The sequence below is a fragment of the Carassius auratus genome, unplaced genomic scaffold (assembly GCF_003368295.1).
Source record: "Carassius auratus strain Wakin unplaced genomic scaffold, ASM336829v1 scaf_tig00030410, whole genome shotgun sequence".
NCBI lineage: Eukaryota > Metazoa > Chordata > Actinopteri > Cypriniformes > Cyprinidae > Carassius > Carassius auratus.
In genome coordinates, this window is record NW_020525848.1 from 1 (window position 1) to 142,500 (window position 142,500).

At 36.4% G+C, this 142,500-nt stretch overlaps 5 protein-coding genes and 2 long non-coding RNA genes across 15 annotated transcripts in view; 3 read left to right on the forward strand and 4 right to left on the reverse strand.

Annotated features, from left to right (window-relative positions):
- Positions 1–24,826: 24,826 nt before the first annotated feature.
- Positions 24,827–29,412, forward strand: LOC113080182 (coiled-coil domain-containing protein 106-like). The gene is made up of 6 exons (XM_026252427.1): positions 24,827–24,964; positions 25,067–25,117; positions 25,549–25,599; positions 25,702–25,809; positions 26,834–27,031; positions 28,769–29,412. Exons 1-6 carry the CDS (start codon positions 24,844–24,846, stop codon positions 29,080–29,082), a joined length of 843 nt encoding a protein of 280 aa, XP_026108212.1. The 5' UTR covers positions 24,827–24,843; the 3' UTR covers positions 29,083–29,412.
- A 6,210-nt stretch (positions 29,413–35,622) lies between these two features.
- Positions 35,623–84,086, forward strand: LOC113080180 (B-cell receptor CD22-like). Of its 9 annotated transcripts, XM_026252417.1 has the most exons (22): positions 35,624–35,836; positions 36,942–37,304; positions 37,682–37,930; positions 38,066–38,317; positions 43,737–44,129; positions 49,796–50,044; positions 50,136–50,387; positions 52,600–52,857; positions 55,816–56,028; positions 68,441–68,482; positions 69,815–70,069; positions 76,903–77,160; positions 77,254–77,514; positions 79,032–79,289; positions 79,383–79,643; positions 80,786–81,043; positions 82,712–82,819; positions 82,912–83,160; positions 83,236–83,338; positions 83,413–83,458; positions 83,686–83,763; positions 83,838–84,086. In XM_026252417.1, the coding sequence occupies exons 1-22, from the start codon at positions 35,695–35,697 to the stop codon at positions 83,883–83,885; spliced, it is 4,596 nt and encodes a 1,531-aa protein (XP_026108202.1). In that variant the 5' UTR covers positions 35,624–35,694; the 3' UTR covers positions 83,886–84,086. The 9 variants fall into 9 exon arrangements, with proteins under 9 accessions (XP_026108205.1, XP_026108206.1, XP_026108202.1 ...); XM_026252420.1 differs by lacking the exon at positions 79,032–79,289 and having other exon boundaries at positions 35,623–35,836; XM_026252421.1 differs by lacking the exon at positions 77,254–77,514 and having other exon boundaries at positions 35,623–35,836.
- On the reverse strand, positions 54,413–55,592 carry LOC113080181 (uncharacterized). The gene is made up of 3 exons (XR_003281816.1): positions 55,505–55,592; positions 55,363–55,426; positions 54,413–54,751 (listed from the first exon to the last, which is right to left on the reverse strand). It is a non-coding gene; the product is annotated as an uncharacterized LOC113080181 (long non-coding RNA).
- Positions 84,087–91,190: 7,104 nt separating the features above from the next.
- LOC113080173 (B-cell receptor CD22-like) lies at positions 91,191–107,137 on the reverse strand. Its single transcript, XM_026252411.1, has 10 exons — positions 107,020–107,137; positions 106,181–106,246; positions 104,078–104,419; positions 103,731–103,979; positions 103,112–103,369; positions 102,748–103,002; positions 98,158–98,412; positions 94,950–95,207; positions 94,759–94,852; positions 91,191–91,419 (listed from the first exon to the last, which is right to left on the reverse strand). Coding segments are annotated over exons 2-10 (1,770 nt in total). The 5' UTR covers positions 106,239–106,246; positions 107,020–107,137; the 3' UTR covers positions 91,191–91,418.
- Positions 107,138–117,163: 10,026 nt separating this feature from the next.
- On the reverse strand, positions 117,164–119,373 carry LOC113080177 (uncharacterized). Its single transcript, XR_003281815.1, has 3 exons — positions 119,298–119,373; positions 119,162–119,214; positions 117,164–117,873 (listed from the first exon to the last, which is right to left on the reverse strand). It is a non-coding gene; the product is annotated as an uncharacterized LOC113080177 (long non-coding RNA).
- Positions 119,374–135,671: 16,298 nt separating this feature from the next.
- On the reverse strand, positions 135,672–138,243 carry LOC113080183 (GTP-binding protein Rhes-like). The gene is made up of 3 exons (XM_026252428.1): positions 138,239–138,243; positions 136,759–137,435; positions 135,672–136,201 (listed from the first exon to the last, which is right to left on the reverse strand). The coding sequence occupies exons 1-3, from the start codon at positions 138,241–138,243 to the stop codon at positions 135,684–135,686; spliced, it is 1,200 nt and encodes a 399-aa protein (XP_026108213.1). The 3' UTR covers positions 135,672–135,683.
- LOC113080176 (MYCBP-associated protein-like) overlaps positions 138,242–142,500 on the forward strand; it is a 12,454-nt gene continuing 8,195 nt past the window's right edge. The window contains exons 1-8 of the mRNA XM_026252415.1: positions 138,242–138,302; positions 139,410–139,540; positions 139,619–139,784; positions 139,860–139,966; positions 140,116–140,284; positions 141,149–141,264; positions 141,784–141,934; positions 142,032–142,132. Coding sequence (XP_026108200.1) covers positions 138,242–138,302; positions 139,410–139,540; positions 139,619–139,784; positions 139,860–139,966; positions 140,116–140,284; positions 141,149–141,264; positions 141,784–141,934; positions 142,032–142,132 — 1,002 coding nt within the window. The remainder of the gene's footprint in view (positions 138,303–139,409; positions 139,541–139,618; positions 139,785–139,859; positions 139,967–140,115; positions 140,285–141,148; positions 141,265–141,783; positions 141,935–142,031; positions 142,133–142,500) is intronic.

Here is a 142,500-nt window from a genome sequence, read left to right on the forward strand (position 1 = left end):
TGATGATATTACTTCAACAATAGTCAGCTAGACAATTAGGAGATTAAACATCAGTTTGGAGAAGATCAACAGAAATTCAGACTATGAAAAGTCAATGCAGAAAAACCGAGCAGATGTGGCGGAAAACAAAACTTGAAATTCACTATAGCATCTATAAAGACATCCTTCATGCTTTTAATGTGAAACTAGCCACAGCTAGACATAATTTCTTCTCAAACCTTATAAACAGTAACTTAAATAACACTCGTCCTCTTTTCGCCACTGTTGAGAGACTGACAAACCCCCCAGTCAGATTCCCAGTGAAATGCTCTCAGACAGTAAATGCAATGAGTTCCTTCTTTTTTCCGAGAAGATCATCAATATCAGGAAGGCGATTAGCACATCCTCAAGTAATGCAGAGGTCAGACTGATTCATCCACAATATCAAAAAGATACTATGTCTACATTTGAAGCAATTAATAGCAAAATTTTAGAAGAAATAGTGCTGCACCTAAAATCGTCAACCTGCTGTCTTGACAAACTTCCCACATCTTTTTTCAAACGTGTGCTTAAATGCTTAGAAGCAGATCTCTTAGAAGTGGTGAATGCCTCACTTCTTTCTGGGACATTTCCAAACTCCCTGAAAACTGCAGTTGTTAAGCCCCTCTTGAAAAAGAGCAATCTTGATAACATCATTTTGAGCAATTTTAAACCAATATCTAATCTTCCTTTTTAGGCAAAATTATTAGTCTAGATGGAAATAGGGGTCCACGCGCACCCACCGGCTTTTTTTTATGCCACCTGATTTTTTAAAATCCTTAAAGTGTCTATTTTCATAATCTGCCAGGTGCCAAGCTGAAATAATGTCCCAAAGGGTTCTTTTTTAACCCTTTGCTGCACCTGACCGGAACCCGAAAAATCTAAAAGTGATATACAAAGTGGCATAACATTAGAAGTAAACAACATACAGAGACAAATGAACACATTTTCCCTTACAATTCTGACCCCAGGAATTTAATGGAATGGTTATTTTTGACATTTGACAACATATTGACCTTATTTCTGGACAAAAATTGCAAAAATGGCCAAAGATGTGTAGAGTATCAACTATTTTTTCGTTTCTCAAGCGCATAGGGTGATTTTTTTCCCACAACATATTATTTCTTTATCATTCAAGTGTCTATTATAAGATTAAAATGGGTACCAAGCTGAAATAATCTCCAAAATTCTTGATTTTTAACCCTTTGCACCAAACCCCGAAAAATCTAAATAGGATTTAAAGTGGCATAACTTTTGATGTAAACTACTCACAGAGACAAATGGCCACATTTTCAATACAATTCTGACCCCAGAAATTGTTGTTTGTCATGTTTTATAACATCTTGGCCATCTGTGGTCAAAAAGAGCAAAAAAAGTTCATTTGACAGCGTTTTTATTATACTTAACAGCCTGAAATAGGGTTTATTTGAACCTTTTACTTCACCTATCCTGAACCTGAAGATATTTAAAATAGTTTTACTTTTGAAGTTAAGAAAACTAAGCAAATTAGCTTAAATAAATAAACAAAATAAATAAATAATAATAAAAAAAAAATTAAAAAAAAAATCCAAAAAGGTCCAAAAAGTTGACTGAGCATAAACTGCAAGTTTTCGATTTTTGGGGCTTTGCAGTTGGCAGTTGGTGGTCGTCGGTTCATACCTGCAGATCGCCATCTCCCACTGCTCTCTCTTTTGGAAAAATTTCAGTAAGTATTTGAAACTATAGTTAAGTTATACCTTTGTAGTCATAACTTAAAGTGATTTTTCAACAGTTTTTAATGTTATCACAGGCTTTCGGAAATCAAATCTGTATTCTTGACTAGCAGAGGTGGTAGCTTAGTTGGGTGGGGGATATGAGATATGAGACTCCAGCAGATTCCATTGAAATTAGAGGACTTGTCTTTGGATACAATTGGCTATCACCAATATTGCTATAAATGCTTTACAGGGAAAATAAATCATTTACAAGTGTCAAAGGCTTCTATATCTGGTAAATCATTATCATTGAAAAGGGACTCTCTGTGCCATGTCAAATCAAGGTCAGTTAGGTAGCTAAGTATTATCCATCATCCAGAAACAACTTCAACACAGAGTACCAAAAGCCATGAGCGTGGAAGTGAGAGAGTAGAAGAGGCAGCAGACAACACTAACAGCCTGCAGGCCCAGAAGATAGGAGCACATAACAAGTCATATTGTGTTATAAAGGATTACATTCTTAGGAATGTGATTGAATGCAAAGAGGTTGTCCAGCTAAGATCCATGTGCAACTTGTACATGAAGACATTGGAAAATCAAGGTTTTCCTAATCCTGAATACCGCAGTAAGAAATTGGCAATACGGTTACAGGGAGACAAAGACATCTCTCATGAACTCACATTCTCCAAGGTGCAACAACATGAGTGTATTAAGTCGAACCTCATATACAGCTCAGCATTACTGTAGATGAAGCAGTTGGATCTGCATACAAACTTGGAACAGCTGACCAACTTCAAGAAGTTGCACATGGATCTTAGCTGGACAACCTCTTTGCATTCAATCACATTCCTAAGAATGTAATCCTTTATAACACAATATGACTTGTTATGTGCTCCTATCTTCTGGGCCTGCAGGCTGTTAGTGTTGTCTGCTGCCTTTTCTACTCTCTCACTTCCACGCTCATGGCTTTGGTACTCTGTGTTGAAGTTGTTTCTGGATGATGGATAATACTTAGCTTCCATTGCAAAAAGGTCCTTGCCCTGCACCTTGCGATAAAGAGCCTCTTTCTTCAATTCCTGTGCCCTAGGTTCAATAACTGTCCAGGCTGGTTCCTTGTGTTTCCAACTTTGAAACTTTGTAAGCTCTTCAGTCTTGCCCTTGAACTTGGATTTTGCTTTGTCACAGAAAACACTGATTGGGAAACATGAAGGAGCATCTTCTTGGAGCTCCTTCAGATTGAACTGACCGTGATTTGACATGGCGCAGAGAGTCCCTTTTCAATGATAATGATTCACCAGATATAGAAGCCTTTGACACTTGTAAACAATCTACACTCACCCAAAGGATTATTAGGTACACCTGTTCAATTTCTCATTAATGCAATTATCTAATCAACCAATCACAAGGCAGTTGGCTTCAATGCATTTATGGGTGTGGTCCTGGTCAAGACAATCTCCTGAACTCCAAACTGAATGTCAGAATGGGAAAGAAAGGTGATTTAAGCAATTTTGAGTGTGGCATGGTTGTTGGTGCCAGACGGGCCGGTCTGAGTATTTCACAATCTGCTCAATTACTTGGATTTTCACGGGCAACCATTTCTAGGGTTTACAAAGAATGGTGTGAAAAGGGGAAAAACATCCAGTATGTGGCAGTCCTGTGGGCGAAAATGCCTTGTTGATGCTAGAGGTCAGAGGAGAATGGGCCGACTGATTCAAGCTGATAGAAGAGCAACTTTGACTGAAATAACCACTCGTTACAACCGAAGTATGCAGCAAAGCATTTGTGAAGCCACAACACGCACAACCTTGAGGCAGATGGGTTACAACAGCAGAAGACCCCACCACTCATCTCCACTACAAATAGGAAAAAGAGGCTACAATTTGCATGAGCTCACCAAAATTGGAAAGTTAAAGACTGGAAAAATGTTGCCTGGTCTCATGAGTCTCGATTTCTGTTGAGACAGTCAGATGGTAGAGTCAGAATTTGGCGTAAACAGAATGAGAAGATGGATCCATCATGCCTTGTTACCACTGTGCAGGCTGCTGGTGGTGGTGTATTGGTGTGGGGGATGTTTTCTTGGCACACTTTAGGCCCCTTAGTGCCAATTGGGCATAGTTTAAATGCCACGACCTACCTGAGCATTGTTTCTGACCATGTCCATCCCTTAATGACCACCATGTACCCATCCTCCAATGGCTACTTCCAGCAGGATAATGCACCATGTCACAAAGCTCGAATCACTTCAAATTGGTTTCTTGAACATGAAAATGAGTTCACTGTACTAAAATGGCCCCCACAGTCACCAGATCTCAACCCAATCTTTGGTATGTGGTGGAACGGGAGCTTCGTGCACTGGATGTGCATCCCACAAATCTCCATCAACTGCAAGATAATATCCTATCAATATGGGCCAACATCTCTAAAGAATGCTGTCAGCACCTTGTTGAATCAATGCCACGTATAATTAAGGCAGTTCTGAACGCGAAAGGGGTTCAAACACAGTGTTAATATCGTGTTCCTAATAATCCTTTAGGTGAGTGTATTTTCCCAGTAAAGCTTTTATAGCAGTATTGGTGATAGCCAATTGAATCCAAAGACAAGTTCTCAAATTTCAATGGAACCTGTTCACAAATATCCCTCATGTGGTATGGTGAACTGACGTCTTTACAGAGTCTCATATCTCATATACTGTGTAGATATGATAGCTTCTCGCTTGCCCTCCCCACCTGCATGTGTTGAGTGTTGTAAAATTACCATACTCAGAAAGAGTTGAGAAATGTAAAATACGTGTTTGGGAACTAATCCTCTTTGGAGGCACTTCAGCTGTGTTACAATGTTTAATTTTCCCCTTGGTAAGTATGTATGAAGTATTGAGCCTGAAAAAAAAAGAAAAAAAAACTTTAGCTAGTAGATAACAACTAAGCTACCACCACTGCTAGTCAAGAATACAGATTTGATTTTCGAAAACCTGTGATAATAGTAAAAACTGTTGAAAAATCACTTTAAGTTATGACTACAAAGGTATAACTTAATTATAGTTTCAAATACTTACTGAAATTTTTCCAAAAGAGAGAGCAGTGGGAGATGGCGATCTGCAGGTATGAACCGACGACCACCAACTGCCAACTGCAAAGCCCCAAAAATCGAAAACTTGCAGTTTATGCTCAGTCAACTTTTTGGACCTTTTTGGATTTTTTCTGTATTTATTTATTTATTTATTTTATTTATTTAAGCTAATTTGCTTTGTTTTGTTAACTTCAAAAGTAAAACTATTTTAATTATCTTCAGGTTCAGGATAGGTGAAGTAAAAGGTTCAAATAAACCCTATTTCAGGCTAAGTATAATAAAAACGCTGTCAAATGAACTTTTTTTGCTCTTTTTGACCACAGATGGCCAAGATGTTATAAAACATGACAAATAACAATTTCTGGGGTCAGAATTGTATTGAAAAATGTGGCCATTTGTCTCTGTGAGTTGTTTACATCAAAAGTTATGCCACTTTAAATCATATTTAGATTTTTCGGGTTTGGTGCAAATGGTTAAAATTAAGCATTTTGGACATTATTTCAGCTTGGTACCCAATTTAATCTTATAATAGACACTTGAATGATAAAGAAATAATATGTTGTGGGAAAAAAATCACCCTATGCGCTTGAGAAAACGAAAAAATAGTTGATCCTCTACACATCTTTGGCCATTTTTTTGCAATTTTCGTGCAGAAATAAGGTCAATATGTTGTCAAATGTCAAAAATAAACATTCCATTAAATTCCTGGGGTCAGAATTGTAAGGGAAAATGTGTTCATTTGTTTCTGTATGTTGTTTACTTCTAATGTTATGCCACTTTGTATATCACTTTTAGATTTTTCGGGTTCCGGTCGGGTGCAGCCAAGGGTTAAAAAAGAACCCTTTGGGACATTATTTCAGCTTGGCACCTGGCAGATTATGAAAATAGACACTTTAAGGATTTAAAAAAATCAGGTGGCATAAAAAGGTAGTTTTTAATCAGCTGAACAAATACTTAAACAATTTTTAAATGGTTTTTGACCGCATCACAGCACAGAGACAGCACTCATTAAGATAATAAATGATATTTGCTTAAATTCTGGCTGAAGGTCATACTTAGAAGGGAGGGGTTATTATGTGAATTTAGGAGAGCATAGAAGATGCAGTGCTAATTGACATAATTTTTACAGTACAGAAAACATAAAGTATATTTTCTACCTTATTCTGTGTAAAAATTTTAAATAATTACTAATTAAATGTAGTAGCCTATATAAAACAATCATACAATTGCCATTAGGAAAAAAAAAATATAGATTACAAATGATTATTGTCAAGCAGTGTATTTGATGTCTTATGGCAGTAATAAAAAAGAAGATAATTCTTTGTAAAAAAAATAAAATAAAATAAAAATAATAATAATTATGATAATACATAGGCATCATACATAAAATGATTGTATTTGAAATTTATGTCACTTCTGAAATGATGGCTACACCCCTGGTGTGACGAAATGTTAGCTGATACATGATACTTTTAAAGCTCTTTTTAAATTCTTGGTTTACATCCATTTTTAAATATGCTATGTCATGCCATTGCATCATTAAACTAGCATCTAACAATGGACAAAAGGTTATTTATTTATTTTTTTATTTTTTACCTATGGCCATAAAGGCTGCTGTGCAATTTGTCCCCTGACTAAGCATTTGAAGAATTCAGGGTAAGCATTTAAATAATCCTGTGAATGCACTTAAAGAGTACAGAATCGAATCTAATTTATTTGTGAATTGAATCGAATTGCATTTTTCTAAATTTGCAAAAAATTGTTCGTGATTCGAATCGAAAACCTATGATTTGTGAATCGAATTGAATTGCTGTCTACTCAAAGAATCACAGCACTAATGTGTGTGTGTGTGTGTGTGACCATGGACCAAAAACAGTCATAAGGATAATTTTTTTTCAAACTTAGATTTATACAGTATATCACCTGAAAGCTGAATAAATAAGCTTTCCCCTAATGTATTGTTTGTTAGGATATTTGGCCTAGATATTACTAATTGAAAATCAGTGGGCAGCTATATATCCAGCACCCAGGTTGTGTGTGTGTGTGTGTGTGTGTGTGGATATATATTTGAAATTTAAAACTGTATGACAGCATATATATATATATATATATATATATATATATATATATATATATATATATATATATATATATAGTGGTGGGCATAGATCAACTTTTTAAATCTAGATTAATCTCACTATGATCTTGAAATTAATCTAGATTAATCTAGATTAAAATGGCTCATTCAAATTCTGCCGAAGGAATTCAGAATATGTGTGTTACCCCAAATAAAATTGACAAACAGTAAGGCTTTGAGAAGGGGTTTATCAAGCTAGGTGGTGCATTAGAAAAGGGGCTCATCTCCTGTTTCCAAAATGCATCACAAAGTGCTTGAAAAAGCTGTAAACTAATTCCACATTGCACAAGGTGCAAACAACCTTCACACCAATGTTTAAGTTTTTTTTTCAAGTTTGTAGATGTCAAGGTACAGAAACAAAATAATTAAATGTAAAATAGCACTGGATAGTCTTCAATGTAAAAATGAAATATACAATCAAACCTACATTTATCCAGACACCTTCAACATTTCTCACATTATTACAGTTTTACTATATATCACAAATTATATCTGGTGTCTGAATAATTTTTGGTTTGACTGTTAAAACTACAAAGTAATTCAATCAAGAGCAGTGAGTGATTTTCTTTCATTTTCTTGGATTAACATTACAGCAGCCAGTAGCTAAATTAGGCGCGTCCCTTTAAGAGATGATGAATGCATCCAATATAATACACATCCCATTTTTCCCTAAAACGTTTACTTTCACTTAAGAAATAACTGACAGTTTTTTTGAGCATAAATTCCAAGGTGGATATTTTGACATATTTTGTATGTATTTGTCGGCACAAGAGCAAAAATAAGTAAATTCGATGTTCATGTGTTTTGAGACGCCTTTCTCTGCGTGAGCGCTGAACACCAGAACACCGCGGTGCTGAATTGGGCTCTTACACATCTTTTTGTCTGTTCAAACTGCGATTTGTATTTGTTCGTTCAGGTGCAGGAGGGACTTCGAGGAGAACTTCGCAGAAGAGAGCTCGGTTCAGTGTCGCTGTCCGTGATACGCGGCTCTCTCTCTCCACGTGCGCAGTAAGCAGCTACTCCGTTGAGCTTTTCCGCGTCTTGTGTTTGGATGCTTTAATGTTTAAATCGACAAGCGAAACGTGAAAATGTTCGTGACGATGTGCAGCAGTGTGCAGCAGTGGCCCGTCAACTGTCCTGAGCATCTTTTTAGGCTGGCCTCAGCCAGTCGGTTATATCAAATATCAAGGTGATATAAGCTTGCTTAGTATAGACCCAGCTGGTCCCACTTTATATTAAGTGGCCTTAACAACTATGTACTTAAATGGCAAATTAAGCATTTGATACAATGTACTTATGATGCACTTATCTTTATTTACATTGTACTTACATTTTAAGTACCTGCTTGATTTATTTGTAGTTACTGTAGTGTAGTTGCATTTGTAAGTACACTTTTGTAAGTACACACCATAATTGCATATTGTAACTACAATTGTAACTACGCTACAGTTTCTGTTAATTTTTGGGGGGCAGTGTTTTTACACATATAAAGCTTATATGTTCATATATTGTTCATGCCTACTTGTGTGTGGATACTTATTATTCAAACCATTTAACAGTCAAGGTTTTTGCCAAGTGCAATGTGTAAAGGCTTCATAATAGCACGCACTTGCCCTGCTCACACTAAAGTCCCAACTTCAAGGGCTTCGTCCTTCCAAGGGAATAGGGCATAGGGATGATCACTTCCATTTGGAATTTGCCCATGACTCGTTCAGTACGAATAGACATACCGTTACACCCCTATTTGTACTGCATGTATTAATCTCAGTAGATGTTAGTTAAAATGTTCTCTTTCATGTTAATTCACAGAACATTAACCAAGGTTGTCAGATGCAACAATTGATCTTAAACATGTATTAATAAATGCTGAGATTAACATTAACTAAGCTTAATAAATGCTGTGGAATATTGTTAACGAATGAAAACTTATTGTAAAGTCTTACCAGAAAGGATCCGAAACCTGCGTTGGTACCCTGGAACTAATGTGTAGTTACACTGAAAATACACAAAAACTGACCACTTAAAATAAAGTGTGGAACCTGGGCTGGTACCCGGGAACTATTGTGTAGTTACACTGAAAATACACTAAAACTGACCACTTAAAATAAAGTGTGGAACCTGCGTTGGTACCCGGGAACTAATGTGTAGTTACAATGAAAATACACAAAAACTGACCACTTAAAATAAAGTGTGGAACCTGCGTTGGTACCCGGGAACTAATGTGTAGTTACACTGAAAATACACAAAAACTGACCACTTAAAATAAAGTGTGGAACCTGCGTTGGTACCCAGGAACTAATGTGTAGTTACACTGAAAATACACAAAAACTGACCACTTAAAATAAAGTGTGGAACCTGCGTTGATACCCGGGAACTAATGTGTAGTTACACTGAAAATACACAAAAACTGACCACTTAAAATAAAGTGTGGAACCTGCGTTGATACCCGGGAACTAATGTGTAGTTACACTGAAAATACACAAAAACTGACCACTTAAAATAAAGTGTGGAACCTGCGTTGATACCCGGGAACTAATGTGTAGTTACACTGAAAATACACAAAAACTGACCACTTAAAATAAAGTGTGGAACCTGCGTTGATACCCGGGAACTAATGTGTAGTTACACTGAAAATACACAAAAACTGACCACTTAAAATAAAGTGTGGAACCTGCGTTGATACCCGGGAACTAATGTGTAGTTACACTGAAAATACACAAAAACTGACCACTTAAAATAAAGTGTGGAACCTGCATTGATACCCGGGAACTAATGTGTAGTTACACTGAAAATACACAAAAACTGACCACTTAAAATAAAGTGTGGAACCTGCATTGATACCCGGGAACTAATGTGTAGTTACACTGAAAATACACAAAAACTGACCACTTAAAATAAAGTGTGGAACCTGCGTTGATACCCGGGAACTAATGTGTAGTTACACTGAAATACACAAAAACTGACCACTTAAAATAAAGTGTGGAACCTGCATTGATACCCGGGAACTAATGTGTAGTTACACTGAAAATACACAAAAACTGACCACTTAAAATAAAGTGTGGAACCTGCGTTGGTACCCGGGAACTAATGTGTAGTTACACTGAAAATACACAAAAACTGACCACTTAAAATAAAGTGTGGAACCTGCGTTGGTACCCGGGAACTAATGTGTAGTTACACTGAAAATACACAAAAACTGACCACTTAAAATAAAGTGTGGAACCTGCGTTGGTACCCGGGAACTAATGTGTAGTTACACTGAAAATACACAAAAACTGACCACTTAAAATAAAGTGTGGAACCTGCGTTGGTAGCCGGGAACTAATGTGTAGTTACACTGAAAATACACAAAAACTGACCACTTAAAATAAAGTGTGGAACCTGGGCTGGTACCCGGGAACTATTGTGTAGTTACACTGAAAATACACTAAAACTGACCACTTAAAATAAAGTGTGGAACCTGCGTTGGTACCCGGGAACTAATGTGTAGTTACACTGAAAATACACAAAAACTGACCACTTAAAATAAAGTATGGAACCTGCGTTGGTACCCGGGAACTAATGTGTAGTTACACTGAAAATACACAAAAACTGACCACTTAAAATAAAGTGTGGAACCTGCGTTGGTACCCGGGAACTAATGTGTAGTTACACTGAAAATACACAAAAACTGACCACTTAAAATAAAGTGTGGAACCTGCGTTGATACCCGGGAACTAATGTGTAGTTACACTGAAAATACACAAAAACTGACCACTTAAAATAAAGTGTGGAACCTGCGTTGATACCCGGGAACTAATGTGTAGTTACACTGAAAATACACAAAAACTGACCACTTAAAATAAAGTGTGGAACCTGCGTTGGTACCCGGGAACTAATGTGTAGTTACACTGAAAATACACAAAAACTGACCACTTAAAATAAAGTGTGGAACCTGCGTTGGTACCCGGGAACTAATGTGTAGTTACACTGAAAATACACAAAAACTGACCACTTAAAATAAAGTGTGGAACCTGCGTTGGTACCCGGGAACTAATGTGTAGTTACACTGAAAATACACAAAAACTGACCACTTAAAATAAAGTGTGGAACCTGCGTTGGTACCCGGGAACTAATGTGTAGTTACACTGAAAATACACAAAAACTGACCACTTAAAATAAAGTGTGGAACCTGCGTTGGTACCCGGGAACTAATGTGTAGTTACACTGAAAATACACAAAAACTGACCACTTAAAATAAAGTGTGGAACCTGCGTTGGTACCCGGGAACTAATGTGTAGTTACACTGAAAATACACAAAAAATGACCACTTAAAATAAAGTGTGGAACCTGCGTTGGTACCCGGGAACTAATGTGTAGTTACACTGAAAATACACAAAAACTGACCACTTAAAATAAAGTGTGGAACCTGCGTTGGTACCCGGGAACTAATGTGTAGTTACACTGAAAATACACAAAAAATGACCACTTAAAATAAAGTGTGGAACCTGCGTTGATACCCGGGAACTAATGTGTAGTTACACTGAAAATACACAAAAACTGACCACTTAAAATAAAGTGTGGAACCTGCGTTGATACCCGGGAACTAATGTGTAGTTACACTGAAAATACACAAAAACTGACCACTTAAAATAAAGTGTGGAACCTGCGTTGATACCCGGGAACTAATGTGTAGTTACACTGAAAATACACAAAAACTGACCACTTAAAATAAAGTGTGGAACCTGCGTTGGTACCCGGGAACTAATGTGTAGTTACACTGAAAATACACAAAAACTGACCACTTAAAATAAAGTGTGGAACCTGCGTTGGCACCCTGGAACTAATGTGTAGTTACACTGAAAATACACAAAAACTGACCACTTAAAATAAAGTGTGGAACCTGCATTGATACCCGGGAACTAATGTGTAGTTACACTGAAAATACACAAAAACTGACCACTTAAAATAAAGTGTGGAACCTGCGTTGGTACCCGGGAACTAATGTGTAGTTACACTGAAAATACACAAAAACTGACCACTTAAAATAAAGTGTGGAACCTGCGTTGGTACCGGGAACTAATGTGTAGTTACACTGAAAATACACAAAAACTGACCACTTAAAATAAAGTGTGGAACCTGCGTTGATACCCGGGAACTAATGTGTAGTTACACTGAAAATACACAAAAACTGACCACTTAAAATAAAGTGTGGAACCTGCGTTGATACCCGGGAACTAATGTGTAGTTACACTGAAAATACACAAAAACTGACCACTTAAAATAAAGTGTGGAACCTGCGTTGATACCCGGGAACTAATGTGTAGTTACACTGAAAATACACAAAAACTGACCACTTAAAATAAAGTGTGGAACCTGCGTTGGTACCCGGGAACTAATGTGTAGTTACACTGAAAATACACAAAAACTGACCACTTAAAATAAAGTGTGGAACCTGCGTTGGTACCCGGGAACTAATGTGTAGTTACACTGAAAATACACAAAAACTGACCACTTAAAATAAAGTGTGGAACCTGCGTTGGTACCCGGGAACTAATGTGTAGTTACACTGAAAATACACAAAAACTGACCACTTAAAATAAAGTGTGGAACCTGCGTTGATACCCGGGAACTAATGTGTAGTTACACTGAAAATACACAAAAACTGACCACTTAAAATAAAGTGTGGAACCTGCGTTGGTACCCGGGAACTAATGTGTAGTTACACTGAAAATACACAAAAACTGACCACTTAAAATAAAGTGTGGAACCTGCGTTGGTACCCGGGAACTAATGTGTAGTTACACTGAAAATACACAAAAACTGACCACTTAAAATAAAGTGTGGAACCTTTGTTGGTACCCGGGAACTAATGTGTAGTTACACTGAAAATACACAAAAACTGACCACTTAAAATAAAGTGTGGAACCTGCGTTGGTACCCGGAAACTAATGTGTAGTTACACTGAAAATACACAAAAACTGACCACTTAAAATAAAGTGTGGAACCTGCGTTGGTACCCGGGAACTATTGTGTAGTTACACTGAAAATACACAAAAAATGACCACTTAAAATAAAGTGTGGAACCTGCGTTGGTACCCGGGAACTAATGTGTAGTTACATTGAAAATACACAAAAACTGACCACTTAAAATAAAGTGTGGAACCTGCGTTGGTACCCGGGAACTAATGTGTAGTTACACTGAAAATACACAAAAACTGACCACTTAAAATAAAGTGTGGAACCTGCGTTGGTACCCGGGAACTAATGTGTAGTTACACTGAAAAAAGAAAAAAAAACCTGTACACTTAAAATAAAGTGTAGAACCTGCGTTGGTACCCAGGAACTAATGCGTACTTACACTGAAAATACACAAGAAAACGTTTTAATAGCTAGAAGTTTATTTCAAAATACATGCATCTATGAAAGTAAATTATACTTCCTTTTAAAAACTATGTGAGCACATTCATTTATATTATCAAGCAATCTGTATCTACATATAATTACCCTATTTGATATTAGAACAAATAAAACATTTTAATTCTTGTTCTACGTGAACTTAAAAGAAATAATATTTATAAGTTGATATGCTCTGCATGTCTACAGATTAATGGATTTTGAAATATTTTCTTATGTCATGAAAGAGTTGAGCAATTACTCCTTGTCCATTCCGTTTGCCTAACCAGTGATACCACTGAATACATTTTAAATGCTCTTTCAAGAGTGGAGTGCTTTTGTTGCCTCTGTGCTTGTTAACCTGTGACTTGATGCTTTGCCATGCACGCTCAATGTGCTGTGTATGGCAACCAGTGACTGGATCAACAAAGTTTTTTGAATGGTTGACCGTAAAATGTCTGTAACCATGTCTAGGAAGAGCCTGAACATATGCTCTCCAACAGTCACTGAAAACAGTGGATCCTCTTCTCACGTGCCTTCTGATAATGGGTAGTAGAGTTTGTCTTGAGCGGTTTTTGACAATCTTCAAAATGGGCGAACGTCTATGTCCCTTTATTTCCAGTATTCCAAAAACCCAGTTGTTTCTTTTCCATGTAGTTCGGAAACGACCACGGTTATACTAGAAAAAAATAATCAAACTTTAGGTACATTTGTAGATACCCAAAATGTCACCAGATATTTCATTTTGTAAATAATTTCACCCTGTGTTTGTGCGTGTGTATATATATATATATATATATATATATATATATATATATATATATATATATATATATATATATATATATATATAATCAGTACCAGTCAAAAGTTACATCCATTTATTAGATTAAAAATACAGAAAAAAAAACAGTAATATTATGGCTCAGTGGTAAAGCATTGCGTTAGCAGCATAATAGGTCTTAGGTTCAATTCCCGTAGCACAAAAGTAGGTCAAATAAAAAAAAAAAAAAAAAAAAAATATATATATATATATATATATATTAGGGGTGTAACGATACGCGTATTCGTATTGAACCGTTCGGTACGAGGCTTTCGGTTCGGTACGCGGTACGCACAATGTACCGAACGGTTCGTTGGACTAATTAATTATATTTGAAAAAAAAAAAAAAATTGAAATATAATGATATGCGTTCAACAAGGTAGCCCAATAACCCAAACGACGTAACAGGCAACGCCCCTGACACCCCCGAAGAAGAAAAAACACCAACTTATATGTTTATGTTAGACTACTCAGTCAGGCGCTCGCTCACTCAGTACGCGCTGAAGGCTCGTTTCAAAAATGGCCAATGCGTTTAACAGACCAGAAATATAAGATCCTCCAGTAACCAACAGGTCTGGTGTTTGGGTGCACTTTACCAATCGATCGGGGCATCCAAACAAACAAGGAAATCAAAATGGACTAGTACTGTACTGTGTCGGAATTTCCTGAGCAGTACGATACAATTAACAGGCCTGCACGTTACTAGATAGAAGAACTGTTATAAATTTAACGTATGCACGGGCAGTTTTGAAAACTCCACCTACTTTGCTCTTGGCATAGTGCAGCGCGAATCGCGTTGTATCTGAAGGGCAACGCTGAGCCCAGGGTCCAGCGCCGCGCATACTGCGTCCTGTGTGAAAGACCCTTTGGCCATTTTCCGACGAGCCTTCAGCGCGTACTAAGTGAGCGAGCGCACTCTGTAGTGGAAAACGCAGGTTTTAAGAACATGCTTAATGTAATTGAGCCCCGGGCCGTTACAATATTCCTTCACGAGCCCATTTCAGCCAGACAGTAATTCCTGCTTTGTTCCAAAAAACATAAGCCCTATAGAGAACCAATTGAGTAAAAACACACTCAATATAAAGAGTTATAGAGTTCCATATAAAGAGTTACATCTTTGTATTTGTTCATAACTACTACAACAATATAACATTTTCATTTTTTTTTATAAGGAGCTGTTTTTGTTTATACAGTATGCTGCTAAGAAAACACCATAGAATATGGGTAAAGAATAGCTCCATCATTGTTCAATGTAAAAAATAAAAAAAACATACTTTGTTAGTTTTAATAAATAAAACATTTTTTAAAAATCAAGGAAATTTATCTGCCAATTTTTTTCTTTTTGCTGTATCTAAAACGTACCGAACCGTACCGAACCGAACCGTGACACCAGTGAATCGTATCGAACCGAACCGTGAATTTTGTGAACCGTTACACCCCTAATATATATATATATATATATATATATATATATAAAGTGATAAGTTAAGATTTACATTGTTTCCAAACTTTTGACTGTATGTACACACACACACCCACACACACACAAACACACACACACACACTTGTTAAAAGACTGTAACAATTTACAAATGCAAAGTTTTTCTAAAGATCACAATTACTCCTATTACTCCAATTGCATAAATTGAGACCACATATACCATATTTTCCGCACTATAAGGCGCACTTAAAAGCCTTTAATTTTCTTAAAAAAACGACAATGCGCCTTATAATCCGGAGCCCCTTATATATGGATCAAGATTTAGTTGACATTCCCTTTAGCACAGCTCTATCTAGTAGATGCATAACGCAAACCCAGTCAAAAGTTTGACTGTAGTATCTTCTATTCTATGCGCCTTATAATCCGGTTCGCCCTATATATGAAAACAGTTCTAAAATATGTAATTCATTGAAGGTGCCCCTTATAATCCGGTGCGCCTTATAGTGCGGATATATGGCCAAGACAAAATAGCTCTCGCACAATTTCTTCAATAGAAATAAGATGTTTTATCAGAGCAGCTGATGAAAAACCCTCAATTTACTACAAGAAACCTGCTAGACTAAACAGAACAGAAAGCAGGGAAAACATTACACTGTAAACCCTAATGTTGTCTTGACTTAAAAAATCAAGTACTGTACTGTTGACTAAACATTACTTAAAATTTTGCATTTTGGCCCTGTCACTTAAAAATATGAGTTAATTTAACTAATTTACCTTCAAAATGCATTAACTTAAGATTTCAAGTGTCGTGAGCTCAAAATCATGAGTAATCCTTTAGAAAAACTCAACCTCACTCTGTTCTTCCTTTAATGTGATTGGCCATGGGAGGAATTCTGCCTAGCAACAAGAGAACAAAAGCACTGATTGGTGGATTACAAAATTCGTCCTTTTGGTCTGTTTGGTTGCTGAACTACATTTCAAGAGGACGTTTATTGTATTATGTTAGGTGATTTAAATTATGTAGATATAAAGTTGTTTTGCATGATTTCTACTAGTGAAATATGCTAATTTAAATCCTTGTAGTACGTGATTTTGAGATGGTATGATTATTGAAACGACAACTTAAGTATTTGATGAAGTGGCCCAATCGTTTTCCTTTGAGAGAAAGAACATGGCAGCTAAAGTTACTGCTTAACTCGTTAGATCCATATGAAAACCCTAATATGTTGACTGAACTAAATTGATTGAGTAAACTCATTGCCTCAATTTAATTGAGTAATGGAGTTTCCCAAAACTTACATATTTAAGTTATTTAACTTGACGGTTTTGTAGAAAACCCTAATAAGTTGACTGAACTAAATTGATTGAGTAAACTCGTTGCCTCAATTTAATTGAGTAATGGAGTTTCCCAAAACTTACATATTTAAGTTTATTTAACTTGACGGTTTTGTAGACTGTACTTAAATCACTCAGTTCACCAAACTTGGCGCTTATTTAATGTACTTAAACAGTTATGTTCACTTAACTTGGTATTAATTTCAAGTGTACTTATATATTTAAGTTAACTCAACATGTAAATTTAACTGAAAATTATGTTCTTATTTTTGACCGCACACTTTTTGCACACTGAAGTAAAACAAATAACAGCATATTTAATCTTTGACCTTTTGACAAAATGTCACAATATTTATGAAAATACAGTAAACCCTATACTGCACTGTAAAAAAAAAAAAAGTTGTGTCAACTTAAAAAAATAACGCAACTTATCGCAAGTGCTTTTTTGAGTAAACTTAACAAAAAAGTACTATATGGCGTATTTTAACATCAACCTAATCCATTGGGCAAAGTTACGTCCAGTTTATGTCTTTGCATACGTTGAAAATACGTCCAGTGAGGAGACAGAGTGTTTTTTTGTCTTTTTTTAAATGTTTTTTATGTCTTCTGTACATCCGATATAGATGTTCACTAGGGGTGTAACGATACGCGTATTCGTATTGAACCGTTCGGTACGATGCTTTCGGTTCGGTACGCATTATGTATACCGAACGGTTCGTTGGACTAATTAATTATATTTGAAAAAAAAAAAGAAAAAAAATATAATGATATGCGTTCAACAAGGTAGCCCAATAACCCAAACGACGTAACAGGCAACGCCCCTGACACTCCCGAAGAAGAAAAAAACACCAACTTATATTTTTATGTTAGGCTACTCGGTCAGGTGCTCGCTCACTCAGTACGCGCTGAAGGCTCGTTGCAAAATGGCCAATGCGTTTAACAGACTAGAAAAAGAAGATCCTCCAGTAAACAACAGGTCTGGTGTTTGGGTGCACTTTGGATTCCCTTTAAGCTATAATGGTGATGGCAAGAGAGTGGTGGATAAAAAAACAACGGTATGTCGCATCTGCAACATGACAGGGTACACCAGCGGGAATACAAAAAAATAAATAAAACACCAGCGGGAATACTTGAAACATGTCAACTCATTTACGCCGACATCACCTTATTGTGTCAGTATCTGGGAAAAGACGAAAAAAAGGAGAAACATGCACGCAACAAACTATCCCTGCAGCATTTAGACACCGGTATTATAGCTTACAGGGAATCCAAAGTGCACCCAAACACCAGACCTGTTGGTTATTTTAGGATCTTATATTTCTGGTCTGTTAAATGCATTAGACATTTTGCAATGAGCCTTCAGCCCGTGGAGAGTGAGCGAGCGCCTTAGGGGCCGTTCACATATCGCTCCTAAAAACGCGTGGAAAATGCTAGGCGCGTCTTTCTTCTCCTTTCCAAAGCGCTCGGGCAGAAGTGCTCATGAGGCGTCTGTCTTTGCTAAGCAACAATGACGTGCTCTCTCCATGAGACGGGGAAATTTCAGCAAAGGATAAATGGATTTGCAGCTCTAAAAATCACTAGCAGTAGCTCTGCTACTAAATTTATTTCAAAATTGCAATCCATATACAACTATGATCAGCTGTTCCTTCATCTTGGCTGAGTTTTCAACGTTGTTACGGGAAAGGATGAAGCTGATTGGTTAGTTCTTGTCACATGACCCGCGGTGCGCTTGCGGCATTCTGAAAAGTTGAGATGTTTTTGCATTTTGCTGTATCTAAAACGTACCGAACCGAACCGAACCGTGACATCAGTGTATCGTATCGAACCGAACCATGAATTTTGTGAACCGTTACACCCCTAATGTTCACATATCCTCCTTACAAGGTTCTGTGACTTTATTTCTGTCAGACATCTAGAGAAGCTCTTATTGACAATTAACAGAGGTTTAAATGTTGATACTTGATTCATTTGAAGTCACCATTGTGGTGGAAAGTGTTTGGTTTAGCTGGGATCTTGGTCCAGATACTTCTTCTGCGCTTGTCTTTTGCTGCTGTAACAGTGTATTTTAAAACGCTGTTTTTGTGGTGAAGAAAGACAAAACTTAAAAGAGCTCAGATGTTATCAGCTCTTTGTTGGTGTTGGCTTGTCTCTTGCTGCTGTAACTTGTGTGTTGTAAAACACTATTGTTGTGGCAAAGAGAGTTGAGATCAAACATACACATCTTGCTTGTAATGGTGACAAATTATAGTAAAATTAAATGTATTGCTGCAACTGTGGATTTACTTTTATGGATAGAAACCTTGTAGATAAAATAATGTACTTTTAGAAAACAGATCACGTCGTCACAAATAGACATCAAGATTTTGGATATGCATCACATCAATGGTGACAATCAGAACAAAAAAGGCTGGAAAATAAGGATGAGTTTGTGCTATGAAGCGCTTTTGTTTGTCACTGTCGTTGTGATGCATATGCTAAATCTACAAGTCTGTGTGTGTGAGTACTTGATACATTTAATCGAAATATTTCGAACACATACACTTTGTTCATCTTCAAAAACAAGTATTTTGGTCTGGGTGCCTGTTAAAAATATCAAACAAAACTTATTTTATGATCTCAAATACGTATTATGTGATGACTTTCTCATCAACAAAAAACATCTGAGCTCATTTAAATTTGTCTTTTTTCACCACAAAAACAGTGTTTTAAAATACACTGTTACAGCAGCAAGAGACAAATTAACACAAGAAGTAACTGGACCAAGATCCCAACTAAACCAAACACTTTCCACCACAATGGTGACGTCAAATGAATCAAGTATCAACATTTAAACCTCTGAGTGATTTAGGTACAGTCTACAAAACCATCAAGTTAAATAAACTTAAATATGTAAGTTTTGGGAGACTTCATTACTCAATTAAATTGAGGCAACGTGTTTACTCAATCAATTTAGTTCAGTCAACTTATTAGGGTTTTCAGTGTACAGTGCAGACTATACAGTATATGCAAGCACTGACTTCATGTCTGGACACATTGATGAATGCCACTCTTGTCCAAAAGAGTCTAAATGGCTTACTTGAATATGGTAAAAGGAATTTGGATAGACCTTTGAAATTTTGGAAGCATATTTACAAAATGTTACTTTTTGGGGGGTTCAGTAATTTTGTATATGGATATTTAAATTAAATTTAGATTAAAACTTTCGTCTTTTTTTTTTCTTTTAAATTTGTTCATGGCCCGTTTACCTTCCTTTTGTGTGCAAACTTTGACTCATCAATAGAAACAAACTTGCGTCTTGAGTTTCCACCAACTGTAAGACCGGTTCTTCTTCTCAGTCTCTGTATTGCATCTATGCATATCTAAATAACATAATAGAAATATGAATGAATGGCATGCAATGTTTATTTGCATTGTTTTTGTAGTCATTACGAAGAAGTACCTCACCTTCCTAAGTGCATTTGTCATTCACGACAGAGTTCTTGCACTTCTGGCAATCTGATCCTCTAACAGGTCAATTAGCCTGAGTTGGAGACCTTGTGCAAATCTGTGGACAATAAGCAGACCACTAGTACTGGCTCTGTCTACTCCACAGGCTACACAAACATTATTGTAGTAAATCATTGTAAAGCATTGTTCAGATATAAATAAGCCTTTATCTTTTTTATAATAACTCACCGGTAAATAAATTCCAACCATTTCACAAGTTTTACTCTACTTTGGCTGAAAAGTGAACCTTTTCTTACTGATGATGAGACTTTGCGATGACTCTTTCTCCTGAACATCCTGCACATAAAACAAATAAAGTGAAGCATTAACATTCTAACTGCAAATAAAATATTTTATATTACATGTGACCCAGAAAAAAATAAAGGAACATTAATTATAACACTGTAAATAGATAGTTAACATGCTGTTTTGCTACAAAGCAATAAGCAAGAAGTTATGGTTTACAGTGAATTTAGAACAGCTAATGGGTGTTTTTAGCTTAGTGACTAAAACCCACTAAGATACCATAAATTCACTGTAAACCACAGATTATCTACAGCATTTTACAATGGCTTAGAGGCTCAGCCAATCACAATCAAGGACTCGGACTATCCCTTTAATAATTGTTCATATACACTTTCGTATTAATTTAGATTTATGAAAACCAAAAGTCTAATTAAGTTTTTATATATATATATATATATATATATATATATATATATATATATATATATATATATATATATATATATATAGTACATACCAAAAGTTTGGAAACATTACTATTTTTAATGTTTTTGAAAGAAGATTCTTCTGCTCATCAAGCCTGCATTTATTTGATCAAAAATACAGAAAAAAAACAGTAATATTGTGATATATTATTACAATTTAAAATAATTGTTTTTAAATTTATTATACTTTAAATTATAATTTATTTCAGTGATGCAAAGCTGAATTTTTAGGATCATTATCACATGATCCTTTAGAAATCATTCTAATATGATGATTCATTATCAAAGTTGGAAACAGTTCTGCTGCTTAATATTTTTTTTAGAACATGTGACACTTTTTTAGGATACTTTGATGAATAAAAAGTAAAAAAAAAAAAAAAAAAAAGATGCTATGTTTTTAAAATATAAATATTTTGTAATAACAATATACACTACTGGACAGTAATTTGCGGTCAGTATTTTTTTTTTTTCTTTTTTTAAATAATATCAAACTTTTATTCATTAAGGATGTGTTAAATTGATAAAAAGTGATAGTAAAGAAAATATATTGTTAGAATATATATTATTACATTTTTTTATTTTTTATAAATGCAGTTCTTTTTAACCTTTTATTGATCAAATATATTAGACAGCAGAACTGTTTCCAACACTCATAATAAATCAGAATATTAAATCAGAATATTAGTATGATTTCTAAATGATCATGTGATAGACTGGATGTTACATGTGACACTGAAGAATGGAGTAATGATGCTGAAAATTCAGCTTTGCATCACAGGAATAAATTATTTTTTTTAAGTATATTCAAATAAAAAACTATTATTTTAAGTTGTAATAATATTTCACAATATTACAGTTTTTCTCTGTATTTTTGATCAAATAAATGCAGGCTTGATGAGCAGAAGAAACTTCTTTCAAAACATAAAAAATAGTAATGTTTCCAAACTTTTGGTCTGTACTATATATATATATATATATATATATATATATATATATATATATATATATATATATATATATATATATATATATATATATATGTCTCTTTTAATATGCTTAATTTGCTAAACATACATTTGCTAATCTGTATTTGTAATGTTTCACATCGAAATATACTTTGAATTCTGGATTTTACCTTTGTCTCTTACTATACAATATATTTTATAAGTAAGATAATTGTTTATTCAGTTAAATTACAAAGATTATAATGGAAATATATTATACAAAGATACACAGAATACACAGCAAAAAAATCTGAGTGAAATTAACTCTGCTGGGAGTACATGTGAGACCGCACTCAAGAGTGTGAAAGTGTTAAAATAGGAGTGTTAAATTAACACTGAAGCAGAGTTAAAGTTAATGAGATAATTAAGTGATTGAGTGATGATTGGCCATTATTGACGGGACCTGATGTTAACATGCAGAATCAACAAAGACGAAAATCACTATTTTAATGGTGTCACCATTATAGTGGTCAGTGTTTGCTTTAGTTGGGCTCTTGATCCCTAAAATGTTAATGTCAAATTTTAATTGTCTCTTATAACTGAGTTATAAAACTGATAGACAAGCAAAGACTATTGTTATTCCTGAACTACTGAGTTAAAGTTACACTGTTAATTACTGCAGCCCTATGATTCTTCAACAAAGTATTTCCAGCATTTTAAATACAATCTGAGGAATTTCTTAAAAGTTGTTCAAAAATCTTTCAAAAGAGTATTTCCGTTAGACTTGCAAACATCAAGAATCAACCTGTGAATCTCAACAATGGTGAAAATCAAAAAAGCATGTTGCAGTGCATTCTGGGTGCCACCTATCAAAATTCATCCATGGCTCCCATGATGCATTGCGGCATGAATAAATTATTAGCTGAATTGTTTCAGTAATTTTCGTTATTCTTACTAGTCTATTTTTTATGTTACTTTTAGTAGATTGTTTACTAATCACAACCTCAGGGTTGTTATAATCAATGAGGTCAATCAAATCTGTTTAGGCTTTAATTGAGTTGGGTGATTAAGGTCAAATGCCCATGTTTTGATTTTCTCTTGTCTGTTTGTTACAATTCAGTTGTAACAGCCAAACCAAATCTGACTTTAAAAATGTAAGGGTCAAGAGCCCAACTAAAGCAAACACTGACCACTATAATGGTGACATAGAAATAGTGATTTTCATCTTTGTTGATTCTGCATGTTAACATCAGGTCTCGTCAATAATGGTCAATCATCCCTCAATTAATCACTTAATTATCTCATTAACTTTAACTCAGATTCAGTGTTAATTTAACACTCCTATTTTAACACTTTCACACTCTTGAGTGTGGTCTCACATGTACTCCCAACAGAGTTAATTTCACTCTGGATTTTTTGCTGTGTAGACGTTGCCATATGCATTCATATAAATTTTAATCAAAATCTTGATTTTGGAAACACATTCATTAACTTGTTAGTCTTACAGTATCCAGTGCATGCATATACAGTAACTTGAATTGCTCTACTTACCATATATAGCCATCGTTGCACTTGTGATTGGTAAGTTTCATTTTCTTTCTGCAAACGCCGCAGACCGGTGCACTATGAAGAAGTCTCTTCTTGATTAACCATTTTATTAACATTTTTCGATGAGATCCTCTTCTACATCGATGGAGAATATGATGTATTTGCTCGGATAAATTCATTTCAAACGTATCACTTAATTACCTTTCGTGCCCTTGTTCTGTCTTCTGTAATTCTTATTATTATTTTTTTATAACAAAGTTGAAACACGGGAGCGAAACACCCAATCAGAGGTCTGCATTTGCCCCGCCCGATAGCCATAGACAGAGCCGAGACGCGTCACGCGAATGTGCAGTAGCCGGATCTGGCGGGTTTTTTCCCCCTTCATTTTGAATTTCAACAGCTGACGTCAGGTTGAAGGTATGTACAATTCTGTAATATGAAGAGTCAATAAATTGAGCCTGACAGGGGTGGACGATATAGCGGTAGATAAGATTAAACGGGTAAAAAGGTGTGAACCAGTAACGATAGAGATTTTGTACTATTTTCTCCATCGCAGTTAAAGAGCTCACGTTTGTGCAGGTGGTATCAAAAACGTAACTTTTTTTTTTTTTTTTTTTTTCAGTTTTTAAGCATTGTAGTTTGAAAACAACTGATATATATGTGCGCGCTATCTCGATTTTTTGTATTTAAGGCCGCATATCCACTGCCCCTTGAGCTCCTGAGCAATTTTGCAGCTTTATTGGCATTAAATACACACTTAACTTTACATGCGTCATAATGCCCGTCTTTGAAAGTATCTTCATAAACACAATCTTTTAGTTCTTAAGTGAACGTGAACAATTGCTGAGAAAAAAAAATGCATGTGTTAACAATATATTGGTTCCGGTCTTAAAGGGGAAGTTACCTAGTATTGCTCCTCTCTGTCGTTCATGTAGATCAAACAGCAGTAAGAGAAAATCTTTCATTGCTCTTGACTACATCACTTTGTTATCAAGCTTAATATATATATATATATATATATATATATATATATATATATATATATATATATATATATATATATATATATATATATATATATATATATCCATATAAAAATAAATAAAAAATAACTTGTTATTGTGATACAAATACTCATATTGTGATATAATATTTTGGTTATATCACCCACCCCTAAGGCATATTGCGTTGAATCAACCATACAATGCCAGACACAAGCAAGAAAGCCTATCTTTATCCTCTATCATGATTGATTCCAGAGACAGGATTTTGATTCTCCACATTCCAATGTTCAGAAGGCGGAAGACAAGAAAAACCCGTGCTCTACCGGTTTTAGATAAAAACGAACGATATGGATCATCCTGTGGTTAGTATTGACTTGATACTAGCTCATTAATCATTTCATTCACTACATTATCAATTTATTTGCTTTGCTACACATTTAGCTACATAACTACTATTTTCACAGATGAAGAGAATGAGGTCCCCGAGCAGTCTGTGGGTCCTGAAAGTAACCCAGGTTAGAAATCAATCTTCTGAAATGTATTTTGTACACACTAATATGCAGTTACATGCAGATGTTAGCTTAATATAATATAATGTTATCTAGATGTAACCTATATTAATTATGAGGTGTAACCTACATAATATATTTAATTCACTTTTTTAATAATTTTACTATAATCAATTAGTGTCGCAAACCTGTAGGTCATAGATAGGTGTGTAGGAAAAAGACTTATATAGTAAAAATATGAGAAAACAAAATCACGCTATCACCTTGCAAAACAATAAAAAAAAAACTTTAATAGCAATGTTTCAATTGTATGATCTTCATCAGGCATCATTTTTATTATTGTTTTGTAAGTTGATAGTGTGCAGGATTTTTTTGTTTTCTCATAATAATTTTACTATAAAATTGGTTACCAGAATTACATTAATTTTGTTTTACAGATGCCTCATACCCAGACACTGCACCTGCTGCAAGCTGTGAAAGTGAAAAAGGTGAGATGATTAATGATCTATGTAACCACTACACAATCCTGATGTGATTGTTATATCAAACCTAGTCTTTGATGAAAAAAAAACAATGATACCTATGTTAAGGAGTCCAGGCATCTGTTGATGAATCACCAGTGGACAACCTTTTGAAACGGATAGAAGCATTAGAGCAAGAACGTGACTTTCTTAGGCACACTCTTGCATCCGTCTGTGGTGAGTAATGATTAGTACATTTACTTAAAAATGCTTTAAAAATACATTTGTTGTGAGTACTATACGATCTGGTTTAGTAAATTAGTCATACTTAATCGTTTCATTTATTCAGTATTACTATTTTACTCTATCTGAAACTATATTCAGTCTGCTCTCACCTAAGCTTATGCTACTCCTACATTATGCGTCAAGTGAGAGGTCTCTCTCCCGCCGGAACTAGACTTGCGTACAGCCATTACAGGAAACCAGTGATAATGGTTTATAAAGTTATAATTATAGATATTTTTTCTTACAAAAACACATAACTTTGCTTCTAAAGGCCTTTATTAACCCCTAGAGCCATATGGATTACTACTTTTATGATGGATGGATGCACATTTTTTAGGCTTCAAAATTCCAGGTGTCATTCACTCACATTATAAAGCTTGAAGAGCCAGAATATTTTTAAATATAACTCTGTATTTGGCTGAAAGAAGAAAGTCATATACAACTAGGTTGGCTTGAGGGTGAGTAAATCATGGAATAATTTACATTTTTGGGTGAAATAACCCTTTAAGTGTAAGGCATCTGCCTCTTTTGCCAACTTTCAACCAATTAGGTCCTGACTTCTTCAAGGGGAGGTTCTATGGGTGGTAAATGTACAGTTTTTTTTCTGATCTTTAGCTCTAATGGACAAAATAAGCTCAATTTACATATAAAGCATTCAGAGACTACAGAATAAATGGAGAGTATTAGATTTCGTTTTTTGCTCTAACAGCAGTAAAAACCAGCTGAACACTTAAAGTGTTTGGTACATTTTTCATTTTCAAACCAAACCAGTCTTCAGCAGGCAAAGTTTAAATACCATCTGGCTAGTGCACATTATGTTTACATGTGCGACCAGTAAGCGAAGAGTAGTTGGTCTTTTGTAACTGTTCGGACTGTTTGACCACATGAGCGTGTGTATACCACGAAAGCAATGCCAACATTAAAGGTGACAGCTACCTCTCAGACAAATTAATTTAATGGAAAAACTTTTTTATAGGCAAAGAAAAGAAAAAGAAGAAGAAGAAGAAGGACACTAGTAGTGAGAGTGATGAGTTAAACTCTTCGTCCTCTTCATCATCTTCCTCCCTCCCTTCATCTTCATCGGAAGATGAAAGATGTAGCAAAAAAAAATCCAAAAAGAAGAGAACCCAAAAGAACAGGTCAAGATCTGCATTCTCTAGTTCTGCAGTGAGAGGTAAATTCAAAAGACACTTATTAATTTGAATTTATTCTTGATGAAGATGATTTCGCCTGATGTTTTCATAGGCAGAGCGTGTGTAGGAAGGCTGGGGAAGGCTTATTCGTTCCACCACAGCAAAAATGCTGGCAGCAACAACACTGTAGCCTGTATAAAAGTTATGCCTTCTTTCTTCGTGTATACATTTGGGCGGCGTTATGAGTTCTTATGAAACTCATTTTAGGAGGCGTGGCTGAGCGTTAGCGTTTATAAAGAATATAAAGAATCTCTTTGGGTTTTAGATTTTGAGCTTTGTAACTCAGCAGGTCTTATATATGCAGAAACAGTTACATAACACACTGAAGAAAAATTAAAATCATTTGACTCCTTTAAGTTAGAATACCCTCACCATAAATATAGAAGTTATCCAAAGGTAAAAGAGGAAAAAACACACTCTAAAGATATCTTTCCATGAATTTATTAGTACCATGTCTTACACAGATGCATTTCGACCTAAGCCATCATCAGTGTGTCACAAATTTATGAAACGATATCTTGAGAGTGTGGTTTTTCCTCTTTTACCTTTGGATAACTTTTTTAGTACTCACACCCATTAAACGACTTGGGAGTTGAGCGTGCCTTCTCCACTATAATTTAAGGCTAAATAAAATATGAATTGTACAGTCAGCTTAATTGATTAACATAATTTTGTGAGAATGCAATTAATTAAGATGAGTGACAGATTTATGATAATAAAGTGAGTGCTTTTATGTACACTTTCTAGATGATAATCCACTCAAAATGTTTTTTTTTTTTTTTTTTGCTGCATTAGGTAAGGCAATGGGTAGCCCAGTGGTTCTCAATCCCTGCCATCGTGCTCTGCACATAATGGATGTTTCTTATTTAACACATCTTATTCAGATCATCAGCACGTTAGAAGAGAGCCACTTGCATGAACTGTGTTCTGATTAACTGCGTAATCCCTAGTGTTCACTTTTCCCTACTCTCCGAGCATGGGACATCCATTAAAATTTATTTCATTTCAGAAAACTTTCATTCATGGTATTCAGTGTCTTCACACATACAAAAATTACTAGAGAAGTGTGAAGTGTAACATACAATACCTTCATACAAAAAAAAAAAAAAAAGTAAATTCACGTCTCGCGTACTTTAATGCATTTTAAATGGAACAATGGTAAAATTTTCTTCACAAGGCACTTCTGGTTAAAAAGAACAAACAACTGAAGTGATAAGAGATTCATATAAAATGTGGGGGGGTGGGGGGTTTGCGCCATCCCAAATCATGCATATGCTTGCTTCAAATTATAATGATTTGTGAAAATAACCACTTTAATAACGAGTGTTTATGTAGGATGTGTAGGTTGTTTATAGGAGACACAGAACCATTTTATGACCTACTATTTGAATGTGTTTTTAAGGAGGAATCACATCTATCCTTACCCTAAAGTTGGTTCACCCTCTGCCTATGGATGTTTTTGAAAAAATTTGTAATGCATTGACAAACTGGGTATCGCTTTCAGTGTCCTTGTTAGCACCTTTAGTGATAACTATGAATTATGGATAATTACATGCAACTGAACCTAAACCAAAGTCTAACCCTCTAACAAGAAAGTGCTTGTTGTTATTTAGTATTACTTGGTACTAAAATGTATAATGCTCTAACAAGAAGACCTTAAAATGTAGTGTCACCACAAACGGTTTACTTATTTTTTTATTTTATTTTTTATTTAACAGCCAAGTGTCCAGATGATGTTCTCAAGAGATACAAAAAAGTTCTCCGTGCATTTAAAAAGGAAGGAAGCATGACAAGAGCATTCATAAAGGTTGGAGTGGACAGAAACACCCTTGCCCTCACTGCAGTTGTGGCTGAGATTCAAATCATCAGCCCAGAATTTTTTCGCTCCATCCCTCAGTTCCAGCCTCAGCAAGAGAAGCTTTTTGATTTTGCCCTGAGGTGCTCAGAGGCCTTGACAACTGAGATGAAAGCCTCTATTACCTCAGGAAAAAAGAGTGGAAAACTCCTGCCAATTAAATACAAGTTTCGCTAAAAATATTGTTCATTTCTAGTTTAGTTTGATTTTTTTTTTTTTTTTGATGAGGTATTTTAGGCCTTTTATTTAAAAGTTTGCTGTATTAAAATATATATAAAGAAACGTTTTCAAGATTCAAGATAAGTGGAATCTTTTGTGACCTGAGAATAGGTTATTTTATTTTTTTGGTAATTTTTCTGGAAATTAAAAAGCAAACTTTTTTGTATTGTAAAAGTTTGAAAAATACATTGTTCCTCTTTATCTAAAGATGTTCACTAAAACAAACAAAAAACAACAACTGCATGTGCTATTTTTATTTTAATTTACTTGCATTATAAGCAAGTTTTAAATAGCAAGTTTTTGTGTATTTTCAGTGTAACTACACATTAGTTCCTGGGTACCAACGCAGGTTCCACACTTTATTTTAAGTGGTCAGTTTTTGTGTATTTTCAGTGTAACTACACATTAGTTCCCGGGTACCAACGCAGGTTCCACACTTTATTTTAAGTGGTCAGTTTTTGTGTATTTTCAGTGTAACTACACATTACTTCCCGGGTACCAACGCAGGTTCCACACTTTATTTTAAGTGGTCAGTTTTTGTGTATTTTCAGTGTAACTACACATTAGTTCCCGGGTACCAACGCAGGTTCCACACTTTATTTTAAGTGGTCAGTTTTTGTGTATTTTCAGTGTAACTACACATTAGTTCCCGGGTACCAACGCAGGTTCCACACTTTATTTTAAGTGGTCAGTTTTTGTGTATTTTCAGTGTAACTACACATTAGTTCCCGGGTACCAATGCAGGTTCCACACTTTATTTTAAGTGGTCAGTTTTTGTGTATTTTCAGTGTAACTACACATTAGTTCCCGGGTACCAACGCAGGTTCCACACTTTATTTTAAGTGGTCAGTTTTTGTGTATTTTCAGTGTAACTACACATTAGTTCCCGGGTACCAACGCAGGTTCCACACTTTATTTTAAGTGGTCAGTTTTTGTGTATTTTCAGTGTAACTACACATTAGTTCCCGGGTACCAACGCAGGTTCCACACTTTATTTTAAGTGGTCATTTTTTGTGTATTTTCAGTGTAACTACACATTAGTTCCCGGGTACCAACGCAGGTTCCACACTTTATTTTAAGTGGTCAGTTTTTGTGTATTTTCAGTGTAACTACACATTAGTTTCCGGGTACCAACGCAGGTTCCACACTTTATTTTAAGTGGTCAGTTTTTGTGTATTTTCAATGTAACTACACATTAGTTCCCGGGTACCAACGCAGGTTCCACACTTTATTTTAAGTGGTCAGTTTTTGTGTATTTTCAGTGTAACTACACATTAGTTCCCGGGTACCAACGCAGGTTCCATACTTTATTTTAAGTGGTCAGTTTTTGTGTATTTTCAGTGTAACTACACAATAGTTCCCGGGTACCAACGCAGGTTCCACACTTTATTTTAAGTGGTCAGTTTTTGTGTATTTTCAGTGTAACTACACAATAGTTCCCGGGTACCAGCCCAGCTTCCACACTTTATTTTAAGTGGTCAGTTTTTGTGTATTTTCAGTGTAACTACACATTAGTTCCGGGGTACCAACGCAGGTTTCGGATCCTTTCTGGTAAGACTTTACAATAAGTTTTCATTCGTTAACAATATTCCACAGCATTTATTAAGCTTAGTTAATGTTAATCTCAGCATTTATTAATACATGTTTAAGATCAATTGTTGCATCTGACAACCTTGGTTAATGTTCTGTGAATTAACATGAAAGAGAACATTTTAACTAACATCTACTGAGATTAATACATGCAGTACAAATAGGGGTGTAACGGTATGTCTATTCGTACTGAACGAGTCATGGGCAAATTCCAAATGGAAGTGATCATCCCTATGCCCTATTCCCTTGGAAGGACGAAGCCCTTGAAGTTGGGACTTTAGTGTGAGCAGGGCAAGTGCGTGCTATTATGAAGCCTTTACACATTGCACTTGGCAAACACATGACTGTTAAATGGTTTGAATAATAAGTATCCACACACAAGTAGGCATGAACAATATATGAACATATAAGCTTTATATGTGTAAAAACACCGCCCCCCCAAAAAAAATTAACAGAAACTGTAGCGTAGTTACAATTGTAGTTACAATATGCAATTATGGTGTGTACTTACAAAAGTGTACTTACAAATGCAACTACACTACAGTAACTACAAATAAATCAAGCAGGTACTTAAAATGTAAGTACAATGTAAATACAGGTAAGTACATCATAAGTACATTGTATCAAATGCTTAATTTGCCATGTAAGTACATAGTTGTTAAGGCCACTTAATATAAAGTGGGACCACCCAGCTCTCAACCCAAATTTGAGAATAGATTAACAGTGATATTTTTTTATCGCCTGATAAGAGTCTAACGCAGCACGTTAACGCCGAGAACGGCCCACCACTAATATATATATATATATATATATATATATATATATATATATATATATATATATATATATATATATATATATATGGGTGAACTAACCCTTTAACTAATAACACAGTTTAAGATATTTTAGATTTATTCCGAGAGCTCTCAGTCCCTCCATTTAAGCTTTGTGTACGGTATACTGTCCATGTTTAGAAAGGTAAGAAAAAACATAATCAAAGTAGTCCATGTGACATCAGAGGGTCAGTTAGAATTTTTTGAAGCATCGAAAATACATTTTGGTCCAAAAATAGCAAAAACTATGACTTTATTCAGCATTGTCTTCTCTTCCGTGTCTGTTGTGATAGAGTTCAAAACAAAGCAGTTTGTGATATCCGTTTCTCGAATGAATCATTCGATGTAACCGAATCTTTTTGAACCAGTTCACCAAATCGAAATGAATCGTTTTAAACGGTTCGCGTCTCCAATACACATTAATCCACAAATGACTTAAGCTGTTAACTTTTTTAATGTGGCTGACACTCCCTCTGAGTTCAAACAAACCAATATCCCAGAGTAATTAATTTACTCCAACAGTACACTGACTGAACTGCTGTGAAGAGAGAACTGAAGATGAACACCGAGCCGAGCCAGATAATGAACAAAAGATTGACTCGTTCTCGAGTCAAGAACCGGTTGCATCAGTTTTCGGACCACCAGTACTTCTTTCGGACAGTTTGATCAATAAACCGTTTGAAGAAAACGGTTCACCGGTTCTTTTGCGCTCAACCAAATGACTTAATTTGCGATGATTGACCTTGATTCAAGCCTTTGGTTTACCTCGGCTCATAAAATTAGCACAGAATCAGTTCAGAATCAATCACCAAAAGAATCAGTTCGGTTCAGATGCTCTGTGTGTCGGTCTGCTTCACGCTGAATCACACATGCGCAGTTATCATCAGCTACTTGGTTCTCGAACCGGACACGTCTGACAGAAACAGTTCTTGACTCGAGAACGATTCAGTCTTTTGTTCATTATCTGGCTCAGCTCTATGTTCATCTTCAGTTCTCTCTTCACAGCAGTTCAGTCAATGTACCGTTTGAGTAAATGAAATACTCCGGGATATTGGTTTGTTTGAACTAGAGCTGTAGTCAAGTCCAGCTTTGTCGAGTCCAAGTCAAGTCCAAGTCCAGGACTAGTCGAGACCGAGTCAAGACCGAGTCCAAAGAGGTTCGAGTCCAAGTCAAGTCCAAGTCCAAAATTTTCGAGTCCAAGTCAAGACCGAGTCCAAATGAGAGAAAAAAGGGTCCTCTTCAAGACCACACACTTAACAACTGATAATGTTTGTGATGCGAGAGACAGCATATCTCCTATTCTAAGAAAATCATTTTACATTATTATTTGTAATGATCAAAAAGCATGTGCAAAGTAAAAACTCTGTATGACAGGGGTCTCCAAACTACATCCTGGATGGCCAATGTCCTGAAAAGTTTAGCTCCAACTGGCCTTAAAACACCTGGAAGATTAGTGTGTCTATTAAGAGCTTGATTAGATGGTTCAAGTGTGTATAATTAGGGTTGAATCTAACAGGGGCGTTACACAAGATCCCGTGCCCTATGCATAGGCAGTCCTGATGGGCCCCCATGCCCCCCACCCATGAAAATATCCAGGTAAAATAAAATATATTTCAGATTCATAAAGGACACTGGCCCTCTAGAGCAAAGTTTGGAGCTGTAAGGTCAAATAATTTGTATGTACTTTATTTTCATTTTATTTACTTAATGCTGCTTTTGCTGACATTATGTATGTGGTCAAAGATGTATATGACTGATGCCTTGGCACAGTGCACAGACAAGCTCGGGATATGACAAATGTGCGCTGCAAAGCTAGGCGAGGCAAGGCGTTTGGCTCTACTGGGCATGCGCACATAAATACAGCGACGTTTTTGTCATACTATACTAGTGTTTGCATAGACTAGTCGAGCACTGTCGGAAACAATCGACTACTTATCGACTAAAAATAAAATATGTAATAATTAGGGTTGTGCCTGAAGCCGAATGCTTTATTCGGAATGGCAAGGTTAATGGCTTAAAAAACGAAAAACGGACAAGGAATAATTCTGCCTGAATACTTGACTGAAGCTGACACAGTCTGGTGTTTGTTAGATAACAGGTGAGTCAGGGGATCAGCGCCAGAAGTGAATGAATGTAAACTTTATGAGTGAAAAGCGCGCAAATCAAACACCGCATTGTTGTCGCCTCTCTGTGCATCTCTCAGAAATCAGAGCATTGCAAGAGTAATTTTACCTATAACAATACATCATACACGTTATATTATTTGTATATATTTAAAAGGCAATGATTTAAAGCTTAGGCTATGATGTGAAATGAATGAATAAGCACAGCGCGCTCACCAATCAAACAGCAGCGTTGCGCGTCTCAGTCTCTCAAAAACCATTCAGTTCAAGAGTAGGCTAATAATCAGCTTAGATACGGATACATTGTCTACTTGTCCTACATGTTTGCATCTTTACCTTTTGCTGGTTTGCGCGGCACACACATCTGTTTAGTGAAGTTCATTAACATCAAGACTCGCTCAAGTGTTCTGTTCTGCGTAATGAAAATGTGCGCATTGAATGGATCCAGTCGTGTTCAAATGATCACTTAACGTTTGTCATGACATCTCTCTGCTTGCATGATAAATATTATTTTAAAAATTTATAATTATTTTAGTTTAACACGACATACTTGTTCAGTGATAACTACGAAAAAAAATATAGAAAGTCATAAGGGTCTTATCAAGTAAGATACAAATACTGGCTGTTACATGAAAATTAAATATGTAATGTCATAATTATAAAGTTTTTAAAATGTACATATGTAATTGTTGCATAAGGCTATACATGAATATGTGTTGATTGATAAAAAAAAAAAACTATTGAATGTGTTTTCATTTACAATAGCATGAACCACGAGTAGTCGAGAAACTCGAGCATTTTTTTCTTTAAAAAATCTACTAGCAGAAATCAGTAGTCTTGCAACCCCTATACTGTACAACAATAATTAGTATTTCATTATTGTAAAGGGTACGTTTAAGGGTATCTGGGTGTAGACGTAAATAAAACACAATCTAACAGGTAGAAATTAAATTAGAAACATCTAAACTTTTCAGGTCGCAGTAAGTGCACCGCTGGTCATGCACATCCTTTCCCGGAACAATACTGAAAGCTAAGATGGAGAAATAGATGATCATAGCTGTACAAGGATAGCCATTTTGTAAATTAATATATTAGCAGAGTTACTACAAGGGATGTTTAGTGCTGGAAATCCATTTATTCTTTGCTGAAACTTCTGCGTCATCATGGAGAGCGGGTCATGGTTGCCCAGCGACAGCATTGGAGCGCGTGCGCAGATCACAGAGTCATTTGGAAATAAGGAGAGCGGCGCGCCTAGCGTTTTCCACACGTTTTCAGTCGCGAAATCATGCAAATGTGTTTTTGTTTTGAAGGAGAATTTTTTTTTTTTGCTGGACTCGGTCGAGACCAACTAGAAGACTTGGCGAGTCCTATGGCCAAGTCCGAGACAAGTCCGAGTGCAAATGCAAAGAGTCCGAGACAAGTCCGAGACGACAGAAAAATGTCTCGAGTCCGGACTCGAGTCCAAGACCGGACTCGAGTACTACAGCCCTAGTTTGAACACAGAGGGAGTCTCGGCCACATTAAAAAAGTTAACAGCTTAAGTAATTTGTGGATTAATGCATATTGGAGACGTGAACCGTTTTAAAGTATTCAGTTAGATTTGGTGAACTGGTTCAAGAAGATCCGGTTACATCGAGTGATTCGTTCGCGAACCGGATATCACTACACTGCAGAGTTTTGAACTCTCTCACAAAAGACACGGAAGAGAAGACAATGCTGAATAAAGTCGTAGTTTATGCTATTTTAGGACCAAAATGTATTATAGATGCTTCAAAAAATTCTAACGGACCCTCTGATGTCACATGGACTACTTTGATGATGTTTTTCTTACCTTTCTGGACATGGACAGTATACCGTGCACACAGTTTCAATGGAGGGACTGAGAGCTCTCGGACTAAATCTAAAGTATTTTAAACTGTTTTCCGAAGATAAACGGAGGTCTTAGGGGTTTGGAACAACATGAGGGTGAATTATTAATTACATAATTTTGATTATTGGGTGAACTAACCCTTTAACTAATAAACATGTTAAGATTTAGACACAGATGTTTCGATCATATTGACGGTACAGTAACTGATTGTTTATTGGTTGTTTTAGGTGTTGCTATGGTTATGTCAGTTAGAAGGGCTCCTCCTCTTCCTCTGATCTTTCTGCTCATGATTCATGGTTAGTGACTTATATTACAACAACACGTTGCTCTATATTCACTGATAAAAGTAATATTACAATCCCCTCATTTTCTTACTTTGCTCATTCAAAATAATTCAGCATTTGTAAAAGCAGTTACTGATGTCTTTATTGTGAAATCTGTTTCAGGGGTTTATAGTGGTCACTGCATACTGTGTATAATGAGGACATTTGTATTTGGCCAAGTGCAAATGGAACAGTTTTATAGCTAGTTGATAAAAATAAAATAAAAAAAATCATAATGTATTTTAAGGCCCATAGTTTGTATGTCCCTGCAGCCACAATGTTGCAGAAAAAGAAACCGCCAAGCAAACACTGAATTTTCCTCTAATGTTAGTATTTGGTTCCTATTTGGTTCTTTTTTTAAATCCAAATAATAATAATTATTGGCATACAGTAATGATACTTCAGTCAAGTCCAAACAGGGCCCGGGTATACTTTTTCTTCCATGCTCTGGTCCATCTCAGCACAGTGGTGTCTGACCAGCTTTCAGGGTATACTCAACCGTGAATGAGTGCAGATGGATGAGTTCAGCACATGCACAGTACCACCAACTGTATTTGTTCTGTTTCCACATTCACCTGTTGTATATGCGGACAGCCAAAATATACTTTGGGCTGTGTACATTCCGCAGCAGTCCGCATACTGTCTGCATGACACTATTTTCATCAACAGAAGAGTCTGGGGACATCCACACATGCCTTCTGCATGCAACCTAATTTTTGTGTCCGTGTGGACGGTCTGTTTACAACAGCACAGGTGTAAGGTGCATGTGTCAAGAGTATACTTTGAAAGCTGCACGGACACAGCTGTGCATGAGATGGAGAGTAATTTGGAAAAAGAGAAGTATACCCGGGCCTTAATGACTGATTTCTTTGCTGGTTTCAGGTCTGTCTCTGTTTATTTATGCAACAACCTCCATCAACTTCATGAAGAGCTGAAATAATTTTTCATACTCATTAGGGTTTGAGAAGATTTCTGTCATTTGTTGTTATGAGGCATCATTTTTATGTAATAAACATATTTTCATGAGTTTCCATAGATTAATGTAACTTATAAAACAACATACTATTATTTGTTTCAGAGGTTTCTAGTGCTGATTGGGGTGTGAATTACAGAGATTCACACATCTGTGCACTAAAGGACTCATCAGTGATAATGAGCTGCAATTATACATACTCTACTGGATATGAGATCAAGAAAGTGTTCTGGACCAAAAACTCTGTAGAAGTTGGTGAAGAGTATCCAGATCTGTCTGAAGACCCTGAATACAGTCAGAGGCTTCAGTATCTGGGAGATAAACAGAAGACCTGCACCATCAGACTGAGTCATGTGACACAGAAGGATTCACATAAATACTATTTCAGTCCCATCGCTTATGAAACTGGTTTCTGGAAAAAAAGTGTGAATTGGATTGGTGATCCAGGAGTGTCTCTGACTGTCACAGGTGATTTTGAGGTTTCACACTTCTTCTGTGCACTATGAAAAAAAAAGTGACGTGACATACAGCCAAGTATTTTGACCCATACTCAGAATTCATGCTCTGCATTTAACCCATCCAAAGTGCGCACACACAGCAGTGAACACACACCTGGAGCAGTGAACAGCCATTTATGCTGTGGCACCCAGGGAGCAGCTAAGGGTTCAGTGCCTTGCTCAAGGGCATCTCAGTCATGGTTTTGCCGGCCCAAGACTCGAACCCACAACCTTAGAGTTAGAAGACAAACCCTCTAACCATTAGGCCAAACTTCCCCATAACTGATGCTGAATAATAATCAGTTTATGACAGCAGCACTAGATATAATGTGTGTGTGTTGTGTTCAGATCTTCAGGTGGAGTCTCCTGAGACAGTGACAGAGGGAGATTCAGTCCGTCTGACATGTAAAAGCAGCTGCGCTCTGACTGACAGAGCAACATTCATCTGGTACAGAAACTCAAAGAAATTAACTAAGAGAAGAGACAGAAACAATAAACTCCTGCTGCAGTCAGTCAGAAGAGAGGATGCAGGCAGATACAGCTGTGGTGTACAGGAACACACTTACATCTCTCCTGCTGTTCAGCTCCGTGTCACATGTGAGTACAGATTCAGTCCTTTTTTCTTTCTTTCTTTCTTTCTTTCTTTCTTTCTTTATTTATTTCATTTATTTATTTATTTTTTAATTTTTACAGTTTGTGTCTGTAACTAAACTTAAATTTTGTCTGTTTAAGATCCTCCAAACAGTGTCTCAGTGTCCATCAGTCCATCTGGTGAAATAGTGGAGGGAGATTCAGTGACTCTGATCTGCAGCAGTGATTCAAACCCTCCTGCAGAAATCAGCTGGTTTAAAGGAGGAAGTTTTTTAAGATCTGGAAGAATCTACAGCATCTCAAAGATCAGCTCTAATCACAGTGGAGAATACAAGTGCAAGTCCAGCAATAAACATGGATGGAAATACTCTGCTGTGACTTTAAACGTCATGAGTGAGTTAATAATGCTTCAGTAACTTTGACATTAAAGGTACAATAATACGATTTTCTGCATCCAAAAACCACTGGAACAAAGTTATATATTTTGTCACATATATCCAAAAATATCCCAATAAAGAAGAAAACTATCCAGACATAAATACAATGACTTATGCTGCTGATTCTGTCTAGTGAGTTTTAAAACCCGACACGCACTTCTGAAACGTAAGCTTTTGCTGTGGAAGCATACTGTATGTGTGTGTGTGTGTGTGTGAGGCAGAAAGCAGGGGAGACACAGATGGACCAACTATAGGCTAGTGTAATCTATTAAATATGCATATCCAAAACCAAGTCCTATTTCTTGTATTTTTTTTTTTTAGGCCATGTAACCTAGATAGGCCTCTGTCATAAAATATTTTTGATATGTCGTCCCCTTGGAATTATAAGGTTCTATCTGCGTTCTGAGTAGTTTTGAGATATTGAGCTGTAAAGTTTTTGTGTTCCATAGACTTCTGTAGATATAACCTTTTTGTTTTTTCAATAAAAAATCCCAAAATGTACACAACTTAAAATAAAACATCACACAATGTAAATAAATTGTCACAGAATAAGAATATGTGAATAACTCAATTTTGACAAAAATGTCAGATAGAACCTTATAATTCCAAGGGGACGATGTGTCAAAGTTGGTGTCAAAAAGCGTTTCCAGAATGTTCTGAGATGATTATGATCGTTCCCTCAACCCTCATCAGGGGAAAGAACAAACTACCATTTGCTCTCTTTTTGATCCCCAAACTTTAAACTCATGGCACTACTTGCTCATTCTCAGTTGTGATTGTTTTGGGAATAGATAAATGTTTTGGACTGCCTTCCTGAGCTGACAGTGTGTGATACATTGTTGCACTTCTCGTCCGGTGTATGACGGTAACAAAATAGTACAGCAAGAGTGGCTGATTTTACCCAAATAAAATAGCTAAATTGATTTTTTTTCCCATATCGCCCAGCCCTAGTAAACACCATGAAAAAACAGTGCACCATGAAATGACTACAGACTCAGCTCTCCATGCCCACCTCCGTCTGTCAGTGGATCAACAGCTTCCTGACAGACAGGCAGCAGCTAGTGAGGCTGGGAAAACTCTCATTCAGCACCTATATGATCAGCACTGGAGCACCTCAGGGCTGCTTTCTCTCCCCACTGCTCTTCTCACTCTACACTATCAACTGCACATCTAAAGACCCCTCTGTCAAGCTCCTGAAGTTTGCAGAAGACACCACACTCATCGGCCTCATTCAGGACGGTGACGAGTCCGCTTACAGACAGGAGGTTAAAGCAGGCTGTCTGGTGCTACCTCAACAATCTGGAGCTCAACACACTCAAAACAGTGGAGATGATTGTGGACTTCAGGAGAAACCCCCCTGCACTCCCCCCACTCACCATCATGGACAGCACTGTGACGGCAATGGAGTCATTCAGGTTCCTGGGAACCGCAATCTCTCAGGACCTGAAGTGGGACATATCTCTGGATAGTATTGACATGAGTATAAGTGACCATAGACTTATTACTTTTGACATAAATTTGACATCAAATTTTGTAACATCAAGCACATGGACTTCACTCTTTTTTCGACTTCTGTCTCTGAGCTTCCGACTACTAACTCTGTGGAGCACTATAATGCCATGCTTTCCTCACTTTTGGATGAGTTCACACCTGTGCGAGAATGGCTTGTTACTTTTAGGAAACCCTGTCCATGGTTTACCCCAGATTTATGTTTAATGAAAGCTGCCAGAAGACAATTAGAACGGCTGTACAAAAAATCTGGCCTGACGGCGCAGTCTGCTTACCATTCTGCTTTGAATACCGCACATAAGAGCTACACTGCAAAATCTCTAGTGTTAATTTAACACTCTGAGTGTGGACTCATATAAACTCTGAAGCAGTGTTAAAAGAAGAGGTGGGACAAGCAAGTCACAAGCAAGTCTTCAAGTCATATCCCAAGTCATCAAAGGGTTAAAGGTAATGAGATAATTAAGAAGTTACTAGAGTTATGATTGACCATTATTGAAGACACCTGATGTTAACAAGCAGAATCACCAAACAAGAAAATCACAATTTGTGTGTCACCATTATAGTGGTCAGTGTTTGCTTTAGTTGGGATCTTGGCTTGTGACTTTTTAGTTTTAAAATTAGTTTGGCAGGTCAAGAGCAAAAGTCATCAGGTGGTTATGATTATGTTTTAATGTAAGTTTTGTTTGACCTGAGTAACTGAACTTATTTACAGTCTTTTCTCACAGTAAAGCTTCCATTGTTTATTGTAATAGGTTTGATTCTACAATGAAGGATTCTCTGTTTTCTATACATTTTGTAGGCATCTCCAGCAAGCGAATCAGATTTTTTTTATCATTAAAAAGTCTTTATTTTAGGCACACACAGAAAAAAAACAATCAGCGTATGAATCTCAACAATGGTGACAAACAGCATATTCAGATAAAAAGATCTACTCTGAACATCACAAAACTAGGTACTAAAAATACACATAAAACAGCAAAAATAAAATATAGTTAGAATAAAAAGTTACAAAGACAATTCAGCTCATAATTTATTCATGCCGCAATGCATGATGGGAGCCATGGATGAGTTTTTATTGGCTACAACATGATTTTTGGTGGTCACCATTGTTGTGATGCTTGTGCTGATTCTTGATGTCTGTGTGTCTAAAATAAACAATTATTTCTTTATGTAGAACTAACTTCTAAAAACAGTGTGCAAGAATGCTAAATTTGCCTAATTTATGTGCACAATAAAGAAACCCCAACTCAGGTGTTCAGTTCAACTTATGACAGCTGGTTAGAAAAACACAGTCAATACCACATGATTGCCTTTGCTCTGGTCTGCCTGTATGTTATAAGTTAGTTGCCATGGCCACACAAAATATGAAGTTGATAACTGAAAGGTCAAGATCCCAACTAAAGCAAACACTGACAACTATAATGGTGACACACAAATTATGATTTTCTTGTTTGGTGATTCTGCTTGTTAACATCAGGCGTCTTCAATAATAGTCAATCATAACTCAAGTAACTTCTTAATTATCTCATTAACTTCAACTCTGCTTCAGTGTTACTTTTAACACTGCTTCAGATTTAAATGAACACTGGCGATTTTGCTGTGTACATCTGCAGTGTGTATGCATTTTGTATTTTTTTAAACACCCATGTTAACGAATTCCAGCATTCATGTGGTTGCGGTCCATCAGTGCATTCCAGGAGAGTTGCGTCTGCAGCAGTGCAGCGATCGTTTATGAATAGCGGACTGCAAACGCGTCCTGTGTGAGAGCACGAATATGAGTCCGTGCTGCTTCTGCACCACAAATGTAACGCACACAGACTGCATATGCACTGCAGATGGATTATGTGTGAAACAGGTGTGCGTCTTGTCGAGGTTTCCATTGAGAAGCTTCTTAAAAAAAAAATCCCTGAAGCAAACCGGCGGCTTCAACTGCATCCATGTTAGCATGACACGTTTGGTGTGGTAATTTCACAGTAGGCATAGACACAGGTTTAAAGACTCGTTCTCGCCCCTTACAGTGCAATTCGGCATACATCCGCGCTAAAATATCAAGGTGAAAGTCATTATAGCTCGCCTAGTATAGACCCAGCTCCCATCCCAACTTTGAGAATAGATTAAAGGGGGGGTGAAATGCTATTTCATGCATACTGAGTTTTTTACACTGTTAAAGAGTTGGATTCCCATGCTAAACATGGACAAAGTTTCAAAAATTAAGTTGTGCGTTTGAAGGAGTATTTCTGGTCCAAAAATTACTCCTTCCGGTTTGTCACAAGTTTCTGAAAGTTTTTTTCGAGTATGGCTCTGTGTGACATTAGATGGAGCGGAATTTCCTTATATGGGTCCTGAGGGCACTTCTCCCGGAAGAGCGCGCGCTCCCGTATAGCAGAGCAGAGAGAGGCTGTGCACAGACAATCACTGATCAGAGCGAGAGCGTCGCGAAATGTCACAAAAGGAGGAGTGTTTTTGGTTGCCAGGGCAAGACAACCCTGCACAGATTACCAAAGAAAAAACAGCATTAAGGGACCAGTGGACGGAGTTTATTTTTACAGAGCATCAACGGAGTTGTGCAAGTGTTTGTGTTTGTTCCCTGCATTTCGAAGATGTTTGTTTTACAAACAAGGGCCAGTTTGACGACGGATTTGCGTATCGTTTATTTCTTAAGGATGATGCAATCCCAACGAAAAAGGGTCACGATCGTGTGTTGGAACCGCAGGCGGTGAGTAAAACTGCTTAAAATATCTCTGCCTCCTTGTTAGTGCGTTCCCTCCCATGCCGAGACCCGGGTTCGAGCCCCGCTGCTGCTGCTCTCGTTCAGTTTCAGCCTCGGGATCTGATTCTGGATCATAAAAAAACGGCTGAATCTGACTGTTAGCCATGGTTTATTTGGGATAATGTTTTTTTTCCTCAAGGCAATGTCAGAGCCGTTAAATATGTTTTTCAACTGCTCTGGGTAATGTCACAGCTTTCAAACGCTCTCGACGCAAAAGCCTACTGGCGCTCGTGATTCTTTAGCTCCGCCCACACATCGCGCCTCTAGGCGCTCGTGTTTTTCCGGGAAAAATCGGTACAGACTATCTTTCTCTTATGAATATAATAAAACTAAAGACTTTTTGGAGTTATGAAGGATGCAGTACTACTCTATAGGTACTCAAGATTAACAGGATATTGAGTGAAAACGAGCATTTCACCCCCCCTTTAACAGCAACATTTTTTTTATCCCCCGATAAGAGTTTCACGTTAACGCAGCACGTTAACGCTGATAATGGCCGACCACTAATATATATATATATATATATATATATATATATATATATTTTTTTTTTTTTTTTTTTTTGTGTGTTCTGTCGCTGTCATCCTGTTGCACTGCGGAAGCTTTTGTCATGAAAACAAATTCCTCGTATGTCTAATTTACAATTTACCTGGCAATAGAACTCATTCTGATTCTGATTCTTCCTGTATAAATGTGGAAGTAGTAGTTAAAGAATCAAAGCCAACAATCTTTGGTAGAATCTAGAAAGCCACAGTTGTTGGTTTTACACATCAGTTATGGACCACAATTATTATTTTTTCATTTGCTGTGGATATGGTTGCCAAAAATAACCCTATAAAGTGAATGACTGTGATTGGAACAAGAAAACCCCCACTGTCACTGTGTCATCAACCATTATCTCTGTTATTTATTGAGTAAGTGAACCATAGCTGTAATACGTACATTTTGGGCTTTAGATCTTAAACTCATTAGGGTTTGAGAAGATTATTGTTATTTTTTTTTTGTATGAGGAATAATCTTTATGTAATAAACACATTTTTGTGAGTTTCCATAGCTTAATGTAACTTACTAAACAACATACTATTATCTGTTTCAGGGGTTTCTAGTGCTGATTGGAGTGTGAGTTATGGACATTCACACATCTGTGCACTAAAGGACTCATCAGTGATAATGAGCTGCACTTATACATACCCTACTGGATATCAGATCAGGAAAGTGTTCTGGACCAAAAACCCTGTGAAGGTTGGTGAAGAGTATCCAGATCTATTTGAGGACCCTGAATACAGTCAGAGGCTTCAGTATTTGGGAGATGAACAGAAGAACTGCACCATCAGACTGAGTCATGTGACACCGAAAGATTCACAAAAGTACTATTTCATTCTCCTCGCTGATAAACCTGGTTTATCCAACTGGATTAAGCAGTGGATCACAACTGTTAAAGATAATGTGAAATGGATTCGTGTTCCAGGAGCATCTCTTACTGTCACAGGTGACTTTGAGGTTTCACGCTTCTTCTGTGCATTTTGAAAAAAAAAGTGACGTGACATACAGCCAAGTGATAAAAATGATTTTGTGGTGCAGTAAATACTACATAAAAACAAATTTAATTTCTACATTAAAAATTAAGGCAAGAATTAAAAAAATAAAGTAAATTCTAGTACTCAATTTAAGCTTGTAGAAAAATTACAGTTGTAACTCATGAGTATATTTTACTTGGAAACGTTTGTTATGTTTACAAGGATTCTTTAAGTAAATATCAAAGTTATGATAATAATCATGCAATGGGAGCTAATTTTCTACTCAAAATGACCCATTCATACTCAAAACGCTATTCACTGATTGTTACCATCATTGTGTATTGTGTACCATGTACATATTGAGGTCTCTGTGTTCGTTTGGCTATCTTTATTGAGTCGGCATATTATTTTAAAAGGGAGGGTGAAATGCTATTTCATGCATACTGAGTTTTTTACACTGTTAAAGAGTTGGATGCCCATGCTAAACATGGACAAAGTTTCAAAAATTAAGTTGTATGTTTGGAAGTATATTTCTGTTCCAAAAATACTCCTTCCGGTTTGTCACAAGTTTCGGAAAGTTTTTTTTTCGAGTATGGCTCTGTGTGACGTTAGATGGAGCGGATTTTCCTTATATGGGTCCTAAGGGCACGTCTGCCGGAAGAGCGCACGCTCACATATAGCAGAGCACTGAGAGCAGAGGCATTCAGTGATCAGAGCGAGAGTGTCGCGAAATGTCACAAAAGAAGTGTGTTTTCGGTTGCCAGGGCAAGACAACCCTGCACAGATTACCAAAAGAGAAACAGCATTAAGGGACCCGTGGAGTTTATTTTTACCGAGCATCAACGGAGTTGTGCAAGTGTTTGTGTTTGTTCCCCTGCATTTCGAAGATGCTTGTTTTACAAACAAGGCCCAGTTTGACGTTGGATTTGCACATAATTTATTTTTTAAGGATAATGCAGTCCCAACGAAAAAGGGTCACGATCGTGTGTTGGAACCGCAGGCGGTGAGTAAAACTGCTTCAAATATCTCTGTGTTGTTAACTTAGCTATCGGCGCGTAAGCACATCAAGTAAACAACATGTAATGTTGTCATCAAACTGCACTTTCTGCATGTACAGCTTAAAAAAGAAAAAAAAGACGACAAAGTGGAACTTAGTCATTTTCCAAAACCGCTAAGCAAATATATACAGTTTCAGTACATACCACATAGAGATGTCATTGCTGATGCTGCTCTTGTTAAATTTCAGCCTCGGGATCTGATTCTGGATCATAAATATACGCTGAATCTGACTGTTAGCCATGGTTTGTTTTTCCTCACAGTAAAGTCACAGCTTCCAAACGCTCTCAACGCAAAAGCCTACTGGCGCTCGTGATTCTTTAGCTCCGCCCACACGTCACGCCTCAAGCCGGTCGTGTTTTTCCGGGAAAAATCGGTACAGACTATCTTTCTCTTATGAATATAATAAAACTAAAGACTTTTTGGAGTTATGAAGGATACAGTACTACTCTATAGGTACTCAAGATTAACAGGATATTGAGTGAAAGCGAGCATTTCACCCCCCCTTTAAAGGATAACAGCTTGTCTACATGCTTACTTCCAAATTTGCTAGTGAACCACATGCTTTAATAGTGTGATAGTTTTCCAGCATTACTTTGTTAAAATAGATTATATAAACATACAGATTTTATTTAATTCAATGCTTAAGGTTTACTTAATATCAGAGGTGGGAAGTCCAGGTGCCAAAGAGTATAAGTAAAAGTCTTGCCATATTTTTTTGCTCTACACTGTTAAAAATGTATTGTATTTTTACAGGAAACTCCTGGGCCCAGTTTTTCAAAATGTTTAATCCGGATAAAGTTTATCCGGATTTAGTAATCCTTTTTTTGCGATCCGTGATCACGTAATCCATCTTACTTTTGGAGCCAGTTTTTTAAAGCAGCATCGGATTGGATCAATCTGATCCGGATAGGAACTTTTCAGGATCACCAAATCTGGATAACCAGTGCTCAATGAGGATAGGAAATCACAATGTAGAACTATAGATATGTAAAGAGCAACAAATAGAATAGCCAGTGAGGGGTCAATATAAATTTATTTTTATTTGAAATGAAAACCCAGACATTTAAAAAAAAAAAAAAAAACTAAAAACAAGAAAACCCCCACCCCATCCTCTTCCAGCAGTCCGGTCATCTGAGACTTACAACACAAACACTGTACATTGAGGATATTAATAACAAGTATCAAGTATAGATGTATTGAATAAAAAAAAAAAGACTTAATGTAAAACAATATTTTTGATTGTGATGAATATATATAACAATTAGTGACAGAATAAAATGTATTGTTTTTGGTCAGTTTTGACAGCTGTTTGGGGGATTATTTTATGAGGCCAAACTCTTTCTACTTTGCTGTAGGCCTATACTGAAAGGCTGAATACGTTAAAGCCTACCTAATCACTGTAGCCTGACGGATGAACAAATAAAATTAAAACCTTATGAATAAATAGGATATCTTGTAAGATACTGCATGATCCAAATATAGTATTATTTGATACATTTTTAAAATTTTCATTACATTTTGGCCATGAAATCCATGCTGAATCCACCCTTCTGATGGGATCAGTTTAATCCAGATTTTTTGGATCAAAGTGATCCAAATCCTTCAAAAAAGTTCTAAAAAACCCAAACTAAAGGTTTGATCCGGATCAAAACCAAGATTGGATTACGAGATCTAATCAGATTATTTAATCCGTTTTTTCTTTTGAAAAACACATTTTCAAGATTTGATCCAATCCGTTATCCAAAATCCTACTGGATTACTTTTGAAAAACCGGGCCCTGGCAACTAATTGCCGTGAATTTACAGCAAACAATATACAAGAAACATACTGCTGACTTAATACAACACAATTCTGTGTTTACACAGCAGTGTTGCTGTGATTACAGTAGCATTAATACAATAAGATGTTGTATTTTGTATTGTTGTCGTACAATCCTCAACAGTGGTGACAATCCCGAAAAACTATTGCAGCAATGCATGCTGGGAGCCATGAACATGTTTTGTATGCTGGCATGAAACATGTCACCATTGTTGTGTTTAATACGCAAAATGTTGATGTCTGTGAGTGTATAAATAATCTTAAACATGTTTTTAACAAGAAGTTAGCAAAACAATATTTATTCACTCTTAAACATCAGCGTTTCAAATAATTTATTCGTATATCAGTTGGGTCATTTAAACCATTTTAGTGCAGTCAGTTGGTTGTTATTATAACAGAGTTGTTGATTTGCTTTATATATGCAGAAATGTTTTTTGAAAACAACTGCAACTGCAAAAAAAAAGTATTGCAGCAAAAGTTGAGGGTCTAGAGCATAACTGAAGCAAACCCTGATCTCTATGATGGTGATCTAAAAAAAAACATTTTAATTAAGACATCAACATCTTAACCTCTGTGAATTCTCAATAAGAGCTTAGATGCATGACAGAAATAAAATCATTCTGGTTAGTATTACTACAAGTGAAGCTGGTAATGCTGTTTGTGGAGTTGTTTATTCAGATCTTGAGAGATTTAAAGTCTTGTATCTTCAGTTCACCTAAGACTGTGGCTGAAGAAAGTTGTAGTTTGTGTTCTTATTTCTCTTTCTTTCTTGCTTTCTTGATCACAGCAGGTGTTTGAATGACTGAGAGAATGTTGCAGGAACATTTTACTAACCTTAAAATAACATTATACTAATATGGAAACTGGACCTTTTTATGTTCTTGAAATGTTACAAATCAACGTTCCTAGAATGTTGAATTTTTAAATCAAAATTAAGTTGAAAGAATGTTTGAGAAACATCATACCTTTCAAAAAGTTTCTTTTGACGTTAAGAAAACTGGACTTTTTATGTTAGAAAGAATAAGAAAGTACCAGTTTTAATGCTATCCCACAATGCTTTGTGGTGGCTGTAAAATAATGCTTCTACAGTGTAGTTACAATAATATTACAGGACTGTCCATCAATTTCCCATCATGCATTTGCATTTACAATAAAAACCATGAATACAGTGTATTGTTGTAAAACATATTGTAAAATTACATCAATTGCTAACAGTGTACTCATGAACTCAGCAGCTGATTTCATCAGAGGAGAAACCAAGTCATTCCTTCCAAGTCACAATGTAGTCTCAAGTTAAATCCAAAGTCCTCAAAGAGTTAAAGTCAATGAGATAATTAAGAGACTAATTAAATGATGATTGTGCATTAATGCATAACACCTGCTGTTATTGAAATTTACAGAGAATCAGATGTTAATGTTTTATTGGTTAAAATAATGCCACCATCATGGAGATCAATGTTTGATTTAGTTGTGCTCTTGACCATTGCCTTTGCCTTGTGGTGCTCTCTCTCTCTCTCTCTCTCTCTCTCTCTCTCTCTCTCTCTCTCTCTCTCTCTCTCTCTCTCTCTCTCTCTCTCTCTCTCTCTCTCTCTCTCTCTCTCTCTCTCTCTCTCTCTCTCTCTCTCTCTCTCTCTCTCTCTCTCTCTCTCTCTCTCTCTCTCTCTCTCTCTCTCTCTCTCTCTCTCTCTCTCTCTCCTCTCTCTCTCTCTCTCTCTCTCTCTCTCTCTCTCTCTCTCTCTCTCTCTCTCTCTCTCTCTCTCTCTCTCTCTCTCTCTCTCTCTCTCTCTCTCTCTCTCTCTCTCCTCTCTCTCTCTCTCTCTCTCGTGTTGTGAAGAAGAGAGACAAGTTATATATACACATTGAACATGTAATCAAAATGAGGCTGTTTTAATTATGTCCAAAAGGTTTTTTTTTCCCTCATATTTAGGCTTTAATTATTCATCTTAGAGAAACTATAGCATGTAAAAGAAAGTACTACTCTAATATTTACTGGGAATCAATTTTAAATCTGTGTAACACCTATGAAAATTTGACCTTCAGAGCTTTTTAGACAAACACAGATATTAGGAAACAAGCATGTGAATCACTACAATGTGACAATCAACAAATTGCTTCATATTGCAATACATGAAAAACTCCCATAATGCACTGCAGTATGAATAATTATTTCACAACTGTTGAGGATCATATGATAAATGTTGATCACTAAATACCTAATCGTAACCAGTTTATTTATTGAAATGCATTCTATTTGGTGAAATCAGCTGCTGAGTTCATGGTTGGAGCAAAAATATGACACGACATTTACTCTTTGGTCTCTGGACTTCCAATCTCTGCTTAATATATATTAGTGCAAAAGAAAGATAAATTAAGTAAATCTTATGTATTGTTTTTTTTTTTTTTTTCACTGCAGAAAATTATTGATATTTAATGGAACGCGTTTTTACAGTGATAACTGTAATATAATATCTTTCAGTGTAACCTTACTCAGACTTCATGCGCTGCATGTAACCCATCCAAAGTGCATGCCCAGAGCAGTGAGCAGCCATTTATGTTGTGGCACCCAGGGAGCACTTAGGAGTTCAGTGTCTTGCTCAAAGGCATCTCAGTCATGGTATTGCCGGCCCAAGACTAAAACCCACAGGTTTAGGATTAGGAGTCTAACTCTCTAACCATTAGGAAACAACTTCCCTGTAACTGATATGGAATATTAATCAGTGTATGACAGTAGCACCTTATATAATGTGTGTGTTGTGTTCAGATCTTCAGGTGGAGTCTCCTGAGAATGTCACTGAGGGTCAGAATGTCAGTCTGACATGTGTAAGCAGCTGCGCTCTGACTGACAGAGCAACATTCATCTGGTACAGAAACTCAAAGCCATTAACTGAGAGAAGAGACAGAAACAATCAACTCCTGCTGCAGTCAGTCAGAAGAGAGGATGCAGGCAGATACAGCTGTGGTGTGCAGGGACACACTTACATCTCTCCTGCTGTTCAGCTCAATGTCACATGTGAGTACAGATTCAGTCACTTCAGTCTTTCTTTCTTTTTAATTTGTAGAGATTGTGACTGTAACTAAACTTCATTTTTTTTCTGTTTAAGATCCTCCAAACAGTGTCTCAGTGTCCATCAGTCCATCTGGTGAAATAGTGGAGGGAGATTCAGTGAATCTGATCTGCAGCAGTGATTCAAACCCACCTGCAGAAATCACCTGGTTTAAAGAAGGAAGGTTTTTAGGATCTGGAAGAATCTACAGCATCTCAAAGATCAGCTCTAATCACAGTGGAGAATACAAGTGCAAGTCCAGCAATAAACATGGATGGAAATACTCTGCTGTGACTTTAAACGTCATGTGTGAGTTAATAATGCTTCAGTAACTTTGACATTAAAGGTACAATAATACGATTTTCTGCATCCAAAAACCACTGGAACAAAGTTATATATTTTGTTGACTTCCCACATAGCAACATTGTGTCGGCCCAGATGCGGTCCACATCTGGCACCTGTGGAAAGATGATCTGGCCCACATGCAGCGTGGAATGACGGCACTTGGGCAGATTTGAGCCACAAGCAGGCCATAGCAATGCCACGTCAGCCAAGAGAAAATAAATTAACCAGAATTGGACCTCATCTGAGCCACAAAATGTGTATATTAAACATGAAGTCATTTCAGCCTTAATAAGCCTGTTAATAAACAGAATCACTGAAGGACAGAAGAGAACAGAAAAAAGAGATATGCGGAAACACAAGAACTACAACTGACTTCAGCCACAACCTTAGATGAAATCAACTGTAGATAAAAGAAGACATTAAATCTCTCAAGATCTCAGCAGAGGAGGATTAAACAACTCCACAAACAGCTTTACCAGCTTCACTTATTACTAACCAGACTGACTTGATTTCTGTTAGACATCTACAAACATTTTTTATTGAGAATTAACAGAGGTTTAACTCTAATGTGTTTCACCATAACAGAGATAAGTGTTTTCATTAGTTTGGGCTCGTAAATCTTTTTTTTGTTTTTGACTGCTGTGACAGTGTGTTTGTTAAACACAATTGCAGCATCAAAGAAAGTTAGAGTGATGTGATATTAGGTGATGGAGGAAATCTGTTGATGGTTTTATAATCATCAGGAAGTACACTCATTCACTGATGTTTTTTTTTTTTTTTTAATCTAACAATTATGTTGTTCCAATGATGCAATCGTATTACAAACCCTGTGTTTCTGCTACATGAGAGCCAGCAGTTTTTATAACAATCAGTTAAAATCTTTTAACAAACATGAGCTCAAAAAACGTAACCTATTCTGACACACAGATATAAACAATCAGCACATGAATCTCAATAAATGGTGACAATCAATAATATTTAGATAAAATGATCAATTCAGAACTTCACTGAAAAAGCTACTAAGTCACAAAAACAACAGCAAAATATATAAGCAAATATTTAGAATTAAACAAAAATAATAGGACACTTCAGCTGCATGCATGCTGAGAGTTGTGTACTATGCTAGTACCCAGCATGCATTGCAGCAAGGTACATTTGATTGTCACCATTGTTGAGATTCATGTGCTGACTGTTGACATTGTATATCGACTTTTTCATGCTTGTTAAAATCGTATAACTGATTGTTTTAATATTTCTGGATCCCATGCGGCAGAAACACATGTTTTGTGGTGTGAATATATTAATGAAACCATTATTAGACAAAAAAAAAAAAAAAACAAGCTGACTGCTTCATGATGATTATAAATCCATTATCAGATAACCACCATCACCTGACCTCAATTCACTAGCTTTCTTTGATGCCCCAAATTAGATTAACAAACACACCATCACAGCTGTCAAAAAAGACAAAAGATAGACTAAGAGTTAAGAGCGCAACTAATTAAAACAATAATCTCTGTTATGGTGACACACATTAGAGTTAAACCTCTGTTTATTTCTCAATAAAAACTTTTGTAGATGTCTAACAGAAATAAAGTCAGTCTGGTTAGTAATAAGTGAAGCTGGTAAAGCTGTTTGTGGAGTTGTTTAATCCTCCTCTGCTGAGATCTTGAGATATTTAATGTCTTCTTTTATCTTCAATTGATTTCATCTAAGGTTGTGGCAGAAGTCAGTTGTAGTTCTTGTGTTTCTGCTCATCTCTTTTTCTGTTCTCTTCTTTCTTTCAGTGATTCTGCTTGTTAAACAGGCTTATTAAGGGCTGAAATGACTTCATATTTAATATTCACAGATTTTGTGGCTCAGATAAGGTCCAGTTCTGGTTAATTTATTTTCTCTTGGCTGACATGTGGGATTGCTATGGCCTGCTTGTGGCTCAAATCTGGCAAACAGGAGTGGTCCACCCAAGGGCCATCATTCCACGCTGCATGTGTCCCAGATCATCTTTCCACGGGTGCCAGATGTGGGCCGGATCTGGGCCGACACATGTTGCTATGTGGGATTATTAAGTAAATGATCTGTAACAGCAAAAAATATATTTTTGTCCTTTAGATCTTCTAAACATAGCATGTGATTTTAACTTTATTGTGATATTTAATGAAAACTGTTTCTCTTTAAGATCCACCAAAGGACGTCGCAGTGTCCAACTTCAGTCTATCTGGTGTAATAGTGGAGGGAGATTCAGTGACTCTGATCTGCAGCAGTGATTCAAACCCTCCTGCAGACATCAACTGGTTTAAAGGAAGAATGTTTGTAGGATCTGGAAGAAACTACAGCATCTCAAAGAGCAGCTCTAATCACAGTGGAGAATACAAGTGCAAGGCCAGCAATAAACATGGAGAGAAATACTCTGATGCTGTGATTTTAAATGTCATGTGTGAGTTCATGATTGTTCAGTAACTTTGACACTGAAAACACAATATATAACATTTTGCATTGAAATATCCAAAAACTACTAGAATGGAATAATGGAATGGAATAGAATATCTTTTGTTGACTTGAGCACTTACAATATCCCAAAAGTTTACAAAAATGTTAAATTCCAGGGAAATTCACAGTTTTAACCAGTTAAATGGTCCGTATCTTTGTATCGCCAGTCAATGGTGTCATTTCCCTTCTACCTTTGGTTGTTAGTAGACAATAGGGCTCAACAATAAAAAGATAGCAATAATTTTCACAATATGTTTTTCTCTTGATAGGAAGGTAACACGTTTACTATAATGTTTATGCATCAAAGTTGAACGAAACAGCGTTAGTGACCCACATGGAAAGACAAGATCAACCTACTCTACAATTTATAGAAAAAGGACAGCCTTGATCGTACTTCCAATTTGTAGCCTTTATTTTAATTGGTGATGTACTGATCATTTTTCAAGCTGATTCAGATTCTTTTTTACAAGTCTACTAGCTATTTGTAAGCAATACATAAATAAATATGTTAACATTAAATAAATAAATAAATAAATAATAAAATAAAAATAAAATAAAATCTGTAGCTATTTGAAAACAGAGGCAACCACTGCATTTTAATCACAAATCAAACAAATATACTACACCAAAGACTATAGATATGCAAAGACGTTTTACTTCTATTACTTAAAGGGTTAGTTCACCCAATAATAAAAATTATGTAATTAATAACTCGTTCCAAACCAGTGAGACCCTCCGTTTATCTTCAGAACACAGTTGAAGATAATTTAGATTTAGTCTGAGAGCTCTCAGTCCCTCCATTGAAACTGTGTGTACGGTATACTGTCCATGTCCAGAAAGGTAAGAAAAACATCATCAAAGTAATCCATGTGACATCAGAGGGTCCGTTAGAATTTTTTGAAGCATCGAAAATACGTTTTAGTCCAAAAAATAGCAAAAACTATGACTTTATTCAGCATTGTCCTCTCTTCCGTGTCTGTTGTGAGAGAGTTCAAAACAAAGCAGTTTGTGATATCTAATTCGCGATCGAATCATTCGATGTAACCGGATCTTTTTGAACCAGTTCACCAAAATCAAACTGAATCATTTTAAATGTTCACGTCTCCAATACGCATTTATCCACAAATGACTTAAGCTGTTAACTTTTTTATAATGTGGCTGACACTCCCTCTGAGTTCAAACAAACCAATATCGCTGAGTAATTAATTTACTCAAACAGTAAACTGACTGAACTGCTGTGAAGAGAGAACTGAAGATGAACACCGATCCGATCCAGATAATGACCGAAACATTGACTCGTTCACGAGTACAGATTCAGTCACTTTGTCTTTCTTTCTTTCTTTCTTTTCTTTCTGTAACCCACTTCTGAGGATGTACACCCTAGGTTCGTAGGAGCTGAGAAGTACAGTAATAACCAAGCAACACCAGTTTAACGTTTTGATATGTGTAACACTTTAGTTTAACAAATATAGCAAACACTTCACAACAATTGTGTACACAACACCTATGGGCCCAAATAAATTTTGAATAAAATAAAATGTCCTTCTTGAAAATGTTCCTTGGAAGTCGTCCTTAGGTATTCCAGAGTTTAAGTCAGAGTTCAAGTCAGTAAAAAAAAAAGAATAGTCAAAGTCAAGGGTAAATACTTCAAAAAAGGAAAACCTTGTTGATGCCGGTTCGGTGAACTGACACGATCCTACCACAGCTTCCGGAATCCTGTGGTAAAAGTTCACGGCTCATTGGGAAGGCTCGCCATCTATGGATCAATGGTTCACTTGATGTGATTCAAGGACTGGAGCTTCTGGATCTTCTGCTCCCCTCATAAAAAAAAAAGACCTGACCTGTATATAGAACAGGTTCAGTCCAGAATCAATGATATCAACTGGTTCTTGAAGTGTTGTACAACATTATATCACTGTTCAGAAAATATCATAGCATAGTTCACATGAAGAAAACAATAGCTATTTTAACTATCAAAGTCAGAATATACCATTTTAACCTTATGTCATTACAATGAAATGTAATTATAGGAATACATTGCACTAATGAACTTTTTCTCTCTGCTTTTAATCCCTTTTCACATAGAATTTTTTAGATGTTGGATCAAAATAAATGAATTACAGTTTTAAATTCAAAAACATTTATATGAATTGCAGCATTTGCTGATTTAACCACTTTGAATAACTTAAAATGATATTTTACATTATCCTGTATGCAACTTTAACCTTTAGTCACATATATACCACAATGTAAAAATATTACAAAAGCATATTTTTCGTAATACATGCCAATTTAGTTTACATCTCTCCTTAAACCATGAAAATAAATGTCTTTTTCTCATGTTACATTCCTTCAAAACAACAGAAAATATTGAATAATCACTAATTGGAGCTAGCATGTCCACCTCGTGGTTTTTTTTCCACTCACACAATCATTGAACACTTTAGCTTACCAAGAGAGGATTTCCAATAGAAGCCAGGACAGATAAAAACGATTTCTGGATGGCTCTCGAACTTCTAAAACAAATATACAGGCGTTTACATAACGAACTAAATCATATTTAACTGTCAGGAAAAACAGACAGGTTTTTATACCTTTTCTTCACTTTTTTCTTAACTCGTGGAAGAAACCATATCAGAGCTCCATCTGATTTTGGCGGTGTTATGCGAACGGAACTATTTTAGTGCGCTACTTCCGGTTTCCCACAAAGTAAAAAGTATTTTCAAAATAAAAGCCCCATTACTCATAACGTAAAGTATGAGTAAATAATGATGATAATTAAATACAATTAACTGGTTAACCCGTTTTTTAGGTGGGTTACATTTCTTTCTTTCTTTCTTTCTTTCTTTCTTTTTAATTTGTAGAGTTTGTGTCTGTAACTAAACTTCATTTGTTTCTGTTTAAGATCCTCCAAAAAGTGTCTCAGTGTCCATCAGTCCATCTGGTGAAATAGTGGAGGGAGATTCAGTGACTCTGAGCTGCAGCAGTGATTCAAACCCACCTGCAGAAATCACCTGGTTTAAAGAAGGAAGGTTTTTAGGATCTGGAAGAATCTACAGGATCTCAAACATCAGCTCTAATCACAGTGGAGAATACAAGTGCAAGTCCAGCAATAAACATGGATGGAAATACTCTGCTGTGACTTTAAACGTCATGTGTGAGTTAATAATGTTTCAGTAACTTTGACATTAAAGGTACAATAATACGATTTTCTGTATCCAAAAACCACTGGAACAAAGTTATATATTTTGTTGACTTCCCACATAGCAACATTGTGTCGGCCCAGATGCGGTCCACATCTGGCACCTGTGGAAAGATGATCTGGCCCACATGCAGCGTGGAATGATGGCACTTGGGCGGACCGCTCCTGTTTGCCAGATTTGAGGCACAAGCAGGCCATAGCAATGCCACATGTCAGCCAAGAGAAAATAAATTAACCAGAAGTGGACCTCATCTGAGCCACAAAGTGTGTATATTAAACATGAAGTCATTTCAGCCTTAAAGGAACACTCCACCGTTTTTTGAAATAGGGCTTATTCACATTATTTCCTACATTTAGATAGGTGGGGCAAATGCATTTTTGTGTCAGTGCATGCATTGTTTTAGTTTGACTGGGTCGGCGTTAGCTTAGCTTAGCACAATGAATGGAATCCTTTGTTGCCAGCTAGCATGGCCTGAGTAAAAGTGATCAAAAAAAAAAAAAAAAACCCACATAATTACTTCTTGTGGCCTGCGTATTCACAACGAGTACAAATAGCGATCCAGATTAACACTAGGCGATTTCCTAGGCAGATATTGACTTGGGACTATATTATGGGGAAGCACAGGCGAAGCACTGCTGCTTAGGCGAAACACTGCTACTTCGGCGCAGAGATATCATGCAACGTGTGTGTGTGTGTGTGTGTTACATAAACAATGAAGACCGTTCTGCTACCTCCTTTGGTCAAAATGCTAGTAGCCTTCTCCTCTCTAGTAGTTATACTAAAACTCCCGAGTCTAACTTGGTGAGAGAAATATAGCTAGCTAACTTACCCCTCAGTCATTTCATTTTACATGTTCGTAGTCTAGATAGTAGTCTAGTCTAGCCGTAGTCTAGTGCAGCATCTATTTTACATCCGAATAAAAAACACAGATTAACATAAGGAAGAGAAATAAAAGACAACTTACATGTGAACTTTGTTCTTCCTGTGCTTTGAAAATAGATGGGACTGCCATATCTTTCAGACGTAGTACCGTCTTTCTGGACCCATATTCCATTTTTTCAAAGTAGTCCTCTGGTGCAAAATGTTCTTCGCAAACACGATACTGCTTTATTTTGTTGAGAGGCGTTGAACTACAGATCTCCAGAGCTGCTAGCCATTTATTTCTCAGTTCCACATTAGATGGAATTCTGTGAAACATTACATTCGTGTATGTCCTTTGCTTGTTCTCACAACCTTTTGCTATGCAGGTAGTAACCATGTTTGCTGTAACTTCTCAAAATAAATCATCCAAAAGCGAAGACACTCGGAGAAGATCACACCGGTATGTTCTTCTTCTGTTTTTTTTTTACGCGTTGCACGCCGGCATGTTGACAGAAGTCGTGGGATTTCATGTGTTGGGTGATATCTCTGCGCCGAAGTAGCAGTGCTTCGCCTAAGCAGCAGTGCTTCGCCTGTGCTTCCCCATAATATAGTCCCAAGTCAATATCTGCCTAGGAAATCGCCTAGTGTTAATCTGGATCGCTATTTGTACTCGTTGTGAATACGCAGTCCACAAGAAGTAATTAGGTGGGGTTTTTTTTATTTTTTGATCACTTTTACTCAGGCCATGCTAGCTGGCAACAAAGGATTCCATTCATTGTGCTAAGCTAAGCTAACGCCGACCCAGTCAAACTAAAACAATGCATGCACTGACACAAAAATGCATTTGCCCACCTATAAATAATATTAATAAGCCCTATTTCAAAAAACGGTGGAGTGTTCCTTTAATAAGCCTGTTAACAAGCAGAATCACTGAAGGACAGAAGAGAACAGAAAAAAGAGATAAGCAGAAACACAAGAACTACAACTGACTTCAGCCACAACCTTAGATGAAATCAACTGTAGATAAAAGAAGACATTAAATCGCTCAAGATCTCAGCAGAGGAGGATTAAACAACTCCACAAACAGCTTTACCAGCTTCACTTACTACTAACCAGACTGACTTTATTTCTGTTAGACAGCTACAAACATTTTTATTGAGAATTAACAGAGGTTTTACTCTAATGTGTGTCACCATAACAGAGATAAGTGTTTTCATTAGTTGGGCTCGTAAATCTTTTTTTTTGTTTTTGACTGCTGTGACAGTGTGTTTGTTAAACACAATTGCAGCATCAAAGAAAGTTAGAGTGATGTGATATCAGGTGACGGAGGAAATCTGTTGATGGTTTTATAATCATCAGGAAGTACACTCATTCACTGATGTTTTTTTTTTTTTTTTTTTAATCTAACAATTATGTTGTTCCAATGATGCAATCGTATTACAATCCCTGTGTTTCTGCTACATGAGAGCCAGCAGTTTTATAACAATCAGTTAAAATCTTTTAACAAACATGAGCTCAAAAAAAACGCAACCTATTCTGACACACAGATATAAACAATCAGCACATGAATCTCAATAATGGTGACAATCAAACATATTTAGATAAACTGATCAATTCAGAACTTCACTGAAAAGCTACTAAGTCACAAAAACAAACAGCAAAATATATAAGCAAATATTTAGAATTAACAAAATAATAGGACACTTCAGCTGCATGCATGCTGAGAGTTGTGTACTATGCTAGTACCCCAGCATGCATTGCAGCAAGGTACATTTGATTGTCACCATTGTTGAGATTCATGTGCTGACTGTTGACATTGTATATCAACTTTTTCATGTTTGTTAAAATTTTATAACTGATTGTTTTAATATTTCTGGATCCCATGCGGCAGAAACACATGTTTTGTGGTGTGAATATATTAATGAAACCATTATTAGACAAAAAAAAAAGACAAGCTGACTGCTTCATGATGATTATAAATCCATTAACAGATAACCACCATCACCTGACCTCAATTCACTAGCTTTCTTTGATGCCCCCAAATTAGATTAACAAACACACCATCACAGCTGTCAAAAAAGACAAAAGATAGACTAAGAGTTAAGAGCGCAACTAATTAAAACAATAATCTCTGTTATGGTGACACACATTAGAGTTAAACCTCTGTTATTTCTCAATAAAAACTTTTGTAGATGTCTAACAGAAATAAAGTCAGTCTGGTTAGTAATAAGTGGAGCTGGTAATTCAGTTTGTGGGGTTTTTTAATCCTCTGCTGAGATCTTGAGATATTTAATGTCTTCTTTTATCTTCAATTGATTTCATCTAAGGTTGTGGCTGAAGTCAGTTGTAGTTCTTGTGTTTCTGCTCATCTCTTTTTCTGTTCTCTTCTTTCTTTCTGTGATTCTGCTTGTTAACAGGCTTATTAAGGCTGAAATGACTTCATATTTAATATTCACAGATTTTGTGGCTCAGATAAGGTCCAGTTCTGGTTAATTTATTTTCTCTTGGCTGACATGTGGGATTGCTATGGCCTGCTTGTGGCTCAAATCTGGCAAACAGGAGTGGTCCACCCAAGGGCCATCATTCCACGCTGCATGTGGGCCAGATCATCTTTCCACGGGTGCCAGATGTGGGCCGGATCTGGGCCGACACATGTTTCTATGTGGGATTATTGAGTAAATGATCTGTAACAGCAAAAAATATATTTTTGTCCTTTAGATCTTCTAAACATAGCATGTGATTTTAACTTTATTGTGATATTTAATGAAAACTGTTTCTCTTTAAGATCCACCAAAGGACGTTGCAGTGTCCAACTTCAGTCTATCTGGTGAAATAGTGGAGGGAGATTCAGTGACTCTGATCTGCAGCAGTGATTCAAACCCTCCTGCAGACATCAACTGGTTTAAAGGAAGAATGTTTGTAGGATCTGGAAGAATCTACAGCATCTCAAAGAGCAGCTCTAATCACAGTGGAGAATACAAGTGCAAGGCCAGCAATAAACATGGAGAGAAATACTCTGATGCTGTGATTTTAAATGTCATGTGTGAGTTCATGATTGTTCAGTAACTTTGACACTGGAAAACACAATATATAAAATTTTGCATTGAAATATCCAAAAACTACTAGAATGGAATAATGGAATGGAATAGAATATGTTTTGTTGACTTGAGCCACTTACAATATCCCAAAAGTTTACAAAAATGTTAAATTCCAGGGAAATTCACAGTTTTAACCAGTTAAATGGTCCGTATCTTTGTATCGCCAGTCAATGGTGTCATTTCCCTTCTACTTTGGTTTGTTAGTAAGACAATAGGGCTCAACAATAAAAAGATAGCAATAATTTTCACAATATGTTTTTCTCTTGATAGGACATCAACACGTTTACTATAATGTTTATGCATCAAAGTTGAACGAAACAGCGTTAGTGACCCACATGGAAAGACAAGATCAACCTATCTCTACAATTTATAGAAAAAGGACAGCCTTGATCGTACTTCCAATTTGTAGCCTTTATTTTAATTGGTGATGTACTGATCATTTTTCAAGCTGATTCAGATTCTTTTTTTACAAGTCTACTAGCTATTTGTAAGCAATACATAAATAAATATGTTAACATTAAATAAATAAATAAATAAATAATAAAATAAAAATAAAATAAAATCTGTAGCTATTTGAAAACAGAGGCAACCACTGCATTTTAATCACAAATCAAACAAATATACTACACCAAAGACTATAGATATGCAAAGACGTTTCACTTCTATTACTTAAAGGGTTAGTTCACCCAATAATCAAAATTATGTAATTAATAACTTGTTCCAAACCAGTGAGACCTCCGTTTATCTTCAGAACACAGTTGAAGATAATTTAGATTTAGTCTGAGAGCTCTCAGTCCCTCCATTGAAACTGTGTGTACGGTATACTGTCCATGTCCAGAAAGGTAAGAAAAACATCATCAAAGTAATCCATGTGACATCAGAGGGTCAGTTAGAATTTTTTGAAGCATCGAAAATACGTTTTAGTCCAAAAATAGCAAAAACTATGACTTTATTCAGCATTGTCCTCTCTTCCGTGTCTGTTGTGAGAGAGTTCAAAACAAAGCAGTTTGTGATATCTAATTCGCGATCGAATCATTCGATGTAACCGGATCTTTTTGAACCAGTTCACCAAATCAAACTGAATCATTTTAAATGTTCACGTCTCCAATACGCATTTATCCACAAATGACTTAAGCTGTTAACTTTTTTATAATGTGGCTGACACTCCCTCTGAGTTCAAACAAACCAATATCGCTGAGTAATTAATTTACTCAAACAGTAAACTGACTGAACTGCTGTGAAGAGAGAACTGAAGATGAACACCGATCCGATCCAGATAATGACCGAAACATTGACTCGTTCACGAGTACAGATTCAGTCACTTTGTCTTTCTTTCTTTCTTTTTAATTTGTAGAGTTTGTGTCTGTAACTAAACTTCATTTTCTTCTGTTTAAGATCCTCCAAAAAGTGTCTCAGTGTCCATCAGTCCATCTGGTGAAATAGTGGAGGGAGATTCATTGACTCTGAGCTGCAGCAGTGATTCAACCCACCTGCAAGAGATCAACTGGTTTAAAGAAGGAAGGTTTTTAGGATCTGGAAGAATCTACAGCATCTCAAATATCAGCTCTGATCACAGTGGAGAATACAAGTGCAAGTCCAGCAATAAACATGGATGGAAATACTCTGCTGTGACTTTAAACGTCATGTGGTGAGTTAATAATGTTTAAGTAACTTTGACATTAAAGGTACAATAATACGATTTTCTGTATCCAAAAACCACTGGAACAAAGTTATATATTTTGTTGACTTCCCACATAGCAACATTGTGTCGGCCCAGATGCGGTCCACATCTGGCACCCGTGGAAAGATGATCTGGCCCACATGCAGCGTGGAATGACGGCACTTGGGCGGACCGCTCCTGTTTGCCAGATTTGAGCCATAAGCAGGCCATAGCAATGCCACGTCAGCCAAGAGAAAATAAATTAACCAGAAGTGGACCTCATCTGAGCCACAAAGTGTGTATATTAAACATGAAGTCATTTCAGCCTTAATAAGCCTGTTAACAAGCAGAATCACTGAAGGACAGAAGAGAACAGAAAAAGAGATAAGCAGAAACACAAGAACTACAACTGACTTCAGCCACAACCTTAGATGAAATCAATTGAAGATGAAACAAGACATTAAATCTTTCAAGATCTCAGCAGAGGAGGATTAAACAACTCCACAAACAGCTTTACCAGCTTCACTTATTACTAACCAGACTGACTTTATTTCTGTTAGACATCTACAGAAGTCTTTATTGAGAATTAACAGAGGTTTAACTCTAATGTGTTTCACCATAACAGAGATTATTGTTTTTCATTAGTTGGGCTCTTAACTCTTATTATATATTTTGTCTTTTTTGACTGCTGTGACAGTGTGTTTGTTAAACACAATTGCAGCATCAAAGAACGTTTGAGTGATGTGATATTAGGTGACGGAGGAAATCTGTTGATGGTTTTATAATCATCAGGAAGTACACTCATTCACTGATTTTTTTTTTTTTTTTAATCTAACAATTATGTTGTTCCAATGATGCAATCGCATTACAATCCCTGTGTTTCTGCTACATGAGAGCCAGCAGTTTTATAACAATCAGTTAAAATCTTTTAACAAACATGAGCTCAAAAACCTGAGCCCATGCTGACACACAGATATAAACAATCAGCACATGAATCTCAATAATGGTGACAATCAAACATATTTAGATAGACTGATCAATTCAGAACTTCACTGAAAAGCGACTAAGTCACAAAAACAACAGCAAAAAATATAAGCAAATATTTAGAATTAAACAAAATAATAGGACACTTCAGCTGCATGCATGCTGAGAGTTGTGTATTATGCTAGTACCCCAGCATGCATTGCAGCAAGGTACATTTGATTGTCACCATTGTTGAGATTCATGTGCTGACTGTTGACATTGTATATCGACTTTTTCATGTTTGTTAAAATCGTATAACTGATTGTTTTGATATTTCTAGATCCCATGCAGCAGAAACATGTTTTGTGGTATGAATATATTAGTGAAACCATTGTTTGACAAAAAAAAAAAAAAACAGCAGACTGCTTCATGATGATTATAAATCAATTAACAGATAACCACCATCACCTGACCTCAATTCATTAGCTTTCTTTGATGCCCCAAATGAGTTTAAAAAACACACCATCACAGCTGTCAAAAAATACAAAAGATAGAATAAGAGTTAAAAGCGCAACTAATGGAAACACTAATCACTGTTATGGTGACACACATTAGAGTTAAACCTCTGTTATTTCTCAATAAAAACTTTTAGTAGTAAGTGAAGCTGGTAATTCAGTTTGTGGAGTTGTTTAATCCTCCTCTGCTGAGATCTTGAGATATTTAATGTCTTCTTTTATCTTCAATTGGTTTCATCTAAGGTTGTGGCTGAAGTCAGTTGTAGTTCTTGTGTTTCTGCTCATCTCTTTTTCTGTTCTCTTCTGTCCTTCAGTGATTCTGTTTATTAACAGGCTTATTAAGGCTGAAATGACTTCATGTTTAATATACACATTTTGTGTCCCAGATAAGGTCCAGTTCTGGTTAATTTATTTTCTCTTGGGCTGACATGTGGGATTGCTATGGCCTGCTTGTGGCTCAAATCTGGCAAACAGGAGTGGTCCACCCAAGGACCATCATTCCACGCTGCATGTGGGCCAGATCATCTTTCCACGGGTGCCAGATGTGGGCCGACACAATGTTGCTATCAGAGGTGGGTAATTCAGTGGCCAAAGAGTAAAAGACCTGCCATATTTTATCTTTAACCACTAAGCCACAAATTATTTTATTTAAAACTGTAATCAATAAACTAATGAATTGAGATCATACAGTCATCAAGAGCATCAGCATTGCACAAATGCTTGCTGTGAAACAATAATGCAATTGCTGAGAAACAAATTTAAAGAAACTGTTTAAAGGCTCAAGCACTCCACTGAAGCAAATACTCGCCACAATTATGGTGGCAAAGTTTTTTTTTTCTTCCAGTTGATTGCATTCAAGGCTGTACTTAAAGTCAGTTGTAGTTGCTGTGTTTCTCTTTTCTTCAGTGATGTTGATGGTAAACAGCAGGTGTTCATCACTAATGCACATTCAACTAATTCATTTAATTAGTCACTTAATTATGTCATTAACTTTAACCCTTTGAGGACTTGGGCTTTGACTCAAGACTAGTTTGTGACTTGGAAGGAATGACTTGGTTCCTCCTCTGATGAAATCAGCTGCTGAGTTCATGGGTGGAACACAAATATGGCAGGACTTTTACTCTTTGGCTCCTGGATTACCCACCTCTGGTTGCTATGTGGGATTATTGAGTAAATGATCTGTAACAGCAAAACATATATTTTTGTCCTTTAGATCCTCTAAACATAGCATGTGATTTTAACTTTATTGTGATATTTAATGAAGACTGTTTCTTTTTAAGATCCACCAAAGGACGTCGCAGTGTCCAACTTCAGTCTATCTGGTGAAATAGTGGAGGGAGATTCAGTAACTGTGATCTGCAGCAGTGACTCAAACCCTCCTGCTCTGAACTTCAGCTGGTTTAAAGAAGGAACATTTGTAGGATCTGGAAGAATCTACAGCATCTCAAACATCAGCTCTAATCACAGCGGAGAATACAAGTGCAAGTCCAGCAATAAACACGGAGAGAAAGACTCTGATACAGTGATGCTGAATGTGACGTGTAAGTGAACACTGGTGCAAGATTCAGAGGTGGACACTCCAGGAGTCAGAAAGTAAAAGTCCTGCCATACTTTTGTTCCACATGAACTCAGCAGCAGATTTTACCAGAGGAGGAATCAAGTCATTCTTTCCAAGTCACAAACTAGTCTCTAGTTAAGTCCTAAGTCCTCAAAGAGTTAAAGTTAATGAGATAATTAAGTCACTAATTAAATGATGATTGTGCATTAGTGATGAACACCTGCTGTTACTGAGAATTACAGAGGATCAGATTTTGATGTTTTATTGGTTAAAATGATGCCATCATCATGGAGATCATTGCTTTAGTTGAGCTCTTGACCCTCAATTTATTGCGCTAGGTGTCTCTCTGTAGCCTTATATGTGTTGTTGTAGAAACCAGAGATCAGTGATATGCAATTAACATATAGGCACAATGAGCTCGTGTGATTATATTCATAATAATGTTTTTTTTTTTTTTTTCTAAGTTTAGCTTTTGAATAATCATCCCAGTGAGACTATAGCACACAAAAAAGTTACTACAACATTTACAGAGAATAGATTTTAAATCTTTGCAACACATACAAAAATTTGATCCAAAGTGCTTTTGAGACACACACAGTTAGAACCAGCATATGAATCTCTACAATGGTGACAATAAACAAAATGTTTCATGTTGCAATACATGTAAAACTCCCATAATGCATTGCAGTATGAAAAATTATTGTCACCACTGTTGAGGATCATATGATAAATGGCCACAATTAAATGCATAATCCTAAATGGCTTTTTTTCTTCTTAATACTGAAGATCACACATACATCAAAAGCATTAATTATCTGCTAGTTTGTTTCTGCATTGTACAAATGTTTGCTGTGAAACAATGTATTTGCTTAGAAGCAAACTTATAAAAACCATTAAAAGGCTCAAGAGACCAAATGAAGCAAATACTGACCACAATTATGGTGACAAAGTTATTTTTTATTTCCCTTCCTACTGATTTCATCCAAGGCTGTGCTTAAAGTCAGTTGTAGTTCTTGTGTTTCTCTTTTCTTCAGTGATGTTGATTGTAAACAGCAGGTGTTCATCATTAATGCACAATCATAATTTAATTAGATACTTAATTATCTCATTAACATCAACTATTTTAGGACTTGGGATTTGACTCAAGACTAGTTTGTGACTTGGAAGGAATGACTTGGTTCCTCCTCTGGTGAAATCAGCTGCTGAGTCCATGGGTGGAATAAACATATGGCAGGACTTTTACTTTCTGACTCCTGGAGTGTCCACCTCTGGCAAGATCTAAGAACAGATCGTCTAGTTCCAGTGTTTTCTCACTGTTATTTTTTTTAGATGCTCCAAGAAATGCAGTGGTGTCCATCAGTCCATCTGGTGAAATAGTGGAGGGAGATTCAGTGACTCTGATCTGCAGCAGTGACTCAAACCCTCCTGCTCTGGACTTCAGCTGGTTTAAAGAAGGAACATTTGTAGAGTCTGGAAGAATCTACAGCATCTCAAACATCAGCTCTAATCACAGCGGAGAATACAAGTGCATGTCCAATAATAAACACGGAGAGAAAGACTCTGATACAGTGATGCTGAATGTGACGTGTAAGTGAACACTGGTGCAAGATCTGAGAATAGATCCTCTAATTCCAGTTAGTGTTGTGCAACAGCGATATATTACTTTTTTCTGATTGGTTATGGCGGCACTTTGGGCAGCACCCTGAGCTGTGATTGGCTAGCTTCCCACTTGATGCCTCAAACGACTTGAGAAGAGAGAGAATCATTGCCTCGAAGTCACATAGTGATAGCTGGCTTCCCTTTGAGAAGAATGATGAAAATACAGTTCAGTGCAAGCTGTGCAGCGCCAAGCTGCCACACAAATCTATAAGTACAATGTGCTACCATCTAACATTCGTACATAAAATGTCTGCCAATAACAGAGCAGAAACTCAGATGAGCATTGAATTATTTACTGTAACAAGACCTAAATGTAATGCAGGCAGAACTGAGAAGATGACACAGCTAATCGCTGAAATGGTGGTAAAAGATTTGCTGCCAAATAGTTTTGTCAACGGAGAAGGATTTAAAGTTGTCCTTTACTGTGGTGGAAGGTAAATGAGAATCCGTTTACAAAGCTACACTGTAAAACCCGAAAAGAAACTTAACTCAAACTGTTTGAGGAAACAGATTGCCTTGATTTAAACCATGTAAGTTTAAAAACTTTGCATTTAAGTAATTAAGTGATTAACTAAGTGCTGATTGAGCATAAGTGATGAACAGCTGCTGTTAACAAACAGAATCACTGAAGAAAAGAGAAACACAAGAACAACTACAACTGACTTTAAAGTTATTCTTCATCTCAGGAAGCTATTTCTTTCTAAATGCTTCTTTATTAAGAACGTTGCTTCTTCGTAATCATAATCTAACATGTCCTAATCACCTGTTCATGTTTTCATAGACAGGTTTTCATGTCAGATTTTTATTTTTAACATTCATTTTCATAAAAATCTTCAGATTTTTTGAGTAGTATGAAGTTGCAGACTCGGAGCCTGCTGCATCTACAGTCCCGCACCCAGAGTCCCGCGTACTCAGACCCCTTGCAACCCGATCTCATGGAAATTCGTACATATTTTAGGAGGTGGCTAATTTGTACGACCACACTCGTACAAATTCATATGATTTTTGCCAATTATATGTATTTTACAAGTTGAACAATTCACATTAATTTGTACGAATGATCTACATCTGACACAGTGGTTTAGACAAATCTTATAAAATCGTACGAGTGAGAGTGAGGTTGTACAAATTATCAATCTCGAAAAATGAGGGGACTGAGAGTGCGGGACACTGGGTGCTGGACTGTAGATGCAGCAGGCTCAGGCTCCGAGTCTGCAACTTCAGAATATTGGATTTTTTCATTATATCCATTATATTCATGCCCCCAACACACAACACTACCCCCATACCCCCCCCCCCCCCCCCCCACCCCGCACAAGTCCCATCCCCGATTAATTGTTTTGGAAACCTATCGATGATCGAAATGAGAATTTCTCAAAATGTCCATCCCTTTTTCCAGTATGTTATATCACCGTCAATAAATCATTTATTTTTTATTTAATTTTAGATGCTCCAAGAAATGTAATGGTGTCCATCAGTCCACCTGGTGAAATAGTGGAGGGAGATTCAGTAACTGTGATCTGCAGCAGTGACTCAAACCCTCCTGCTCTGAACTTCAGATGGTTTAAAGGAGGAACATTTGTACGGTCTGGAAGAAACTACAGCATCGCAAACATCAGCTCTAATCACAGTGGAGAATACAAGTGCAAGTCCAATAATAAACACGGAGAGAAAGACTCTGATACAGTGATGCTGAATGTGACGTGTAAGTGAACACTGGTGCAAGATCTAAGAACAGATCCGCTAGTTCCAGTGTTTTCTCACTGTCGATAAAACATTTTTATTTTATTTTTTTAGATGCTCCAAGAAATGCAGTGCTGTCCATCATCAGTCCATCTGGTGCAATAGTGGAGGGAGATTCAGTGACTCTGATCTGCAGCAGTGATTCAAACCCTCCTGCAGAAATCAACTGGTTTAAAGGAGGAACATTTGTAGGATCTGGAAGAATCTACAGCATCTCAAACATCAGCTCTAATCACAGTGGAGAATACAAGTGCAAGTCCAAAAATAAACATGGAGAGAAAGACTCTGATACAGTGATGCTGAATGTGACGTGTAAGTGAACACTGGTGCAAGATCTGAGAATAGATCCTCTAATTCCAGTTAGTGTTGTGCAACAGCGATATATTACTTTTTTCTGATTGGTTATGGCAGCACTTTGGGCAGCACCCTGAGCTCTGATTGGCTAGCTTCCAACTTGATGCCTCAAACGACTTGAGAAGAGAGAGAATCATTGCCTCGAAGTCACATAGTGATAGCTGGCTTCCCTTTGAGAAGAATGATGAAAATACAGTTCAGTGCAAGCTGTGCAGCGCCAAGCTGTCACACAAATCTATAAGTACAATGTGCTACCATCTAACATTCATAAATAATGTCTGCCAATTAGTTTTGTCAACGGAGAAGGATTTAAAGTTTTCCTTTACTGTGGTGGAAGGTAATTGAGAATCAGTTTACAAAGCTACACTGTAAAACCCGACAAGAAACTTAACTCAAGCTGTTTAAGTAAACCGATTGCCTCAATTTAAACCATGTAAGTTTAAAAACTTTGCAGTTAAGTAATTAAATGATTAACTAAGTGCTGATTGAGCATTAGTGATGAACAGAATCACTGAAGAAAAGAGAAAAACAAGAACTACTACAACTGACTTTAAAGTTATTCTTCATCTCAGGCAGCTATTTCTTTCTAAATGCTTCTTTATTAAGAACGTTGCTTCTTCGTAATCATAATCTAACATGTCCTATTCACCTGTTCATACTTTCATAGACAGGTTTTCATGTCAGATTTTTATTTTTAACATTCATTTTCATAAAAATCTTCAGATTTTTTGAGTAGTATGAAGTTGCAGACTCGGAGCCTGCTGCATCTACAGTCCCGCACCCAGAGTCCCGCGTACTCAGACCCCTTGCAACCCGATCTCATGGAAATTCGTGCATATTTTAGGAGGTGGCTAATTCGTATGACCACACTTGTACAAATTCATATGATTTTTGCCAATTTGTATGTATTTTACGAGTTAAATAATTCATATTAATTCGTACAAATGATCTACACCTGACACAGTGGTTTAGACAAATCTTATAAAATCGTACGAGTGAGAGTGAGGTTGTACAAATTATCAATCTTGAAAAATGAGGGGACTGAGAGTGCGGGACACTGGGTGCTGGACTGTAGATGCAGCAGGCTCAGGCTCCGAGTCTGCAACTTCAGAATATTGATTTTTTTAATTATATCCATTATATCCATGCCCCCAACACACAACACTCCCCCCATACCCACCCCGCACAAGTCCCATCCCCGATTAAATGAGAATTTCCCAAAATGTTCATCCCTTTTTCCAGTATGTTATATCACCGTCAATAAAACATTTATTTTTTATTTTATTTTAGATGCTCCAAGAAATGCAGTGGTGTCCATCAGTCCATCTGGTGAAATAGTGGAGGGAGATTCAGTGACTCTGATCTGCAGCAGTGATTCAAACCCTCCTGCAGAAATCAACTGGTTTAAAGGAGGAACATTTGTAGGATCTGGAAGAAACTACAGCATCTCAAACATCAGCTCTAATCACAGTGGAGAATACAAGTGCAAGTCCAGCAATAAACACGGAGAGAAAGACTCTGATACAGTGATGCTGAATGTGACATGTAAGTGAACACTGGTGCAAGATCTGAGAATAGATCCTCTAATTCCAGTTAGTGTTGTGCAACAGCGATATATTACTTTTTTCTGATTGGTTATGGCGGCACTTTGGGCAGCACCCTGAGCTGTGATTGGCTAGCTTCCCACTTGATGCCTCAAACGACTTGAGAAGAGAGAGAATCATTGCCTCGAAGTCACATAGTGATAGCTGGCTTCCCTTTGAGAAGAATGATGAAAATACAGTTCAGTGCAAGCTGTGCAGCGCCAAGCTGTCACACAAATCTATAAGTACAATGTGCTACCATCTAACATTCATACATAAAATGTCTGCCAATAACAGAGAAGAAACTCAGATGAGCATTGAATTATTTACTGTAACAAGACCTAAATGTAATGCAGGCAGAACTGAGAAGATGACACAGCTAATCGCTGAAATGGTGGTAAAAGATTTGCTGCCAAATAGTTTTGTCAACGGAGAAGGATTTAAAGTTTTCCTTTACTGTGGTGGAAGGTAAATGAGAATCAGTTTACAAAGCTACACTGTAAAACCCGACAAGAAACTTAACTCAAACTGTTTGAGGAAACAGATTGCCTTGATTTAAACCATGTAAGTTTTAAACTTTGCATTCAAGTAATTAAGTGATTAACTAAGTGCTGATTGATCATTAGTGATGAACAGCTGCTGTTAACAAACAGAATCACTGAAGAAAAGAGAAACACAAGAACAACTACAACTGACTTTAAAGTTATTCTTCAGAATCAGAATCAGAATGAGCTTTATTGCCAGGTATGTTTACACATACGAGGAATTGGTTTTCGTGACAGAAGCTCCACAGTACAACAGAATGACAGCGACAGAACATAAAACACATAATAAAAGAATAAAAAATACAAATAAGTAGATAGTGAATGACAATATACAAATGACAATTGTAGGCAGGTATATTACAAAAATGCAGTTATGTATGTACATGTAAATTATGTGCAAAATTTAAGTGTATACTAAGTATGTGTGTTAGATAAATAAAGTGTATGTGTATATAAATATAAAGTGTAGTGTGTTCGCCGTTATTATCAACTGTTCATAAGATGGATTGCCTGAGGGAAGAAACTGGTCCTGTGTCTGGTCGTTCTGGTGCTCAGTGCTCTGTAGCGTCGACCAGATGGCAACAGTTCAAAGAGGGAGTGTGCTGGATGTGAGGGGTCCAGAGTGATTTTGACAGCCCTTTTTCTCACTCTGGATAAGTACAGTTCTTGAATAGAAGGGAGGGTTGTACCGATGATTCGCACAGCAGTCCGGACTACCCTCTGTAGTCTTCTGAGGTCAGATTTAGAAGCTGAGCTGAACCAGACAGTTACTGAAGTGCAGAGGATGGATTCGATGATGGTGGAGTAGAACTGTTTCAGCAGCTCCTGTGGCAGGTTAAACTTCCTGAGGTTCTTCACCTCAGGCAGCTATTTCTTTCTAGATGCTTCTTTATTAAGAACGTTGCTTCTTCGTAATCATAATCTAACATGTCCTATTCACGTGTTCATGTTTTCATAGACAGGTTTTCATGTCAGATTTTTATTTTTAACATTAATTTTCATAAAAATCTTCAGATTTTTTTATTAGTATGAAGTTGCAGACTCGGAACCTACTGCATCTACAGTCCCACCGCGTACTCAGACCCCTTGCAACCCGATCTCATGGAAATTTGTGCATATCCCCCCCCCGGGCAAACAGGAGTGGTCCACCCAAGGACCATCATTCCACGCTGCATGTGTCCCAGATCATCTTTCCACGGGTGCCAGATGTGGGCCGACACAATGTTGCTATCAGAGGTGGGTAATTCAGTGGCCAAAGAGTAAAAGACCTGCCATATTTTATCTTTAACCACTAAGCCACAAATTATTTTATTTAAAACTGTAATCAATAAACTAATGAATTGAGATCATACAGTCATCAAGAGCATCAGCATTGCACAAATGCTTGCTGTGAAACAATAATGCAATTGCTGAGAAACAAATTTAAAGAAACTGTTTAAAGGCTCAAGCACTCCACTGAAGCAAATACTCGCCACAATTATGGTGGCAAAGTTTTTTTTTTTCTTCCAGTTGATTGCATTCAAGGCTGTACTTAAAGGGACAATAAGTAACTTTTTAGGTATTTTATTATCTAAAATCAATATTTTTATTCATAAATATGCCCTCAATGGTGTACAAATACCTATGCCAATGTTTAAACTAATCCTTGTAAATGAAGAATTTATTATCTTTATATACATGGGACGGGTAGGTCGACAGAGGCTTCCATGTAGTTCCGCCATCTTGCAAAACTATAATAGCAGAGAGGGACAAAAAGTACTAAGCCAACGCGTTTCCACAGCGCGTTTTGGTCAGAGCCAGAAACGCAGGTGCAGAGCAGTGAGAGGCGCTTGAAACTGCACCGGCAAGTTTAAAAGTCTGGATTGCATTCTTATTATGGACCATACATATGCCGCGCCACAGGAGAAGAAAACATCGTCGCCAAAACAGTAAAAAATAGAACGTAAAAGGAAACGTGACCGTAGATTACAGAAAACAAGAGTTAATGTCGGGGAAGCTTTTTCTAGGTGGAAAGAGCTAATGCTGGATAAAGATTTCAAAAGAGACGCTGAAGTGGCCAGTTTTCTTCTCGACAGGTAAGTCAGTGTTACAATCTATATTATAATATTTTTTTTTATATCTAACAATGCATATAATTCAGAAAATATAACAAATAAATTAGACATAACTACTAATTACAATATTTCATGTTTTCCACAGTCAGTAATTCATACTGTAACATTCGTTTGTTAGTTGTCATGTTGCAGTTTGTTTGAAATAACACACCTGTTCACCTGAAGGAAAACTCGACGAAGTGCTATTAGAAGACATCCTGTCAAAGCTTTTTGGTACATATCGCCTACCGTAGATGCAACGCGCATTTGAAAAAAACGAGGCGCTGGGAGAGCAAAATTAGTTTGAATGCAAAATACAATTTCACCACTAGATGGGAGTAATTCCTGCTTAGTGTCCCTTTAAAGTCAGTTGTAGTTGTTGTGTTTCTCTTTTCTTCAGTGATGTTGATGGTAAACAGCAGGTGTTCATCACTAATGCACATTCAACTAATTCATTTAATTAGTCACTTAATTATGTCATTAACTTTAACCCTTTGAGGACTTGGGCTTTGACTCAAGACTAGTTTGTGACTTGGAAGGAATGACTTGGTTCCTCCTCTGATGAAATCAGCTGCTGAGTTAATGGGTGGAACACAAATATGGCAGGACTTTTACTCTTTGGCTCCTGGATTACCCACCTCTGGTTGCTATGTGGGATTATTGAGTAAATGATCTGTAACAGCAAAACATATATTTTTGTCCTTTAGATCCTCTAAACATAGCATGTGATTTTAACTTTATTGTGATATTTAATGAAGACTGTTTCTTTTTAAGATCCACCAAAGGACGTCGCAGTGTCCAACTTCAGTCTATCTGGTGAAATAGTGGAGGGAGATTCAGTGACTCTGATCTGCAGCAGTGACTCAAACCCTCCTGCTCTGGACTTCAGCTGGTTTAAAGAAGGAACATTTGTAGGATCTGGAAGAATCTACAGCATCTCAAACATCAGCTCTAATCACAGCGGAGAATACAAGTGCAAGTCCAGCAATAAACACGGAGAGAAAGACTCTGATACAGTGATGCTGAATGTGACGTGTAAGTGAACACTGGTGCAAGATTCAGAGGTGGACACTCCAGGAGTCAGAAAGTAAAAGTCCTGCCATACTTTTGTTCCACATGAACTCAGCAGCAGATTTTACCAGAGGAGGAATCAAGTCATTCTTTCCAAGTCACAAACTAGTCTCTAGTTAAGTCCTAAGTCCTCAAAGAGTTAAAGTTAATGAGATAATTAAGTCACTAATTAAATGATGATTGTGCATTAGTGATGAACACCTGCTGTTACTGAGAATTACAGAGGATCAGATTTTGATGTTTTATTGGTTAAAATGATGCCATCATCATGGAGATCATTGCTTTAGTTGAGCTCTTGACCCTCAATTTATTGCGCTAGGTGTCTCTCTGTAGCCTTATATGTGTTGTTGTAGAAACCAGAGATCAGTGATATGCAATTAACATATAGGCACAATGAGCTCGTGTGATTATATTCATAATAATGTTTTTTTTTTTTTTTTCTAAGTTTAGCTTTTGAATAATCATCCCAGTGAGACTATAGCACACAAAAAAGTTACTACAACATTTACAGAGAATAGATTTTAAATCTTTGCAACACATACAAAAATTTGATCCAAAGTGCTTTTGAGACACACACAGTTAGAACCAGCATATGAATCTCTACAATGGTGACAATAAACAAAATGTTTCATGTTGCAATACATGTAAAACTCCCATAATGCATTGCAGTATGAATAATTATTGTCACCACTGTTGAGGATCATATGATAAATGGCCACAATTAAATGCATAATCCTAAATGGCTTTTTTTCTTCTTAATACTGAAGATCACACATACATCAAAAGCATTAATTATCTGCTAGTTTGTTTCTGCATTGTACAAATGTTTGCTGTGAAACAATGTATTTGCTTAGAAGCAAACTTATAAAAAACATTAAAAGGCTCAAGAGACCAAATGAAGCAAATACTGACCACAATTATGGTGACAAAGTTATTTTTTATTTCCCTTCCTACTGATTTCATCCAAGGCTGTGCTTAAAGTCAGTTGTAGTTCTTGTGTTTCTCTTTTCTTCAGTGATGTTGATTGTTAACAGCAGGTGTTCATCATTAATGCACAATCATAATTTAATTAGATACTTAATTATCTCATTAACATCAACTATTTTAGGACTTGGGATTTGACTCAAGACTAGTTTGTGACTTGGAAGGAATGACTTGGTTCCTCCTCTGGTGAAATCAGCTGCTGAGTCCATGGGTGGAATAAACATATGGCAGGACTTTTACTTTCTGACTCCTGGAGTGTCCACCTCTGGCAAGATCTAAGAACAGATCGTCTAGTTCCAGTGTTTTCTCACTGTTATTTTTTTTAGATGCTCCAAGAAATGCAGTGGTGTCCATCAGTCCATCTGGTGAAATAGTGGAGGGAGATTCAGTGACTCTGATCTGCAGCAGTGACTCAAACCCTCCTGCTCTGGACTTCAGCTGGTTTAAAGAAGGAACATTTGTAGAGTCTGGAAGAATCTACAGCATCTCAAACATCAGCTCTAATCACAGCGGAGAATACAAGTGCATGTCCAATAATAAACACGGAGAGAAAGACTCTGATACAGTGATGCTGAATGTGACGTGTAAGTGAACACTGGTGCAAGATCTGAGAATAGATCCTCTAATTCCAGTTAGTGTTGTGCAACAGCGATATATTACTTTTTTCTGATTGGTTATGGCAGCACTTTGGGCAGCACCCTGAGCTGTGATTGGCTAGCTTCCCACTTGATGCCTCAAACGACTTGAGAAGAGAGAGAATCATTGCCTCGAAGTCACATAGTGATAGCTGGCTTCCCTTTGAGAAGAATGATGAAAATACAGTTCAGTGCAAGCTGTGCAGCGCCAAGCTGTCACACAAATCTATAAGTACTATGTGCTACCATCTAACATTCGTACATAAAATGTCTGGCAATAACAGACTAGCAACTCAGATGAGCATTGAATTATTTACTGTAACAAGACCTAAATGTAATGCAGGCAGAACTGAGAAGATGACACAGCTAATCGCTGAAATGGTGGTAAAAGATTTGCTGCCAAATAGTTTTGTCAACGGAGAATGATTTAAAGTTGTCCTTTACTGTGGTGGAAGGTAAATGAGAATCAGTTTACAAAGCTACACTGTAAAACCCGACAAGAAACTTAACTCAAACTGTTTGAGGAAACAGATTGCCTTGATTTAAACCATGTAAGTTTTAAAACTTTGCATTTAAGTAATTAAGTGATTAACTAAGTGCTGATTGAGCATTAGTGATGAACAGCTGCTGTTAACAAACAGAATCACTGAAGAAAAGAGAAACACAAGAACTACTACAACTGACTTTAAAGTTATTCTTCATCTCAGGAAGCTATTTCTTTCTAAATGCTTCTTTATTAAGAACGTTGCTTCTTCGTAATCATAATCTAACATGTCCTAATCACCTGTTCATGTTTTCATAGACAGGTTTTCATGTCAGATTTTTATTTTTAACATTCATTTTCATAAAAATCTTCAGATTTTTTGAGTAGTATGAAGTTGCAGACTCGGAGCCTGCTGCATCTACAGTCCCGCACCCAGAGTCCCGCGTACTCAGACCCCTTGCAACCCGATCTCATGGAAATTCGTGCATATTTTAGGAGGTGGCTAATTCGTACGACCACACTTGTACAAATTCATATGATTTTTGCCAATTATATGTATTTTACAAGTTGAACAATTCGCATTAATTTGTACGAATGATCTACATCTGACACAGTGGTTTAGACAAATCTTATAAAATCGTACGAGTGAGAGTGAGGTTGTACAAATTATCAATCTCGAAAAATGAGGGGACTGAGAGTGCGGGACACTGGGTGCTGGACTGTAGATGCAGCAGGCTCAGGCTCCGAGTCTGCAACTTCAGAATATTGATTTTTTCATTATATCCATTATATTCATGCCCCCAACACACAACACCCCTACCCCAACCCCACCACCCCTCCACCCCCGCACAATTTCCATCCCCGATTAATCAATTAATCGTTTAGGAAACCTATCGATGATCAAAATGAGAATTTCCGAAAATGCCCATACTTTGTTTCAGTATCACCGTCAATAAAACATTTTTTATTTTTTTTTATTTTAGATGCTCCAAGAAATGTAATGGTGTCCATCAGTCCACCTGGTGAAATAGTGGAGGGAGATTCAGTAACTGTGATCTGCAGCAGTGACTCAAACCCTCCTGCTCTGAACTTCAGCTGGTTTAAAGGAGGAACATTTGTACGGTCTGGAAGAAACTACAGCATCTCAAACATCAGCTCTAATCACAGTGGAGAATACAAGTGCATGTCCAATAATAAACACGGAGAGAAAGACTCTGATACAGTGATGCTGAATGTGACGTGTAAGTGAACACTGGTGCAAGATCTAAGAACAGATCCGCTAGTTCCAGTGTTTTCTCACTGTCGATAAAACATTTTTATTTTATTTTTTTTAGATGCTCCAAGAAATGCAGTGGTGTCCATCATCAGTCCATCTGGTGAAATAGTGGAGGGAGATTCAGTGACTCTGATCTGCAGCAGTGACTCAAACCCTCCTGCTCTGGACTTCAGCTGGTTTAAAGAAGGAACATTTGTAGAGTCTGGAAGAATCTACAGCATCTCAAACATCAGCTCTAATCACAGCGGAGAATACAAGTGCAAGTCCAAAAATAAACACGGAGAGAAAGACTCTGATACAGTGATGCTGAATGTGACGTGTAAGTGAACACTGGTGCAAGATCTGAGAATAGATCCTCTAATTCCAGTTAGTGTTGTGCAACAGCGATATATTACTTTTTTCTGATTGGTTATGGCAGCACTTTGGGCAGCACCCTGAGCTCTGATTGGCTAGCTTCCCACTTGATGCCTCAAACGACTTGAGAAGAGAGAGAATCATTGCCTCGAAGTCACATAGTGATAGCTGGCTTCCCTTTGAGAAGAATGATGAAAATACAGTTCAGTGCAAGCTGTGCAGCGCCAAGCTGTCACACAAATCTATAAGTACAATGTGCTACCATCTAACATTCGTACATAAAATGTCTGCCAATAACAGAGAAGAAACTCAGATGAGCATTGAATTATTTACTGTAACAAGACCTAAATGTAATGCAGGCAGAACTGAGAAGATGACACAGCTAATCGCTGAAATGGTGGTAAAAGATTTGCTGCCAAATAGTTTTGTCAACGGAGAAGGATTTAAAGTTTTCCTTTACTGTGGTGGAAGGTAAATGAGAATCAGTTTACAAAGCTACACTGTAAAACCCGACAAGAAACTTAACTCAAACTGTTTGAGGAAACAGATTGCCTTGATTTAAACCATGTAAGTTTTAAACTTTGCATTTAAGTAATTAAGTGATTAACTAAGTGCTGATTGAGCATTAGTGATGAACAGCTGCTGTTAACAAACAGAATCACTGAAGAAAAGAGAAACACAAGAACTACTACAACTGACTTTAAAGTTATTCTTCATCTCAGGAAGCTATTTCTTTCTAAATGCTTCTTTATTAAGAACGTTGCTTCTTCGTAATCATAATCTAACATGTCCTAATCACCTGTTCATGTTTTCATAGACAGGTTTTCATGTCAGATTTTTATTTTTAACATTCATTTTCATAAAAATCTTCAGATTTTTTGAGTAGTATGAAGTTGCAGACTCGGAGCCTGCTGCATCTACAGTCCCGCACCCAGAGTCCCGCGTACTCAGACCCCTTGCAACCCGATCTCATGGAAATTCGTGCATATTTTAGGAGGTGGCTAATTCGTACGACCACACTTGTACAAATTCATATGATTTTTGCCAATTATATGTATTTTACAAGTTGAACAATTCGCATTAATTTGTACGAATGATCTACATCTGACACAGTGGTTTAGACAAATCTTATAAAATCGTACGAGTGAGAGTGAGGTTGTACAAATTATCAATCTCGAAAAATGAGGGGACTGAGAGTGCGGGACACTGGGTGCTGGACTGTAGATGCAGCAGGCTCAGGCTCCGAGTCTGCAACTTCAGAATATTGATTTTTTCATTATATCCATTATATTCATGCCCCCAACACACAACACCCCTACCCCAACCCCACCACCCCTCCACCCCCGCACAATTTCCATCCCCGATTAATCAATTAATCGTTTAGGAAACCTATCGATGATCAAAATGAGAATTTCCGAAAATGCCCATACTTTGTTTCAGTATCACCGTCAATAAAACATTTTTTATTTTTTTTTATTTTAGATGCTCCAAGAAATGTAATGGTGTCCATCAGTCCACCTGGTGAAATAGTGGAGGGAGATTCAGTGACTCTGATCTGCAGCAGTGACTCAAACCCTCCTGCTCTGAACTTCAGCTGGTTTAAAGGAGGAACATTTGTACGGTCTGGAAGAAACTACAGCATCTCAAACATCAGCTCTAATCACAGTGGAGAATACAAGTGCATGTCCAATAATAAACACGGAGAGAAAGACTCTGATACAGTGATGCTGAATGTGACGTGTAAGTGAACACTGGTGCAAGATCTAAGAACAGATCCGCTAGTTCCAGTGTTTTCTCACTGTCGATAAAACATTTTTATTTTATTTTTTTTAGATGCTCCAAGAAATGCAGTGGTGTCCATCATCAGTCCATCTGGTGAAATAGTGGAGGGAGATTCAGTGACTCTGATCTGCAGCAGTGACTCAAACCCTCCTGCTCTGGACTTCAGCTGGTTTAAAGAAGGAACATTTGTAGAGTCTGGAAGAATCTACAGCATCTCAAACATCAGCTCTAATCACAGCGGAGAATACAAGTGCAAGTCCAAAAATAAACACGGAGAGAAAGACTCTGATACAGTGATGCTGAATGTGACGTGTAAGTGAACACTGGTGCAAGATCTGAGAATAGATCCTCTAATTCCAGTTAGTGTTGTGCAACAGCGATATATTACTTTTTTCTGATTGGTTATGGCAGCACTTTGGGCAGCACCCTGAGCTCTGATTGGCTAGCTTCCCACTTGATGCCTCAAACGACTTGAGAAGAGAGAGAATCATTGCCTCGAAGTCACATAGTGATAGCTGGCTTCCCTTTGAGAAGAATGATGAAAATACAGTTCAGTGCAAGCTGTGCAGCGCCAAGCTGTCACACAAATCTATAAGTACAATGTGCTACCATCTAACATTCATACATAAAATGTCTGCCAATAACAGAGAAGAAACTCAGATGAGCATTGAATTATTTACTGTAACAAGACCTAAATGTAATGCAGGCAGAACTGAGAAGATGACACAGCTAATCGCTGAAATGGTGGTAAAAGATTTGCTGCCAAATAGTTTTGTCAACGGAGAAGGATTTAAAGTTTTCCTTTACTGTGGTGGAAGGTAAATGAGAATCAGTTTACAAAGCTACACTGTAAAACCCGACAAGAAACTTAACTCAAACTGTTTGAGGAAACAGATTGCCTTGATTTAAACCATGTAAGTTTTAAACTTTGCATTCAAGTAATTAAGTGATTAACTAAGTGCTGATTGATCATTAGTGATGAACAGCTGCTGTTAACAAACAGAATCACTGAAGAAAAGAGAAACACAAGAACAACTACAACTGACTTTAAAGTTATTCTTCAGAATCAGAATCAGAATGAGCTTTATTGCCAGGTATGTTTACACATACGAGGAATTGGTTTTCGTGACAGAAGCTCCACAGTACAACAGAATGACAGCGACAGAACATAAAACACATAATAAAAGAATAAAAAAATACAATCTTCAGATTTTTTGATTAGTATGAAGTTGCAGACTCGGAGCCTGCTGCATCTACAGTCCCTCACCCAGAGTCCCGCGTACTCAGACCCCTTGCAACCCGATCTCATGGAAATTTGTGCATATTTTAGGAGGTGGCTACCCCCCCGATTAATGATTTTGGAAACCTATCGATGATCAAAATGAGAGTTTCCGAAAAATTCCATCCTTTGTTCCAGTATCACTGTAGATAAAACATTTTTTTTTTTTTTTTAGATGCTCCAAGAAATGTAATGATGTCCATCAGTCCATCTGGTGAAATAGTGGAGGGAGATTCAGTGAATCTGATCTGCAGCAGTGATTCAAACCCTCCTGCTCTGAACTTCAGCTGGTTTAAAGAAGAAACATTTGTAGGATCTGGAAGAAACTACAGCATCTCAAACATCAGCTCTAATCACAGCGGAGAATACAAGTGCAAGTCCAATAATAAACACGGAGAGAAAGACTCTGATACAGTGATGCTGAATGTGACGTGTAAGTGAACACTGGTGCAAGATCTAAGAACAGATCCTCTAGTTCCAGTGTTTTCTCACTGTCGATAAAACATTTTTTTTTTTTTTTTTCTATTTTAGATGCTCCAAGAAATGCAGTGGTGTCCATCAGTCTATCTGGTGTAATAGTGGAGGGAGATTCAGTGACTCTGATCTGCAGCAGTGATTCAAACCCTCCTGCAGAAATCAGCTGGTTTAAAGAAGGAACATTTGTAGGATCTGGAAGAATCTCCTCTCCACCAGTAAGCTGGTGTGTGGTGGGCGTTCTGGCGCAATATGGCTGCCGTCGCATCATCCAGGTGGATGCTGCACACTGGTGGTGGATGAGGAGATACCCCCTGTCTATGTAAAGCGCTTTGAGTGTCTAGAAAAGCGCTATATAAATGTAAAGAATTATTATTAATTATAATTAATTAATTATACAGCATCTCAAACATCAGCTCTAATCACAGTGGAGAATACAAGTGCAAGTCCAAAAATAAACACGGAGAGAAAGACTCTGATACAGTGACTTTAAATGTCACGTGTAAGTTAATTATAGTTCAGTAACTTTAATTTAAAGTACTCTAAACATAGTATGTATTGTCAAAATTATTGTTATATATATATATATATATATATATATATATATATATATATATAAAATTGTTGTTGATATTTAAATAAATGTATGTCCTCTTTTAGATGCAACAAAGGCCACATCATTGTTCATCAGTTCACCTGCAGAGATACAAACAGGTAGATAGGATGACTAGGACTGCATGATTAATCCAAATTAAGAAGAGGTGAAGGAGAAGGAGATTTTTGCCTAATCATGAGTGCGATTTTACTTTGTTTAAGCCAAAGATAAGTGTGTAACATAGGAAGTGTGCTGGTATAATTATGCGGTTTTCCTTTAACAAAGTGCAGTGCTCTAACAACAGCAATCACTGTTACACATCACCATTTCCGCACATATTATCAGAGCATTACTGCATAAACTATATGCTCTTCCCCTCACTGACATCTTAATGCAGGGGTCTCAAAAACACAGTCCTGGAGGACCAGTTTCCTGAGGAGTTCAGCTCCAACTTGCTCCAACAAGCCTGACTGGAAGTTCCTAGTATGCCTAGAAAGACCTTGATTACCTGGTTCAGGTGTGTTTATTTTTGGTTGGAGCTAAACTCTGGAGTTTTGAGACCCCTATCTTAATGTGAACACAAAATAACATACACATTTACCGGTATTAGATTGCTCACATGACACACATTAACATCATAAATCAGCATATACATGAATAAAGCTAGCACGGATGAATTAGCATATTCACATAATGTTACAAAACAGATCTCTCGATAATAAGGAGAATAACGGACATCAGTACTCAATTATCAGTACTCACTCTAATAAGATGCACAGAAGCACAATTTACTTCCAATCTGAGGATTGTAACAGCAATAATACTCCAGCGGAGGTGCTTATGACAAACTGTTATCTGCAGCAACTGATGCAATATGCGGTTCTTTCCCTGCTAAACTGCTTTTCTTCCAAACACATGCAATCTACATTATTTCATAATAAAAGTCCCTGAATGCGGGTTAACCCTTACTATATTCTCAATCGTTTTTTGCACCATCACTGTTGATGACACATTTCATTCTTTCTGTTTTAGATGCTCCAAAAAATATAATGGTGTCCACCAGTCCAATAGTGGAGGGAGAATCAGTGACTCATAAACATGTAGAGAAATACTCTAATGCAATGCCTTTAAATGTCATGTGTGAGTTTATTATAAATCATAGTATTCTGATTCTTGTTTTTTATTACCAATTTTAACAGTACATGTCAATAAATAATTTTATTAATCTTTAGACCCTCCAAAAAATGTCTCAGTGTACATAAATGGATCTGCTGAAACAGTGGAAGGAGATTCAGTGACTCTGATCTGCAGCAGTGATTCAAACCCTCCTGCTCTGAACTTCAGCTGGTTTAAGGAGAATCAAAGCTCCTCTGTTGGATCTGGACAGAGTTTCAGTGCACTACAGAGTGGACGCTTCTACTGTGAGGCTCACAATCAACACGGATCTCAGAGATCAGATGCTGTTACTGTCACTGTTAAAGGTTCGGAAGAGCAAACCTGTATAACTTTCTCCAGTTTGGACAGTTAGTCTTAGCTGATACATTTCTCTCTTTCAGAGCATCACGGATCCCGTTGGCATGAAGTTTTTGGGATCACAGTGGAATGTGGAGTATCATTCATCATTGTTACCATCACTATCATTATCATCATGTTCATAATGTGAGAACCACAAATGCCTCTGATATTTGCAAATACATTTGTCTATATACTGATAATCTCTGTCATTATTACAGAAAGAAACTAAGGAGTTTTAAATATGAATACATCACAATGACACAGGTAAATCATCCATATAACTTTAATGAAGCATAAAAACAGTCATTCATCTGTGTTTCAAGCTGATGGGAAACTAGTCAAAGTCTTTATCAACACAAGCCAATAAAAAGATTCATGAACTGATATTACTGTCTCTTTAAACAAAGGTTGACTTAAGAAATATATATTGTGCCGAACATTTTGCTTATTTCACCAGTTTACTGGTGTAAGTCCTCTTTCTCTCACTCTAGATCTCTGAATCCAGTGAAGACACATACAGACTTCTTGAGCTCCAGTCCACGACCTCTGATCTGTATGGCACACTCACAGTAAGTGAAGTGTCAAAGTCAGACAATCATGATCACATGATCATATGACTGATCTCTTACTCTCTTTCCCACAGACCCTTCATCCCACACCTCTTGAAGGCTCATGTACAACAGCTTTATAATGAAATTGATTAACTTAATTTAGTCTGTCTTCATGTTATTGACTGTTCAGATCAACAGGAAGATGCTGCTGTAAGAGGTGGAGCACAAAGTGTTAATACTGAGCTCTGTGGGCGGAGCCACTTATGACTGAGGGGGATCACTGAGTTGCTTCAGTTTTTTATTTCTTTATGGTTTCAGGAGCATTATTCAGAGGTGGGTAATCCAGGCGCAAAGAGTAAAAGTCCTGCCATATTTTTGCTCCACCAATTAACTCAGCAGATGATTTCACCAGAGGAGGAACCAAGTCATTCTTTCCAAGTCACAAACTAGTCTTGAGTCAAATCAACAGTCCCCAAAAAGTTAAAGTTAATTAGATAATTAAATGACTAATTAAATGAAGATTGTGCATTAGTGATGAACACCTGCTGTTTACAATCAACATCACTGAAGAAAAGAGAAACACAAGAACAACAACTGACTTTAAGCACAGCCTTGGATGAAATCAACTGGAAGAAAAAAAATGTCAACATAATTGTGGTGAGTATTTGCTTCAGTGGAGCCCTTGAGCCTTTAAGCAGTTTCTAAAAATTTGCTTCTAAGCAATTGCATTAATGTTTTACAGTAAACATTTGTGCAATGCTGGGTTAAATGCAGAGTAAGAATTCTGAGTTTGGTTCACCATACTTAACTGTATGTCACTTTCACAAAAAAGAGAAAAATCTCATTACATAAATGCCACCATAATGCTTCAATATTAAAGAATAATTAAAAAAAAAAAAAAACGGTTTGGGATTAGTCATTTAACCATGACCATTTATCATATGATCCTCAACAGTGGTGAAAATAATTATTCATGTCTTTCATGTATTGCAACATGAAGTGTTTTGTTGATTGTCACCATTGTAGATATTCATATGCTGGTCCTTGATATCTGTGTGTGTGTGTCTAAAAAGCAAGCACTGGAGTTCAGATTTCTGTATGTGTTACACAAATTTAAAATTCACGTCCTGTAAATATTAGAACAATGTCCTTTTTGTGTATGTTGTAGCTACACTGGGATTATTCAAAACCTTAAATATGTATATAAAAAAAAGCTCATTGTGACTATATGTTCTGCCTATATCATTGATGTCTCTTCTCTCTAAAATCACATGCAGAGCTACAGAAAGAGATCTGACAAAACACCTTAAGGGTCAAGAGCACAACTAAACCAAACACTGATCTCTATGATGGTGACATCATTTTAACCAATAAAACATCAACATCTGATCCTCTGTAATTCTCAATAACAGCAGGTGTTAATCATTAATGCACCATCATCATTTAATTAGTTACTTAAGTATCTCATTGACTTTAACTATTTGAGGACTTGGGATTTGACTCGACTAGTTTGTGAATTGGAAGGAATGACTTGGTTCCTCCTCTGATGAAATCAGCTCCTGACTTTATGGGTGGAACAAAATATGGCAGGACTTTTACTCTTTGCCCCCTGGATTACCCACCTCTGGCATTATTTAACAATGAAATTAAAACAATGTAAAAAGCAGGTGGATCATTATTTTGTATGAATATTAATGTTGTGGGATACAAGCTCTTTGGTTTCTCATTATACAGCATTATGCTTTTAAGTCATATTTGATAATTTTATCCTGAAATACTGAAGAAAATTAATATTATGCACCTTCACAATGGACAGTGTATCATTATATGGCTTCAAAGTGCTCAATATTATCAGTTTATGTTATATTTTATGCAACTTTACCTTTAAGTGATCAGTTTTATTTTGATCGTCTTGTATGGGTTTGTTTAAACGCTCAAACTACCATCAGAGGGCACCATTACCTGATCCTGACATCAACACTGTTGTGCATCAGCTGTAAATCACAACTACATGTTCTACAAATATTTAGATCATAAAATTTATATTTAAAAAAACAGTCTTGCGGTAAGGTTTTTTTTTATTTTATTTTCGTTTTGTTTTGTGTTTTTTTTTTTTTTTTTTTTTTCTCAGAGAATGCTGTGTTATATGGCTAATACAACTGGTGGGATGTTTTATTCTAATATAAGATTTGTGTTATACAAATGACACTTGTGTGTGCATGTATATTGGTTAGGCTTCATGATGTGATTTATACAAAGAGATAAATGGGTGTTATTTTAGATGTCAACCATAAAGCTAACTTACACTCTCAAAACCTGCTCCTACAGTAAACACATGAACAAACACACAAACACGGGCAGACAACAATACACATCAATATATATATATATATATATATATATATATATATATATATATATATAATAGATATCGAATAGATTTTAGATTTTTGGAGTTGTGGGAAGTATCTGAGTGTTGAACACTTTGAAAAAGTAAGACATTTTGCACAGCAATTTGTTCCAGTTGATTAGATAAAGCTTAATTTTTCCATAACTAATCAGATTTGTGAGGTACCTGCATGCACAGACACTGCATTAAATTACATTAAAGCAAATAACCGTACATTAAAAAAAACTCTGCCTCCAGAGTCATTTTCTAATGAGGTAATGAAGCATCAAGTCAACTAGCTAATCTTTTGAATGCAGAAAAAAAAAAATCTGACAAGCAAGTGGGAGATAGAAGTAAAGATTGCGAGCTGGACTGGAAACCTTTGAGTTAGGCAGACAAAGACATCAACAATCAGAATATAAATCTCAACAACAGTGACAATCAATAGAAGCTTGCTTTAACCAGCGGTGTATAAACCACATCCATGGCTCCCAGCATGCACTGCGGCATGAATTAATAATGCAGCTAAATTAATACAATTTTCTTTTTAAATTAATACAATTTTGACTTCAGTTTCTTGATTTGTGATGTTCAGTTTGGTCTGTTTATCTTAATATCCATATGCTGATTCTTGATGTCTTTGTATTTAAATGATAATGTAACTCAACATTAAGAACTAGAACAAAAAGTCAAAAGGGTCAAATAAAGATGACAATAATCATAATAATGGTTTAAACAAAACATTTTCAACAAAACATGAACCTGTAATTCTCAAAAAGGTCTTCAGAATAAAGTCAATCTGGGGTGCATACCCTAAAAGCATCGTTAGCCAACTATGGTCACAATTCCATTGTTAACGACATAGTTTAATGATTCTGTGTTTCCATAGTTCATTCGCGAACTGCATCGCAAACTTACATGGTAGGAGCTACAGGTTGACCTGTGGTTAGAAGCAGAGTTTCTCAAGTACACCTGGCTGCAGCCTGCAGATCGAGGTGGGGCTGCACCTGGGGCAGGGTTGCATGTGCAGCCCCGCCCCACACCTACTCTGATTGGTTCAATCGTCTTTCATAGACTTACATGAAAGGAAATGTGTGCGTAGTTTGTGTAGGACGGAGAATGCTGTTTAAAAAGCTAAAAAAGCTGTACAGTTTTACAAAGCCTTTACTATAATGCAGTTTTTTATTGTTAACTTGACTCACTGGACTTGTCTGATTTATTGAATCAAGAGATGTTAGCTGCTGCAAGTTTACTCTTCTTGACCAGATTAGCATACCCACCTAAAAAATGTTCTTGTTCTAAGAATGTTTTCAGCGGCAAGTTTTTATTTTAATTCCCAGAATGTTCTGCTAAAAGGTAGGATAACATTCTCTAAAACATTCCAAAAATTTTTACATTGATAAATTGATAACATTGTTAGAACATTATTCTCTAACATCCTAACATGTGAATTCATGTGGGCGGAGGTTAGTCAAAAAACTGTTTTAGTGATGTCATTACTGCAGGAACTAGAGGCATGTAATCCAAACGGGTGGTTTTTTGTAGGCAAATTCTGTTAAATAAAATATATCGCTTGGCATTGAATTTTGAGCTTTAGAATTTTACAGATATTATTTATAGTCTAACAACAACATTATACACTAACTAAAGTTTAAAACATGGGATCACGAAGAAGGGGACCTCTAATTAGCAAGCAACCGGAATCACCCAACCACATGTTTTCTTGCTGTTTTTGCTCTAATAAAGATCACAGCAGCTAAAGAACAACACTGACAAGTCAAGTGTCAAATTGCACAACTAAAGACAACACTTTCCATCATTATGGTGACATCAAACCAAACTATTACTTTTAAACAGACATCAACATCTGATTAAATCTTAATTAGAATGTTAGGGTGATGATGTTCTAATAATGTTAACAATAAACATTTTTAGAAAGTTTATAGAGAATGTTATCCTATGTTTTGAGAGAACGTTCTGGGAACAGAAATAAAACTACCTGTTAAAAACATTGGTAGAACAATCCATGGCAATGTTCTTAGATCATTTTTAGAACAAAAAACGTCTTGATGGTTAGTTATTACTCCACCACATGCATGTGATGTCATTAACAAAGTCCGTAAATTGTCTGATTAATGTAGCTCAAATGATGAAGGTGCAACTATGTTCGGGAAACAACTAGCTTATCTGTTTCACCAACAATACATTGTACTATGGTGGTCAGTATCAGTGAGTTATGTCGCTGTATGGGAAACAGCCCTGGTAATTAATAAGTGAAGCTGGTGCTGCTGTTTGTGGAGCTGTTTAATCATCCTCTGCTGAGAACTTGAGAGATAAAAAAAAAAAAAAAAAAATGTGTTACTTACAAGTCTGGCGAGCAGTGGAAAACAGTACATGAAAAATTATTCTACTAATAACAATAATGGATAACAAAATAAAATAATTAAATATAAAAATGTATCATTATAATTACAACAACATTAATTTACCATATTTTAGATATATCTTGAATTATTAGTTTAGTTTATCACACAATTAAATTGTATTACATTTTGTTAGAAATTTTAACTCATATGTAATATTTTCACACATTATTTATGAACATAATGTTTCTTAGAGTCACTCTCTAAGAAAAATAATAAAAAAATAATATATGTATAGATGTTTTCTTATTTTATTTAGAAGCAAGACAGAAAATGCCCGTGTTTGTGTATTTAAAGGCATAACAAACATTTGGTTTCCAAATTAAATTTGATTTTTTTCCCCCTTCTAGATCAAATGATTAAATGTTGTCCTGGAGGTGATGCAATGGTAAGGATGGATTACAGCTCCTGTGGAGATAAACAGCATCCTGTTCATAAAGTCCATGCTATCTGTACATATAATTCCAGCCAGTAGTTTAAAATGTATAATAATGATAATAATAATAATAAAAAGTCAATAACAAATGAGTTTAACACCGAAGTCTGCAATCAATTTATTAACTTTAAAATGGTGATTTTTTTTTTTTTTTCTCCATTTAACTGACAACAGGGTTTTGTGGGCCTGGAAATGCAAAGTTTTGGAAAAAGGTAAAGTGTTTCAAAAAATTACATTAAAAATGCCCACTTTTTTTTCCTATTTTTTGCAGAATACAATTGACATTCAACAGCCAGATCAATTTACAGTTGACCATCTGGAAAGGATCTCAAACCAACTCCTTGATGTACTTTGAGCGATCAGATTTAAACTGGCATGCATGGATTCTTACATTTAGAATTACAACCAGCTTTATTTATGTTCACATTGAGATCAGGGTACATCTTAAATGACATCTCACTTACATCATATGCATTGCACAGGTTAAAGTCTTCACTGGGATCTGAGTTCTGCAAGACAGAAAGAGACAAACATTGTGAGGCCATGTTTTAAAATCTAATTGTCTGTTGGTGAACTGACCAGAAATTTAGAGAGCTTTTACACTGGGCTCATTTGCTGTGGTCCGAGCACAAGCGTGATTGTTCCTGGCGCCGCCCGCAACGTTGGTGTGCTTTCACACTCAATAGTTGTATCAAACCCAGGTGCGTTTGCAGCCACCTTACGTAATCGGAAACGCACACAGAAAATGCACGGAGAACACAACGCGACTGAGCATATTTGTAATTTTTTTGTTATTTTGGTGCTATTCGGTGATGGCTGGCCAATAGAAGGTGCTAGGGTGCCACCCTCCCTGAACCACACAAACAAAATTATAATTTAATCTATATTTTTTAATGTATGTTTGCATGATGTAATATATTAGAAAGTCATCTGTGGATTTTTTTTTTTTTTTTTTCAGTCACATTGATGTACTGTGCCTGCTGGGATAAAGCTGCTGTTGTTAAAAAGATTTGTTGTTATTTTTATTTATTTATTTATTATTATCAACTTTTTTTTTGGATCAGGGACTCAATCCCCTTTCTCTGTGGGAGCAGTGCATCATCTGACCAGCAGCACCAGCCCAAAAAGCGACAGAGGACACTGAGACCAGGAGAACAACAGAGGCTAACTACAAAGGTAACACACACATACACAAAAATCGTCAAAAGATGGCGTATAGATTATATTTCTAAAGAAAATGAAATAGTGGAATCATAGTTATATTGTAAATAATTGTGTGTGTGTGTGTGTAGAAGCATTCTTGCAGTGATTCTTTGTAAATATTATTTTGTGATCATTTGTGGTCATTTTCATCATCAAGAGGGCTTGCGGATAACCACATGCACAAAGTAAACAGCAAAGTAGTACTGTGTGTTGAGCTCTTCCACCTTTAGAAAGCTGTGCGACGCTGCTGGGGGCAAGATAGAACAGAACACAGAATGTGAAGTATACCAGGGGCGGGCCTTAAAGCAGCCTCCTTAACGCACACCTAAAATTTTTATTTTTATTTTAAATTCGATGAATATTCGAAATTCAAATTATTTTTCGGCAGCCCTAGTTCACATTAGCGATTTTTCATGCAAACCGTGCCCCGTTCTGCATTAAACTTCCAGTGTGAAAGCCCCCAAAGTCAAGACCAGAGCACCCCTTCAATAATCACTGGTAATGAAAACCTGCTCTTAACAAGCAGAATCACTGAAGGATCCAGACTTCAATCAACAATTAATCACATAATTATCTAATTAATTTCAACTGCTTCAGTGTTACTTTACCACTCTGTAGATTGGGAAATGGAAAAAACTTTGTATAACTGTCATCATCTCACCCCAGAGTCCTTCATTGCAGATCTTCTGTTCATCCTTTTAGTAAGGCTGTAAGAAGAAAAATGCAAAAATCGGCACATTGACATAAAAATATATTAAAGCAATAAAGCCCCAAAAAGCCTGGGTTTGTTTGGCTTATTGCTTTATTAAATGGTTATTCCATAGATGTAGCAAAGTTTCATAAAAGAAAACATATATTAATACAAATATAAGTCTTTCACCAAACAAGGTAGTTTCTCAAAAACAGCTGTGATTGCGACAAAGTAGTTGCCAAGCAATACAGATAAAGAAACAAAGACACAGTAGAAAACATGCTTTAAGACTTGGATGTGTATTTTTATAGATCATTAATTCGCCATTAATTGTGCAATTGCTGAAGAATGGATCGAATATGTTTGTGCTCCTCACGGCTGAAAGAGTGGTTTATGATTGCGCACAAGTGTGCTTTATTTGCACGGTGCCACAGGCAAGGATGTTGCTCCAGCATCTTCTTTGGTTGTAGTTTGGGCACCAGCAAGATTGTAGGGGTGATTCATATTATGACCTGTCACTGAAATGATTTCTCTGGCAAAAATGGCAGAAATAGAACATACGTCAGGGCAATAGATTGGTTCAGAAGTAGAGAAGCAACATTAACCACCCTGGATTCGAACCCATGATCTCAGCAGTTCAGAACCAGTACCTTAGCAAATGGAGACATTAGTTGATGCACATTTGCCAGGCCACAGAAGCAATGTTAAGGTGTGAGAATAATCTCTCAAAAACCTGAATTAGCATTTTAGCCAGATTAGCACGCTAAGATAAAAATGCTAACGTAGCTCAAGGTTAACCTGAAAGTTCATTAGAATGAATATAAATCGGTTAGCCAATTAGCATGCTCAGCTAACTAGCATGAATCAACTAATGCAGGCACGGTCATCTTCCGAGAACCTAAGGTGTAAAGTCCAGGGGTCAGAAAGTAAATGTCCTGCCATATGTTTGTTCCACCGATCAACTCAGCAGCTGATTTCACCAGTCATGCAATAAACATACAGGTGCAATGAGCTGGTGTGAAAATATTCAAAATAATGTTTTTTTGTTTTTTTCATGAGTTTAGATTTTGTATAATTGTCCCAGTCAAATTACTGCACGCGAAAAATGTACTGCTCTAATATACACACATTCACACTTTTTAGACACACAAAGATATCAATAACCAGCATATGAATCTCTACAATGGTGAAAATCAACAAAATGCTTAATGTTGCAATAAATGAAAAACTCACATAATACACATCACTGTTGAGGATCATATGAAATAATGAGATAGCACTCTTTTTTTTTAAAGAATAAAGAAATTCAAAATAAGATCATACAATCATCAAATGCATAAAATGATTCCTAGTTCAAGATTTGCTTCAGCAATGCACAATGTTTGCTATGAAACAGTAATGCATTGGTTTAGAAGCAAAATTATCAAAACTGTTAAAATGCTCAAGAGGCCAACTGAAGCAAATACTGACCACAATTATGGCGACAGAGTTTTTTTTTTTTTTTTTTCCAATTAACTGACTTAAAGTCAGTTGTAGTTCTTATGTTTCTCTTTTCTTCATTGATGTTGATTGTTAACAGCAGGTCTTTATCACTAATGCACAATCTTCATTTAATTAGTCACTTAATTATTTTATTAACGTTAATACTTTGAGGACTTGGGATTTAACTTGATAATTGTTTGTGACTTGGAAGGAATTACTTGATTTCTCCTCTGGTGAAATCAGCTGAGTTCATGGGTGGAATAAACATATGGCAGGACTTTTACTTTCTGAAACTTCGACTATCCACCTCTACCGAGAGGTATATGTCGAGAATGGAAGTGAATATCAAAAATCTTTTCAGTCATTTATGTGTGGCTCGGTCTGAAAATTATCTGATCAAATTTTGAAAATAATTTATTATGATTTGTAGGAGGAGTAGCGAAAAATAAGTTTTTCATTCAATACGATATAGTGAACAGACACCATGTTGGAAAATTACAAATGAGACATCATCAGGTTCGGCATCCCAGCTAGATTTTTTTTTATTCTAAAAATGTTCTTAGAACATTACCATGATTGTTCTGAAAATGTTTTTAGAGCGTAGTTTTATTTTTGTTCCCAGAACGTTCTCTCAAAAGATAGGATAACGTTCTCTAAAACATTCTAAAAATGTTTAATAATAACATTATTAGAACATTATCCCCTAAAATTCTAATTAAGATTTAAGCAGAGGTTTGGATGTTGATGTCTGCTTAAAAGTAATGGTTTGGTTTGATGTCACCATAATGGTGGTAAGTGTTTTAGTTTTAGGCTTTAGTTTTGCAATTTGGCACTTGACTTGTCAGTGTTGTTCTTTGACTGCTGTAATCTTTATTATAGCAAAACCAGCAAAAGCGCATGTGGTTAGATGTTGTTTGTTGATGATTAATAGATCATCACATGTAGTTTGGTGAACTTTTTTCACTCAATATAATGTATGGTGTTAGCTACATATTATTTGTTAAATTTATAAATATAAGGTGTTTTGCAAGAATCGTTATATCTCTTGAACACTAGGTGTCTTTAAACTTCTGGGGTATTTCCGGCATATGGTGTAGATCAGTGGTTTTCAATCCTGTTCCTCGGAACCCACTGTTCTGCACATTTTGCATGTCTCCCTTATCTGACACACTCATTTGAGTCAATGGAGCTCTTTACTAATGAGCTGATGATCTGAATAAGGTGGGTAAGCTTGGGAGACACGCAAAATGTGAAGAGCTGTGGGTCCCCAGGGACAAGTTTGAAAACCACTGGTGTAGATGATACCTACCAATGTTTGTGCAGATTTGTCCAGTGGTTCAAAAGATAGCAGACAGGTGATTCAGTTGATTCTGACAATATTGACTTCCACAGATTTGGAATGATCCAAAGAATCCATAGACATCAAGGTCATAATTTTCTGACTGATTGTTCAGAAGTTATAAGCAAAAATGTGAATTTCTGGTGTCTCAACACCCAAATGTGGTCCTGTTCCCAACTTTGGCATGTACCCTCAGATCATGGTGTTTATGAAGTGTACCAAGTTTTGTGTCGATTTATGAAAGTTTGGCGGAGATACAGCCTCTGAACCAATTTCAGGTTGTCCACTGTTAACTTCAAATCCTCATAACTTTTTTTAGACTTGTAGGTGCAAAAATTATATTCAGTCATTTCTATGTGTCTTGGTCCGAAGATTATGTGAGAAAATTTTGGGAACAATTAGGCCAAATTTGAAGGAGGAGTAGCAAAAAAAATGAAAAATTTACTTTTCAAAATGGCTGCTACTGTAATGGGTAGAGACTTAATGAAAGGTATTGAATGTTATCTCCATGAAAAGTGTGATCAGGTGTACTAATTTTTATTTTTGTACAATTAGAGGTTCAAGACTTAAAACAATTTAAATGTTGAATATTTGAACTGCTGGTGGCGCTATAAAGTTTGGTCTAGAGACCCCAAAGTTGGTCAGATCACTATTCTTGCCCATGACTACAAGTGTACCAAATTTCATCATTTCCCTATGTTCCCTTCATAGGGCTGCTATAGACTCCCATTGGCTAAGAAGAAGAAGAAGAAATCCTACAGAAACAATAGGGGCTAAAGCCCCTGGGGTTTGGCCCCTAAATAACCTTTGAAATGAGACTTAGGTCTCTGCAGAGCAAAAGTGGGCGTTTATCACCATGTGGGTGTTTTCAAACTGCTGGGTGTTTCTGAATCATGCAATCTAAATGATCGCCCTTACCCAACCCCACCCTTAAACCTAACATCACTATTACATCAACCAATCAGGTATCATGGTGTATAAACACCTTGATCTATTAACTCCCATTACTTTCCTGCAGAGACCTATACTTGTTTGAAATTGGTGGCTTACCAAGTGTACACTGATGCTCCTCCAAGTCCAAAAGCAACCCCACCAACAGCCACACCAACACCAAATGCTTTAAACCACAAAACCCATCTGACTGCTGAAATACAGAAGAAAAAAAAACATAATTTGGTCGTTAAGACTAGATTAAGACAAAATGTACTGACAAAAAAGTAACCAGGTGTAATAAAACTCACACATAACACATAAAGTCAGAGCATCAGAGTATGTCTCTCCATGTTTATTTCTGGACTTGCACTTGTATTCTCCACTGTGATCAGAGCTGATCTTTGAGATGTTGTAGATTCTTCCAGATCCTACAATCATTCTTCCTTTAAACCAGCTGAAGTCCAGAGCAGGTGGGTTTGAATCACTGCTACAGATCAGAGTCACTGAATCTCCCTCCACTATTACACCAGATCCATTTATGGACACTGAAACGTTCCTGGGAGGATCTAAACAGAAAAATTATATATGTCATTTACAATTTAAAAAAAAAAAAAAAATTGAGCAAAGATGATGATGTGTCATCACAACCACACAGCAAAATCCCCAGTGTTAATTTAACACTCTGAGTGTGGACTCATATAAACACTGAAGCAGTGTTAAAAGTAACACTGAAGCAGAGTAGAAGTTAATGAGATAATTAAGAAGTTAATTGAGTTATGATTGACCATTATTGAAGACACCGGATGTTAACAAGCAGAATCACCAACCAAGAAAATCACAATTTGTGTGTCACCATTATAGTGGTCAGTGTTTGCTTTAGTTGGGATCTTGGCTTGTAACTTCTTAATTTTCAAATTTGTGTGTCAAGCCAAGAGCAAAAATCATCAGGTGATGATAATTATGTTTAAAAATAACTGTTGCTTGATCTTAATCACTGAACTCATTTACAGTCTCTTCTCATTGATCATTACTGATTGTAACCCCATTGATTACACAATGAAAGAGTCTCTATTTTCTATACATTTTGTAGGCATCTCTTGTGATTCTGATGTTTTTATTTTTTATTAAAGAGTTTTAATTTTAGGAACAGACAGATAACAAAAATCTGCATATTAATCTCAACAACGGTGACAAACAGCATATTCAGATAAACAGATCTACTCGGAACATCACAAAACTAGATACTAAAAATTCACATAAAAACAGAGGAAATAAAATATAGTTAGAATAAAAAGTTAAAAAGACAGCTCATAATTTATTCATGCCGCAATGCATGATGGGAGCCATGGATGAGTTTTTATTGTCTACAACATGCTTTTTGATGGTCACCGTTGTTGTGAATGCTCACGCTGATTCTTGATGTCTGTGTGTCTAAACTAAAGAATTCTCTCTTTATGTAGAACTAACTTTTAAAAACATGTCATATTATGGCAAAAATGCTGGATCACTTTTTTTTCTCTTTTTTTTTTGTTTTACTTTCAACACTGCTTCAGTGTTTAAATGTGTCCTCACTCAGAGTGTTAAATTAACTGGGGATTTTGCTGTGCAGTTAAACCAGCAGTTGGGAATCTATGCCTCATGAGCCACACCTGGCCTTTGACAACAATCATGTGGCTCACAGTCTCTCACCCACACACAAATGATTGATAAAATGTATACACATTGATAAAGTTCAGCTTTCTGCAGAAAAAGCAGGACAAGTTACAAGCCCATTGTTGTACAGCCTGTAAAAGTTAAAGTTTAGAATATTAATATACTTCAAATTGTAATGGGCAAAGTGCGTGTTCAGTGCTGTCCACAATAGTGTTGCACGGTGCTTCGATACTTCAAAAGTATCGCGATTCTTGGAAATTAACAATGTCACGATTCCTAAATTTATTAGTATTGATACTTCAAAGAATGACTGTGTTCCAGATTTGTAAGAGACGTATTTCATGTTGGTGTGTGCAATGCACGGTTCCAGTGCCTCCCTATGGACGTCTGTGTTTTTTCTCCTCATGCAAGCAGCAAAAAAGCACTACAGTGATTTGTTTGGTCAGTTCAAATATAATATTCACATTAATCAGGGATTAAACGTGGAGTTGTGTTCTATATGCTAAATATGAGCTTATCTGCACAGCACCTATAACTGCGCTATGTATCTGCTGATTGCTGATCGAGATTTACATGCTTGGCTCACTGACCCTGTATACTCATTCATTTCATTCACGAACGAGATGTATCAGTTCATTCAACTCATTCACGAATGAGAAGATCTCTCGATCTTGTTCAGTGAAGGGCGGATTCGTTCACTACATTCAACAAATCACATGCTCCATCACATCTTGAGTAACTCTTTGACAGGATGGAACAGTTCACTGAGCTGTTCACGAGCAGCGCATGCGCTGCTAATAGCGCCGAGCTTGCGCGCTGCTGTGGAGGGAGGAACTGCAGTGAACAAGAAATATGACTCTAGTAGCAACGTATCTTCCATGATGTCCCCGATGCGCGGGTCTGGGTGGGTAAAGAAATGTTACTTTATTTGCGGGCTGGGGCGGGCCAAATAATTTCATAAAAGCGGGACCCGTGGGTTGGAAAAAAAAATGAACCGCGCATCACTAGGCTGCATGTGCGAGCATGAGTGATACTCTGGCCGCCGGGCCACGACTGGTAGAAAAAGATGACCCTCAATAAAGATGAGGCTCATTAAGGCTCACTGGCTGAGTTTTCTCCTCTGAAAGAAAAGGTTGCACAACTGACAGAATAAGTTACAATATCTGAGATATTGCTGCTAATTATTTTTTTTTTTTTTTTGAATGCCATTGCTTAAATTGATATTATATATCTTTTGACATTTAATCTTCTGACTTCAGAAACATTGTTTAATATAATCGCTGTTCATATTTTTATTCAAAGTTCAGAATCAAGATACATTTATTACTCGTATGTTTCTTATGATAACTGAGATAATGCTGCTAAATTTATTCTTTCTTTACCTTGAATGTCATTGCTCTAATTTATTTTTTATATTTTGACATTTCATATTCTGTTCAAATGTTTAATATATCTGATGTTCATATATTCATTTATTAGTGTGTTATATGATTAGAATGTTGTCCCGGTTTTAAAATAAAGCACAGCAATGATATTTGAGTGTATTTTCCCTTTTCAGGAAAAGTATCGGAAAAGTATCGAAATCGCAATTATTGACTAGGTATCGTATCAAAACAATAATTTTGGTATCGTGACAACACTAGTCCACAAGTGTCACAACAAATAAAATGTGACTGGGCTGAAACATTATTTTACTGAAACTTGTGCACCACTCTGCCAGGGATATTTTTAAATATTTCACAGTGTAATGTCGCTTTGAATTTACACATAATCCGCTGAGCTTTCAGTGGGCGAGACTGGTTGAACTTGTTAATAATGAAACATGGATGAATAATAATTTGAGTCAAACCATCATTAACTCACACATGATATTTAAAATCACAACGTCAGAGTTTTTCTCTCCATGTTTATTTCTCGACTTGCACTTGTATTCTCCACTGTGATCAGAACTGATCTTTGACATGTTGTAATTTCTTTCAGATCCTACAAACATTTCTCCTTTAAACCAGCTGATTTCTGCAGGTGGGTTTGAGTCACTGCTGCAGCTCAGAGTCACTGAATCTCCCTCCACTATTACACCAGATGGACTGATGGACACCACTGCATTTCTTGGAGCATCTAAAATAGAAAGAATTAAATGTTTTATTAACAGTGATAAAACATACTGTAACTACTGAAGTCAAGTCTGCTATTATTGTCAATTCTTTAACATGTACAGTACATACATACAGAGAATTGAAATTGCGTTACTCTCAGACCCATGGTACATACAGATAACAATAGCAGTAGAGCCTAAAAATACAGATAGATACAGATAAAATCTAAAATCTAAAATACAACTATGCAAATAAGGGCATGTAAAAATAAAAAATAAAAATAAAGTTCAATAAAGTAGCGCAAGGTGAATGGCAGATGGCAGAGTGCAACCACTGAGGTTTGTAAGCTTATTCAGCTTATTCAGTCTGATTAAAGTGACAAAGGGCTCAGAGAGCACTGAAGGAAAGAGAAACACCAGATCTACAACTGAATTCAGCTACAGCCTTAGATGAAATCAACTGAAATAAAAATAAATACATCAAATCTCTCAAAATTTGTTTAAACAACTCCTAAAACAGCTTCACCAGATTCACATTACTAACCAGACTGACTTTATTTCTGCCGGATGTCTACAGAAGATCTTATTGTGAGTTACAGAAGTTTTTTTTGGACTGTTGTAACAATATGTCTTTAGATCTTGCTATAGCAAAAAAAAAAAAAAAAAAAAAAAAATCAGCATTAAACAACATTATATGTTATTACTGGTTATAGATTGATAAGTCCAACCATACTCTGACTTCTAACCTAATCCCATGGTCCTTCTCTGAATATTAATTCTAGAGCAAAAGAAAGAATACTGACACACAAAAAACTGTTAAGAAAATATCACTTATTAAAAAAAAATAATTTGTTGAAATGAGTCAAGTATTAGCCTATGAGTCACCAAGATGACAATCCACAAAATAAAATAACAGATTCGTTCAGAAAGTTCTGAACATCACAAAACAATGCTACTAAAACTAACTCTCAATAAGATATTTTGATTTCTGATCTGACAGAAGTCAAGTCAGTCTGGTTAGTAATGAGTGAAGCTGGTAAAGCTGTTTGTTGAGTTGTTCAAAACTTCAGTTGATTTCATCTAAGGCTGTGGCTGAAGTCAGTTGTAGTTTTTGTGTTTGTCTTGTTTCTCTTTTCTTCAGTGATTCAGCTTGTTAACAGCAGCTGTTCATCAGTGTCTGAATTCACTCATTAGTTTCATTGTCTCTGTCAGGTGGACTATATTAGTAAACTCATGAAGAGAACAGTGAATGAGGGTGTAGCGTGTTATTTGAAACAGAGCCGCTGAGTGTCGACTTTGAACGTTGTTAATTTACAATATATAGCGAAATGATGAATATTACACAGAATGCACTGTTTTAAAGAAAAACAGTATGTTACTGTCAAAGTTTGGAACGGCCAAACATTGACAGCAACATACTTTTTTTTTCTTTAAAACAATGCATTCTGAGTAATGCGTTGACCAACTAAAGCAAACACTGATCTCCACAATGGTAACGTCAAACGAAACCATAAAACATCCTGATCTAAATCTCTGTAATTCTCAATAAGATCTTTTGATCTCTGATCTGACAGTAATAAAGTCAGTCTGGTTAGTAATGTGTGAAGCTGGTAATGCTGTTTGTTGAGTTTAAATCTTCAGTTGATTTCATCTAAGGCTGTGGCTGAAGTCAGTTGTAGTTCTTGTGTTTCTCTTTCCTTTAGTGTTTCTGTTTGTTAATAGCAGGTGTTCATCACTAATGCTCAATCATCAATTAATCACAGAATTATCTCATTAACTTCACTGATTCAGTGTTACTCAAACACTCTGTAGTGTGCACACATTATAAGTGTTCATTTAAAACTGAGGATTTTGTTGTGGAGTTTAAAGGGTAAACCCAGCTAGATTTTTTGTGTTCTAAAAATGTTCTCAGAACATTACCATGATCGTCTAACAATGTTTTTAGCGGGTATTTTTATTTTTGTTCCCAGAACATTCTCTCAAAAGATAGGATAACGTTCTCTAAAAACATTCCAAAAATGTTTATTAATTACATTATTAGAACATTATCCCCTAACATTCTAATTAAGATTTAAGCAGATGCTTTGCCTTGTTTAAAGTAATAGTTTGGTTTGATGTCACCATAATGGTGGTAAGTGTTGGCTTTAGTTGTGCAATTTGACAGTTGACTTATCAGTGTTGTTCTTTAACTGCTGTAATCTTTATTGTGGCAAAAACAGCAAGAAAATGTGTTTTGATGGTGCTGGTTGCTTGCTGATGAGTAACACATCATCACGTATGTGGTCTGTTTACCCCTTTTCACCAAATCTAATGTACAGTGTTAGTTGCATATTTATTAAAGCAACTTAATGGCTAAACATCCTGAGACAAAGCTGAATTTAAAGCAGATTATGTCAATGATCTGAAAAAAATATACACTTTTTTTGTCACACAAACATCAGGATTCAGTGTATGAATCTCAACAATGGTGACATGCTTCAGGCTTCAATGTATTCTGGGTACATCACACGAAACTCATCCATGTCACCCAGAATGCACTGCAGCATGAAGCATGTCACCATTGTTGAGATCCATACAGTAATTCTTGAGGTCTATTTGTGTCTAAGCTTTCTCTGGTTCATTAACAATGTAATTTAAAAAGAACAGACAAAATACGCTATGAATTTGTATGATCTTATTCATTGCATCTGCTATAGTCACTAATAATAAATTAATAGCATAGATTCAACTCCAGATAAAACAAGCTGACCAGATTTCTACTTGAGGAAAGTTCTAAAATCAGTAGGTGACCAACATCACCTTATGTCATTTGTCTCTCACTGTTTTCGCTGTAACAAATATAGCTACAGCAGTTAAATGAACCATAACTGAAAGAGTCATACTGCCTAAGTACTGATCACCATAATGGTGACATCAAACTAAACTATTATTTTCAATAAACCATTAACACCTCTGTTAATCTCGATAAGAACTTTTTTTACATTTATGACAGAAATAAATCTTGTTTATAATAAGTGAAGTTGGTAATACTGTTTTTGGAGCATTTACGCTGGAGTTTGACACCAAACAGAAGTTGGGTTTTCACTTTCAGCCATCATTTCACTTCTGAGCAATGTCAGTCCACATCTAGTGTGATGGGAAGCTTTATTAGAATGTTAGAGAATAATGTTGTAACAATGTTATCAATAAACATTTTAAGAATGTATTTAGAGAATGTTATCCTAACTTTTAGTAGAACATTCTGGGAACTAAAATAAAACTATCCGCTGAAAATGTTCCTAGAACATTAAACATTTCTAGGGGGGAAAGATTTAAGATGAAGACATAATTTAACAGTAATAAACTGTAATTAATTACGTGGTTCACATGAGATGATTGACAGCTTTACAAACTAATGATATTGCACTGATGTCATAGCCGATGCGAATCAATAAGAGGAGAGTAATCACTAGCTCTGTTAGCTGTTTTAGCTCTTCAGATAGCATAAATCAGTGTAAAATGAATAGAAATGTTATTCTGTATGACAAAATATTTTACAAACATGTCATAAAATTATTATCTCTTCAAATGTGCGCATCATTGGACTATAGCCCTGGCGGATCGTGGATATTGTATGTATACGAACACAATTAAACTGGAGATGAGATGAATGGCTGCTGTATGAGTGAGGATTTCTATTCAAAATAACGAATGTTATTATTATTATTATTATTATTATTATTATTAATTGCCGAATATCCATTTTTGAATATTGATGCAGTCTGTTGCATGTCGTTCATTTTGAACGAATCTTTAATATGACTCAGGACTATTGAGTTGTCTCAGAGAGTGATTTGTTCATTTTGTGTTGACTGCACATGCGCATTACACAACATATGGGTTCTAAATCAACAGGTGAGGTCCGAGTCTTTTATTCTTCCTGTCAGTCCCATAGAGACGGGAAGAGAAAAGATTAGTTAATTTTGCTGATCGAGACTCAAAGATCCGAGTCAGTAAAATGATCTGAACTTCCCACTACTGGAAACACCGCAAGCAATTGGTAAACACTGACAAGTTTCAGCGCAATATGAAAGACTTCATCTTTAACAACAAACAACCTATGAAACTAATAATGAACAATATAAAACTAAAATGACATAAGCTTAATTTAAAATGTCATAGGAACTGTTTTTAGAGGTGGATAAACTCAATTCAGAGGTGAATAAACGCACTTTGGAGGTGGGTAAACGCTATTTCCGAATTTTGGGAGGTGCGTAAACTGCGTTTACGTGCGTTTAGCCTCCATGGGCAACCCTGCTGCCAGTAAATGACTGTTATTTAACTGCACAAATGTTTACAGTGTAGCAGTGTTCACTTACACGTCACATTCAGCATCACAGCATCAGAGTATTTCTCTCCATGTTTGTTTCTGGACTTGCACTTGTATTCTCCACTGTGATCAGAGCTGATCTTTGAGATGCTGTAGATTCTTCCAGATCCTAATATTCTTCCTCCTTTAATCCAGCTGATTTCTGCGGGAGGGTTTGAATCACTGCTGCAGTTCAGAGTCACTGAATCTCCCTCCACTATTTCACCAGATGGACTGATGGACACTGAGAAGACCCTAGGAGGGTCTAAAACAGGAAAATCATAGATATAAATAACAGTCAGAAATCATTTGAGATAAAAAAAAAATGTTTATATGATGTGTTGTTACAACCAGTTAAATCATCATTAACTCACACATGACATTTAAAGTCACAGCTTCAGAGTATTTCTCTCCATGTTCATTATTGGACTTGCACTTGTATTCTCCACTGTTATCAGAGCTGATCTTTGAGATGCTGTAGATTCTTCCAGATCCTACAAACATTCCTTCTTTAAACCAGCTCATTTCTGGAGGAGGGTTTGAGTGACTGCTGCAGCTCAGAGTCACTGAATCTCCCTCCACTATTTCACCAGATGGACTGATGATGGACACTGAGACGCTACTGGGTTCAACTAAATAAAAAAAATAAAATAAAAATACAAAACTTACAAAAACGTTATTATTAATATTATTATTATTTATAAATGCATGTCTGAGCTGAGACGTGAAGACGTCCACACTATTGCTCCTGTAATCAGAATTTATTAATTTTATTTTTCATTTTATCTGACTCAGTCAGACATTGGTAGGCAGAGTTAGTGTAAAAAAGCCAGGCAATTTTCTCTTGTTGTAAAACTAGACACTTTTTGTTATTATTGTTGTTACTGCATCATTTGAATATCAGTTTTGATTACTTTATTTCATAATGAGGAGTTTATGCTGTCAATATCATCTGGCATTTTTTACTGTGATCAATATTCAGACATACAGTACATGTAACATTTAGCTCCACTGCTGGTGATGTGAGATTGTGTTCCTGTACACCACAGCTGTATCTGCCTGCATCCTCTCTTCTGACTGACTGCAGCAGGAGTTGATTGTTTCTGTCTCTTCTCTCAGTTAATGGCTGTGAGTTTCTGTACCAGATGAATGTTGCTCTGTCAGTCAGAGTGCAGCTGCTTTTACATGTCAGACTGACTGAATCTCCCTCTTTCACTGTCTCAGGAGACTCCACCTGAAGATCTGAACAAAACACAAACATTTTATCTAATGCTACTTTCATGCACTGAATATTATTCAACAAAATGCACAGAAGAAAAGTGAAACTTCATCAAAGTCACCTGTGACAGTAAGAGACACTCCTGGTTTACCAATCCATTTATCCAATTCGGTTATGAATCTGAAATAGTAATTTTGTGAATCCTTCTGTGTCACATGACTCAGTCTGATGGTGCAGTTTTGCTGTTTATCTCCCAGATACTGAAGCCTCTGACTGTATTCAGGGTCCTCAGACAGATTTGTATACTCTTCACCAACTTTTACAGAGTTTTTGGCCCAGAACACTTTCTTGATCTGATGTCCAGTAGGGTATGTATAAGTGCAGTAGATTGTCACTGATGAGTTCTTTAGTGCACAGATCTGTGAATTACTATAACTCACACCCCAATCAGCACTAGAAACCTCTGTAACACAGACATAATAATAAGGCAAATGTTTTGTGAGTAACACCAGGGGCCCGTTTCAATAAGGAGTTCAACCAACTCTTGAGTTTAAGCTTGAACTCTGAGTTGACTTACCCTGAGATTAACTTCTGAGTTTTCGGTTTCAGAAAAGCTGAAATTATTTAGTTCTAAAATTTTCAGAAAGAGCATGAAAGAGACACGCTCATATATATATATATATATATATATATATATATATATATATATATTCTTTTTTTTTATTATTTTTTTTTTTAGCCGCTCTGCAGAGGTCACAGCAAGGTGTTATCAAGTGAATGTCATTTATCAGATTAGCCTCATTTAAACCGATTTCTACACCACTGTCAGGAGGGTCCAGTGAAACTCCTTTTTGATGCATTTGTGCCAGGAAAAAAACTAAAATTTTCAGAAAGAGCATGAAAGAGACACGCTCATATATATATATATATATATATTTTTTTTTTTTTTTTTTTTTTTTTTTAAACCGCTCTGCATACAGCGGCCTTACTAATGTGCTCTGCATCACTGATATTTTATACAAAAAAACTACCATTAAAAAATTATTTCGTTCAAATAAATATGCATGTCAATATGGCTAAAAAATAAAAAAAAAATGTATGCAGACTTCTCGTCTACAGTATTCTGTATCAAAGGAGATGTCATTATTATCACTTTGATTGTGTCTACCCACAGCAAAAAACAGAGAGTTAAATTAACTCTGGTGGGAGTACATGTGAGACCACACTCAAGAATGTGAAAGTGTTAAAATAGGAGCGTTAAATTAACACTAAAGCGGAGTTAAAGTTAATGAGATAATTAAGTGATTGCTTAAGTGATTATTGACCATTATTGACAAAACTTTATGTTAACAAGCAGAATCAACAAAGACGAGAAAATCTATATTTTTTTGTCACCATTAAAGTGGTCAGTGTTTGCTTTAGTTGGTCTCTTGACTTTTTAAATTTTGAAGTCAGCTTTTGTAAAATGCAACCAGATGTAGCATAAATGATCATGGTGACAAAACCCAGTATAATCCCACCCACTTGCTTCAGCCTGAAATATTCTCAAACTAAACGTGAATATAAAAACCCATTGCTTTTAATAAGGAGAATTACTAAAAAAAAGAGACACAAGAACTACAACTGACTTCAGCCACAGCCTTAGATTAAATCAACTGAAATAAAACAGCAGGGGATGATTAAACAACTCCACAAACAGCATTACCAACTTCTCCCTTTACTACCAGACTGACTTTATTTTTGTCAGTTCTTATTGAGAATTTACAGGGGTTTGTGTTTTTATATTTTATTGAAGTTACTATTATGGTGATTAGTGTTTAATTTTGCTCTTGAATGGTCTTGGTCTTGATCTTTGTTTTGGAGTATTGGCTTTAAATACATTTCTACATAAGGCTGTAGGCTTCCACAAAACAAAATGTTGAAAGAAACAAAAATGCTCCAGTAGGGGACAGTGTTGGTTTGCCGTTCAATTATTAGCCAGTGAATCGGGAGTTTTGCAGGACTATAAAGACCTGTAAAAGATAACATAAACTCAGCCACTTCTACAAGTGCTGAAGTATTTCTACTGACGAAAATAAGAATATTTGAAGTGAAGAAAAGAAGTGTTAAAAAGAGCAGAAATTAGATATTTGCAATGATGGATGCTTCACAAATAATGAAATTTAAATAACTACATTGAAAAGTAAATATAGAGCAAAGTGTTTCTGTAACAGCAATGGCTCACCGTAAAAAATGAGCAGAAAGATCAGAGGAAGAGAAGCCATACTGATTGACATCATCATAGCAACACCTAAAACAACCAATAAACAAACACTTACTGCACCTACAATTAAAGTATATATCTATGTCTTAACAGATTTAAAGGGGCCATATCATACTCTTTATTATTATTATTATTATTATTATTATTATTATTATTATTATTATTATTATTATTATTATTATTTATTTATTTATTTATTTATTTATTTATTTATTTCGTACAAATGTTATTGATGAAGTGATCAACATTTTGCATCAAATACAATTTTGGGTCAAATTTGTTAACCTCCCATTATCATAACTTTTATATAAATAAGTCTAAATCATGTCAAGTGATTACTGTGTGGCTCGGTCCAGTGATCATCTCAGCCAATTATGTTTTAAATTTTAGCAAATTAAAAAAAGGAGCAGTGAAAAAAAATTAAATACAGTACATTTGGTGATAACGGTAATGGATTTTTTCTCTAGGGTTCAATAGTTATAACCAAAAGAAAAATTAATATTTGAACTGGCGGTGGCACTATAGAGTTGCCTCTAGACACCACAAATTTGATCAGTTTACTGTTAAGTAGCATCAAAAATTTGCTAGTTTTCATCCATTTTCTATGTACCATTCATAGGATTGCAATAAGATTCCCGTTTGGGAAGAAGAAGAATCTAGAATATAATTAACCATTACAACAGATGCCACAGCACCTTTGTATACACTTATAATATATAACTTTGTATAGCAAATGTAACTATCAAACAAAAATAATACTATTGAAAATGTAACAAAAAAGAAGAAGAAGAAGAACTCACTTTCTTAGTGCTCTTCAAAATTCCCCAAAAATAGGCTGCGTAATTGTAACACTGGATGAATTCTTCACCTACAGTAATCACGTCCACTTTTGCCAGGACCTCAGTGTGCGTGTCTTTGTGTGTGTGTGTGTGTGTGTGTGTGTGTGTGTGGCAGAACATCAGGTCACAGTAAGCCTTCTCTGGGTTACATTCAAGCACAGATGCAATTTATTACGTTGAATTCTTAAGAAGGATCTTTTAAGCAGATAGTGTTCTCATTTTATGTTGCCATTGTGGACTACTATAATAATAATAATAATAATAATAATAATAATAATAATAATACAATTAATAAAATAACGAATGCAGTAAAATAACAAAATATTGATACAAATAATTATAATGGTAATAAACAGTTTTAACAATTTAAAATATGTGTTTAAACTTTTAACAGTAAAGTTTAAAAATACGAATAAAACTTATTTTGGGAATATTTTGGGAATATTGGTTATAATTTTTTCTGTTGATGAAAGGAGTAACCGTAGACGATAGCTCTGCCCTAAACGAAAAAAAGTTAGAGAAAAGGGGGCGAGATGTTTTGCAGAAAGCTCTGGAAAAGAGAATATGAGTGAAAAAATAACCAAAATAAAACCTTAATCCAATTTGGAAGTTAATAAATACCTGCTGTAAAAAGTTGACTTAATTTTCAACTACATCACAAATGGATAGCATCACATTAGCCCTCTTGTTTCGCAGCGGGATCGATGAGTTTTATTGAGGCAATGTATTATATGAACCATGAAATAAACATATGTATATGTATAATATATTTTGTGTGGTATTTGAATTGTCTGTGATGTAAGATACTGATTTTGTGATGACAAATGTTTAAATAAGTGTTTAGTGAATAATGTTGGATGCAAATTCATCTAAAGGTTGTAATAACTGTTGAAAATGTATCATATTAAGGGTTATTTTTATACATCATAAGACACAATAGACCAAACTGAGCCTTTAAGCACTCACATATTTGATTGACTGAGTGTTCATGCTACACAAACTGATACTATGTTTCACAGTTTTCAGAACTGGTCCATAACAATATTTTATGTGAACATTGAATGTTGTATTCAGTTGTTTAAGTGTGCTTTGAATTGAGGTTAAATTTTTGTTTTGTGGATTATTTTCCTAATTGTGAGTAGGATACCTACCTGAGTATTCCAGTGTACTGTATATTTGAGTGGCACGATTCCAAACTGTTAACATAACCTAAAAATAATACATATTTAGTTATATAATTTCCCTTAAAACTTTATTTTGCATTTCCATTGGATTGTAAATTATTTTCTTTAAAGTGTCTGCTTTGAAGAACAAGGGAATAAATGATAAGACATCACCACATATGTGGTAACATGTTAAGGTTCTTGCTGCAGTGCATTGTGGGTACATCACATAAACTCATCAATGACAACCCAGAATGCATTGTGGTATGAAGCATTTCACCATTGTTGAGATTCGTACACTAATTATTGAGGTCTCTGTGTGTCTATATATTATGTGGTTCATTAACAATGTATTTTAAAAAGAAAAGACAAAAATACATAGGATATAAATCTGCAAGGTCTTATATTGCAACAATTTTTCCATAGTAATTAATATTCAATTATTAGCAGAGATTAGACTCCAGATAAAACTAGTTAACCAGATCACTACATGATGAAATTTTTGACATCAGCAAGTAACCAATGTCACCTGCTGGCAATGTTATTTGACTGTTTTTGGCGTAACAAATATAGTGACACCAGTTAAGCAAAAAGTTACATTGAAAAGAGTCATACTGCCTAAGTACTGATCCCCATAATGGTGACATCAAACTAAACTATTATTTTCAATAAACCATCAACACCTCTGTTAATCTCAATAAGAACTTTTCTACATTTATGACAGAAATAAAGTCAATCTTGTTTATAATAAGTGAAGTTGGTAATACTGTTTTTGGAGCATTTACGCTGGAGTTCGACGTCAAACAAAGGTTGGGTTTTCAATTTCAACCAACATTTGACTTCTGAGCAATGTCAGTCCATATCTAGTGTGATGGGAAGCTTTATTAGAATGTTAGAGAATAATGTTGTAACAATGTTATCAATAGACATTTTTAGAATGTTTTTAGAGAATGTTATCCTACCTTTTAGCAGAACATTCTGGGAACTAAAATTAAACTTGACACTGAAAACATTCCTAGAACATTAAAAATGTCTAGATGGGAATATACATTGTTAAGAATTCATTTGGACAACTTCAAAGGCGATTTTCTCAGTATTTAGATTTTTTTTGCACCCTCATATTCTAGATTTTCAAGTAGTTGTATCTCTGCCAAATATTGACCAATCCTAATAAACCATAAATCAATGGACATCTTATTTATTCAGCATTTAGATGATGTATACATTTAATTTATTAATTAAGGGCACATATCACTTCCAAAGTGTATGTGCTATATTTCAGTATTTCCATAGATGTGCAATATTAAGATAACATTACCAAGTTACTCTTTGCAGTAATAAGACAGAGTCAACATCAGTCACAGCAGAACAACTCCTAAAAAATAAACATGCATTAAGACCTAAAAGATTATGTTAAATATATTCAAATGAGATGACTTGCAGCTAACAGTATTTTCATATTAATTACTAAAAGTGTGAATGTATACAAAAATAAAGCAGAGACAGAGATCCTTTTAAAATTAAAGCTATACGGTGTGCTGACTTTTGATGGTTAATAGCAGAGCAACATTTGGTTTTAAGGTATTCAGGCTATTCAATCAATGCAGACACCTCAGTTATATTAGTCCAATTCATTATTTCATTTGAAGTTACCAAAATAGTGACCAGTGTTTGATTTAGTTGGACTCTTGCCCGTGATGTTTTTTTCTCTAGTTGCTATAATTGTAAGAGTAATTTACATGGTGAAGTAAACATCTGATTCACTTGCTTTGTCTAGTGTCTAATCTTTTATTATGAGTGAAGTGTTATTTCGTGTTGATTCACTGTTGGTTTGTTATAGCCAAACTTGTAATTTAATCTTCAGAAGTGGGAACTAAAAAAATTCCAACAGCTTGTGAAGGCAGCATAAACCCGAAAGATACAAAAAGCTCAACATCTACAAGTTTCCTCCAACAGTTAAAAACAATGGATGCTAAAGTTGTCTTCTATGATGTGCAAAATCCCAGAAGTGTATTTCAGTGTTTGTCCATAGTTCAGTTCATGACCCTTTGATGACTGGTTGAAAATGGTCTGGTTCTGTTGTCATCCGGATGTTCTGCCTACATAGCAGATTCCTGACTTCATATTCTTCTATTTTACAAAAAAAGTCCCACCTTGGCAGACCTACCTGACCCTCTGTCATGTTATCATACTAATCATGACATGAAGACAATTCACAACCAGTTTATTGAGAAGGGAAAGTTCATTTGGGTTGCTTTTTTGGATTATGTGTGGTATGATTTTGAAGCTCACATTTTCTTGCTGAGCATTTCCTGAAAACTTTGTACTGTTGGTGTGCCACAGGGAACAGGGATGGGATAAACTGGTGTATGAAATAATTAAACCTTTAAATTGTAAAGTATATTTAAGATAACTAAATAAAAATGGTTATAGTGAGTCCTGGTGGCAATTGCAAAAATAATTGAAAACCTGGTAACACGTTATTTTGATGAGTGTTGAATTAACACTGATCGGAGCATGCATGGTCCCACTTTTACAAGAGTGTTAAAGTAACACTGCAGCAGTGTTAAAATCAATGAGATAATTAAGTGATTAATTAAGTGCTGATTGAGCATTTGTGATGAACAGCTGCTATTAACAAACAGAATCACTGAAGAAAAGAAAAAGAGAGTGTGTTGTATATGTGTACAAGTTTTTTCTATACTGGTGGGGACTTAAATTTGAATACACACCAATTCATGGGGACTTCAGTCAGTCACATTGGAATGAACATCATAAAGGTATCTCTGTTTGGTTTGTTAAATGATGTTCAACTATTACTGAACTACAAAAGAAAAAGGGTAGCACTTTATTTTACAGTCCAGTTCCTCATGTACATACTATGCACTTATTATAGTAATTACAATAACTATGTAATAACTAGGAACTAACCCTAAACCTACCCCTAAACCTAAACTTACCCAGTGTATTTACCCTGTATTACCAGAACTTTCTTAGATAAATACACTGTAAGTACAGTATAAGTACATGTAAGTACACTTACTGTAAAATAAAGTGCAACCAGAAAAAGTCCTATTAAACAAATATTATTGTAATGCTTAAATATTGTGGGAAAATTTTACAGGCTCAGGATTTTAGACATGAGCACTTATCATATGATCCTCAACAGTGGTTACAATAATTATTCATGCTACAGTGCATGATGGGAGTTTTTTACTATGGTGTTACCCAGCATACACTTCAGCTTGAAGCGTTTTGTTGATTGTCACCATTGTTGAGATTAATCTTATTAGGGCAAGGTTTCAAAAAATATATATTCATTGCATACATTAGATTTCAAATTAATTCATTATGACTATTAAACCAATGGTTCATTTGCATGTGGCAGTTCCACAAGGTAGGCTATTTAAAAACTCAACATATGTTAAATGAAATAAAATTGTTTTGGAAATAAACAGGCTGATACCTCATAGTTACTTCATCATGTAAAACCAGCTAGTAGCAGTTTTCTGCACAGCACTGATCTGAACGCTTTATAACAGCACATGTACTTTTACACACTGTAAAAAAAAAAAAAAAAAGTTGCGTCAACTTAAAATAACTTATTCTAAGCGCTTTTTTGAGTAAACTTAACAAACGGGGACTAAAGTCAGCCCAACTTAAAATAATAACTTATCACAAGTTGTCACAACATAAATAGTCTGTGTGTGTCTAAAAAGCACTGGAGTTCAAACTTCTATATGTGTTACCCAGATTTAAAATGTTCACTGTTAATATTAGAGCAGTACTTTCTTTTGCATGCTGTAGTTTATCTGTGACGATTAGTGATGGCAATATGAAGCTTCATGAAGAATTAAAATTTTCAGCCAAGTGGTTCACAAAATTTGTGCTAATTTCAGGAAACTTAATTTGAAAGTGACATGACATTCAGCCAAGTATGGTGACCCATACTCAGAATTCGTGCTCTGCATTTAACCCATCAGTGAACACACACACATTGTGAACACACACCCGGAGCAGTGGGCAGCCATTTATGCTGCGGCCCCCGGGCAGCAGTTAGGGATTCGATGCCTTGCTCAAGGGCACCTCAGTCGTGGTATTGAAGGTGGAGAGAGAACTGTACATGCACCCCCCTACAATTCCTGCCGGCCCAGGACTCGAACTCACAACCTTTCGATTGCAAGTCTGACTCTCTAACAATTAGGCCATGACTTCCCTGCTCACAATACCACCTGGTGGCCAACAAGTGTAATAACAAGCAGATATATTACAGACAGAGGTGTAAATCCAGGGGTCAGAAAGTAAAAGTCCTGCTCCATATTTGTGTTCCACCCATGAACTCAGCAGCTGATTTCACCAGAGGAGGAATCAAGTCATTCCTTTCAAGTCACAAACTAGTCTTGAGTCAAATCCCAAGTCCTCAAACAGTTAAAGTTAATGAGATAATTAAGTGACTAATTAAATGATGATTGTGCATTAGGGATGAACACCTGCTGTTATTGAGAATTACAGAGGATCAGATTATTTATTTTAACCAAAAAAACATCAGCATCTGATCCTCTATAACACACAATAATGGCAGGTGTTCATCACTAATGCACAATCATCATTTAATCACAGAATTATCTTATTAACTTCACTGATTCATTGTTACTCTAACACTCTGTACTGTGCACATTATAAGTGTTCATTTAAACTGAGGATTCTTTGTGGGGTTTAAATGGTTAAAGATTTAAGATGAAGAAAAACATAACCGGCTGTAACTTGCTGTTACTGAGAGTTACAGAGGATCATATATTGATGTTTTAGTGGTTAAAATGTCCACTAGATGTCACCATCATGTGGAACAGTGTTTGCTTCAGTTGTGCTCATGACCCTTGACTTTTTGTGTTCTTGTTCTGTAATAATTTATGATGTGTTATAAAGCAAATAGATCAGTGTTATGCAATAAGCATCTATTAGTTGTTTTACATTGTGTGGTAGTCATCATGAGTTGGTGTGCTTACAGTCAAATTAACTTTTTTCTATTTACATGTTTAGTTTTTGTATAAATAACTACTGCATGCAAATAAAGTGTTGATGTAATAGTTACCATGAATGACTTTTAAATCTATGTAATGCATATAAAATGCCCCTTGCACGCAAGCATACAGAATAGTGCTTATTTATTTATTTATTATTCTTTTTTATTATTATTCTGATTATTACTAATTATTATTAATTATTTTATTATTAAGCTGTGGACAGTCATTTGTCTCATATTAATATACAGGCAAGCAAACCATTTTTGCATTTGATTAATCTTTTTTTCATACAAGTTTAATTAAGACTTATTCAGGTTTTAAACATATCTCATAGATCTGGGTGAAATCTTTATCAGGGCTTCACAAATCTCAGCTGCACATCTCCACGAATCTCTAAAACATCAATCTCCTGCAGATTAGCATAGCGATGGCTGTAAGTGTGAGTTTGTTGACCATTTACAAACACCTCATAACCATGACTACTGCAGAAAATGGTGACCTGAAGTGCATCAAAATCATTCGATATTGAAAATACAGTAATTTTCCAGTGTATTTAAATTAATATCCACACTGTCCACTTGAATATCAAGGGTACATTCAGTAATCATATTCATATGTGTGCTTACTTGCAGAGGTTCTCCTATTACAATCGGAGTGAGCTCATAAATTTCATCCTCGCTCCATTTCCCATCCTCATTTCTAGCTAAGTTTTCTTTTCTCGTCTTTTCTTTTTTACAGGCGCAGGGTGTCCAAACCCAGCTAAGCTAAGCTGCTAATAAAGCTCAGTTCTTGGAGCTGTTTATCTGAATCAGGTGTATTAAATAAGGGATAGAGTATACGCAAGTGTGTCGAAGCTGCTGGAGTTAAAATGTGCAGGAAGTGCAATCTGTTCTAATCTCATCTGAATGTGCATATGGATAAAACTGTTAAAACATTAAATAAATAAATTTTGTCTCTACAGTATATTAGCCATAAACAGTCTCTGTTACGAGTGCTGCATGCTATGGCATTTTGAACTATTTATTACTGCGACCAAATTTTGGTATATAGGCCAGTAGTTTGAAAACACAGGTCTTTCAAAACTGGTTGAATTCTTTAGAATTATTGGATCTCGTAATATTTATTTATTTGGATGCATTTAATTGTTTTCTATTTGGATGTCTGTTGTGTAAAACAACTGTCAACAATTATATATATAACTTTAACTTGGGATTTAACTTGAGACTCGTTTGTGACTTGAAAGGAATGACTTGGTTGACGTCCTCCTCTGGTGAAATCAGCTGCTGAGTTCATGGGTGGAACAAAAATATGGCAGGACTTTTACTTTCTGACCCCTGGACTTTACACCTCTGTCTGTAATATATCTGTTTGTGTTACACTCGTTGGCCACCAGGTGGTATTGTGAGTAAATGAAGTTTCCAGAAATTAACCCTTTTGTGAACCACTTGGCTGAAAAGCTTAAAGCTTCACGAGGCTTCATCTCACCATCACTAGTGAGTAGTATTATTAATCCTTTGTGTCAGATTGATGATTTATTACCCTGATTTATGGCGGGTCCAATCAGTGATGATTGACAGGTTGTCACATGTCAAATGTGTACATGGTCAGATTTAGATTGATTTATGGCTATTTATTCATTTATTTATAAACATACCATTATGTATAACGAACGCGTGTTTATGTTCGTTCTTTTTCATTATTCTCACTGACAGCGCCACCTCCACAACTCAACATTGCCTCTGAGGTGCCCGGGATTAGGCCTGACATCACCCCACCACCCGGTAAGTTCTGTTAATAAGTTATATTATGTCATAAATATGAGTGCTCAGTCGATTAGTACTGCGAGAGAGCGAGCCGTGAGGGATAACGCAAACTGAAAACAGAGGATCATTCTGTGAGTTTTTTTTTTTTTTTTTTTTATCAACATCTAGACATATAAAATATTTCTCTTACAATGTAAGAAAAAAATACTAAATAAAACTTTGTGTCCATACTAGCTTGTTAAAGAAGACTTCTTAACTGGTGATTGACATGACACATCAAACAGTGATATACACTGTTTGGAAGAAGAGTGGTTGTGACTGCACAGATCCACACTGAAAAAAGTAATAAGTAAATTTACTTAATTTTTATTTGGCAAGTTTTTGCACAAGCATTTTTCAAGTAAATTTAACACATTTGGAAATTAAGTAAATCTGAATCGAACACACAACCTTGCACTTGCTAATGCAATGTTCTACCACTGAGCTACAGGAACACTTCAAGATATTGTGAAAAATAAGTGAAAATTTCACTTACTTACTTTTTTATTTTGGAAAAGTTTTTACACTAACAAAAAACCCGAAACAGATATTCTAGAAATTTCTAAATGTAAAATATTTTTTTTCAAAACAGTTTTATCAAATGAGGGTAAATAAGTCTCTCACTTCTGTCCCTTTAAACCAGTTTACAGCAAAGACAGCACGAAGAACTGGATGCACATGATAAATATTCTGCAATTAAGAAAACAGACAAAAGAAATAGCACTGTAAAACCCCATAAGTAAACTTTACTCAAACCGTTTGAGCCAGAGAAAAGACTAAGACAGAAATCAAGGGTCAAGAGCCCAACTAAAGCAAACACTGATCTCTAACATGGTTACTTCAAATGAAACAATAAATCAACATCTAAACCTTAGTTCATTCTCAATAAGATCTTCTGTAGCTCAGAAGATCTTATTGAGTGGTAGAACATTGCATTAGCAAGTGAAAGGTTGGGGGTTCAATTCCCCGGGAACACATGATAGGTGAAAATTGTTAGCCTGAATGCACTGTAAGTTGCTTTGGATAAAAGTGTCTGCTAAATGCATTTATTTAATTAAAATGTACTCAATAAAATATACTTATTCGATTTTTTTTTTTTTTTTTTTTTTTACTTAACTTAGTTAAGTAGATTTACTTAATTTCCAAATGTGTTAAATTTACTTGAAAAATGCTTGTTCAAAAATTTACTTATTACTTTTTTCAGTGCATGCACCACTGCAAAATCGGTAAAACTTTAAAATAATGGTCCTTTGTTAATAAGTAACTACGCAGGAAGTAATAGGTAGTACTACATTAACACTTAACTTAATACTATTAACTAATATAGAAGCAAGATTAACTAAACAGTAAGTAATAGCTCATTTAGGACATAGGTAGTTCCTTATTAGGTATTTGATAATTACTAAAGAAAAATATCGTCATTGAGAACTATTTTGGAACTATGGCCAACTAATGAAGAATAACCAATTAATTACTAATCACAACAGCTACTTCTATAAAGTGAACAATTAGCTTCTTTATGTAAACGTATATATATATATAGCCTATCCATATGATATATTTAATGAGCTCCATTAAGTTCAATGTCTCCAACTCTAATAACTTTAACGTTAGTGATATTATGCTGGGGAGGGCTTCTCTTTAGGAAGTGACAATAAATAATGATGTTCTCTTGTCAAAACATATTTGCATCCTTCATGAAAACATTGACTGCATTTATAGTGTTAAGCACAAAACAACATCTTCCAGATTACAATGTCTGGTAGAATATCACTAGTTCCTCACAGAAATATATGGCTGTACAGTATGTGTCAGATAATTTTATTGTAAATTACTTGTGAAATCCATGACTCATTACTCGAGTGTTCAACGTGATCTCATGAGAATACGTGTGTATTTTTACGTTAAATGTGGTTCTATCACACGTATATTTACTTACGTTTTCATGCACATAGAAACGTACAATTTAGACGTATTTATAGCAGTAAATAATAGCAGTATAAGAATTATATTTGATAGAAATGCTTTAATGTTACAGTATTATTGCAAGCATAAAGTAAAAAAAATAATAATAACAATAAATAATATTTCCATAGAAGTGATGGTGAAATGTGTCTTGACAGATAACTGTGCAGTTTCTGTTTTCTGAAGAAAAACTAAGAATTATTTAATATGTTTTATTTTACAAGTATTCAAACACTGAAATCAGAAAGACCAGAGATAATTTAGGCCTGCTTAAGATTCAAAATGTTTCTATATATTAAGTAATTTTTTGACACATCATCAAACCATCTTTAATTGGTGTTAACTGGTGTTTAACTTTTTTTCATATAAATGTGTGTCCATTTCTCAGATGTTTTTATAGAGGCTGTTACATGTGCAGGCTCATTGCCAATAGGTGAAGCTGTTTGTGTATTATTAACATGAGTGTTAAAGGTTTACCAAACAAAAACTTAAACTTTTAGGTGAGGTCTATGTTTCATCCTCAATCATCAAACACTCTTTTTACACCATTAACAACACCATGCACAACTTTTTCCGGTGCCTTGAAGATCTCTTTTGTTCCTCCGGTCACAGCACCGGTCACCGGAGACACCAGCAGAACTGCAGTGGCACCAATAAATTCAGCGGTGGAGCCCACGCTGCTCATTTTACCACCAGCCTCTACGGTGCTGTACACCGCTCCTTTCACTATCCCCAGAGGAACGTCCGCCACAGCTCTGGCCACGCCCACCGCACACTCAGACACACCCAGTGCCACACCTCCCACGAATTTCAGCAAATCCATGATGTCTTACAATTTTGCCCTCTTACAACCTGTGATTCCTGTGAGCAAGATATGGAAACAACATGTGTATGTTACAACAATAAGTAAAAATACTTAATTACAGTACTTACAGTACTTACAGTACTAAAATTACTTCCTAATTAAAATGTATACTTCAACTCCAGTACATTTTCCCGAAGCATATTCATTACTTGCTACAAAATAAAGTCAGAAGAACACAGACTACAGGAAAGCAGGTTGATTGAATAAGTGGTCTGGCATTTGCAAGTCACAAAGCAAAATCTCCAGTGTTAATTTAACACTCTGAGTGTGGACACATATAAACACTGAAGCAGTGTTAAAAGTATCACTGAAGCAGAGTTGAAGTTAATGAGATAATTAAGAAGTTAACTGAGTTATGATTGACCATTATTGAAGACACCTGATGTTAACAAGCAGAATCACCAACCGAGAAAATCACAATTTGTGTGTCACCATTATAGTGGTCAGTGTTTGCTGATATTATAGATGGCAAAAATGCTTTTTAAATTTATATAATTTGTAACATAAACTCAAGTGAGAAAGAGAGCTTTATTAACATGACGTGTGCAACAATGTTTTTAACTAACTTTTTGCTATATTAACCATAGTTTGACCATGGCATTTGTAGTAAATCTGTGGTTATACAAATGGTAGTCAACAGACCAAAAAAACCATGGGTTACTACAGTTTTACTATAATAAAACCATGGTTGTTTTTTCATAAGGGAATTGCTTTGGCTGTTTGCACTCAGAAAATGTTGCATGTTTTTCTTTCTTTTTTATAGCAGTTAAGAGCTTATTATTATTATTATTATTGTTGTTGTTGTTGTTGTTGTTATAACGGTTTTCAACACTGATGATGAAATATTTCTTGAGCAGCAAATTATCATATTATTCTGATTTCTGAAGATCATGTGACACTGAAGACTGGAGGAATGATGCTGAAAATACAGCTGTGCATCACAGGAATACATTTTAAAATGTATTCATTGTTTATAAAAACGTATTTTCAATTCTGAAAATATTTCATAATATCACTGTTTTTATTTAATAAATGCAGCATTTAAAAAATCTAAAAGAGTTCTACGGACACAAATGCTGAAAATAAATATAAAATCATATGTATATGTAGTTGTACTAAATAAAATAAATAAATAAAATAACAAAACAAATGAATACAAACTTTTAACACATTGGTGATAACATTATAGACCCATTTGATATGTCCTTTTATAAGATATTAATCCATCACAAAATTCACAGGAAGAATTTGATTCATTATTTTAACATATCATGGATGTCTTACCGTCAGCACCTCCGCTCAGGAGATAAAAGAGTCTGTAAAGTTGTTTTCAGAACCTGTGATTTAAATCAAAATGAAATAGACTTAGGCCACTATACATGCTAAACATGCTGTACATGACAAAGTAAAATATACTAACCTGAGGTCACAGGTGCTGTTAAAGCTGAGCTTCTTTAAGTCAATGTTGAGTGTCTCTCAGATCATCTCTGGGATTTTATACTACACTCACTGGAGGAACTGAGATCAAAAGATGAGAGACACTAACGCAAACTGAAACCTCTGCGTAAGCACAGGTTGATGGGAAGCTGATGGTCAAGATTATTTTAGACTCAGAGACATTTTTCTTTCTTTTTCTGGCATTAGGATGATCAGAAACCCACTGCCCCTCATCCACAGCTCATCTGTTGAAATGTTAAGGGAAAACCACTGAGCCAATGATTATGTGTAGGTCTTTCCTGTAAACTGGTAAGATTCATAAAGCCTTTCTTTCCCCAGATTTAAGGATTTTATGTCATGGTGGGGGAGGGGGGGATGGACTGCATTGCATAGAAATTGCTATGTTCTTTCGGTTTTGTTCATTTTTTGCTCTTCAATCAGCTGGAATGATTCGAGTCATTCTACGTTTAATGTGGCTTAATGCATTAAAACAGTGTTTTTAAAAGACCAAACCCAGTAAACACATTAGTAATAAAGCATTCTATTCACTCACAGGCAGATGAGTCCAGAATAAGAATGCAATGTGTTTAATTACGTGTTAAGCGTTTTCCTCCCATAGAAAACCATTAGACTAAAAGGAAAACACTTAATGTTGCATAATGTATTAACATGTGTTTTAAAAAGACCAGAAAAGCTGGTTATAGGAGGAAATTAAACACTTTGTTGGACAAGCTAATCTGCTTGTCTGTGAATAGAATTAATAATTTGTTTCTTTATAAAACACCATTTAATGCATAAAGCCACGTACTTTCACATTAAGCGCGCTTTAGAATGTCCAAATGATTAATTTGTCAATTCATCTTGTCAAGAAGAGTAAACTTGCACCAGCTAAGATCTAGTGATTCAATAAATCAGACATAGTGAGTCAAGATAACAATAAACAACTGCATTATAATGAAGTATTTTTAGCTTTTTAAACAGCATTCTCCGTTCTACACCAAAAACGCACATATTTCCTTTCATGTATGTCTTTGAAAGACGATCAAACCAATCAGAGTAGGTATTGGGCGGGGCTGCACATGCAGGCTGCAGCTGGGTGCTTCCAGTGGGGCAGGGTTTCATATTTTATTGGAGCACCCCTGGGCGCCGCCATTGATTAGCGGACCCCCACCTGCTGTTAGCATTCCATTGACTCCCATTCATTTTGGGAATAAATTTACATCTGAGGCATTTAAAGACTCCACTTGTCCATTAATTATTTCTAAAGAAACATGAAAATGTATAAAAGGCCCCATTACCTTCTATCTGACGTTGTGGCCCCGTAGAAGCAGATTTTGTAAAAATAGGCTAAAAAAGGGGGGCTTGCTTCATAACCTGCGACTCTCTGTCTCACAGTAGAGAAATTACCGTATGAACAGGAGGAGAAGCTTGCAGATAATCTTTCACTGTCTATGAGGCTATCGGGGGGACGTGGAGGCATGAAGTCAAGGGAGAAGCCCATAGAGAGTCCATAAAAGACACGGGACAAAATTATTCAACAACGTCTGCAAGATTCGGTGGGTGATTCAGATTTCTCTTTACACAGTGATTAGAAAACTTACAATTGTCAGACAGGTTTGAGATTCCTATGCTGATTCTTGATGTCTGCATGTTTAATCAATACAAATGTTCACAACTGTGTATAAAGTGTTATGAAAAAGCTTCTGGAATTGTTTTATTTAAAATGCTGTGGTAATTTGTTTTAAACTATATTACCATTGTTTATTCTACTTGATTTCGTTTTGATTCTTAAAACCCAATAAAAGAGCTAGCATGCTTTATTGCCTTTCAATTTTACCTAGGTTTTTCTTTTTATTTGTACAAAAAAAAAAAAAAAAAAAAAAACTTGACTCCTTAACACTAGTTTAATCTATTCTATTTCTATCTTGTTTATTGTAATCACATCTTATCACAGACAAACCCACTGCCATCACATACTTTCACTTTTCTTCATGTCCTGACTGCAGCCAATTAAAATTTGTCACTATTAAGCCTCTGATGACTGGACAAAAATGTCAAATCCTAAAGAAAATATTTAAAGACTTGTCTTGTGTAAGCATTTTATTCAACCGGCTGCAGATATCACATGATACCTAACTAAATACTGAGCAGTATTTAGAGCAGAGAGTTTATTATACTGTGTTTGTTATAAAAAAAAATTGAGTGACGATGTACATTCATTTTTCTTATTACAAATGTTGTTACTGTTTTGGGAAATGCACCTGTATCGGCCCCATAACAGAACCCAAAGACATGGGTGACATGAACACATAAAACTATATAGGGTGTTCTATTAGCACAATGTGTGTAACACAAGTACAAAATGATAAGTTTTTACAAAATTAAGTTTTTTTTTTTTTTTTTTTCAGCCTTTTTTTCAGTGTCCTTCAATGAAGGGTGCTTCAAGTGTATCTCCGTGTCCTCCAACAATCTCCCTCTCATCCACAATCATTTGCATACATTCTAGTTCATGTAAAGTGATTCATGCATGCCAACTACATATGTATTTCTGCTAAAATCTCCTTAAGCTTTCTCCCATAGCGCACTGTTTTAAGAAAATTATTTCTGTAATGTAATTACATTATATTATACAATAGCATATTATACATGGCTTACAGAATCTAACATTTTGGACTGTGACGGACTAATTCTCCAACTTGCAGCTTTTTTTCTGAGAAGTAGTCCCATCCATCATCAAACATCTCGCTGTTTGGAGAATCTAAGCATGTTGATAACTCTGATATTGTTCCTCTGTGAACGTATTTCCAAGTCCTTGAGTTTCACTCTTGTTTTGTTATTATTTTCCTTTTTGTCATTGTCTGTGTCAGTCTCGCCCAAATCCTGTTTGTTCAAGTTTTTGTCATGATATTTGTAGAGGTGAAATAGAGAATCTGAGAAGTCCTGGGCTACAATGTCATTTATAGCTGCAAGTAGCAATTACCGAGGTTGAAGCGCTTAAGGCGTTTAAGCAAAAATAAATTACATATTTTTAAAAAGGCAGTACCCACCTAAATCAATTATTTAAAAAGCATTTTTGCCAGAAATATTATGTTTTTTTTTTTTTTTATGTTTATGCCAGCTGTGGTATGATCCCCTTAAAATTTTGCATACTTGTCTAGAATCGCCTGTTGCTTGTGCTCAGCAGGTTTTGTGAAGTTTTTAGTTCTCCTTTAGTCTTAACGAAACATTTTCGCAGTGAAAAGTGAAACTGAAAGTATACAGTGCTCTGACAGAAACAGCTATGATTTACAAGAAGAGACCCTCAAAAAAAGACCATTGAAATGCTTCCTTATTTTTGTATTATTATTTTTTTACTTTTTTTTTATTTTTTTTTATCAGCAGCTTTAGTGAGATATTGTCCATGTAAATGCTTCACAATTACATTTTCAGACCATATAGAGCAAATGCAAAGATGAAACCATTTCTTTTTTTTCAGCTACTTCATAAATGAAAAATTTACCTTTTCTTTCCTTTTTTTTTCAATTTAACTTTTACTAAATTGTGACTTCAGAAATTATAATTTGAATAAATATAATCTAAACAATTTTCTACATGTTTCTTTTTTTAAATCTATTTTACAATTTGCGCTGTGGGCTGTACCATTACAGTGGGGGTGTGCCGCAGACTGTTTCACAGAGCTTAATTTGGCTTAATGTATCCTACTAAAACAGTGACTCTGGAGGACACACTTTATTAATAATAAACATATAGACTACTATTTACAGACAAACAGAATAGCCCAGAACATTAAAGCAAGTTGTGTTAACATGCACGTTTAGTGTTTTGTGTCCCACTGAAAACCTAAAGAAAATACGTGGCTCAATGAACGAAGACAAGACAGTGGTATAAATTAAAAAGCCCAAACTATGTATATTTATTAATATGATGTATTAATAAAGTATAGGTGCTAGAAAGCAGATGAGAATATGCATGCTACTCATTAAACTGTAATCCTCCATTGGCTTAATGGAAGAATGTGGTGTAAACATACTGTTCAATTCATTATACAACTTATTCATGTTGTGAATATTGCCTTGCGCCTACTGGGAAGCAGATGTGACCGGGATGTGAACGCGACACACAAAGTCTCACAAGTGTTGTTTTCCTCCCTTTGAAAACAAAATACTATTGCTTTAGCCTTAATGCATTAAGACATTGATTAAAAAAAGCAAAGCATACGTCTCATTAACAAAGCATAGCTTACTATTTACACACAAGCATAAGAGCCCAGAATATGAACGCAACTCAAGTTTCACATAAAGTGTTTTCCTCCCAATGAAATCGTTTAACGTGGCTAATGCAAACAGTTTTTCAATTACCAAACTCAATAAACAATATTAACATAGGCTGAATCTTTATTCATAAACAACAGCCACGAAAATCCATCTACATACACTGTCAGAAATATGGGTATAGTAGGAGTCTAGTCTTTCATTCATTATCTGGCTGGGCTCGGTGTTCATCTTCAGTTCTCTCTTCACAGCAGTTCAGTCCGTGTACACTTCTACCAAAGCCATTTTCTGCTAAAATATCTGTACTTTCCTTGAGTAAGGCGTTTATGTACTTTATTCACCACTGATCATCAGGAAACGTTAATGCAGTGTTCACTTTCTCATGTTGTTTGGACATAAATGTGTGTTGGCCGTGTATATATAACCATCCTATAATGATAAAAATATACCATCTACTTTTTTTATCTTCATAAATCACTGGCATGTCGCTAACTCTGATATTTTTCCAAGTCTTTGTGTTTCCCTCTTGTTTAGTTTTATATAATTTTTTTTTTCCATTGTCCGTGTCAGAGTCTCACCCAAATCCTGTTTGTTCTGTTTTTTTAACGTTTATGAATGTTATAGTGCCAGCCAGATTCCTTTAAAACTAAAGTTTTTAGTTCTCCTTTAGTCTTAACGAAAAACTTTCGCAGTGAAAAGTGAAACTTAAAGTATACAGTGCTCTGACAGAAACAGCCATGATTTACAAGAAGAGACCCTCAAAAAAGAGCATTGGTATGCTTCCTTATTTTGGTTGGAAAGGTTGTTTTTGTTTTTGTGTTTTTTTGTTTTTAAGCGGTGGCTATAGTGAGAGACTCTCACATCCAAGAGAAACAAAACACACACACACACACACACACACATATATATATATATATATATATATATATATATATATATATATATATATATATTTATATTAGTGGTGGGCCGTTATCGGCATTAACGTGCTGCGTTAACAGGAGACTCTTATCGGGCGAAAAAAAAAATATTGCCGTTAATCTATTCTCAAAGTTGGGTTGGGAGCTGGGTCTATACACAGCAAAAAATCCAGAGTGAAATTATCTCTGCTGGGAGTACATGTGAGACCACACTCAGGAGTGTGAAAGTGTTAAAATAGGAGTGTTAAATTAACACTGAAGCTGAGTTAAAGTTAATGAGATAATTAAGTGATTAATTGAGAGATGATTGACCATTATAGACGAGACCTGATGTTAACATGCAGAATCAACAAAGATGAAAATCACTTTTTTATGTCACCATTATAGTGGTCAGAGTTTGGTTTAGTTGGGCTCTTGAGCCTTACATTTTTAAAGTCAGATTTGGTTTGGCTGTTAAAACTGAATTGTAACAAACAGACGAGAGAAAATCAAAACATGGGCATTCACCAAACTTAATTAATGCCTAAACAGATTTGATTGATCTCATTGATTATAACAACCCTGTGATTGTGATTAGTAAACAAACTACTAAAAGGAACATAAAAAATAGACTAGTAAGAATAAAGAAAGTTACTGAAACAATTCAGTTAATAATTTATTCATGCCGTAATGCATCATGGGAGCCATGGATGAATTTTGATAGGTGGCACCCAGAATGCACTGCAACATGCTCTTTTGATTTTCACCATTGTTGAGATTCACAGGTTGATTCTTGATGTTTACATGTCTAACAGAAAGACTCTTTTGAAAGATTTTTGAACAACTTTTAAGAAATTCCTCAGATTGTATTTAAAGAACCATTGGGCTGCAATAATTAACAGTGTAACTTTAACTCAGTAGTTCAGGAATAACAATAGTATTTGCTTGTCCATCAGTTTTATAACTCAGTTATAACAGCCAATTAAAATTTGACTTTAACGTTTTAGGGGTCAAGAGCCCAACTAAAGCAAACACTGACCTCTATAATGGTGACACCATTAAAATAGTGATTTTCGTCTTTGTTGATTCTGCGTGTTAACATCAGGGGCCTGCAAATAATGGTCAATCTTCACTCAATTAATCACTTAATTATCTCATTAACTTTAACTCTGCTTCAGTGTTAATTTAACACTCCTATTTTAACACTTTCACACTCTTGAGTGCGGTCTCACATGTACTCCCAGCAGAGTTAGTTTCACTCAGATTTGTTTGCTGTGTACTAAGCAAGCTATGATGACTTTCACCTTGATATTTTATATAACTGACTGACTGAAGCCAGCCTAAAAAGATGCTCAGGACAGTTGACGGGCCACTGCTGCGCATCGTCAGTTTGAACAAACAAAAAGATGTGAAAGAGCCCAATTCAGCACTCGCGGTGTTCTGGTGTTCAGGGCTCGCGCAAAGAAAGGCGTCTCAAAACACATGAACATCGAATTTGCTTATTTTTGCTCTTGTGCCAACAAATACATACAAAATATGTCAAAATATCCACCTTGGAAATTATGCTCGAAAAAACTGTCAGTTATTTCTTAAGTGAAAGTAAACAGTTGAGGGAAAGAATGGGATGTGTATGTGTTTGGAAGCGTTCATTGTGTCTTAAAGTGACCGCGCCTGATTTAGCTACTGGCTGCTGTAATGTTAATCCAAGAAAATGAAAATCCATCACTGCTCTTGAATGAATTACTTTGTAGTTTTAACAGTCAAACCAAAAATTATTCAGACACCAGATATAATTGTTGATATATATAGCAAACCTGTAATAATGTGAGAAATGTTGAAGGTGTCTGAATAAATGTACACTGTTAGCAATTGATGTAATTTTACTATATATTTTACAACAATACACTGTATTCAAGGTTTTTATTGTAAATGCAAATGCATGATGGGAAATTGATGGACAGTCCTGGAATATTATTGTAACTACACTGTAGAAGCATTATTTTACAGACACCACAAAGCATTGTGGGATAGCATTAAAACTGGTACTTTCATATTCTTTCTAACATAAAAAGTCCAGTTTTCTTAATGTTAAAAGTAACTTTTTAAAAGGTATGATGTTTCTCAAACATTCTTTCAACTTAATTTTGATTTAAAAATTCAACATTCTAGGAACGTTGATTTGTAACATTCCAAGAACATAAAAAGGTCCAGTTTCCATATTAGTATAATGTTATTTTAAGGTTAGTAAAAGGTTCCTGCAACATTCTCTTAGTCATTCAAACACCTGCTGTGATCAAGCAAGAAAGAAAGAGAAATAATAACACAAACTACAACTTTCTTCAGCCAGTCTTAGGTGAACTGAAGATACAAGACTCTCAAGATCTGAATAAACAACTCCACGAACAGCATTACCAGCTTCACTTGTAGTAATACTAACCAGAATGATTTTATTTCTGTCATGCATCTACAGAAGTTCTTATTGATAATTCACAGAGGTTAAGATGTTGATGTCTTTTTTTTTTAGATCACCATCATAGAGATCAGGGTTTGCTTCAGTTGTGCTCTAGACCCTCAACTTTTGCTGCAATACTTTTTTCTGCAGTTGCAGTTGTTTTCAGAAAACATTTCTGCATATATAAAGCAGATCAACAAGTCTGTTTTAATAACAATCGACTGACTGCACTAAAATGGTTTAAATGACCCAACTGACATAAAAATAAATAAATGTGAAACACTGTTGTGGTTCGAACACTGATGTTTAACAGTGAATAAATATTGTTTTTGCTAATTTTTTGTTCAAATCATGTTTTAGATTATTTATACACTCACAGACATCAACATTTGGCGTATTAAACACAACAATGGTGACATGTTTCATGCCAGCATACAAAACATGTTCATGGCTCCCAGCATGCATTGCTGCAATTTTTTTCGGGATTGTCACCACTGTTGAGGATTGTATGACAACAATACAAAATACAACATTTTATTGTATTAATGCTACTGTTATCACAGCAACACTGCTGTATAAACACAGAATTGTATTGTATTAAATCAACAGTATATTTCTTGTATATTGTTTGCTGTAAATTCACGGCAATTACTTGCCAGAAGTTTCCTGTAAAAATACAATACATTTTTAACAGTGTAGGTTTGATTATCTATTTCATTTTTACATTGAAGATTATCCAGTGCTATTTTGCATTTAATTATTTGGTTTCTGTACCTTGACACCTACAAACTTGACCTACAAATTAAACACTATGTAAATAGCACAAATAAATAAAAATAAACAAACATACAAATTAAACAGTTTCAAACAGGGCCCACGCCTGTTTCACACATACTCTATCTGCAGTACGTATGCAGTCCGTGTGCGTTACGTATGTGGTACAGCACGGACTCGATGTGCTTTCACACAGGACGTGTTTGCAGTTCGCTACTCGGTACGTAAACGATCGCTGCACTGCTGTTATGGATGTTATGGAGGCAAAAACTGACCAGTGCATGTAAAAGGCATAATATCTAATTTGGCTTTAAATATAGGGTTTTCTTTAGGTGAAGGAAATTTGCAAATTTACAATAAAATAACAATATTGTTTACATGTGATATATTAGAGTTGTGTTGAAGGACAAAATGGTCAATCCCATTAACCCTGAGGTCAATGACAGTGAAGAATCCAGTTCCCACATATATTAGATATCTAATCATCTCTAATTTCCCTCATATATCAGCCCTGTCAGTGTAGGCTATGTCTATATTTTGAGAAAAATGGACGTAGTGTGTGCGTCACTTTCTTACTTTCAAAGGGAGGGCTTCACATATAATTCTTTCCCTTTCACTTAAAAAAAAGAGGGGGAAGTTGTGCCCTAGTGGCTAGAGAGTTTGACTCATAACCCTAGGGTTGTGGGTTTGAGTCTCAGGCCGGCAAAACCACGACTGAGGTGCCCTTCCCAGATAGCACACGTACGTCTGCAAGATGTCTGTTAAAGATCTGGTGATCTGGAAAGCATCTGCTATTTACAGACTTCTCATGTCGGCAAAACCACACCGAACCCCCAACTGCTCCCTGGGTGCCACAGTATAAATGATGTTCACTTGTGTGTGTGTGTGTGTGTACACACTTTGGATGGGTTAAATGCAGAGCACGAATTCTGAGTATGTGTCACCATACTTGACTGAATGTCATGTCACTTCCACAAACACCCACCTGTCCTGGCTGAACAGAAAAGCTTGACTGTTTTGGGTTTCTGACTGTTTGATAACTACAGTAAATACATTAAATCTTTACATAACATTTACTAAACTGTATATTTAGATAGCACAGATAGCTGCTGATTCTATTAAAAAAAAAAAACGAATGTGTAGCACCTTCTGTCTTGCACTTACACGTGTTTTTGCGCATGTGGCCAAGTTCAGTATTTTCACTAACTAGGCTACTTCAACCAAAGTCCATCGTATGCCTTCAAAACATTCAAATATGACACAAGTTGCATAAAAGTATTTTGATGGTAGTGTAAAGCTGATTCTTCCTGATTTGTAACTGTGCAACATTCTTTTTTCCACTTTACTAATTATATTTTGAGCATTAAACTATTTTGTAAAGTTTAATTAAAAAATGAATGGAAGTACATGAAGTGTCTATTTGATAAATTACACAAGCATCCACACAAAGATTTATCCAACAGCTGGTGTGTATACAGAAACTAAAGAATGGCTATTAATAAAAATCCATTTCTATATTCATGTCCTTGTAAAGACTGCCTTTATGTGGAGACTTTAGTACATTGGACATTGCTATGATATTATAGATTTAATACAGGTCAAAAACTTGTAATTTCAGGTTTATTTTTATTAACAACATCGCCTCCTCATGTTGGAAGTATGACACTGCAGAGACTTAACCAGAGAGCCAAGACCAGCATCAAAACAGGATGGACATTTTAAAGATGAAGAACAATCTCCAAAAATGAAATTCCTAGCATGTTTTCTGTCATCTTCTGTCAGCAGCAGCCTTGACCGATCAAGAGCTCCCACAAGGCCTTGTTTTAAAGAGAAACACTGAGTTTTTGATTTCAGGCAGGATGTGAGTTTGTAAGGCAGGTCTTGTCCTAATATTTTTCCGCTTTCTGTTTTCTTACGACCCGCCAGCTGAATGAACTGCATTGAAATTCACTGAATGTCTGAGATGTGTTGAATGGTTTCTTTCATTCTGAAGGCCCCGGATCTCCAGCGCTCCACGAGACATTGAAAAGCATGTCCTCGCTGAGAGCTGTGGAGCACAATGGTGTTTTCATTTAATGATTATAGAATAATATCTCACATTAAAACCATGAATAATCATACAGAGGGCAGAGTCTGTATTTCAGGCCTGTTCTACACAAACAAAGTCATTTGTGGAGCGACACAGCGTTCAGGTTTACAGTCTGGGATGTTTTTAGAGAAAATTAGAATGATGCTGCGGATATTATCACAAATCATGACTGAATGTCACCATGTCATTAAACACGGTGAAACTCTCGTGTGATCGGAGAATAAAAGAAAATTGTTGAAATGATCATAATGAGTCAAGCTCATTATCTGTGTCAGCAAAACAGAACGGCAGGCATCCAATCTAAATTACTTTCTGTTTATGAGATCAGTTTAATGCCTTCAACTAAATTTAAATTAAATTTAACATATAACAAAATTAAAATGAACAAAAAATAAGATAAGCATACAATGTATAACTTAATAATTAGAAGAAAAAAAAAACATTGCTAAAATGCTTTAAAATGTAATATACTGTGTTATTTGTTTATTTATTGACATGAAAGACCCAGACGTGTTCTCAACAGGTTTCGTGAGAAACCTCGAAAACAATAATCCCAGTGGCCGACTCTCTCGTTTTACATCACTGTGTCCTGTCATCACTTCTTTTCTTTCTTCCACAGTTGGTGTGTGATTAGGTCTGTGTCCGGCCTTGCGTGCCAGTCCCTCTCCTCCTCCAGCAAACACCTGTCCGTCTCTCGTCTCTTCTCAGACTGCGTAACATCTCCATGACTTCTGCTTGATCTGATCCAGGTGTTTCATGTAGTATCCGCACAAATCAACAAAATAAACCGTGTACAGTTTCTGTAAGAATAACAGCTACAATAAAATCATAATCATTTGTTATAGGATCTTTATGTTTCATTAAAGGTTAAACTTCACATCAGGCAAAAACAGTATTGATTTCCTGATATTAATTACTCAATGTCAATTTTTAAATCCCAAGATGAATTTTCAATTAAATTAAATTCAATTCAAGTTTATTTGTACAGCACTTTTTACAATACACACCATTACAAAGCAACTTTACAGAAAATTATGTTTCTACAATATTAGTAGTAGCTTATAAGTGGTGACTGTCAGTTTGTGCGCATATGAAAAATTAATACAAGACGTAGTCAGCCAGACGATGAACATTAACAGTAATTATTATGATGCAGTCACACTTGTAGCAATATTTAGAATGTTCTAAATAAATGTTGGATTCTTTCGGAATGTTTTGTCCTAACTTTTAACAAGTGTTCCTTGCGTGAACTCTGTTTCTTCACACGACTGTAAAAGCTTTAGTGTACTCACTAGAAGAGTATTAATAATGAATGCTTCTGCTTGTCTCTCGTTCTGCACAAGAAGTGTCTGTTGAGGGAAGCAGGCACCTGACTCTGAGCGGCTCGTGAAGGACGCTGCGCGAGGACAGGACAGAACAGAGGTTCTGTTGCCATGACAACTGCGCATCGCTACAGAAACTAGCGGAAACTAGAGCTGCTACAGAAACACATGCAAATATCTTGTGAGGAAAGTGTTTTTTTTATTTTTTTATAAATCTCACAAGCATTTCATTTAGGGTTTCAGAAGAGAAGTCTCAATGTCTCTGATAAGATCAAAGCCCAAGTCCAGTCCAATAAGTCCAGTACAAATATATATATATATATATATATATATATATATATATATATATATATATATATATATATATATATATATAAAATTTTTTTTTTTTTTTTTTTTTTTTTTTTTTACTACACATTTAGGCAAAAACAGCTCTAGCTTATTTGTTTCATTAAAAAGTGCATACTGCATTTCAAACATGTCCTAATAAATTAGCTCATGTGGGTCAGAAACATCTTAAAGCAACTTCTGATCAATAGCTCTCCCCCCCCTCTCTCTCTCTCTCCCTCTCTCCCTCTCTCCCTCTCTCTCTCTCTCTCCCTCCCTCTCTCTTTCTCTCTCTCTCTGGATTGTACAGAAGTGCTCTTTCCTCCTGTATTATAAATTAACTCTATTCAGTCAGCGCTGACCTTCACGCACACAAAGCGCTCCTCCTCTGCTGATTCACACATACCCAGATGCGTGTGTGTGTGTGTGTAGGTGTGCAGGTACAGGATGATGGAGGCTGAATGTGGTGGATGTTAGTTTCTCATGTGATCCGCAGCCTGAAACAAAGTATGTACGTACGTATGTCTACCCTAAATGTATAATTGAAAATTATTGAAATTGTTCAAAATGTAATAAAAGTCATATATTTTAAGGTTGAAAAAAAAAATTATATATATATATATATATATATATATATATATATATATATATATATATATATATATATATATATTTGCCTTTCAAAGTAAAAAGGTGTGAAAAGGTTTTTCAATCTGAAAAATATAATTGCTTAAGCCATTTAATTTGAATTATTTATTGTGATTAAATATTAAATATTAAATAGAGTGTGTAATTCAAGAGGGTATCAAATAGTGGTGTAGTATTTTAGTTGTTTGCTTCACATTTAGAGAAATGTTCTTTGTGTATTTCATATGAAAATGTTCACACTTACGGCATATTTCAGAGATAGAGCAAGTATTTTAATAGTATGCCGTATCATACATGTTCAGGTTCGATGAAAGCATCAGGATGATCTTTAGAGAGTGAACCACTGATCATCCTCCTGTCGGTGGGTCAGTGTTTCATCTCAGCGCTCTCATGAATCTGAACCATCATTTCTGTCTGTGGAGATAAAAACTGTGTCCACAGATCTGATTAGATGTAATTATGAATCTGCTTTCCAGAGGAAGAATACCAGCCTCCACTGACTTTCAATATATTCATCTGCAGACATGTCAGCTGGCACACAAACAAATATCTGATATCTCATACACATTAACCCTTCACAGAACGAGCACAGATCACAGCTGAGCATAACAGAAATCATCCCAGATGACGGGCCTGATCTTCACTAACATACAGAAATACTGCAATAAAACTCAGTAGAGAACATAACAGCATTTATGTATTCATTCCACCAGGAGGAACATTTAATTTAAAAGTCCATAAAAGTGACTCAGGCTTTTTAGGGATGGCACAATCAAGCGACATTCACTTGCAGAATACAAGCTTCTAGAGGGCAATTAAGTCTGAAGTAACAAATTTAGGTAAATGGGTGCAGAGCCAGTGGTAGTTTTGTAGGCAAACATCAATGCCTTGAATTGTATGCAAGCAGCTATTGGAAGCCATTGCAAATTGATAAATAGAGGTGTGACGTGTATTATTTTTGGCTCATTAAAAGTTAATTTTGCTGCCACGTTCTGGATTAATTGTAAAGGTTTGATAGAACTTGCTGGAAGACCTGCCAAGAGGGCATTGCAATAGTCCAGCCTGGACAGAACAAGAGCTTGAACAAGGAGTTGTGCAGCATGTTCTGAAAGAAAGGGCTTGATCTTCTTGATGTTGAATAAAGCAAATCTGCAGGATCGGACAGTTTTAGCAATGTGGTCTGAGAAAGTCAGCTGATCATCAATCATAACTCCAAGGCTCCTAGCTGTTTTTGAAGGAGTTATGGTTGATGTGCTTAACTTGATGGTGAAATTGTGATGGAACGATGGGTTTGCTGGAATCACAAGCAGTTCTGTCTTGGCAAGGTTGAGTTGAAGGTGATGGTCCATCATCCAGGAAGAAATGTCTGTTAGACAAGCTAAGATGAGAATATCTACCGTCGGATCATCAGGATGGAATGAGAGGTAGAGTTGAGTGTCATCAGCATAGCAGTGGTATGAAAAGCCATGTTTCTGAATGACAGAACCTAATGAAGCCATGTAGACAGAGAAGAGAAGTGGTCCAAGAACTGAGCCCTGAGGCACCCCAGTAGTTAGATGTTCTGACTTGGACACCTCACCTCTCCAAGATACTTTGAAGGACCTATCTGATGGGTAAGACTCAAACCATTGAAGTGAGTTTCCTGAGACGACCTTTGCCAGTAGAATTGATAGGACGATCTGGTGGTTAACCGTGTCAAAAGCAGCGGACAGATCAAGCAGGATAAATACTGAAGATTTGGATTCTGCTCTTGCCAGTCTTAGATCGTCAACAACTGAGAGCAAGGCAGTCTCAGTTGAATGTCCACTTCTGAAGCCAGATTGGTTGCTGTCAAGGAGATTGTTGTGTGTGTGAAATTTAGAGACTTGGTTGAACACAGCTCGTTCAAGGGTTTTTGCAAGGGAAACTGGTCTGTAGTTCTCTAAAAGAGATGGGTTGAGGGTGGGTTTCTTAAGTAGTGGAGTTATTTGAGCCTGTCTAAATGATGAGGGAAAACCCCAGTGTGAAGGGATGTGTTGATGATGTGAGTGATGTGAGTGAGTGCAGGTACAACTGCAGGAGAAATGGCTTGAAGGAGATGAGATGGAATAGGATCAAGCGGGCAAGTAGTAGGGTGATTAGAAAGGACGAGTTTGGAGACTTCTGCCTCAGAGAGTGAAGAGAAGGATGTAAATGAGTGTATGTTTGCTGGTGATATGAACCTGACAGATTGTGGTGTGTAAAATTGTGCACTAATGTGTTTAATTGTATTAATAAAAAACGTGGCAAAGTCGTCAGCTATTAGAGATAAAGCAGGAGGTGGAGGAGGAGGACAAATGAGTGAGGAAAATGTTTTAAAAAAGCATGTGAGAGTTAGACAAATTGTTAATTTTGTTATGGTAGCATGTTATTGGGTAGCAATGGAGACATCAATAGAGAAGGAAGAGAGCAGTGACTGATACACATTAAGGTCAGTATTATTTTTGGATTTGCGCCAAAGGCTGTTTAATTTAATTATTAAACATATTTATTTATTTATTTGTTTATTTATTTATTGCAGATTGGTGAACCTCTGTCCATCTTTAACTCTGAGATTCTCTGCTGCTCAAACTTTTTTTAAACTCAATCATGTTACTGATCTGTTGCCAATTAACTTGTTTAAGTCTAAAATGTTCCTCCAGTTGTTTCTTTTTAGTAACATACTTTACACTTAACAAAACTTTTTTGAGATGTGTTATGTCTCTTAAAATTACCTTATTCTTTTCCTTAAAATACTACATTTCCTCAGTTTAAATATTTGTTATATGTTTAAACTATATGTTTTTATGGTTTGTTCTGAATTAAATAATGCTTTATGAAATATGAAATATGAAATTGAGAATTTCTGTTTTTATTCACTGGGGTTTAGATGGATAGATTTCCTCTCTTTCTCACAGCACATCCTGTGGGTCTTATGCAATCAGAGAGTCAAGGATCTAAACGCCTACAGGCTCTCAATTATTTATTTATTTTGAATGAATGAATCATGACACACTTCTCTCATCTTCATTAGGAGACTGAGGACATCTGTTAGTACAGCTTTTCCCCAAATCATCAGGCTGACTCATGACATCACACTTTGTATGAAAATGTTTTATTTCAAAGGTCTATACATATTATACAGCATCTCATGCATTCGAACAAACCAGTCGCTCAACAGGCTTTTAAATCAAGTCAATTCGGTTCATGTCCCAGACATAATCACAGTATTTTCATTCAAGTCATAAAATATGGCAGATCATCAACAGGGGGTTTGTAATGGGGATCTGTCATGTTAAACCTAAAGTTTACATAAATGTGTCATAGTTGCTCCCACATTAAAATGCACTGAGCAGAATCAAAATGACTGTACATCAGTGAAAAATATTTTAATGGCTTTGCAATGTCAGCAAATGCAACATAACGCATTTTATATGCCAGGATTAAAATGCAATGGTCAAGTATTTAATAAATAAGCTTATTCTGATCCATCTCCAAAAGATGAATAGCATGTGCTGTTTTTGGTAAGCACACATTATCGTCAGTTTTCTTAGTTGAAAGTGGTTCTCTTTCTCTCAGTCGGACTTGTTTCACTGAATCTGACACTTGTCCAGCGCTTTGCTCTGTTTTCTGCTGGCTTTGGGCCCGAGGACCAGCCGCAGGTCGGTGCCGAAGCTCGGTCTGCGGGCCAGAGGGAACAGCGCCCCGCACGGAGCCTCGCACGCCGCCGCTGTGCTCCCGCCCTCCGCCCGCAGCGCCTGGTACGAGCGGATGGACACTTTACGGTGCTGCGAGGGTCCGGTCTCGAGGGGGAGACCGCCGCGCCGCGCGAGCGCCTCGAACACCTGCTCCAGATTGACGCTGTCTTTGGCGGAGGTCTCGAACAGAGCGCAGCCGTTCCCGAGCGCGTGGAGCACCTCGGTCCGCGACACCGCGCGCTGCTCCGAGGGCAAGTCCACCTTGTTCGCGCAGACCACCGTCGGCACACACGCCTTCTGTTTGGATCGGTGCAGCGCAGCTTTGGCCGCGACAATCTCTGCGTGCAGAGCGCGCACCTCCTCGAACGAGCTGCGGTCGTCGAGACTGAAGACGAGCAGGAATATATCACCTGAAGAACACAGAAGAGACGACAGAGGGTCAGTATCTGACATATAAAATAATTAATAATGCTGATTCACTCAATTTATTATTATTATTTTTTGTTAGGAAAAAACATAATATTGTATCGATATCAGAAGGTTAATGTCTATATAAAATAACTTTTTATTATCTAGCTCTCCATCTCTGTGTGGTGCTTTGGAAACCCAATGTCACACTAACAACTTCACACAGCAATTATAAAGCCATCATCAAGCCATAAAGAAACAGAGGAATGCTGTACATCCCAAACTGTTCTTAATACGAGTGTGTTTGAAACGTTTAAATATACTAATAAATAATTCATAAAATATTTCCAGAAACAAGATTCTAATGAAAGCAGAACACTTTGGGGTTTTACAAATAACCTCTCACTGTCTAGCTCTTCATCAGTTTAATGGTGCTTCGGGAAATCACTGACTGATGTGAAGGACCAAAGTGAAGAACAGCAAGTTCTTGAGAGCATCTCATGAGGAGCGCTGTACAGCTGAAACTATTCTTGATAAGAGCTGTTACACTTTTACGCACCGGTCAGGATGGACAGCCTCCTCTTTGCGGGGAAGCTCCTCTCCCCGGACGCGTCCAGTATGTCTATCTGGTAGGTCTCCCCGCGGATTTGGTAGAGTTTCCGGTGGAAATCCTCACTGGTGGGCTCGTATCGCTCCTCGAAGCCGTCGCGCAGGAAGCGGCGCAGGATGGAGGTCTTCCCGACGCGCGGTGCGCCGAGCACCACGATGCGCCTGCAGTTCTGCGGCCTGGCGACATGCGGCTCGTTCGCCAGCGGCGGGAGGCGTGCGTTCCTGTGAAGGACAAGCGCGGCCAGCTGGTCCAGAGGAGACTTTTTATCGACGGACGCGGGGTGCGCTTGACCCAGACTGGACGCGCGCACCACCCGCGCCTTCTGCTCCTGCTGCTTCAGCTGCGTCGTGGCCAGTTTGAGGATCCCCAGCCCTGCTTTGGAGAGGGTGCTGACGCTGAACCCGCTCGCGCCGAGTCTTTGCGTCGCGCTTTTGCACGTGAGCAGGACGCCGGGCGAGCTGCGCTTCTGGATCACCTGCAGGGCTGCGGCCGCTTTGACGCTCTGCTCCATGACGGGACACATTGAAAACAGGCAGATCTGTCTGATATTGATCGGATGCATCCAGCTCTGCGTGTGCGCTCTGGAGAAGTGCTTATGGTGCGCTCGCGGCGCGCTGCTTATAAACCTGCGCGCGCGTCATCGGTGTGATTGACAGGTGCGCTGCGCGTGTATCCGGAGCAGTGCGCGATGATATGTGCCAGCTCCCTTAATGAGCACCACAGCTGCGGTGAAGTCTGTTCGCTGGGCTCTAGGTCAGAGTACGTTTAAATAAAGAAAGAAAAAATACAACTAATCTAAATGAAAAGACTACAGCCTACAGTAATTTATTTTTAATGCATGCAATATTGAAGGATTTCTAAAGGGTAAAAAGCAGATTTCATACGCTTTCATATTTTTTTTTTCTGATAAATACATTAATAAATAAAGCTTTTGAAGGAGTCCTCTTTTAGCAGTTTCTTTCTGTGTTTTTTTTTTTTTTTTTTTTTTGTCTTTTAGGAATCTACTATACTTTTTGAAACGTGAAAACAACTAGAAAATTTACTGTGCCACATTATTGATCGAATAAACAAAAACAATTAAGCAAATTTAATTTCAAAACAATGTTTTTTTTATGTCGTTTTTCTCATTTGAATCTGTGATCTAAAGCAACTAAGATTTGAAAACGTTCCTCATCTTTAACACTTAGCTCATCTTACAGTTGTTTATTTTGTGTTTTGCTCTGACTGACGCGCGCGCACGATCCCTTCGCGTTCACCGGCGGCGCGCTGCACCCGTTTCCACGGCAACGCGTCTGCACGCGGAAGTGAGGCGCTGTAAACAGACGCAGGCTCTCTTTTGCAGTAACACACCTGCTGGGTTTCACCGCAGTCTGAGCTGTTATCTTGTTTATCTTGTGTTATCTTGATTGTTTGATTGTTTAGGTCTGGCTTCATGGCGAGTGTCGGGAAAACAAGCAGTAGGATTAATAAACGAGAAACGAGATCTCCCTCAGGTATTATCATATTAATATCAACTTCTGAACATGTTTAGTCCTTCTTTATATTTTGCTGATGTTAATTTTAAATGTAAATACATTGGACATTGAAAATACATTCACTTTTAATATTATTCCCCAAACTAGAGCTGATATAAAAGGCCCATAAAAGGCTGTTTCCATTCGCCTTCAGGTGTTTCCGTGGCTAAAAGCCTCTTTCATATTTGATCATAGATCTGATATCATTATTTGCCCTCATCACTTTACGTCAGTGTTTTTGTCTCGTTGCTTTTTTGTCACTTCCTGACATATACACTAGCAGTGCTTTTGGTTTTCTTCTTTTGTTGATTTACGTTTTCTTTTATTCTCTTGATTGTGAGAGACATTGTTCATACAAATGACATACTGTAATGATCTTTTAGCAGTCAGGTTTTTAGCAGTCAGAATATTTTTATGTTTGATGTAGAAAGTAAATTTGCACCATTTACACTATGCGTTCATAAGTTTGGGGTCACATTTATTTATTTATTTGTTTTATAGTTTATTTATTTGTTTATTGTTTATATTTTTATTATTGAGCAGATGCATTAAATTATATCACAATAAAGACATTTATAATATTACAAATATATGCCATTCTTTAATACTTTCTGTTCATCTGTGAATTAAAATAAATAATACATTTAACACTGATAATAATCAGAAATGTTTCTCAAGCAGTAAATAATCATATTATTCTGATTTCTGAAGACCATGTGACACTGAAGACTGGAGGAATGATGATGAAAATACAGCTTTGATCACAGAAATAAATTATATTTTAACATATATTCACATATAAAACAGCTATTATAAATTGTAATAATATTTGTCCTTTTCACTGTATTTTTTGATCATATAATAGGCTTTGAGAGCAAAATCTTAACTTTTGGACATTATTGTACAGTGCAAATTTTAGGCTGTTTAAAAACACAATGCATATTTTAGCAAAAATCTAAGTATGCTTTCTTTGAAAAAACACTATTGAATGTCTCAATATTTTGATATGATTATAATCGTTTGACAGACCTGGTTTGAGTAGTCACATTATCAGAGATGTGTGGTTTCTCTCGTCTCGTGTGTCAGATAAGAAGCTGCTGGAAAGCTGTGAGGAGATCTCATCATCATCCTCATGTGTGTGCGAGGAAGATCACAGCCCCGCTCTGAACGGACACGACATCCAGAGTCTGGCCATCACAGCTCAAGACCTGGAGAGGGTGAGAGAGTGTGTGTGAGTGTGTGTTTTACCCCACAAGGTGTTTACATATCACGTCTTGTTGCTTTTTAATTCACAGCTGCGAGTCCCTAAACCTCCGTCAGATTCCCAGAAGCCTAACTCGATGACCCGTGTTTACGTCCGTAAGACACGCCCCCTAGACGAGGTCAGCAGAGCAGTTAGAGTCACCGTAGCGAGGCCCCTCCCACTTGATGTTGCCCCGCCCTATCAATTTGAATATGCAGGTAGTGGGCGTGGCATCGTGTCAGAACAGGAAGCTCAGTGTGCTTGATGTTTTAAACTCTCTCTGTGTGTCAAAGTTCCCGGTGGGCCGCGGTTTGACGTGCAGGGGATGGTGCTGCCACACAGCATTCTGGGAAGCCTGGAGGATTTCAGGACAGAGATGCATCTGCGAGGAGAAACAGAGGTGAGGGTCACAGACAGCTGAAATGGCACTTCCTTTCAAAAAAGCCTATGATACTTAGGGAACGCACAGAGTAATAAGCTCGTAATCATTATGTTTGTTCTACAAGTCTGAGATATTTGACTGAAATCTTCTGTTACACTCGTTCTCAGCTGGTGCAGAGGATTCCAGAGCGACAGGAACCGCCCTCTCTGTGGCTGGAGGATGAGGATAAGGACAATACGACACATTCAGAAACTGGGCGGGGCCATCAGAGCCACGCCCTCCAGCACTGGGGGCGTCACATGACAGAGAGACGCAGACAGCAGGACTTCATCTCACGTGAGGAGAACAGAGAATGGGTTTTTCAGGCGGTCAAAATTAATGTGCATTTCTAAGATATTGATGAAATACATCTAGAATTCACCAAATTTCATAGTATTACATTAAAATTGTTATGCTTTTCTTGGAAATGTATAGTCATTATTTTAATTAAAACTAAGAGTGCTATTTTTTAAAGGAACTGATGCTTTTATATTTATCAAGGATGCATTAAAATTATCAAAAGTGACAGTTTATAACATAATAAGATAAGATTTTTATTTTTTTTACAAAAGTTTAAATACTGTTCTTTCATATTAAAGATCCTGAAAAATTATATTTATCACAGTTTTCACAAAAACATAAAATTTTCAACATTTATGATAATCAGAAATATTTCTTGAGCAGCAAAGAATCATGTGACACTGAAGAAGTAATGATGCAAAAAAAATCAGCTTTGATCACAGGAATACATTTCACTTTAATAGATATTCACTATAGTTATTTAAACTTGTAATAATGTTTCACAATATTACTGTTTTTACTGTATGATTTGATCAAATAAATGAAGCCTTGGTGAGCAGAAGCTGCGTTTCTAAAGCCTGTAATAAGTCTGTGTGTGATGGGCTGCTGTATGATTATATAACCGCTCGGGTCTCCATGTATAAAGCTCTGCTGAAGTGATGAGTCAGAAAACACTGCAGCCACTCCAGGACGTTTCCTATAGCCAACCTTTATGTGTGTGTGTTATTACATAAAACACCCGGTCAGACCCTTCACACAGGGGTTTTGTAACAGGATTATTTGCAGTGGTAGTGTGTTATGATGATGTCTGTCTGATCTAAAGCATCAGCTGCTGCTCCTGTCATCATGTGTGTTTCACAGGGTTCCTGCAGAAGCCCACGGGGTCTTTACTGATGAACCGCTCCAGCTCATTCAGACGGGTTCAGGAGCAGAGGGATCTGATCAGCACAGCTCTGCCCGCTCTGAGCGCAGGACACGTGAGGCTCGTCCCCTTTACACTGTCAAACCTCAGGATCGGGAGCTCATCATCCAAGTGTTATATCACAGCGTGTGGGCACAGATCCATCCTGTGACTCCTCAGCTGCATATAATATATATATATCTTCTCTACTTGAGTTCAGACTAAAACTGGAATGTTTCCAGGAAGGAGATATTTGAGTCACTTCTTATATTCAGTGCTTTTAGATTACTTTTTAGTAACTTAGTTTGTTCACATTCATCCTAAAGTCCACGCTCAACTGAAGCCACTGACACAAATTCAGAGATTTCAATTATGCGGGCAAAAAAAACAAAAGGGCTACAAATGACACATAAAGCTAATATTGGCTTTTAATAAAAAGGCTAATTTCTAATAGCAGAGATAAGATCATGGGTTTGATTCACAGGGAACATTTTGAAGAACAAATCTGTGGATGAGTCTGTTTGCATAGGAGCACATGAATGAGGTTTCGTCACTCTCCTGTGCATCGAGTGCTGAAGCTCATGTTGTGTTTCAGGGTCATCGTGTGGGCAGTGAGTTCTGGAGCGTCCCGCAGCACTACGGGGACGAGATGAGCGGGATCACAGCCACTCTCACCCAAACCGAGAGAGGGAAGCGTCCCGCCGTCACACGTGTGGCTCAGCCGCTCAGCACACGCCAGGAGTCAGGTACACACACTCACTAACACGATCAGCATGAGCCTGTCCTCACACACACACATGAGGACCGGCGCTGTGATGTCTGTGTGTGTGTGTGTGTGTGTAGGTAATGTGGCGTGTGAGGAGGGGAACAGCGGCTGGGATCAGAGTGTTTACCTGCAGCAGCGTCTCCAGGAGCTCAAGGACGTGCTGAGAGACTTCAGTCCTGTAAGACACACTTCTGTGAACCTTCTGAACATCCATTAAGACTTCATTCAGTGTGTTTATGTCACTGATTTGAGGATTTTCTGTCCTTGAGTGTTACCTGACGCTCAAACTGCTTCACACTTAATGAACACTGAAGGAGATGTGTGTCAGCATGGGTTACTGTCACAAATAGACACATTCAGTAACTCAGAGAGTACAGAAAGACTCAGCCAATGCCAAGATCATGGGTCTGATTCCTCAGAAATGCTTGTAATGTAACTAGAAAATTAGGAAGTCATTTTCTATTGAGGCCAAATGCATTAGACTCTAAATTTCACTTTCACATTTCACATTACTTACAAAATAATGCATCAGTAAGATTTGTTTAA

Coding starts and splice junctions, on each gene's coding strand:
- LOC113080182 (XM_026252427.1), top strand. CDS start 24,844: ATGATTGATTCCAGAGACAGGATTTTGATTCTCCACATTCCAATGTTC. Junction 25,600..25,701: donor AAGCTGTGAAAGTGAAAAAG/GTGAGATGATTA, acceptor ACCTATGTTAAG/GAGTCCAGGCATCTGTTGAT. Junction 25,810..26,833: donor CACTCTTGCATCCGTCTGTG/GTGAGTAATGAT, acceptor ACTTTTTTATAG/GCAAAGAAAAGAAAAAGAAG.
- LOC113080180 (XM_026252417.1), top strand. CDS start 35,695: ATGTTAAGATTTAGACACAGATGTTTCGATCATATTGACGGTACAGTA. Junction 79,644..80,785: donor AGTGATGCTGAATGTGACGT/GTAAGTGAACAC, acceptor TTTTTTTTTTAG/ATGCTCCAAGAAATGTAATG. Junction 83,764..83,837: donor ATCTGTATGGCACACTCACA/GTAAGTGAAGTG, acceptor TCTTTCCCACAG/ACCCTTCATCCCACACCTCT.
- LOC113080173 (XM_026252411.1), bottom strand. CDS start 106,238: ATGATGATGTCAATCAGTATGGCTTCTCTTCCTCTGATCTTTCTGCTC. Junction 98,413..102,747: donor TGTGATGCTGAATGTGACGT/GTAAGTGAACAC, acceptor TTTCTATTTTAG/ATGCTCCAAGAAATGCAGTG. Junction 94,853..94,949: donor TCTGACTTTATGTGTTATGT/GTGAGTTTTATT, acceptor TCTGTATTTCAG/CAGTCAGATGGGTTTTGTGG.
- LOC113080183 (XM_026252428.1), bottom strand. Junction 136,202..136,758: donor GAGGCTGTCCATCCTGACCG/GTGCGTAAAAGT, acceptor TGTGTTCTTCAG/GTGATATATTCCTGCTCGTC.